We start from the raw sequence: 143,367 nt of genomic DNA on the forward strand, positions 1-143,367 counted from the left end.
CACGCATGATTTTTTAAACAAAAAATAATTATTAAAAAGTTGCATCACTTTTCCGGCCTACTTTTCACTTTTTTTGTCGGAACGCAGCGATGGGTAGGCCGTTCTAGTTAAAGCACGGTTGAGATTCGTTATCTTAAATCCCAAAACACTCATTTTAATTCCATTTATTTACCATCCCTTCTACGCAGATCCTGCAGTAATTTCGAGTCGCACAGAGGGGTATTTCAGGACCTTCAGTCTCGCAGAGGATGATATGCCACGTGTTTTTTTCTTGACCCTTCTCTGCTTCGGCATATGGAAACCACTCATAATTTTCCCGCTTTCAAAAAAAATAATAATAAAAACTCCTCGGCAAATTTCTATCGAAATATCTGTTTATCCGTTCCAGCGTCAAGGGAGGACGTTGGTAGAGCTAAAAGCGGTGTCCTTTCTTAGAGTTTTCGAGCTCTTGTTTTGAACTGAAATGGTATAATTTAGTTCTCTGAAGTCAAGCTGATTGTTTCTCTGTAAAACTTGCACTTCAGCAATGGCTATCGGCGGTCTGGTTTCCAACCGGAGTTTCGGTTCTTTTATTGGTTCAGGTATTTGTTTAATTGATTTTTCTTTGGGGTTTAAACTTGCATCCCTCCCCCCAAATTATTTGCTCCTGGTTACATTCTGTTAAATAGTCTCTTTGGATTTGAAGCTTACTTTGAACTGGAAAAGAGTAGCCTATATTTCTTGGAGTCATTGAAGTTCGATGGAATTTAGATGAAAATTTGATTTCATGCAGTATCACTATATGTTAAAAGTGTGGATAAATGATGTTGCCATTTTTGATAATTTTGTTTTACTGCTGAATTTGGTTATTAAGTGATAAATGGTTTCAATCGATGGATGGGGAAAATATAATTTCAGTAAAACCCTTTAGCTTTCGCAGAACTGGGATTTTTTTAAATGGGATTTTGATTGGTTTAGAATTTTGTTGGATATGAGGTTGGTGTTGTGTGGACTGTGGAGTAAAAGTTCTTTACTGGTCATAAGCTTTGGGGTAATCGCCTTGGGTTTTAATTAATTAATTTCTTCCATTTAGAGATTTCCTCTTTATGTTCATTGCCATATTATGAAGGTTTGCTTACATTGCGAGTAACTCCGTAATTTGTAGTTTAACTGTGATAATGGCAGGTAAAGTATGTCTAGGGGAGCAAACTGTCTCGATTCACAGGGGAGACAGATCAGGCATTGCTTTTGTGCATGGGAACATGTTTTACCGAAAGTTATGGGGTCAAAAAGCCAATGGTTTTGTGCCTGGATACGCATGTGGCCAATTCCTTCGGAACACCGTCCATTTAGATGAGAACACTTTGAAACCTCTATCAATTTCATCTAATGGCAGGCGACTAAATTCTTCAATGTCACTGTGCTACTGTGAGAAGTCTCACAAAGTTCACTCTCAACAAAGATGTAGAGGAAGATTTGGATGTTATTCTCTTCAAAGTCCATTGCCCGGAGGTTGGCTGGAGCCAAGTGACAACGATAGAATAAGAAAAAGGGGTACTTGCGTTTACTATAAATCTGAGGAGTTTGACATAACAGAAGCGAAGGTGGTTTCTTTGCCATCTGCAGATGGAACTAACGAAGCTGTTTTAGTTGGGGGAGACATGCAAGAAGCCGTCCCTTTGTGGCAAAATTTTCCAAAGCGCTGGGTTATGGTGCTGCTTTGTTTTGCAGCATTCCTGTTATGCAATATGGACCGTGTGAGTAGTTTTCTTCGCAAACAATAGCACTGCAATAACTTTCTATATGTGTGCTGACTGAGCTGTGTGCTATATATGCCTTTTGCAGGTCAACATGAGCATTGCAATACTCCCCATGTCAAAAGAGTTTAACTGGAACAGTGCAACAGTTGGTTTGATTCAATCCTCTTTCTTCTGGGGCTACCTGCTCACTCAGGTCTGTTTCATATTTATTAAAAATGCATAATTATTTGTTTCCATTGAGGATCCGTACACCAGCATATACTGTGTTGACCTTCTTGTATTCTTGATGCATATTCTTTTTCTTGAAAGAATTCGTGATGCATATTCAAATCTTCTACTTTGATGCACACCTAAACATGTATGTGGTTTTCAAATCAGTGTTTGCTGAAACTCGAAATTCACCTTTTTTTTAATCTTATCATTTTCTTTCAACATTCAGATTCTCGGAGGCATATGGGCAGATAAAATTGGTGGGAAGCTAGTCCTGGGCTTTGGAGTTATCTGGTGGTCAGCAGCTACTATTTTGACACCTATTGCTGCGAGAATTGGACTTCCATTTTTGCTAATTATGCGTGCTTTTATGGGAATTGGCGAGGTTGGTTCTGCTTGGCTTGTTAGTTTTTAATATATATCCCGTACTGGCCTGTGGTTAACTACCTATCTACCTCCAAAATTCACTTACTTAGTGAAGCAGCCTTTGCTTCCTGTGCAAACAGTCTAAGAAGGTAGAACTTTTTATTTATTTATTTTATAATGCTAACTAACTTATCAGTTGGAACAAGATGAAAGCATGAGAGGAAAAGGGTAAACGCATTAACTTTAATGGATTAGAGGTTTCTATTGTTTTAACTCAATATATATTTATTTATTTTATAATGCTAACTAACTTATCAGTTGGATGAAAACATGAGAGGAAAGGGGTAGACTCTGCAACTTTAATGGATTAGAGGTTTCAACTATTTTAACTCCATACGGATAGAGGTTTCAACAGTTCACTACCTTCCTTGAAAGAGAGTGCAAAGGATACTCATCTGATTGCACTATTTTCTTTGAAGGGTGTTGCTATGCCTGCAATGAACAACCTACTTTCAAAGTGGATTCCAGTGTCAGAGAGAAGTAGATCACTTGCACTTGTGTACAGTGGCATGTATCTTGGTTCTGTTATTGGACTGGCTTTCTCTCCTATCTTAATCAGCAAGTTGGGTTGGCCATCTGTATTTTACTCATTTGGCTCCCTTGGAAGCATCTGGTTTGCATTATGGCTGAGAAAAGTGAGTTGCTGATTCCTTTAGCTTTTTATTCAAAATATATCAAAAGAATCAACAAAAATCTCTATTCTTCAAAGTCACCATTATTGCTAAAATGTTTAACTGCAATGTTACATTTTCACAATGCACTCCAAACTAGTAGTTTTGGATATTCTTATAAAAGAAGTAAATGAATTCTTCCTGCCCTTTTCTGGTTGCTTCTCAGGCTTATAGCTCCCCAAAGGAAGACCCAGAGCTTAGTAAAGAAGAAAAGCAACTAATCATGGGAGGCAGCATATCCAGGGAACCTGTCAAGGTCATTCCATGGCGATTAATATTATCAAAAGCCCCTGTTTGGGCTCTTATAATTTCCCACTTCTGCCATAATTGGGGAACTTTTATTCTCTTGACATGGATGCCTACATACTACAATCAGGTATTTGAATCATGATCCAATGAAGAATGTCAACTTTACAATTGACATCGACTCCAGTACATGCCTTTTCATTTGTTTCACTTTTTTTGCTTGCATTTGCGATATTCTTTTTCTGAATCAGATATTGGCTTTGACTTGTATAAGGTAAAGAGAATTGGCAGGCTTTGCTAAGTACTTATTGTGTTGTTAGGTATCAGGCTTGAGTGTATACGGATCCCCACTCCTTTTCAGGCCTTGTTGCTACTGCAGCCTAGGCCTTATTACTGATTGTTAATTACTAAATTTCTCAATGTCGTTGACCTTTTACAAATCCAAGCTAGCAGCCAGAAAATTATTTACGAATCTTGATTTTGCATTCTCATTTACTTTGATACCCAACATTATGGTGGTTCATACAGGTTTTGAAGTTCAACCTCACGGAATCGGGACTCCTCTGTGTATTGCCATGGTTGACTATGGCTGCCTTTGCAAATATAGGAGGATGGATAGCAGATACACTAGTGAGCAAAGGTCTTTCTGTAACATCAGTTCGTAAGGCAAGGATTGATTCTTTGGTTCTTAGAACTTGATTTATTTCAAAGGGTTATTAAATGCTTGCAAGTATGAACTTCTGGTAGATTATTATTCTGATTATATGTTATAACCCTTCTGATTTTATTTAAATTCAATGCACATTTCATCTTTCCTGCAAGTGCATTACCTAATGGTGCCAAATGCTAGTGAGCAGCTTGTACCACATTTGAAATTTCAAAGGTTAACTTGACCTATTGAGTGAACAGAAAAGTACACACAGGACAGGAGTATATTTTGTTTATATACAATGGAGTCTTGCATGGCATTTAGATGTGACCTTCGAATATGGAATGATAAGAAATGTGGTAGTTCAGTAGATGTGTTGGTTACTTGATGGTAACACTACTTGATTCATATTCCTTTCTTGTAATCCTTTCTGAAACCCATTAATTGTGCAGATCATGCAATCAATAGGCTTTTTGGGGCCTGCCTTTTTCCTTACACAGCTAAGCCATGTCAAGACACCTGCTATGGCAGTGCTGTGCATGGCATGTAGTCAGGTATGATCTTGTTTGCTTTCAATTTCACTTGAGCTTCGAATTACTGCAACCTCATATTAATTATTCTTTTCTTTCTCAATTATGAGATTCTTATCAGCCTAAACTTCCCTTAGTTTATTTTAAAATGTGTGTGTAACCCCCTCAGACCGATGCGGGTAACCCGATCTGAACTGGGGTGTCACATTAGGGCCACCGGAGCGACCTACTGTAAAAAATATCAGAAAATTTAAAACTTTTATCTAAACACGTAAACTCATAAAATAATTTATCAGTACTTAGAAATGAAACATATTTTTAGACTCGTATATAAAACAAAATACAATTTACATGCCCCCTAATTACATGTACTATACTCTGCAAACAACGCCGGACGAACTCCCTTACTGATGTTGATAGTTGCACTGGTTCAATCCTCTTAACCTGAAAAGGTGAGTAACAGAGTGAGCTTTGGAAAGCTCAGTAATACAGAACTACCAGATGATGCTGAAGAACGTGCATATACAGATAAACATATATTTCCTTATTGGTTTAGATATCTAAAGCTTTTTATGTTGAGCAGAGATTCTACTGATATTTCAGGGAGTAACAAACAATGAGCGCTCATTCCAGGGAATATTTCGGATGACTGAGTTCAGGAGATCAAAATAGATTATCTAGTGTGTTCCCGCAAAACCAGTGAAAAGATACGAATCTTTTTAAAATATATTTTTAAAAAACATAGTAATCCCTCTAACCAACAAGTCCAAATGTGTAGGTTCCCCAGAACCATACACCTACCAACACACCAAGTAAGGCCCTAAGCACAAAGCAGAGAAGCCTGCAGTAACTGTAACGATAACTTCCTCCAACAACACCCTCCCATAAAACATTTATCAAAAACCATATTAATCTCTCCAATCGAACACTCCATAATGTGTAGGTTTCCCAGAGCCATACACCCACCAGCACACCTAGTAAGGCCCTGAGCATAAAGCAAAAGAACCTGCAGTAACGATAACTTCCTCCAACAACACCCTTCCATATAAAACATTTTCCGTCAATAAACGGAGATATCAGAAATCAAAGTATAATTCAAGTCAAATATCATAACAGAATCGAGATAAGAAATCAGAACATAATTCATATCAGAAATCAGAATAGAATTTAAATCGGAAATCAGATAAAATATTCATGTGATTAGGGAACACACTAGTGTTTACAGATATTATTCAGAGATACTGGATAATCTTACCGGGCAGAGAAACACGGATCTTCGATATACCGATAGAATGCCGGAAGTTAGAATCACTATTGGAAGAGTTCATTAACTGACAGAATCATCAACTATTCAGAATGTGATTAATTAGGATCATATCTTATTCGGGCAATTTTCGAAGCTCTACATAATCAGAAGGGTATTCAGAATCCTTTACATTTGAGTTACTTGTGTTTTCAGATATGACGAGGGTGATTTGAGCTGATAAGGAAGAACGAAGATTCATGATCTTTACAATTTATGTCGATTGATCGGATTATCGAAACAACTCGAGATGATCAGCTCCCAAAACTAATGTTTGTCGACTGATCAATTCATTATCCTTTCAGGGTATTTACTCTTTAATACCAAAAATTCTTATCCATAGATCATCTTTAGAATCATCGCTGGATAGATCTTCCAATGGTCTTTATTTCATGTTTCAACAATGTCAGGAAATACTGACGTACTTGTTTCGTGGTTCATGATCCATAAAGACAGTACATCATTTAAGTTCATTGGCTTTCCAGACTCATCCAAATCAATTATTTAATCTTCAGTCATTGAGGTTACTTAGTTCATTTAGCAGTCAAGTCTATCCTGGTTACTTCAGATTTTTCCAGAGGAATTCAGACGCTTATGAATTTTGATACATATTGTACTTCCGCTCAGTTCAATTTAGTATTTATGGTTGATTTGTCTAATGAATATCCATTTCTTAGTACCGAATGCGCTCTAGAGTTGAGATAAGCTTAGTACTTCTATAATTATCATCGATCCAAACTTGAGAAGACGAACACGCATTCAAATGATATCTATGCCATTCAGGTACGGATATATCATTGGTGTTGATCGACTCACTTAAGTTGTGTTCCATAACTTTTAAGGGTAGTACAATACCCATGTTTATTTGGATTCCTTAATTAATCTAAGACATTTACTTAGTATAGTTCATAAGGGTATTTTGGTCATTTTGGTACTCGATGTTATTTCAGTCATTTTAAAGCTTGAGGATATCCATTCATTTATGGGTTTGGTGATATTCTTGGGTCATTTCTATTCCAGGGGTAATTTGGTCATTTTACAGATCTAGGGTATTTCAATCATTTCCTTCATCTATTCCAGTCTTTTCAAACAATTCTGACAAAAGAGCACCCTCGATAAATTATTCTTCTGGTATTTACTCATAACTTGGAGATTTACGGATTATCAGGAATTTTTTGTATAAAGGTGTGAACTTAACGATGGAACTAGTAATTCATCGATTTAGGAATGACTTCTTGAGTACTTTTCCATTCAGGGTCAATTCGGGCTACTTTTTCCTTTCAAGGGTAATTTCATAATTTCTTAACCATATAATTTCGGTATTAAAACTCTTAACAAAAATAAATGTAATTTAGAGATCCTAAGGTTAATTGCCTTTCTGAATAATCTCTGAACTTGAAATTATTTCTTATTAAACTTCTAATTTCTTGTACAAGCCATCAGAATTTTATTTAGTTACCGACTTTTTACCGCATTCGGATCGACTGTAGGAATTAATTTACTACTCAGATAAGACCAAACATTTCCTTATTCATGAATTTATCAATATCAACATGTTCCATAAAGCATAAAGAGATAGTAATGTATTATCTCGATTTCCATGCCATATTGATCGACTATTTGAACTCCATTCGAACGCCCTCGATCTTGAAATCAACTTCCAATAATTCCTCCGATACACATCAACAGAAATTTCATAAAAAACAGAGCTCAATTGCGAAAACGGATCGAATCAGGTGATAAATCACTGAAAAATAGCTTACTAAATTCGAATTTGGCGAAACGGACTTTGGAATCGGATTCAGGAAGTCGAAAAACATAAAATATGATTTTTCGAAAATTTTGACTTTTTGGTCAAACTTAACAGTCAAAGTCAACGCCGGTAAACGGTCAGTGCAGGTCAACGATCAACGGCTCATTCGGATTGGCTCGGCTCAGCGGCTCGGCTCGGTCCAGCCGATCAACTGATTTACCAAGCTGCCACAGAAAGCCCACTCGCAGGGGGTGGCGTGTGCGATGTCGTACTATGTCCAAAAAATTTCACAAAAATTTCTAAAATTATTTTAAGGCATTTTGAGACACTTACCAAGCTCGGTTCACAATTTTGAACGGCGGAGAGCTCGATTCCGAAACGTCATAAACTTTAACTTTATCACCTCTCACGCGCTGGCGACGGCGGAGACAAGAAGGACACCGGTAGACTCGGAACGATACAAAGAACACGATGGTGCAGGAGGTGTCAAAAACGGGTGGCCGGATCGACTTGAATCGACGGAAAATCAACTTCCGGTTGAGATTTACGACGAACGACGTCAATTTACGATGTAATAGAGGTCGGATTTTGTTTTCTTTTCAATGGTGAATCTATTGGTGGTTTCGAATCGACGAACGGTGGAGAAATCGAAACTCAAAGTAGTTGACCAGGGGGAGTGGAAATGGGAAAACAGACGCGGAAGGGGTTTATAATTCAACACATAAGAAAAATGGGTAAATTTAGGACTGGGTCTTTGAATTTCTTGCACTTTCTAAAATGGTCTGTCAACTTTACGATTTTACAATTTAATCATCAATTTCTTCCAAAATATCACTTAAATTCAAAATTTATAATTTCTAAAATTTAGCCCCTAAATTGGGGTGTGACAGTGTGCATAGTGAACTCATGTCTTAGACTGACCAAAAAAGATCATGAGGTGTTTGGTTTCTCTTGTGGTTAAAATGAGATGCAACTAAATAAATTTTCAACCTAGCTGAGATTTTGATCCATAAATGACTTTTTCTTGACAGGGATCTGATGCATTCTCACAGTCTGGTCTTTACTCCAATCACCAAGACATCGGCCCACGATATGCTGTAAGTTTCTTTACAATACATTATAAAGTAATGTATAACTACAAGTGATGTCTCTTGCGGATATGATATCTCAGTTTTGCTCCTACTATGGTTGTGATATGTTTTTGTGAAATTTGAAAGACTGAAGTAACATTTCCATCTGCGTAAAGATAAAATCAGTCCGGTGTTTTCTGCGAAGAGCTGAAACTAATATCAACAGATTGATTATTGGAGTTTTTACCACCCTCAAGAAAAATATCATTATCGGACGCTTTTTTTCTAGATTCCTTGATGAACTGTGTTTCCTGTTTCGAATGGCATTTTTCTTTGTTCTGAAAGCAAGTTGTTTGCATCAATCACAGGGTGTTCTATTAGGACTTTCAAACACAGCCGGAGTGCTGGCCGGTGTGTTTGGTACTGCTGCTACCGGTTACATACTCCAACGAGGTTTGACCAAATCTATGCACAGAATAATTGCCTTGATGTTGAATTTATTCTCGAATACTTGTATCGAGTTTATTATCACATGTAAATTTCACCCCTGCAGGTTCCTGGGATGATGTGTTTAAGGTGTCAGTTGCTCTGTACATCATAGGCACGTTAGTCTGGAACTTATTTGCAACCGGAGAGAAAGTTCTGGACTAAGAAAATGTAGAAAAATGGTATACGAGAAAGAAAGGAAGCCGCCGACATAATGAAAAAGATGGCAACTTTCTGAGTAATAGAATGAAGCAGACATGCCAGGGTGAATGGAAAAAACCCTGCTGAAGACAGCAGAGAGCGGTATTTAAAAAACATTGTACCAACATGTAAGGCCCTCCTACTTCAAACAACATTTTGAGTTGGCTGGAAAATTGTGTATTTTTCAGGCCGAAGTTCCTTGTTTCATTTCATTTTTAAAGTGTAGCAACTCATGAACCATCATCTTCATTAAAAAAGGAATTAATGTTTTGACATTAAATTTAAAAATGATTAATTAATTTGATATTTTTTAAAATATTAAAATCATAATTATTTTTTCTATTATTGCTGTACATATTCATATTAAATTGAACTGTAATCTCAATTCTCAAAATATATTTTGTCAATAAAATACCTTTTATTTTATTTTTTTAAAGTCGTCTTTAAGATATTTTTATGTATTTTCAAGATAGAGTTGTTACTCTATTTTTATTTTTTGTCTAGACTCGGTAAATGTTGAAGCACAACGCTTTCATATATCAATATTTTATTATTACATTAAAACTAAATAAATATTAAATTTTAATAGATAAAGTTTAATGAATATTGAATTACATATATATGCTAACTCGATTTAGTAAATGATTGTTTTATCATCGAGTGTTGGATGTAATGAGAATGTATATTGTATTTTTGAAGAGATGATCAAAATTATTGTAAAAAAAAAAAAGAGAAAGAAAAAATTGAATCTTAAAAAAAATCTTGTTGGGAGGAAAAGCCTTGAACCTGAATATATATCATAAAATAGACATAATTTTATTTTTGAATAAATATATTTTCATAATGAAGGTAATCAGGACATGGGACTTAATTTTTTCTTTTAGGGAATATGTATACATCAAATTTGATGTGACGATGAACTCGAACCTTCAAAGAATAATAATAAATCTTTTAATTATTGAGGCTCTTTGATTCTTACAAGGTGATAACTTGAACGGGACTCAAAGGAACTAATCGTTAATAATAATTTTTGGTTATCATCATCATTTTTTTTCTTACTTCGAAAATAGAAACCTTAAATTGATTAATATATGTGGTGACTGATAAAATTATTTGGATTAAGATGTGCAGAAAACAAACTGCGATTGTGAATATACAGAGAACAAGAAGTCAATCAAGCTTTTAATAATAAAATTACACTGTCAACGCTTCAGATGCTGTTCATGCAATTAAATAAATCAATCTTTAACGTGCCAAAAGAGAGGATAGAATTTCCAGCAAATTACAGTTCTTCTTTCACATGCTCATCAATCTCTTCCTTCTTCTTTGATTCCCGGAGTTTCTCAGCCACCACCTCTATCGGCGGATCTCTGGGTCTTCTGAAAACTTGATCTCCAATCTTTATCTCGTACGCCTCATCCTGGTTCAATATGAATTCCTTCAACTGCAATTACAGAACATAGAAAAATTCCCACTGAATAAAACAAGGAACAACAAATTTTGCAGCTGCAAAAGGAATCATTGTGAGCTAACCTCTAATACTTTGTGCCCGTCTTCCAAGTTGAACATAATTGTGCCTAAATCGACGCCCATGAATTTCACCCCAAGCGCTCCCGTTCTCAGGAGTTGGGTCCATTTAGCAGCTAATTCAGCTACCGTGTTCTGAAACCAAAAATTTCCCAATTCAACATTAATTGCCCAATAAATGAAATGAAGAGAGAGACAACCTTATCTCGAGGAATCCCTAAGCGGAGCTTAACGAAGCCAAAAGCAGGGCCCGTCTGGCGCTTCGTGATTTCTTCTTGAATCTGGGAAAGCTCCATGTTGTCGAAATCAGGTGGGGGATCGAATTCATCGGAGGATTTCTTCTTACCCCATTCTTTCCATGCTTCATCCTCCTCATCGTCGACGACGTCGTCGAGATCGTTGGTAATGTGAATCTTTCGCTTGCCTCCCTCCACTCCGATTTGGGATAGAAGAAGAAGCGAAATTAAAAGCAGGAGAAGAAGAATTGAGTGATGATTCTTCATGTTGGAAAGGTTGGAGAGGCGGAGTGGAATGGATTTTGCTGCTTTGCTATAGCGATGGTCTCTGTCGATCTTTGTGTGATCTACTTAATTATTCTGCTTTCCTTTTATACTAAATTAAGCTTTTTACCATTAAGATAAACTACATGATTAATTATGTTTGAGTAACTTTCCTTTTTCATCACTGGTTAACATTCTCGATTTATAATAAATCAATCATTCGATATTAATAGTTAATCATTCGGTATTAACAGTCGTTATTGAAGATAATAGAATATTGATATGGCCCGTAAATCGAATAGACTCGACTCGAGCTCGACTCGAGTTCTTAACGAGCTGAAACAAACTACTCGATATTCGACTCGAAAAGCTCGTGAACAGCTTGAAAATATAATATATTAAGATTTTATTTAAAAAAATAAATTAATAATAATATTAATATTTATGTATTGATTTTTTTTTTAAATACAGTAAGATTTCATGTATTTAAGGTTCATGTTCGATTTTGAATTTGAGACTTCAATCAAACTAAATTTAAGATTTTTTTTTTCATTTCGAGCCTTTTCGAGCTGCTCATGAGCTTCAATTTAGGATTACGAGTTCGAGTTGAGTTTGAAAATTTTAAACTCACGAGTTTTCGAATCGAGTCGAGTTTCATTTCAGAGTTTTCGAGTTAAGTCGAACTCAACAATACTCGAACTCGACTCGGCTCGTTTACACAACCCCTACATGTAGGCCTATGAGTCTGGTGTATGGTGTACGGACCTGACTTAGACGAAATCATGATAGGAGAAAAAATAAATTAAAAAAGAGAAAAAAACTATATGCTCAATATCAAATAATCTCTTTTCATCTTTCTATTTTTCTACTCCATTTTCATCATTCTTTTTTCATCTTACCAAGCAAAATTTATGGCTCAATATCAGCGCAGGCTGTCTCAGGTGGCTGTCACTTGCACCTGAGACAGCCTTTTGGAATTTTTTTTTTGTCAAGCTAATAGGCGAAAAAATACCAGGTTCTTGTATCACATCCAAAATGCCCGTATTTGGTTGATGTTGATAGTTTGAAAAAATGAACATGAATATACCTCAAAACCTGAAACAAGCATGCACCGGGTTGCTCGAGACCAGAGGTGTCATCAATCAGTGTTTCTACCCCTTTCAAACAAAATTGGGCCACCAGAACTTTCACTCATCAAAATGTAGACTAAGAGGAATGTCTATTTTAATCGAAACCTCAAAAGAACTAACCGACAGCCTTTGCGTCTTTGTCGATCTATTCCTTATTTACTTGGAAGAGTATCTTGATTTTTTCTGCAGCTTCTTCGGGGAAATTAAGAAGGTGCAAGGCTTAGTTACTTCCTGCCTGATGCCTTTAGCAACTGATTCAAATTCAGGTTCATCATCGCTGTCGATGTTGGTCGGAGTGACTCGATTCTGATATGCTCTACGCTGCAAAAGGAAGACATTGTAATAATAGCAAACAAGTTCTTCCCTACTTTTTTTGCGGAAGTGCTTGCGGATCTCATCCCAAAAACATTTTTGTACTGATGAAGGATTTGACTTCACTATATAAGAAAACATCTTCTGTTCTTCCTTACTCCAAGCAGATCCAACATCTTCACCCATCTTACCAAATTTCCACTTGTAGAAAGCTGAACCCAGCTCAAGCCTCATCTTCGATCTTTTCTCAGCAACATGAAATTTTACACATTCCACAGAACCTACACTACGACAGCCACATGAATCTTGTCTTCCCTTCCCGATCCGGTCCCTTTCAATTAGAAACCTCGGTTCCTTTTTCTCCAATGGCCAAAAACGAGTCCCCAGCCATTTTGCATCACTTTCTGAAGCTACATCTGTCCATGCTGGTACCTCAGCTTGAAAATGTGGCCCAATAGGAACTGGATTGACAACGTCCCAATAGAAAACCGAACCTGGCGTCACAGAGTCACAAGTTCCATGCAACTGTTTATAAATCCCAGCCTTAGGACCATCCAGACCCTTTGATGGCAAATTCCCAAAAAGGAGCTTCTTGGTGCAACTCGACCTTTCTCTGAGTTTGTACCCAATGTTTGTGTTATCATCATACATGCATGGATGCATCTGAGATTTCTACAAAAGTATGAACATAACATAATGCAATTATTATAACTTACACAAAAAGGAAAAGGAAAACACAGAGGTATATCATGAAATAACCTTTTTTTCTTATATAGACAATTGATAGCACAATACAAAAACAAGAAAACATAGTTATAGTTTCAAATCATCAGGATTCTTTGAGATAAAAATCGGAATAGTGCTACTTGGCATGTTAATAATGCTTGCCCTTCAGACAAATTATAACAGCCCGTATCAAAATTCAATTCGTTCGACACGTCAATACTTTTTTAGTCCTTTTTGCATCATAGTTCACTACTTGATCATATTAGGTAACCCTATAGGTTTTCATTCTTCAAGGAAAAGTAATAATATATATCAAGCAAAAATATATAGTTACATACCATGAAACAGATTAAATATACAAGCCTCTAAACCACAATAAAAATAATTCCATTTCCACCACAATGGTTCTGCTCATGGATCTATTATGTCATTACATCTATTTAAGATATCTTGATATTTCCAATAAATTATTTTTATGCTGGTATTCTTTGAGAATACATAGTGCCAGGTGAATGAGTTAACATTGGAAATTTAGACTAAAAGTAAGGGACATGTAATAACTAAGACATACAATGACCTCCCACTTCAATTAATGACTTATAAATACCTGCCATTTTGATTGGTCAGAACTTGACTGATCACCCTTTCGGCGAAAGGCAGCTTCTCGAAACAATAAAATCTGCTTCCACAGTTCCTCACTGCCAGAAGGCTTCCACTTTATGCACTCCGGTAATGAACCAACCACTGGATCACATGGATACTTCGCAACCTCTATAACCCAATTAAGCATTCCCCACATAGAATCCCGCTTCCTCTTATGGGATGAAAAACTTTCCTTAGTGTCATTTGAATCCAACGTCACATGATTAGCACCATGTGAGCATTTCTTACACTCAACAGAATCCTCCATAATTGCACTCTTAGCCTCATACTCGTTACACATTTTCTCAACACCAGATGAGTTGCCCACACTTCTCTCCAAATCTGAAGGTGTATCCACATATTCATCAACATTAATGCACTTTTTTCCGTCTGAGTCAACCACCACACTCTTCGAGTCATCATCATTTCGAAATTTTTCCATCTCCTCGTAATCCAAAAACTCCTTTGTTAAATCAATATGTATAGATTCTTCACCGTGTACACATTTCTCTCCTTCACCTGACCCTGCCACTATACTTTCTTCCACTAGAGAAAACTCCACAAATTTCTTAGATTCCAATAAAAACCTTTTATGCTCAGCTCCCATCTCCAATAAATGATCACTATAATGTGATTCACTCGCCGAGTCCTTACTTTGAACAAATTTCTCCAACCATCTCTCTAATGAAACTAAGTACTTAACATAAACCAACTTCACCAACGACGCTATATTCAAACTTAACCCAGATTCCGCCGCAACCGAATCCCATAATCCACTTTCCGAGACAGCATTGTATCCACCTTTCTCTCTTACAACTAAGAAAAGCTTAAGCCAGTCCACAGGCTGCCCATCTTCAGGCATTGCAGGGAGAGAGCAAACACAACCTTGGGCACAGATCTCTTTCAGAAAGAGCCCATGAAACTTTTTAAACCGGAACCTAAGCTTATCAGGTTCAGATTTCAACAAAGACCCTTCAGAAAATGAATCCAAATCAATCGAAGGGCTTGCCGGGTCTTTCTTTTCAGGGTTTTTCTTGCAATCTAGTGAAGATTCGTCAGCTCCACTCGACAATCCTGTCATTGGTTTGGAACTCAAACCCTAAAAAATAGTTATCAACTCATACGTATGAACTTTCATTATTTGACAAAACAAACAAAAACGAATCAGGACCAAAATGACAAACAAATATAAAAAGTAGTACTATGTTAAATATGAAAGAACCAAAAAAACGAGTAGCCATGACACATCTGGATCTTTTTTGGCGGGAATCTAGGGTTTTGATTGAGTTTTTTCGGATTTTAGCATTCAAAGAATTTCCCTCCTTAAGCACTAACCAACAAATGTAAAATCAAACAAAGGAAGAAAAAAAAAGGAGAAAACATACCATAAATTTCCCCCCTTTTTTTCTCTTTGGGGTATGAAACGGAAGGGTTCCGATGAGACTCTTCTCTGTGTTTGCTTTTTTATTTTTTATTTTCGCTTTGCCCCTTGGATTTTTCCTTAATACCTCTTTTTTACCCTTGTCTTTTGAGTTCTTCGCTAAGCCCCACTTTGCCTTGGGAGAGTAAGGGGGGAAAAACAAAGGAGTAAGAGGGTCTAGTGAAGTTAAAGGCATTCAAAAAATTGTCCCAACCATCTAATTTATATCGTCATCATGATTGGTTCAACCTAGGTTAATTATTAACCATGGTTTTGATTGGAACGATTGGTATGGTTATATAAAGGGCTTTTTAGGGATGTAATCAACTTTTTATTTTCAATTGACATAATTTAGATTTTGATTTGCTATTTTTATAAGGTCAATGATTTAAGAGATAATGATAAATGTTGTATTCATATATATTTTAGGTTGAGTACAAAAATAAATGTTTAAATTATATCTTGAAAAACGTTTTAGTATCTAAAAAATTTTTCGTTAAAAATAGATGTCTAAAGTTTTTTTCGTTATACTTTTAACTATCTAGACCGTAACGGTCATTAGATTTTATCGTTATCTACATATGTCACGCATATAAATTTCAAATATTTTTCCTAAATTTTTTATTTTTTATAAAATATAAATATATTTAAAAAAAATCTTCTTTAAAAAAAAAGAACCCAACCGTCCCTCGTCCCCTCCACCCAAACTCTTCTTCTCCCACCACCACCACTTTTCTTCTCCTCCTTCTTTCACTCTTTAATGGTTGTTGGCGTTACATCCGTCTCTGGCGAAGGCTGCTGGCGTTCCCTCCCCCTTCTTCTTCTTCATCTCTTCTCCTTGTCAAAACCAGTCCACCCTTCTCTCTCATTTGTTCTAACGACGAAAACTCATATCATAAAAGTTGTATTTGGTGAAGGATTTTGCTTTTTTTTTTAATCAAAACCCATATCGACCAGTCCACCCTTTTCTCTCATTTGTTCTAATAACGAAAACCCACGTCATAAAAATTGTATTTGGTGAAGGGCTTTGCTTGTGTTTTTCATGAAAACCCATATTAGAAAAATTGTATTTGATTTTTGTCAACACACATTTTTCGTCCTACTAGGATTCAAACTCCTAAAAATAGGATAGAATTTTAGGATTCAAACTCCTAAAGATATGATAGAATTTTGCTAGGATTCAAAAAATAGGATAGAATTTTATGATTTAAACTCCTAAAGATAGGATCCACAAGCACTATAAATAGCCATTGTAACTCACCATTGTAACACACGATTTACACACAAAAACATAGAGGAAAGCACGGAAAGATACAAAGGCAAAACTATTGTAAAGGATTCGAAAAGGAAATAAAAGGTAGCATTTTCTTTTTTCTTTCTTTTGCATGTGCACGTTATTTTTCTTGAAATTTGGTTCGAATAACCCAAAACGTAGGTTGCGCCGATGACCAAAACGGGTGGGGTTTCGAAGTTTCGAACCTTGATCTACCCCGAGGCTTATTTTTAAAAATTGGTTTGATTTTCGGTTAAAGGAGGGGAAGAGCTTTTTAAAAATCTATATTAATCCTTTTTTTATTATATGGATATTTTATTCATTTATTTTTATTATTCATGTTATTATTATTATATGTATATATATATATATATATATAAATTATTTTCATTTATTTTTTACTATATTTTACTATTATATATATATATATATTTCTTTAATATTTTACTTATAAGTCTAATATTACTATCTATATATATTGTAATTATCTTTATCTAGTCATATATTTTTTATACTTTTAATAGTTTATTTATATACCTATTATTAATATATATTCTTAATTATTTTTATTTGATTATTTTTTATTTACGTAATATATCTTATAACTTTATATATATATATATATATATATATTTTTATTTTCGTTTTTTTATTTATTATTATTATATTATTTTTTAAAAAAAACCTTGTGTCTTTATCATTATTATTATTAAACATTATATTATATATTACTAACCTAGAGGGTCCATTTTTTGTCTTATTTCTTACTAAAGCCCCCACTTTCGGTGAATTGAGAGGGTATCTTTTCTATTTTTAAGTATTTGGTGTACATATATTGCTTATTTATTTTATTAATACTTTGATATATATATATATATATTTTTTTTTTCTTTTTTTCAAATATTACTATATACAATTATTACTTTACTATTTTTTTTCTTATCTTACTTATTTATTTTATTTTTCCCTTGTATCCTATTTGTTTTCTTTACCTTGTTTATCTAACACATTTCTCGATTTTTTTTCAAATCAATCAAGGGTAAGTAATTAGGATCGAAACTTTACTTTTTAATTTAACTTGTCATTTTTCTTAATTAAGACAACTGTAAATTACGTAGTACCGTAAGGGCGGTTCAAGGGTGCTAATCCTTCCTTGACCGTAACCGACTCCCGAGCCCGACATATTTCTGGTAAGACGCAGATCAGGTAAGAAATAGGGTATCCGATCAACCCATTTATTTTTAAATAAATGATCGGTGGCGACTCCAATCCATATTTTTCAAGTCGAAGCCCAATTCTGGGGCCCAACCGAAAGACGGTTACGACAGCTTGGCGACTCTGCTGGGGACGGTAAGTGAGTCAGGCTAAGGTAATTTCCAATTGTCTTTTTAACGAAAAGGGTAAGTTTAAATTTTAAGGTAATATTTCGATCCTTTTTACTTACTTTTGATTATTTTCGAGTAAATAGTTGGACTAATCGTTTTTTCATGATTTCAGCCTTCAAAGTTTTCTTTTTTTTCATCTAAAGGCTCTATACCCGAGCTCCGAACCTGTTTTAAGTGGGGGTGAAAGCGACGCCTTCGTGTGAATTTATTCATCGTATGGGCCTAGCAAGTAACCTTCGGGATTCATATACCTTATGCCTTCGTGTGAATTTATTCTCCGTATGGGCATAAGGGAATGTGTCCTCTCGAGTTTAACTTAGTCCACACAAGCCTGTGATGGGTTTAGGACTAAGGGTCTGGTAAGCCCAAGGGGGCACCAACAAGGAGAACTCGGGTACCCTTTTTTTAGAACCTAAACCGGAGACTACAAGGAGTTAGGGCCTACCCCAAGACCTCATTTCAAACCCTAGGATGCCGGAATTATTTCCTGCTTTACTTTCTGTTCAAAGCATGTGAACTAGAAATTTATGCGGTTAGGACTTATTCAAAACCAACTTACGGGATAGAGATCATGTCCGGGTAGGAATAATAAGCATGAGGGGTAGATATCATGTGGGGTATGATTTTTCATTTTTATTATTATTTTGATTCACCTAACTAACTCTTTTTGTTTTTGTTCTCTTTTATTTTGTTTTCATCACCTGCATCATTTAAAAGAGGTCATTGATCCACTAAAACGTGTTTGTTAAAACTCGAATAATCTGAATCCATGGACAAAGGTGTTGTAATACAAGAGATTAAAAACCCCGAGGTACGACTATGGTCCGAGAAGACTCAGAAGGAAAATGGAGATAGTCTTCAAGGAAGCTATGTGTCAGAGCTAGTTAGCTACGCCTCTATCAGTTTAAAACAGAATAATGTGCAAGAACTTCGAGACATATGAGATAGTTGGAAGAATGATCGGAAACAGAAGTTCAATCAGCGGTATGGTGACATTGCACTTTTGCTTCATGTTAAGACCAATGAGCCCTTAATCAGAGTCTTGGTTCAATTTTGGAACCTGGGATACAGTTGCTTCACTTTCAACCAGGAGGACATGGTACCTACCATCGAGGAGTATACTACACTATTGCACTGTGAAAGCATTAAACTGGAGCGAGCCTACATCAAACACATCAAGAGTCAGCCTTTCAAGAACGGACTGGCTAAGATTGCAGGAGTTGATGAAAAATGGGTGACTGACCGACTCCGAAACAAAGGTAACGGGCAAGACTATAGACCTTTTTGCACTAGGTCTGTATGACTTGATCATCTTTCCGAAGGTTTTAGGATGCATTGACGCAGCCGTGGTGGAACTGTTTGAGCAACTTCCGAAACGAGTCAACCCATCACCGACCATCTCAGCCGAGACCTTTTGGTCTCTCAACCATTGCCGAAGAGCTGGCGGAGGTAGATTCATTGGATGTGTTCAGTTCCTTCAAGTCTGGATTCACATCCACTTCTAGAAGACTAATGGGGTTGCCTACTGTAGATTTAACACTACGTATTCACCTTTGAGAGAGTTCATCACCATGACAGGATATGAAGGCGCTTCAAAAGAGAAATGGATGAAAGTCTTCACTCATCTACAGGACCGGGATATTACCTGGAGAGCCCCCTGGTTGTTCCTCAGTGATGTTCTTTTCAAGTGTGGGAATTCTGACACTATGACCCTATTTGGACTTTGAGGTGCAGTTGGGTATGCTCCGTTGTTGGCACTTAGACAGTATGGGGCACATCAGTTTATCCCAGCAATATATGGATTATCTATATCAGAGTTTATGTATCACGGTGACAGTTATAAGAAGATGATCAAAGAAGCAGTCGAGTCATGGAAGAAAGTATCTCGGATGGATGTCTAGAAGATTTAGTCCGAACATACCTTTTATTGTTTTTATGTCTCTTACAAGATAAAACATTTTTGTCTGAATAAGGATTATTTATGATAATGGACACTTTTCTGGATCAATGCCTCGAACATTTTATGCATTCTTGCATTTTGCATTTTTGCCTTTTTGCATTTTCATCTACATTTTAAGCATTTTCACAAACATGAAATTAAGTCGTGAAGGGCTCGATGAAGCGAATTTAACCACATGGAAGCAAGATTGTAACAGTAGGAGCCTGATCAGCTGATTGTAGGACAAAGCTTGCCAGGATGATCTAAGAAAAGAATCCCCATATCCTAAGGGCCACGATGTTGAAGCTGCTAGCTGTTACCACGTAAGAAGCCCCAAACATTCCTCTGAAACCTGTAAGGCGCTTGCCGAAGAAGGGGGCATGGCATATACCATTTGCACTTAGAGGATTGTTTTGTTTGAACACGTTTTTGATCTTTCGCTTAATCTGTTAAATGATTGAATTTATGCTACTTTCTAAGGTAGAGCAATTGAACAAATTTTAATATTTAGTTCTTAGAATATTAAATGAATTAAGGATTCTTTTAACTCTTCAAGAATTATAGATTTTTGACATATGACAAGATTAGACCTTTCTTATCATGTCTCAAACCCCAAAATGAAATACCATGATCATTACCAAAAAGACCAAATTTTGACATACCTCCCTTTGAAATTCTTGAACATTGCCTTTATCTTTTTGATACACCCATACCTTTCTTTGAGTCAATAAGATCACACCACTGTCTTTTTAGACTCAAAATTGACATTTTAACCCAAGGCGTTGAGTTGTTCATCTGAACAAGAGCTTTATTCTAAAGACACAACTTGGGGCATATTGCGGGGAGCTTGAACATTGAGACATCTGGGGGAAAAAGAAGAATTCATCCGAAATAATTCTATCACGCGTTAATTACACTGTTTTCATGTGAATAGAATTAATCCTGAAAATCTATCCCCCTGGGGATACCTTTCCTGTGAGGACTTCCATGTATGAAATGATGAACGGCTTTCTTTCTTTATCCCTTCACAACAGGAGAAAATATATATCCCTTGTGTCCCCTTTTGAGCCTATAGTATTTTTCTTCTGATTCAACCCTAACCAAGGATCACCCTCCACACTGGGGGGCAATGTGGAAGAAATCTGCTCACATGAGTGAAGACATCAATCCAAAGGAGTTACCAAAAGGCGGACCAGATGCCAAGTGCAAAGATTCAATCAGAATAAAAAGAGCAAAAAGAAAAAAAGAAGAAGCAAAAAAACAAAAGCAAAAAAAAGAACAAAAAGAAAAAAGAAAAAGGGACAAAAAGCACATGCAAAGATTCCCTAAAGACAAATGGCACATCAAGCTTCAAACTACGAGATTGATCAAGCACAATCATTCCCGAATCACTTCACTCGAAGATCATAGAGCATCAAGAGAAAGAGACGTTTTGAGCAAGACAAGATTGAAGGCATCAAAATGAATTGATCCTTGGTTCAACACCCTGAAACACTTGTTTGGGCCTATTTATCCTTTTCTTTCATAACCATGAACCCTGACCTACATTACGTGCCTTAAAAGTCCTTTCTAATCATACATGGATTTCTAAACAGGAGAGACTATCTTCAGATTTCATCCCGCCCATCAGGATTAATCTTTGTTTGCAAAAAACAATGTAATTAATGTATGGTAGAGAAAAATAACAAAGGGGGGTTCAAGACGTAAATCCCGAATAACGTCTTGAAACCAAAGGAGGATTCGAGTTGAAAACCTGAGAAGGCGGCTCGAATATAAAAATTTTGCAACTGAGGCGATCACACAAATTCCTTGATAAGGCATCGCACAATCCAAGTGTGACAACGAAGGTTGGGAGTCAGAGAACACTTCCAGTAGAGAAGCATGCAAGCTACCCCATCAATCCTTTGAGCATCAAATACCAAACCTTTGAGCATCAAATGCCAAACCTTTGACCAAACACAATGACCTGAGACTTTTTATCCTTTCCTTACTTGACCATCTCTCAAAGATAGCTTTGATCTTGACACTTGTCAAATAGCTATAATTTATTGAAGGATTAACATTGTAATTAATTCTTTGATATCCAATGAACTCTAGTTTTATGATTCGTCTCAATTGTAAAACCGTGAAAGGGGCAATATTTTTAAAACTTGGGATTAAACATTTTTCGAAACTCTTTTAATTGATATTAAAAGAGAAAGAAAAACATTTTTTTTTCAAACAAGACAGTCTCTCTAGAGTGGATCTTGGTAAATGACATGTGACTCTTAGACACAAAACTCATGCTCAGAATCAATGCTGAAGCAAGAAATGAGGAACATTTGGGGCATCTTTGAAGATTCAACATGAAATATTGGAGCATTGTTTTTGGGCATCTTTGGGGATTCAACATCCTAATGCGAATTATCAGGCCTTTTTCAAGAGATAAAATATAACCAATTCATGTTATATGCATCTTATGCATACATTTTAGAGCATCATTTTTTCTCACATACATAATTTTTGCAGCTTTTAGAGTCAAGTTTCGACTTCAAGACGAATGATACTCGAATCAAAAGCACCTTTAAAGATTGATGTTGGTTGCTTAACTCAGCAGCAAGAAGCTACACTTCAACCAATTTGACATATTGAAAGATCGACAGATCTTAGAATCAACTTCAGACGAGTTCGAGAGATAATTCAGAATCGATCCAGTTCGCATTTTCAAGTTGGATTTCAACTTCATGACGAAGGATATCCAATTCCTGGCTCAACTTCACGACGAAGGGGACACCCACGATTTCAACTTCACGACGAAGGGAATCATGCTCACTATTGTCTCTCTTGAGACAGTTTCCCTTGAAATAAAATTCCGTCTCCATTGAGACAGTTTATCTTGAAACATAAACATTGGAAACATTTCCCTTGAAATGAATTTCGTCTCTCTTGAGATAGTTTCTCTTGAAACATAAACATTGAAAACAGTTTCTCTTGAAACAAATTTCGTCTATCTTGAGACAGTTTCCCTTGAAATAAATTTTGTCTCTCTTGAGACAGTTTCCCTTGAAACAAAATATTTGAATATGTTTTCTTTGAAACAAATTTCGTCTCCCTTGAGATAGTTTCTTTTGGAACTAAGTTTTGTCTCTCTTGAGACAGTTTCTCTTGAAACAATTTTCGTCTATCTTAAGACAATTTCCCTTGAAACAAAATCTTTGAATATATTTCCCCTAAAACAAATTTTGTCTCCCTTGAGACAATTACTCTTGAAACACAAAATCTTCAAATTTATTTCCCTTAAAACATAATTTTGTTTCCCTTGAGACCGTTTCTCATGAAACAACAGATATCTTTGAGATCGTTTCCCTTGAAACGAATTCTATCTCTTTCAAGACAACTTCTTTTGAAGCATCATCTGAACCGTTACACTCAGCTCAGGCACATACTTGAGATGGTCGAGAAGCATTTCTCAAATCAAAAATAGAATATGCACATCAAATTTGAACATTTGAAGAATTCAAGATCAGGGATCAAAATTTGAAGATTCAAGAATCAAGATTCCAGACAGGCAACTAGAGATCGAGATTTATCTCCAGAGCCCCAAGATAACATATGTTGCATATGCATTTTAGGCACACCTAAGAGCATTGCATCCATAGCATCACATATATGCATAACTTTTTCAGGTTTTAGCTAGAGTCAATTTCAACTTCGCGGCGAATGATATTGAACTCAAAGCGACACAATTTGCTCGAGAGTGGATTTCAACTTCACGATGAAGGATATCTAGCTCGAAGCCAAACTTCACAATAAAGGGGTCTCCACGGTTTCAACTTCACGGCGAAGGGAATTGTGTCCACCCGCAACATACAATACTTGGATTTCAACTTCACGACGAAGGATATTCAAGTCAAGGCTCAACTTCACAACGAAGGGGCCATCTGCGATTTCAACTCCACGATGGAGGATATCGTGGCACTCGAGACAACACAAGTTCAACTTCACAACGAAGGGACGACTGGTTGTCAACAAACAACTTCTCAATTTCAGAGCCAATTTCAACTTCACAACGAAGAATATTGGACTCCAGACAACGCAAGTTCAACTTCACGGCGAAGGGACCGCTGCTTGTCAACGATAACTTCTCAATTTCAGGGCCAATTTCAACTTCACAGCGGAGGATATTGGACCCAAGACAGCACAAGCTCAACTTCACAGCGAAGGGGCGGCTGACTGTCAACAAACAATTTCGGAGCCAATCTCAACTTCACAACGAAGGATATTGGACTCGAGACAACACAAGTTCAACTTCACAACGAAGGGACGGCTGGTTGTCAACAAACAATTTTTCGGTTCCAGAGCCAATTTCAACTTCACGACGGAGGATATTGGACTTGGAACAATGCTACTTACTTGGATTTCAACTTCACGACGAAGGATATCCAACTCAAAGAAGGATTATTTGCCATCAAAATTGTCGAGTTCGACTCCATTCAGCTCGATGACACATCAATCGCACTACTTTCCGGTTGCAGTCGAGGTTTTCAAGTCGAGGAGAGGACCTGGGTTAGCCGTGCCTTAGTGACAAGCAAACATTTTCAAACAGCATAGCTTAAGTCAAGAAAAAGCTATCTGTCAATGAAGATTTCTCAGTTCTATTCCGATCCAAGGTCTTTAAACCGAGAAGAAGACCGAAGGGTAACGGGAAGCCACGTGCTGATTCAAATTCTGAACTACGGCTTTAATTTCATATCATTTCAAGATGAACTCGACTTCACGATGGAGGAGTCATCCGTAACTTAATTCGACAGGGAGTTATTGAAACATCAGAGTTAATTTTCAACTCCACTGAACGAAAAGTGTGTCTTTTAATCTTTGCCCTATCCCCGTTACACGACTATGGGCAAAGAGGGGCAGCTGTCAACACACATTTTTCGTCCTACTAGGATTCAAACTCCTAAAAATAGGATAGAATTTTAGGATTCAAACTCCTAAAGATATGATAGAATTTTGCTAGGATTCAAAAAATAGGATTGAATTTTATGATTTAAACTCCTAAAGATAGGATCCACAAGCACTATAAATAGCCATTGTAACTCACTATTGTAACACACGATTTACACACAAAAACATAGAGGAAAGCACGGAAAGATACAAAGGCAAAACTATTGTAAAGGATTCAAAAAGGAAATAAAAGGTAGCATTTTCTTTTTTCTTTCTTTTGCATGTGCACGTTATTTTTCTTGAAATTTGGTTCGAATAACCCAAAACGTAGGTTGCGCCGATGACCAAAACGAGTGGGGTTTCGAAGTTTCGAACCTAGATATACCCCGAGGCTTATTTTTAAAAACTGGTTTGATTTTCGGTTAAAAGAGGGGAAGAGCTTTTTAAAAATCTATATTAGTCCTTTTTTTATTATATGGATATTTTATTCATTTATTTTTATTATTCATGTTATTATTATTATATGTATATATATATATATATATTAAATTATTTTCATTTATTTTTTACTATATTTTACTATTATATATATATATATATATATATATATTTCTTTAATATTTTACTTATAAGTCTAATATTACTATCTATATATATATTGTAATTATCTTTATCTAGTCATATATTTTTTTATACTTTTAATAGTTTATTTATATACCTATTATTAATATATATATTCTTAATTATTTTATTTGATATTTTTTATTTACGTAATATATCTTATAACTTTATATATATTTTTTTTATTTTCGTTTTTTTATTTATTATTATTATTTATTTTTAAAAAAAACCTTGTGTCTTTATCATTATTATTATTAAACATTATATTATATATTACTAACCTAGAGAGTCCATTTTTTATCTTATTTCTTACTAAAGCCCCCACTTTCGGTGAATTGAGAGGGTATCTTTTCTATTTTTAAGTATTTGGTGTACATATATAGCTTATTTATTTTATTAATACTTTGATATATATATATATATATTTATATTTTTCCTTTTTTTCAAATATTACTATATACAATTATTACTTTACTATTTTTTTTTCTTATCTTACTTATTTATTTTATTTTTCCCTTGTATCCTATTTGTTTTCTTTACCTTGTTTATCTAACACATTTCTCGATTTTTTTTCAAATCAATCAAGGGTAAGTAATTAGGATCGAAACTTTACTTTTTAATTTAACTTGTCATTTTTCTTAATTAAGACAACTGGAAATTACGTAGTACCGAAAGGGCGGTTCAAGGGTGTTAATCCTTCTTTGACCGTAACCGACTCCCGAGCACGACATATTTCTGGTAAGACGCAGATCAGGTAAGAAATAGGGTATCCGATCAACCCATTTATTTTTAAATAAATGATCGGTGGCGACTACAATCCACATTTTTAAGTCGAAGCCCAATTCTGGGGCCCAACCGAAAGACGGTTACGACAATTTTATTGTTGTTGATTGTTTGTTAATATGGATGCTTATGGTTGTCGGGTTCTTGTTCTTCTTCTTGGACAAACTTGACTTGAGCAATAATGATTTTTCTGGGGCAATCTTGGAGATGGATGGCGTTGAACAGATAACGAAAAGATGAGAGAAGGAGCATATTTTAGTTTTTTTTAAATAACATTTTTATTGTTAAAAAAATCAAACTTTTAAAAATATAACAATAAACATTTAAAAATATAACAAAGAAAACGTTAGATATATATTTTTAACAAAATAAAATTCTAAACACTAAAATATTTTTCGAGACATAATTTGATCATTTATTTTTGTATTAAACCCGTATTTTATTATATAATTTAAACTAATTCTAAAATTTAAATTCATTTTCTAAAAATTTCAAATATAATAGGTGTAAAACTAAATTACTTTTACCTCCATCAACTACAAGTTAATTAGTAAAATAAAGTATTTGATATTAGAAGCTTATACTCCTACATATGTGGTACTCAAATTCAAGGCTTCAAGGAATAATAAAAATTATTTAACCACTATAGTCGATTGGTTCATGCTATAATAGAATATATAAATCTTAACATTGTAAATGAAACAAGTTGGGTTGGAATGATCATCCTCTAATGGGTCTTTATAATATATGCTCCAGATTAGTTGATCAATAGATCAAATATCAATAGTTATACAAAAAAATAATTTCAAATTTATCAATATATTTTTGTACAATCAATGTTTAACAACTCAATTGTTGAATTTATCAATATAATTGAACTTAATATTCATATAAAGTTTTTAATCAATCTAGTATTTCTATCATATTACCAATAATATAGTCTTAATAAATATATACATGTGTATTTAACAATTGGGTTAATTACATGTGTCGAAACCATTTTTAGGTGGTTCAGAAATAATAATGAAAGGTGTATGTGTTTTAAATACAGGAGTTGTCACTGTAATTTTAGGTTAAATACGATTGAATACTCATAAAATCATCTCTTTTAAAATGATTTTCAAGGTTATAAAAAAGATAATTTTTTTCAAAATATTGTGAATACAAATTTAGTGTAATTTTAATCTCACATGTGAATGTAATTTTTGAAGAAATATAGTAAATCTCATCTCGATGCAATAATTTGTTTTTGCACCCATTTGAAAAGGAGAACAACATTTATTTGAGGAGGATATCCCTCAATTATACACAACTAAAACAATCACAATCTAACTACTTAGGAAACTATGACCAAATTGTGAGGAATCAAAATTATAAGGTCAAATTGCTAATAAAAAAAATACATTTAGGACCTAATTTAGAGGAATCAAAATTGCAAGGCCTAATTACTAGCAAATTATGCATTTAAGACCTAATTAAGAATAATCATGATTATAAGACCTAATTACTAATCAAAATTATGCATTTAGGACCTAATCATAAGATTCTAAAGAATTGGAGACACCACAAATGCAATTTCCTGAAATACTCTAAAACACGTAAATCCAGTTGAATGATCAAATTGAATTTTTAGGTCACAATGTGGGTACTATATAAGTTAAAAAATAAACCTAAAATTCATTTAGGCCTCATTTTGATTCTTTCCTCCTAAACTCAAAAATTCATTTTTATCTTCAATTAAGTCAAGGTCTATTCGATTGGACTTAAATTCGACCTATAAAACTTTCATACTATACTTATTATGTTCAATTAAACTCTAAGTCATCACTCAAATATTGACTCAAAATTTCATGTCGTTACACTACGATCTATTGACTACTCCTCATAAGCCCATGAGTTGGTATCAATACTATTCTTTGCATGACAAAATATGGATATTTTGTAAGGAGAGTATCGATATCCTAAGGTAATGATATTATTCATCTATTATCGATACCAAGGGTGTGGCATCGATATCAAGAAATTTTAGGAGATTTTGAGACTTGCATTAGTATTGACACTCATGGATTGATATCGATAATATTCTTAAATATTGATACTAAAAATGCCTGTGAAATCACTCAATTACTTATAGTATCACTATCTTACCCTGAGTATCGATATCAACCCATATAGTATCGGTACTAACACAAACCTCAAGATCTCTTAAAATACTTCAGTATTGATATATAACCATCGATATCAATATCAGTTGAACAAAATCAATACCATATGAATAGCGTATCAATACTCCACTTAAAAAATGTCCAGGTTTTATTTTACAAAAAAAGTATTAATACTGATTCAATTTTGCACTAATTAATTCAAGAATCACCCCAAACTCATCCTAAACACTAATTTTCAACCCTAAGTTAATTACTAAAACTTATAAAGTCATTAGAAGTCATTTAACATAATTTTTACACTACTTAACGTCTATAATATCTATAATGGATCCACAAACCCTCAACGTGCTTCACTACCCCATACAAACAAATAAAATCATAGTACATGATCTACAAATAGTAGAAAAGAGTTATAATGTGTTACTTTTGCTTCCAATAAACCTAAATATATTCATGGTTCATCTAAAATCGACCTCTCCTTGCTTTTGCTCTTAGGGGGTCTCACACCACTCTTCCTCTAATTCAAAGCCTCAGAAATGTTTCTAACATCAAAATAATGATTACATCTTACTTAACAATAATTATTTTACAAGAAATCTATATAGAAATTATAAGAGGGAGCTCTTGCATATTAAATTATTCTAAAATTCTAAGTGAGCTAAAAAAACACCATTAAAAAAGATGGTGAACTCAACTTGAAGCTTAAGATATAGAGTTCATGAATTTTGTCTTAAAATTTTGATTGAAGGATGAGAATGCTGAAAGATGAAGCTTTGCTTTAGTTCTTTGCTTTGATGGAGAAAAAGATGGGAAGAATAAAGGTTGTCTTATTTCTCAAAGAACCCACGCTAAAAGCAACTAATATCTCCTCATGCCAGCTATGATTTTTTTCAAATGAGGAAGTTATGCTTTAGGTCCATGTTCTTTCCTCTTAAGTTCAAAAATCTTTTTTTTTATCTCTATTTAGGTCAATTTCTCATTTGATTTGACTTGAATTTGACCCATGAAACCTTCATACTATAATTATTCTAATCAATTAAACTCCAAGTCAACAGTTGAACGTTGACTCAAAAATCTGAGTCGCTACATCATAACTTTTTGGCTACTCATTTTTCTCATCGAGAGTTCTGATTCTTCCTCGCCAGTTTGTGTATTTATCCCCTCGGTATCACCCATATTGACCTTAGTAGCTATATTTGAACCCTTATCGGTGCCCACTACATCAGTGCCTTGACTAATAGCTCCCTCGACCAAGGTAATCTTCTATTCACCTAGTCGTTAACCACTACGTCTTTGTCGATTAAACCCAAAGTATTTTGATTACGCATTTGTTAACGCAACCACAAGTCATCCTTTAGCTTCCATATTGGAATCCAAATTATTGCTCAAGCCCTAAATGGCTCGTTATAGCGACAAGTTATGAAGGATGAATTTGCTGCACTACTTTACAACCACACGTGGGATCTTATTGCACGGCCCAAGCAATCTATAATTGGTTGAAGAATGGATTTTTAAGTGAAACATCATCCTAACGACTTCACTGATAGATACAAAGCTGTTAGTAGCCAAAAGGTACTCTTAAAAAGTTGGTTGAGACTATTTTGAGACGTTCAGTCCTGTGATAAAATTAGTTACGATACGTATTATTTTAACTCTTTCATTATATTATGTGTGGTCTATCAAATAGTTTGATGTTAATAATATCATCTGTTAGGTATGGCTCATAAATATACCAGTAAAGAGGACAGGAGATGGAGCGGAGTGAGCGAAGCGAACATCAACTGTCCTTACAAAGAAAGTCTCGTTGTGGGGTTACGAATTATGTGGGTTGGGGGTGCGGGGGCGCAGCCCCCGCGGTACGGTACAGGGTTAATTTTGTAATTATGTACCAATGTTTTCTATTATAAATAGAGATGTAACCTAGACCTAAAATATCATTGAATAAAACTTCTAGCGCCGCCTAGGCACCGAGGACGTAAGCACATTGCCGAACCTCGTAAAATTCTCGTGTTCTTTCGTTTTCTTTACCCGTTTTCGTCAACAATTGGTATCAGATGTCAGGAGCAAAATTCGAAGTCGCGAAATTCGATGGTCAGGGTAAATTCGGATTATGGCAAACGAGGGTGAAGGATCTATTGGCGCAGCAAGGGATCTTGAAGGCTTTGCGATCTACAAAGCCGACGTCGATGGATGAGGAAGATTGGGAAGAATTGCAGCAGCGAGCGGCAGGAACCATACGATTATGCTTGGCGGACAAGGTCATGTATCACGTCATGCATCTATCGTCTCCAGACGAAATTTGGAGGAAGTTGGAAAGTCAGTTTATGTCCAAATCCTTAACGACAAAACTGTATCTGAAGCAGCGGCTGTATGGGCTGAAGATGCAGGACGATCACGATTTGGCGCAACACGTGAATGTCTTCAATCAAATCGTTTCTGATCTGGCTCGGCTTGATGTGAAAATTGAGGATGAAGACAGAGCGATGATACTGTTGTGTTCGTTGCCTCCCTCTTACGAACACATGGTGACTACTCTTACATATGGGAAAGAGACTATCAATGTTGAGGAGATTACTGCAGCCTTGTTGGCTCACAACCAGCGGAAGCAGAATGCAGGGGAAAGCTCTCAAGCCGATAGCTTATATGTCAAGGGTAATCGAGATCGTAGACGGAAGCCAGAGAAGGCAGGGTCCGGGAAGCGGAATTCCAGATCCAAATCCAGGGATAAGAAGACGATTCACTGTTACAAGTGCAAGGAGGCGGGACATATGAAGCGAGACTGTCCGAAGTTGAAAAAGCAGACAGATGAGAAGCGTGATGGCTCATCCAAGTCTGTGAACGTGGTCGAGGATGATAATTCTGATTGCAGTGAGGGTGATATGCTTTCTATTTCAACGACACAATTGACGGATGCTTGGATTCTTGATTCTGGATGTTCTTATCACATCACGCCAAATAGGGAATGGTTTTCGACATACAGGCCGGTTAATTCTGGTTCGGTTTATTTGGGTGATGATCGATGTTGCAATATTGTTGGTATTGGTGATGTCAGAATTAAGATGCACGATGGCTCCGTTCGGACGTTGAGTGGTGTTCGACATATCCCAGACTTGAAGAAGAATTTGATTTCCTTGGGCACTTTGCACAAGAATGGTTTTATCCCTAAGGCTGACGAGGATAGGGAAACCATTCGGATTGTTAAAGGAGCATTGACTGTGATGAAAGGCAAGATGACTGCAGGGAATATCTACAGATTGTTAGGGAGTACCGTTGCAGGTGGAGTTCACTCTGTTGAGTCCTGTGATGATACGACAAAATTGTGGCATATGCGCCTTGCTCATCTTAGTGAACGTGGTATGGCAGAATTACACAAGAGAAACTTGTTGCATGGTGTCAAAAGCTGTAAGCTCGACTTTTGCAAGTATTGTGTTCTTGGTAAACAGACTAAAGTCCGTTTCAAGACTGCGAAGCACACAACTCAAGGGATTCTTGATTATGTGCATTCTGATGTATGGGGGCCTTCCACGACAACGTCTTTGGGTGGATCTAGGTACTATGTTACTTTTATTGATGATTTTTCACGGAAAGTTTGGGTGTATTTTTTGAAACAGAAATCTGAAGTTTTTGAGAAGTTCAAGCTGTGGAAAGCTGAGGTAGAAAACCAAACAGGACGAAAAATCAAGTGTTTGCGGTCTGACAATGGTACGGAGTACACAGATTCACAGTTCCTACAATTCTGTAAGGAGCATGGGATTCAGAGGCATTTTACAGTGCGCAAGACACCACAATAGAATGGTGTTGCAGAACGAATGAACAGGTCGTTGAATGAAAGAGCCAGATGTTTGCGGTTGAATGCGGGGCTTCCCAAACACTTCTGGGCTGAGGCTGTTAACATGGCGTGTTACCTTATCAACAGATCGCCAAGGGCATCGCTGGCTGGGAAAGTTGCAGAAGAGGTATGGACTGGTCATGATGTTAGTTTTGATAACTTACGGATTTTTGGTTGTCCTGCTTATGTGCATGTACCTGCTGATGAGAGATCCAAACTTGATGCAAAATCGAATGAGTGCATTTTTCTGGGTTACAAGAAAGGTGTCAAAGGATTCAAGTTCTGAGATCCAGTTGCGAAGAAAGTTGTGATTAGTAGAGATGTCGTTTTTGATGAACAATCCATGTTGCAGCAGAAGCAAGACACGACAGTGGTGGATTTCGAGCAGTTTCCAGTTGAGAAACCAGAAACTTCTCAACCGACTTCTGGTGGTTCCACTATGGATGATTTGCAGGATTATAGTCTCGCCAGAGACAGGGTGAGACGGACGAATATAAAGCCTCCGAACAGATTAGGTTTTGAAGACTTGGTATCTTTTGCACTTATTGTTAGCAGTGATGATCCGGTTACTTTTCATGATGTTGTTACTAGTCAGGAAAACGACAAGTGGATGGCAGCCATGGTTGAGGAGATGGAGTCTTTGAATCACAATCGCACATGGGAGTTAGTTCCCCTTCCTGAGGGTAAGAAGCCGATTGGTTGCAAATGGGTGTATAAGAAGAAACCAGTAGTAACAGAAAAAGAGGGGGGGAAGTTCAAGGCTCGTTTGGTAGCGAAGGGTTTTTCACAGCAGAAAGGAGTTGATTATGATGAAATCTTTTCTCCTGTGGTCAGGCACACTTCAATCCGAGCAGTACTTGCATTGGTGGCTAGTTGGGATTTGCATTTAGAGCAGATGGATGTTAAAACTGCTTTTTTGCATGGTGATTTAGAGGAGCAGATCTACATGCGGCAACCTGAAGGTTTCACTCAACCTGGAAACGAGCATTTAGTTTGCAGATTGAAGAAATCTTTGTACGGGTTGAAACAGTCTCCGAGACAGTGGTATAAATGGTTTGACTCCTATATGATCAAGATTGGCTACAACCGATGTGAGTATGATTGTTGTGTCTATGTTAAGAGCCTTGATGATGGTTCTTTTATTTTTCTATTACTGTATGTTGATGATATGCTGATTGCTGCGAAGAACATGGATGATGTTATCGGTTTGAAAACTTTATTGAGTCATGAATTTGATATGAAAGATTTAGGTGCTGCAAAGAAAATTCTTGGAATGGAAATTTGCAGGGACAGAGACTCAAGGAAACTGCGGCTATCTCAACGGGGTTATGTTGAGAAAATGCTAGAAAGGTTTGCGATGAGCAGCGCGAAACCAGTTAGCACTCCATTGGCGAATCACTTTAAGCTCTCATCAGAACAGTGCCCCAAGACAGATAAGGAAGCTGAAGATATGGCAAAGGTTCCGTATTCTAATGCTGTTGGCTGCTTGATGTATGCGATGGTATGTACTCGTCCTGATTTAGCTCATGCTGTTAGTCAAGTTTGTAAGTACATGTCTAAACCTGGTAAGCAACATTGGGAAGCAATCAAGTGGATATTTCGGTACTTAAAGGGTACTGTGGGACATGGAATTATTTTTGGGAGTCAGCGGGATAATCCTTTGGTTGTAGGATATGTGGATTCAGACTATGCAGGTGACTTGGATAATAGAAGATCTACGACAGGGTATGTCTTTACTCTTGGTGGAGGGCCTATTTGTTGGAAGTCTACTGTTCAATCTATTGTGGCTCTATCTACAACTGAAGCTGAGTACATGGCAGCGGCTGAAGCTGCAAAAGAAGCTTTATGGCTTACTGGTTTAGTGAAGGAGTTGGGTGTTCAACAAGGTGGAGTTCAGTTGCTTTGTGATAATCAAAGTGCTATTCACTTGGCTAAGAATCAGGTGTATCGTGCTAGAACTAAACATATTGATGTAAGGTTCCACAAGATCAGAGAGTTGGTTGCATCTGGAGAGGTTTTGTTTCAGAAGGTACATACTGATGAAAATGCCGCTGATATGTTCACTAAGCCAGTTACGACAGACAAGTTCAAGCATTGCTTGGACTTGTTTGAATGTTTCGAGTTGTTAAAGAATCAAGGTAACCCAACCCACATTGAATTTTCCAAGAGGCAGGATATTCGCCAAGGTGGAGATTTGTTAGGTATGGCTCATAAATATACCAGTAAAGAGGATAGGAGATGGAGCGGAGTGAGCGAAGCGAACATCAACTGTCCTTACAAAGAAAGTCTTGTTGTGGGGTTACGAATTATGTGGGTTGGGGGTGCGGGGGCGTAGCCCCCGCGGTACGGTACAAGGTTAATTTTGTAATTATGTACCAGGGTTTTCTATTATAAATAGAGATGTAACCTAGACCTAAAATATCATTGAATAAAACTTCTAGCGCCGCCTAGGCACCGAGGACGTAAGCACATTGCCGAACCTCGTAAAATTCTCGTGTTCTTTCGTTTTCTTTACCCGTTTTCGTCAACACCATCTTTAATTGTATTTTACATAAAGAAGTGTTCTTTCGTTTTCTTTACCCGTTTTCGTCAACACCATCTTTAATTGTATTTTACATAAAGAAGTGTACCTGGAGGAACCTATGAGATACATTGGTTTTGCTCAAAGCCCATATGTTTATCGGTTACCCAAGGCCTTATATGGCCTAAAACAAGCATTGAAAGCAGAGTAACTCGCACTCTCTAAGTTCCTATTGCAGTTTAGTTTCAAAAAATCTAAAGCAGATGCTTCACTATTCATCTATAATGCAAAGGTGATCATCATGTATTTTTTTATTGTATGTAAATGATATTGTGCTTAGTAATAATGATTTTACATTTCGTGATCGCATTATTACCTCATTGTCCATGTGATTTTTTCTAAAGGATATGAGATATTTCAGTCATTTTCTTGGTGTTAAAGTTGTGCCCATTGCGTGAGACTTATTTTTATTTGACACGATACATTTCAGATATTATAGCTCAATTTCATACGGACGATGCCAAACCTATTTCCACGCTCATGTCTTCCTCCGATAAGTTACCGCCCTTTAATTCGTCTACTAGAAAAGATATCTCTAGTTATTGCCAGTTCCTTGGACTTCTTTAGTATATCACGCTCACTCGTTTAGATATTATCTTTTTTGGTTAATCGTCTGTCACAATACATGCATGGTCGTGTATCTGCCCACTGGATATCAGCCAAGCGAATTCTTCGTTACCTTAAATGTATCTTGCGTCACAGTTTACTCCTTCGTTCGACATCTCCGCTTTATCTTACAACCTTTTTTGATGTAGACTGGGGTGAATCATATTAGGATTGTAGACCCACTACAGCTTATGTCATTTATCTTGGTTCTAGTGTTATCTCATGGAAACCAACTCGTCAAAAAATTGTCTCTCGTTCATCCATAGAAGTTGAATATCATACCTTGTCAAATACAACAACTGAAGTACTTTTGATTTAACATCTCACTCAGGAGATTGGAGTTTCTCTTAGAAAACACTGTCTCTCTTTTGTGACAATCTTAATGCCACACTTGTTTGCAAAATTTTGGTCTTTTATTCTCATGTGAAGCATCTTGTGCTTGATTTTTTCTTTGTTCTTGACTTGATTGTTACATGATCATTACTTGTTTGTCATATTCTTTCTAAAACTCAACTTACGGATACTCTCACAAAGCCTCCCTCTTGGTATCACTTTCGATCAATTGAGATAAATGATAGTAATTTTAATTAATCAATGACTCTTGTATATCTTATCTAATTGAAATTTTATTACTTATGTATGATTGAGTCTCTATGTGATTATGTACCGCTGAACTTTATCTTTATCATAGATTTATATATACTCATCTATTGTAACAATATTATTCAACAATATATAAATACTTTACAAACCATATATCGTTCGTGTCAATCGGTCGAGGAATGTGGCTATGAGGGGATGAAATGACAATAAAAATTTATTGGCAGCTTTAGAGAAAAATAGAAAAAATGACACAAGAATTTTAGAGCGGTTCAACTTCTTAAATGAAATCTACATTCACTACATTCATTACCTTAGCTTTCACACTAACGATTTCAATAAATTTACTAATTTGTTCCAACCTTTTAGGATAGGGTGTAACCTTCCTAAAAAGAAATTACAAATCAACAAACTTTGAATATCCTCACAATGATAGATTGTTTGCAAATTAAAGCTCTCACACACACCCAAGAACGCTAAAATAAGAATGACAATGAATACACTAGTGCTCAATGAAAGAAAGACTGAATTGAACACAAATTTGACTATATTTGCTCTTTGATTGTTGGAATAACTTTCTTGTCTTTTCTTAGTTGTTTGAAGACCCATTTTATATTTTCTCATTGATTTATAACCGTTTGAGGTTGTTAGAGGGAGTTTGAAGCTGTTTGAAACATTAAATTCACGCATTGAAGGCTACATGTACATGAAGTTTCGAAACACTTCAAAAACAAAAATAAATTTTTTGACCGTTGGAACCCCAAGTTTCGAAACTTTAAAGGGAGTTCATAAATTTTGAAGAAAGTTTCAAAACTATTGAAATGCTTCGAAACTTCTGAGCATTCTGTTTTTGAAAGTTCCGAAATTTATATAGGAGCTTTGAAATTCTTGGTCAAAGCTCGACTAAAATAGTGTGTTTTGATATTATGGAAAAAAAATGGAACTTTGAAAAATAATCTTAAATGTTTGAATGATATTTTTGACATAATTTAAACTTTGAATTTTTTTTAAAGTTTAGACAAATTTTAAAGATTTAAAAATCAATTTTACAAAAATTACTATATTATTATTATATCAAAATCATTTATGTTTATCGAGTCATACATAGATTTTGATTGTATTGTCACATTCAAAATCATTATACAAAATTTAACTAAGTTTACTTCATAACCAAAATTTAAACTCTTACCGTGGTCAATGACATCCTTAAACCATTTAATAGAAGTCCATAACAATTCATATGTTTTAAAAAAACACCGAATTAACTTGAAAGTCCGTAAAAATGTCCTCATGACACTAAACAATATAAGATTATTGCACTTTAAAGTTTCTAATCTCTCCATGAGAACCAAATGCCAATACCCTTTTTCCCGACATTACAAAAATAAACCATAAAGCTCAGTGTGGTTTATTTAGTGTGTAAGCAAAACAAGCACAATGAACATCATTTTTATGATGTATCAATTTGGCATGCAAAATGTTATCACATTATAAACCTTTAGCCCAAGACACAATGAAATGTACTCAAACATTGAATCCAAGTTCTAATAAAGATCGAATTAAACAATGTCGTGTGTTGATGAGCCACTAGTATAATAATGAATCAAACAATTTATCACTAGGTTCTTAATTTACACTGAACAATGCTCATAAATCATATTAGAAGAATAGATTACAATAAATAATCATTGAATCCTTTGAAATACAAAACCAATCAATATTTAAAAGAAAATATGAAAAATATTTTTTAAAGAAAACAATGAATGTAGTATCAATATTTAGAAATATAAAACCAATCAATATTTAAAAGACAGACATAGATTAAAGTTGAAGGACCAAAACAGAAACACAAGAGTAAATGAGTACCAAATAAATAATTTACCCAAAGAAAATTAACGGGGAAATATAATATCGGAAGCTGCGGTAGACCCCACAAGTTCTCTGAGGCGGCTCTTTGTTAAATTTGACTTTTTTCTTTGGTCGTTGAACTTTGTCATAAGGTTCATATTTAATGCATGTTTCGTTTTTAACAGGTAAATTAATTCACTAAGATCAAACGTTATCACAAATTTAAACATTAATTTTATTAATTTTTTTTATTAATCTAGGATAAGTAAAAGATAATATTTGTTTAAATATCTTCAATTATTTGACAATGAACGATCATACTCTTAACACACATAATACTCAATCCTGAGACCTCAAAGAATAATAACAATTTAAAACAACAAATGTATTTATAGTTGTTCTGTTAAAATTGTTTCTTATTTGATTTTTTGTGGTCAATTTTTTCATTTTAACCTTCCATTATTTTAAAATTTAAAAATGATACAATTTTGAAATATATTTTTAAAAAATCTCAATCAAATTATTTTTAAGAACATTTTTTATAAAATTTAATCTTGTAAAATAATTATAATTAAAATATAAAATATTTATTATAAGACTCGGTGATAAATATAAATATTGTTCTCTCTAAAAATTTTATATTCAAATACTCGTGTATACAAGACGTGTGCATTAACAACATTATCAAGATCGATTATGACAAACCATTGCTGATATTTAGTCCTGTAAAAATTCAATACCAACATTCACAAATAGTATTTGAAGAAACATCTTTACCTTACCAAGCAATAGCTCAAAAAGGGTTTTGTGGAACTAAATGCATCGGAGAGCTCCCAAAAAGTTAGCATTCAGTCTCATTCCAAGTTGACGATTTTTCTTTTTCTCAGCCATATGTTGTGGAACATGAGAATTCATGGTCCCCTCACCCTTGGATAAAGCTTCATATGTTAAAACATATGGGCTAGCCCAGATTCTTCTTTGGGTTCAGACCCCAATAAACAATGGTTTTTGACATTTAATAAGATGCAAAGATCATTTTTTTCCTACTGGAAAGCTTCAGAAAAGGAGACCATGACCCAAGGGATATGCAAGCTTTTATTGGTGAAATCATTATGATGGGGGTTTTAATACTCGTTTCCCTGCCTTTGGAACGTGTCAAAACTGTAATCATAACCCATTTTCTCTCTTTTATATGAGAATTCAAATGTTCATAATTACATGCTATGTTGCGCTGACATGAGTACAGGAAAAGATACGGGGATGAAAAACAGCAATTTCTATAGATTACATGCGACAGTCATTTTCATGTAAAATGAACTTTAACTGCAATCATCAGCTCCATTTGCATGATAGCAGATCGAGAAAATAAGGCAAGAAAGGGAAACATATACAATGGCTTTAGTTATCATCAATAATGTTGTACACAATTAGACCTCTGGATTCTCATCCAATTTGGAAGAGAGGTTACAAAGAGATGACCGTGACCCGGCACTTGAAAATCCGTCACCGGCTGTAGACGTGTCAGAATTCATTCTAACGCCACGATAGGAATCCCCGGCAACTAGTGCCTGTATCAGTTTCGGTGGCGGGGGAATGGCTACTTCCACCACTCCTTCCAACATCTTTACTACCGTTCCCATTGTAGGCCTCGATTCCTCTTCATCTTGTATGCACCAGATTGCTACCATAGCAAGTCGCTCGGCCTCCTGGGCGTTATACGCAATGCCTAGTCTATGGTCCACGATTGCAGCCACGTTGCCATCGATTACTTGGCGTGCTGCCCATGGAGGGAAAAACCACTTTTCACCGTTCCCTCCCTCAGTGAAAGCATTGGTGTTTCCTGCAGATTGTGGTGCCTCCACATTTCTGCGCCCACCGATTAGTTCTAACAATGTCATCCCGTAACTGTAAACATCGGCTTTTGGTGTGATTGCCATACCTGATATCCATTCCGGGGCAACATAACCCCAAGTACCCCTCATTGTGGCTAATACCCTGCTAAAATCCCTGCCAACCAGCTTTGCTAATCCAAAATCAGATACCTTTGCCATGTAATCACCATCCAAGAGGATGTTTTCGGGTTTGATATCACAATGAATGATACAGTCCCTACATGCCTCATGTAAATATGCTATGCCTCTTGCAGTGCCTACTGCAACTCGAAACCGAACATCCCAGCACAAGTTTGGACCATCTTGACGTAGGTATGCACTCAAGGAACCGTTAGGCATGTAATCATATACAAGTAATCGATGAGAATTCTCGGAGCAAAATCCTCTGAGTCTCACAAGATTAACATGTTGAATGTTGCCAATGGTGCACACCTCTGCCCTGAACTCCTTCTCACCACTCCCCGGCCTTTCAAGGCGCTTAACAGCGACAGGAGTAGAATCTGATAGCTCACCTCGAAAGACCGCACCAAATCCGCCATGACCCAGTTTCTCCGTAAACCCTCGAGTCACACTATTAAGCTCTTTGTAAGTGAATACTTTGAGATTCAAACAGGGAAAAACATCACCACCATCAGCATCCCCCTTCCCCTTCCTGTTCTCACTTCTTTTCCTCAGAACCAACAAGATCAACCCCATGAACCCAAAAGCTGCAATAGACCCAATAATGCAAGCAACCAAAACCATAGTTTTCACCACATTTTGCTTCACAACTCCTTCCTTTGGAACCCTAATATAAAACACGTCTTCATTGATACCATCAGAGTTCAAATTTCTCAAATTCAACAAAGAACCATATACATTCTTACACAGATTAGTCCTCCCATTATGATACAACCCAACACAAGAACATTTTTTCAGACAAGACTTCTCACAAGATCTCCTAGTGCCAGAAAACGACACCGTTGTCCCTCCATCAAACCCAACATAACCTACCTCCTCAAACCCATCTTTATCCTCGCAAAAATCATCATTTTCTCTTCTACAACCACTGGTAAAATCCCCAGAATTCCATCCTCCATCATCCAAAGGTCTAAATCCGTTAAGACAAACACAGGGTTTTAAAGATGAACTTACACAAGTTCCAAAACCAAATGCACCGCATATTCCGTAAACTCTGCACTTATCATCCGGCACAGACCAAAACATGTTCCAATTCTCTATCTGTGGCGACCATGTGAATTGCTTCAGCTGTCCGTTGGCATCAATCTGAAACCTTGTCAATGGAGGGTCCAGTCCGTTATCCAGTGCTCTTTCTGTGTACCAAAACGACGCCGTCGGCAAGTACGGGTCGGAGAAATGGAACTTGTAAATGTAACGGATTGTCATTTGTGGCACATTGGCAAAAGCAGTTCCGGTCCAGTTTCCGGTGGACCAGTACACATTGGTTGAATTGTAAACGAGCTGAAATTCGTTGAACTCTTGGGGGTTTAGCCTTAAAGAGAAATGTCCCGGCGATGGGTCAAACAAGCTCCTCCAACAGGTTAAAGATCGTTGGGCGCTGATGTTCATCCCCGGCAACCACGTATCCGTCGGATGATCGAAGCTTTGCCATATTTTTAAACCTTCCGATGAATACAGCACCAGATTTCCACTCTCTAAAAGACTGAACCTTTTTGCTTTTTCACTGTTTGTGCTCTCCCAAACGACTGAATCTGGCGACTCTTTCACCGCTAACCGCCCGGTTTCGGTGATTTCCAGTGAAGATTGGGTGATGTTCTTGATGGGGTTTTCACGATTGGCGACCCAAACGCGCGTCTGGGTTGGAATGGAAGAGTACCAGACTCCTAAATACCAATTGCATTCCCCATTTGTGCTGAAGAAACCCAGCTCGAAAGCACGGTTAACGCTGAGAAGAGTTGCGTTTCCTCTGATGATAACACCATCGTTGGACTCCAATTTCCTTGCTTTATAATGGGTTTCCCATGGAAAAAGCTCATCCGGTGAAGATTTGGTGACATATATTGCATGTTGGGAGTGGAACGAGAGGAATAAAAGCAAAAGAAGCAAAGAAACAGAAGCCATGAAAGAAGGGGAAGTGCGCACCGACATCTAAGCCAAAGTTTCGAGCTTTTCAGTTCGGTGAGAACGAGTCTGGTTTGAACTCAGTGGTTCGAGGGTGAGTGAGTTCCGTGTTGAAAGTAGACATGGAGACGTGTGGAATCTGAGAAACGGTTGAAGCAAAACCAAGCAAGGCAGTCTGTGAAGAGATAAATAGAACAGAGGGAAGAAGAAGAGAGAGAATAAGACAGATTAATAAAGAGTGGATTCTCATAGAAATCTGCAAAAAGCTGCCATTCACAGACACGACAAAAAGCCAAAAAAATGAAAAACTTTTGAGAAATTACAGTTATGTTTTCCGGGAGGTTTAAATTTGGTGGCATATTGTGCCGTTAGTTAATGGAATTAAGTAGGAAGAAGAGGGGCATTTTGAAAAAGAGCAGAGCAGGTGAAGGAAAAGTCAAAGAAGAGATGGATGGTTGTCTTGTGGCAGACAAATGTGCACGACCTCACTCACGGTGTTCTCTTCTTTCAACAAGGGTAGTTAAAAGCAAGCAAATAAATAATACTATTTCTTTCTTTTTATTAAATATACACTCTTTCTTTAAACTTGGATTATCATTTCGTAAATTTTAACTTTACAATTCATACGTGCTGATTTTTCTAAATATAATGTACATCGGTAAGAAAAATAAATTATATTTTTAACAACATAAAATGAATACCATCAAATGTGATTTTAAATAATAAATAATTAAAGTAAAACTAAAATATAACGTTAATTACAATTCTAAAAAATAATTAAAATAATAAATTTGTAGTTTACCTTACATAAAAAGGATACGTTACAAGAGGTAACGGCAGCAATGGCTTGGGATGGTGAGCTTTAGGTGGCATTTTGTGTGTGCGGATGAAGTGAGGGTGGAAGAAGGTGAGAGCAGCCATGTTAGGACCACAAGTACACGTTTCAATCATTTTTGTTTATGCTTTACCATAACAAGGAAAACTCATTTTGCATACTTGGGATAACTCTTATCTGATTAAAAAAATTCTAGGAATCATGATTGCATCAATAATATATTATTAGTAATACATTCTGTTCTTAATATATTAATAAAGAAAGTTTTGTTACTACTTTCCGTTTGACAAATATCTATACATATAGAAGATAGAATGTAATTAGTAAAGTACATAGCCTGGGTTTGGACCGACATGCTTTTGATCCCATACTGTAGTGTGCGTGGTCCTACCAGTGTTCATTGCGGATTATTATGAGCGTACTAGTTCCACAATTTTCAAAGAGAAAGCTGTATGAACAGAAAATGGTGTGTGTGTGTGTTTTTTTCTTTCTTTATAAAAATAAGAACGAGATGATACGACTCATTTATTACGTGGAAAAAAAATACCGTAAAAGAAGATTTGATTCGATTTTAAGATGTACAATGGTCATTAGTTAAGCCGTTGTTCATTTCAATAAGAGTATGAAATAAATAAATAATGGTTTGAAAATGGTTTGCAAACCGTCAACAGAGAGAACGATTTTACCAAAAAATCAACCTGATAATAAATAATCAAGCATCTTTTTATCAAATTTTATTAATATATTATCTATTTTGATAAGACGTAGATTATCATTCACATTTTATGGGATTTCATTTAAGTTGACTCTACGTCATAACCATCTACGTCTTATCCGAATTGGCGCATGATCCGTGCCTTAACATTTAAAAAAAATAAAAAAATAAAACTATAAGAACTAAAATTGTAATTTAATATATATTAGTTCCATAAGTTGAAGAGATTAATGGAGTTAGCTTATATAGACATACTGGAGTGTTTATATTATATTTTTTGACAATGTGGGATATTGAGATTAGCTTAATGACATTGTTAAAGATCTTGTAAAAAATAAAAAAAATTGATTTTTTAAAGAGATTAAAAACATATTATAATTTTTTTATCTTTTAATTTTTATTATGTTAATTTCATTATTGTTGTCGCGGTCGTCTTTCAAGTGGGTTTGAAATTGGGCTTCGACTTGAATAAAATGTTAGAGTCGTCATCGATCATTTATTTTTTTTTAAAAAATTGGTTGATCGGACACCATATTGTCTAATCTGTGTTTTACTATAAATATGTCAGATTCGGGAGTCGGTTACAGTCAATGAAAGATTAGCACCCTTGAACTGCCCTTTCGGTACCATTTAATTTGTCGATTGTCTTAATTACGAAAAATTAAAATTTATAAATTCGATTCAAATTACTTACATTTGATTAGTTAAAATTGTCTCGCAAAAAAGTCAAAAAGGTTAGATTAACATATAAGTATTAAATAAATCGAAGAGAGAGAATAAATAAATAAATAAATAAATTGAGAAAATGACAACAACAAAAATGTTAAGAAAAATAAAAATAAAAATGTAGAAAATGTTCGGTCTTAAAAATAATAAAATATAAGAGTGTAAATATATATATAACAACACTTTAAAAGAAAAGAATAAAAAATGAAAAAACATATTAAAATTAAAAGCCATAACAAATATAAAAAAATAAATAAAATTTAAAAGATCAAATTGAAACCAATTGAAATTTTATGGATCAAATTGATGTTGAAAAAGAACCTTGTTCGACGGTGACCGATGGTTTTCCGCTTGTCTTTTATGTTTTTCCTTGTGATTTGCTTGGTTGTTTAGTGATATTTGATGCTTGGTATTTCTGGTATTTTCTGTTTGTGTTGCTTCGATATTTTCTTGTTTTTGCCGTGGTGTGTTGTGTTTCCGGTTTTTTGTTGATGCCTCCCTTGTGGTTCGATCGATTTGTGTTGGTCCCTGTGTTGCTCTCGACAGGGATTTTTATAAACCCATGATCTGCCGTTGTGGTCCCGAAAATCATGTGGGTTGCTACTTGACCGGCTAAACGGGATGAGTCAGTCCTGATTTAGCCAGTATTTTTTTGCATGGTCGATTGCTTCGTGATTGTTGTTGCTAAAAATGGGGTTGTTTTCACTTTTCTGTTTGGTGTCGAAACAGTCGGTTTAGCATCGACGCGTGGTCTCACGTGTCCGATAAGAACTCCCTTGTGGCACCCGATGATATTACTTTAGGGTTCATAAACCCTAACTTTTATTGGGCTGGATCAAACCCATTTTCCTTCAAACCAGCTTCATTGGACTGTTTGGACTCTTAATTGGAATTTAAAAAAAAAACATAAAAAGAAGGAAAATATTAATAAAATAATAAATAATATTAATATAATATAATGTTGAGTTAATCGATTGACGGAATTGAGCAAGAGGGGGTGAATTGGTAATAAAAATTTTGGTGGAAGCTTTTACAGAAAATTGAAAGAAATTGCACAGCGATTTAGAGTGGTTCGACTTTCTCAACCAAAGTCTACATCCACTACCTTAGTTATCCACACTAAGGATTTTTCACAAATTCACTAATTTGTCTTTCTTTTGAGGACAAAGAGTAACCTCACAAACCCTCAAGAATTATACCCCAAATTCTTGAGAACACTCTCTCCCAAAGAGAACAACACAAATTTGCAAACTTACAAGGAAATCCTCACAAGGTAGATTGTTTGCACAATTCTAGAACAAAGAAAAGAACACTGAAAATGAATACAATTGAGCACAATAAGTGTTCTTGAAAGCAAGATGAATATTGAATGAAAAATAGGCTTGAAATGCTCAAACTTGAGGTTTGATGCTTTCTCTTTGATTTTCTCTTGATTCTAGTTGCTTGATATTTCTTGTTTTTGATCAATGGCTTCTAAGCTTGCTTAAATACACCTTGAATCACTTCTGAACGTTGGGGATGATTAGAGAAGATAATATAGCCGTTTTAGTGTGAAAACAATTAATAAAATAGCTTGGAGCGTGGGGGGAATCGGTACCCCCTATGGGGAATCGGTTCCCTAAGTGTAAAATTCAAATATTTCGACCGTTACACAGGGGGAAATCGGTTCTCTCTGAGCAATCTGGAATTTTTGGCTTTGAAATGGTTCGAAATACATTGTAAAATTATTTTGAAATTGTTTTAAGATTAAAACTTAATTTTACACTTGAGTAAGGATTAAAAATGATTTTTGAAAGATTTAGAGAAATGTTTTGATATATCGAAATATCAAAATGTTTTCAACATATAAAAAAAATCATTTTTAATACTATATATCATATATGTTTTTTTAAAAATTGTTTTCAAAACCATATAATATATATATTTTCAAAAATTGTTTTTAAAATTATATAATATATATTTTCAAAACTATATATTATATACATTTTCAAAAATATTTTCAAAACTATATATTATATATATATATATTCAAAATATTTTTAAAACTATATATTATATATATATTTTCAAAATATTTATAAAAACTATATATTATATATATTTTCAAAACTATATAATATATATTTTTTAAAATCATTTTTAAAAACTATATATTGTATATTTTCAAAATGTTTTCAAAAACTATATATTATATATATTTTCAAAATGTTTTTAAAAACTATATAATATATATATTCTCAAAAATCGTTTTCAAAACTATATAATATATTTTCAAAAAAAGCGATGTTTTTCAAACCGTTTTCTAAATAAACTCGGACAAAAATAGGTGTCTACAATTGTAAAATTATTTTTATAAAGTTTTGTGTATATATTATAATATTTTAATTTTATAAATAAGACAAATTAAAATTTAAAGTCACTCATTCTTTTATACAACTATAGATAGTATGAAAAATAATTTATATAATCAGCAAACACAAAACATAACACTAATCAAACTCAAATCACAGGATTAAACAAACTCAAATCATAACATCAAAAAAACTCAAAACATAACACTTATAATAACAAACAAACTCAAAACATATTAATATTTTTAATATCCAACAAACATGTTAAAGAGGTAGTTAAACTCCTTGCTGGTGCATTTAATTCAATAAATAGAAACATAAACTATTTTTACAACAATTTCCCTGTATAAGCTTACATGAACTAATACACATTTAAGTATCATGGAGAACATTAAACTATATCTCTCGGGAAAACTTTAAAACAATGAGGAATGCAAGTGATTACCATATGACGATAACCGATAATCGTTTTCTAAAACATGAGCTCATGAATCTCGATACTAACCTTTAGGGTTTCTCTCTCGTCATCGAGCTCACTTGTAACCTCTTTAAGTTTCGCAAACACTTCTTGTAACACCCCTAACCCGTATCCGACCCAAATACGAGTCTGAGGTGTCACATTGACTTTTCAAACATTTTTTTTTACAAATGACAAAATATATTCAAATTCATAATTCAAGAAAGTGATTCTTTACATTAATTAAAAATAATTAATTTTACAAAACATATCAGAGCATATTCAACTCAATTCTATTAGTACATGTCAGCTATATTCAAAAGAATAAAATACCTATTAATCATTACATTTTTATTTGAATTTCATAAAGGAGATGATGACATGTCTCGCTCCTCTGAGTTTCTTCTCTTGCTTTCTGAAACCTACGTGTTAAACAATTACACGCTAAGTCTATGACTTAGTGAGGCATAAGATACGTATAATATGAACTCTATATACTCAATCATGCATGAACATTTCATATCATACTTTCACACGAAACAATATAACATTACATATAAGCAGATGTACATATATACATATCACTCATAATTTCCTTCATTAAATTCATTTCACTATCAATATTATTATCATTTATATGTATTAATCATATCCCCTTGTACCTAATATTTTTAACCAACATATGACTCATTTAATCAAACAATACACATATCATCATATAAATCACGTAATACAATTCATATCACAAAAGCATATGCTTCACAGGTAATATGTTCATTGTTATCTCTTTGTTTAGCCCATGTATACTTCTGAGAACTAAAGATATGTGAGTACATAGAGGTTGTGCACTATGATGTCACCACAGCTCGTATAAATGCACCAAAGTGTCACGTAGATTTGCATCGAAGTGTCGCGTAAAAATGCACCGAAGTGCCATATAAGATGTCCCTAAGGACCACATAGAAATTCCTTAAGAACCATATACATAATACAATGGACCACATAAGTGTACCGAAGTACCACATATTTGTTCCACAAAATTACATATATGTCCCGAAGGACCACGTAGAACCTTCGACTCTTGCATGCCAACTATACCTCTAGCTCTCGTGACACATAACATGGGCATTATCATTTATCTTATTTCACATAATCATATCACGTAAACACATGTTCTCATAGCTTCTTATCACATCATGTGATCATATCACTTATAAGCGCATAGTTCATATTCATATATATTATCTACATGTATACACATGAATCCAATAGAGTGTACCAAATCATATAAACATATATATAACTCATGTAATCACATTACTTATACTAACAGGGATCAATATCATAGAACTTAATTCACTTCTTCATGTTGTCATACCGGCATAATCATATATTAATCCTATAAGTAAAAGCTATTTATCTTTATCTCATTTTCCCTTGGTACTAGTTTACATGGTTTATTATACTAGCTTGTACAATAATATATAACCCTTATCACTTATCCACATTATTTAAATATAAGCTTATTTTATCTATTTAATTTAGTTCCACATAACTCCTACAACCTTCTCATAGGTTTATAGATCTTCGTTTTATAACTCCTATATCATAGTTTCCTTTAAGTATATCACACTTTCCTGTAGTGCTTATCCTATAGGTTCGTATCATCATTATATTCATGTCCCCTAATTTATACATTATTTTCATAGAGTCTCCTAATTTATTATCTTATGATTTATATTTTGTTCTCTTAAGTCTTCTCATAGTCATATATCTTCATGACTTATCACTTATATGTAGCTTACATCTCATTCTTATGCATTACAATAAACCTTGGCTTAATTATTCTATCTTGTCTCTTATAAGCATATCATTGCATAACTTATTTTATGCTTTCCCATTAATACATAATAGTATTTTACATAAATCATGTATCACATACAATGCATATCAACATATAACACATATAATCCTATCAACCATGCTCATGTTCATGACTTCATGCATATTAATCTAGGAAATAGACTCATCGCAAGTCCAATTTCCTTTAAACATTACATATCACTAGTATACACTCACATGGCCTCACTAGTCAATACCGTTTTCTTATTTTATCTCGATGCCTATTTCTTGTCAACTTGCCCAGACGTTGTTCTCGATCGATATCTACACAATCATACATATAATATACATATCAGCATTCCACTTGGCATACTCTAATCTTTCATTTCTTAAACTAAAAGAAAGATTTATTTCTATTTTCTCTTTGAAGTGTATCGATACACACTATAGGGTATCGATACATCCTTTCACTGGTGTATCGATACACAAATTACATTCGAAACTTTTCGTTTCAAGGGGGTATCGATACACTCCTTAATGTATTGATACACCATGAATATGTTCTTCAAAATTGGTCTTAGTGTATCGGTACCTGTTCATAGGGTACCGATACACCCTGCCCAAAAATCACTCTTAAGCCCGAAAATTTACTCATTCTAACTCAATTCCTTCATAACTTAGCTCCTTAATACCCTTGACTCCAGGATACATACTCAAACATTTTCCTAAGCATTTAACACATCTTAATCTTCAAAATCTCATCCTCAAGATGGAAATTAAAAATCATACCAATTTTCTAACATGTTTATAATTCATTTCTATTACTTCTATCCTCTTAATTAGACCTTTGACAAGTCAAATTCAACTTAAAAATCCATTTATTTCTTCTTAATCAATAATTCACTTAAAACTCATTTTACTTAATCTCTCATAACTTGAAATTCTTTGAGTATTAAGCTACCTTAAGCTTCCTTTAAGCTTATTTAACATCCCAAGAATAAAACCAACTCAAAACTTGAAAGAATTAACCAACTGAAAGCATTCTCACCTTGACAATAAAGACACGGGAAGAGAAGAAGAAGAAACTTGCATTCTCTAGACTTTTTCTATTTCCTTTCTCTATTTCCACGTGTTACACCTTTAATAAGGGAAAATAAAAATCTTCCTTAGTTAATGACCATTCTACCCTCTCATCTTTCTAACTTTACTATTAAATCCAACATCAAAATTCTCCAATTAAGTTCCTGAACTTTTAACTTGTTTCGAAATTGAGCACAAAATTTATAATTTAGTCACTAGCCCTGTTTTTGGGATGTTACACTTCTCTTTCTTAGAGGGTCTTTTTGTCCGCTTTGTACGAGCTTTTATCGTTGTTTCAGATTCAACATTTCTTGGGAAATTGTGATCACAATTGGAACGACAATGTTAGGGAGCTTTAACCTTACCAAAAGGATAAAGAAAGAATGGAAAAAAAAGAAAGAACAAGAAGTTTAAAGAGAACATACTCGAATGAATTGGATTCGCCTGTATTCACATCTAGTGAATCAAAAGAACTATCAACTCGGTTTGATTTGTATGCTCGGACTATGTAAACCTACAAAAATGTAATAGAAGCAAATTTGTTTGGGAAACTGTCAGCTAGATTTGTTTGAAGATCCTCCATTGCTCTATAACATTAGGCTTGATATGATCAAAGATTAATACCTTTAGCTTTCTTTTATTTGCAGCATTTCACGAGAAATTAACACAAGCTAAATCCTAACATAAACTCAAAACTATATCACTAATCCTAAACGATAATCCATATGAAGTGTAAAAATTATCTCAAGCGACGCCAACACAATTGTCTGACAATGGAAAGGAAAAAAGAAAAACTTATTGCCGAAGTTAAATATACTAAGTAACAAACTATTTAAATTTAAAGCTAACTCGAGTTAGAGTAGTTCCTTATAGAGTCCTGATATCAAACAGAGAACCATAAATCATATGTATGCATTTGTTCTTTGATTATGTGCTATTGTCTCTACTTTAGATCCAATGAAACAGTGTCAATGGTTTGGTCTTCTTTCCTTTTATGGAATATTTTTGGAAATTGTTCTCCTTTTTCTTCACAAGACTTATGCATATCTTTAGTAATTCACATGAGCTTCAATGTGTGCTTATAGAGATTGTTTGCTCTTGTATGATTTAAGTGACAAAGATTATAAGAATGTTCCATAATTATTTGTCTAGTTTACGTTCATGGTTGTAAATTTTTATTATAATTTTGAATATTTTTAAAAAAAAAATAAAACTAATCACTTTTATTTGCATAAAAAATAGCTACAACTATAAGCAAATGACAAAAAAAAAAAAACAGTGAAAAATTATGACAAAATTGTTTTCTGTGGTTCATTTAATTTCGAAACAACAACAGTAAATTGGGAGTGATCACGATCTCTAAAAGGGCCATTAAGCTAACCTCAATATCCCACATTGTCAAAAAACATAACCTAAACACTCTAATATGACTATATAAATTAACCCCATTAAGCTCTTCAACTCATGAAACTAATATGGATTAAATTACAATGTTAGTCCTTATAGTTTTATTTTTTGAATTTTTTAAAGCATATTTTTTTTAAAATGCGAAGGCTTTGATGATGATTTGCACCTTCCCTTACGTGGTGCCAGCTCAGATAAAACCCAGCAAAGGCACGAATGGTGATCTGCGTCTCTCATGACGTGGAGCTAGCTCGGACGTGGAGCTAGCTCGGACGAAACTCCGCAAAGGCACGGATGACAATATGTGCCTTGTCTGAAAGGATGCTATATTGGTAAAATTTGGCGAAACGGTACTTGACAGGTAATTATTTACTGTCAGGGTGATTTTAGGGTAAAATCACCAACAGAAAGGGACCTAATTACTTTAATTTTGATGTATACATTAGTTTTCCTGTGGTTGCAAATGTCATCTTTTTATTGCGGGACTCTACTGGTAGATAATTCATTGGGTTTACGAAAGGTATAGGATGCTGTTTGATTTTAGATGCGGAGTCCTAGAGTGTGCACGAGAGATTAGAGTGTTACATGAAAACGATACGGGCTATCATCGTGGAGACTATAGTAACGACATTTTGTCTCTACTTGGACAGGTGCGGCAATGAAAGGTGTATCCATATGATTCCGCACATCTTTTAGTTGTTTCGACGTGATTGGCATTTGAAGTTCACTCATGTGTCTTGAGAAGGAAATAAGGTAACAGATGACATGACTAAACTGACGTGAACACTTCCCCTTCGTGTTCGAACTTTCCAACACCCACCTTATTTGATAGGATTGCTGCTGCATGGTTGTTTAGCTCAGTTCTCTGTTCTTTCTCCTTTGTGTATTAAAAAAGAAGTTAAAACCACCATTTGAATTTGACCCATAACCATTTCCAAAATGAAATTCAGAAAAAAGAAAGTGTAATTACAATTATGAAGGTAGACAATAAGGACCTCCAATGTTCATGCACAATCAAAGAGTTGTATGGAATATAAAAAGGCAAAAGGATAAGAAAGATGTAGCAAATGTATGCCTTGGATCATACATTATCTCAAGCTGAACCACCAGGTAAAATAACAAAGCCGACGACTATAGACAAATCCATGGATCTATAATCCATATCACATGACATAGTATGAAATAAACAAAAGAAGAATAGTATAAAAACCTGTACAAGTAAAAACTTCGATTGATTATCATCAAGCAAGGCAGGCTGCCAAGTATCTTCCCGTTCTACATAATAAGGCTCGTCCAATCCGAATCTGATCCCCTCCAGTGACTTACGGTTTATGCCATCTTCCCCACTAATCTGAAAACCGACGACAGAATATTTAACTGCAAAAGTGATGCTTTAACATATTGTGTCAACTTGGTTCTTTACTCTCAGAAGTCATACACTTGAATGATTGGTGAAAAGATTTGACAGCCTGAATACATGTATCATTTTATATAACTAGAAATTTGGTAATTTTCAATCTTGTAGGCACACCATCTGACCTGCTGCAGAACCAAAAACTAACATGTATCTGCAGCATGCTGGGCGTTATTGATCAAAAGTCTGGTCAAATATCATTTCCTGTAACATTAAAAAAGGTTTACATGTCACTACTTTGAAAGACATGTATTAACATATTAAACATGCCAGGTGATACAAAGTACAAGATTTGGCATAGGGAATAGAAGGCATAGCAGATTCATAGATGTAATAATATATTTACAGAGAGGCTTCAAGTGAAGTCCAAGTACTTGCACACAGGGCCGGTCCTAACATTTTAAGGGCCCTAGGCAAAATAAGAGATAAGAGCCCTTAAAAAAATAATTTAAAATTCAAGAATAAATTTCGGTAAACGCCAAATAAATTTTTTCATTAAAAATTATATGAGTAGATTATATTAACCAACATTATTTTACCAAATATATAAAGAGACATCACAATTTTTCACTCAATTTACTCCTATTATGTCTTCAATAATCTCTTAGAATCGTCTCTCTCAATCGAAAATTGACGTCTCTCACCTACAAAACAACATACACAAATAAAAATAAATAGGCTGATGACTAAATACAAAACCCGCGAGAAATATTAGGGGCTAAACAACAGATTATCCAAAAATGCGTAACATACATGAAAAAAGGAAAATTTACACATCAACACCTATAACAAGAGAATATAACTAAATTAAACCCCCTTAGGACTAAAATACAAAACAAATTAGGGGACCTAGAACGTGAATAACCCATAAACCTATAATATATAACCCAACTTCATCCCCTTAATTTCATTTATCCCCGGTCCCCCAAAAGCAGAGCTAAAGCTCTCCATCTCCCCCCTCGGGCGAGAAGTTCGCCGAACCCGTGCGCCACCGTCTTACTCATTGCTCCGGCCACCACACGCGATGGTCGGACCCCTAAACTATCTAAAAGTAACCCTTTTTCTCCGATCTACCATTCTCAAACCGGATCCAACACTGAAACGCCCAAAACAGACCTCGGATCCACTAGAAAATGGTCTGACCCTTCGAATGCCTAGCATTCCGGCGACCCACGACGACGGAGCAACCCCTACTCTCCCAGAAACCTCCTAACCTAACCCGTTAAAAACTAGATTTAGACAGAAAAACAACATGCAAGGACCTCGAGCTTCTAATCTGTTCGGCCTCCCTGCCATCGACCTACATTGGCGGCCTAACTCTGGTGAGACCCCTCCTCTCTGTTTATTTTTTGTTATTTTGCTGATTAGCTGGGTTGATTAGAGCCGAAATAAACTTGTTTATTTTTTATTTCGAAATATACATATGGGCGCTACCATGCTCGAAAAGGAAAAAAGTTATATATTCGAAATGCTAGATCTGGGTTTTTAGAAGAATTATCACAGTAAAAAAACAATATGTAATATGATTTATCCGAACTAAAAGTAAATATAATGGTTTGCTAGATAAGAAATGAACCAATAAAAAAAGCATGCATTCGAACAATAAAAAAACAATGAGTAATAGGTAACCTTTGAAATTTATTATTCCTTGAAGATGAGTTTACAGTGTCTTTGTAAGGATTTTTTTCGAATCCCCTTTACATTCTGTTTGCTTGGTTTAAATACCCAGTTACAATCGAATAAAAAACTATTCTACTTCCTTGTGTTCTATTTTTTTTTGCAGGTGAGTGGGATGTGTTGGAGCCCGTTAATGTTTTTTATATATCCCCATAATATGTTGCTTCCCATTGTTGGTAGAGAAAAGCTAAATTAATCTCCCTTGCTTGGCGTGCTCCCGGATATGCGTGAGTGGAAGTATGGGCACTAGCGTATAGTGGAGGAGCATGAGTGAGGTCTTGGTCTACTCAATTATAGTGCTTCACGTGGGGGAAAGGCATGGGCCCCCTCCAAACCTTAAAAATATGAAATTGTAAAAATATTTTTTTAATTATTAAAACTTAAAAATTATAAAATTATTATTATTTTCAAGAATGGGCCCTTCCAAACCTAGGCCCTTACCACTATCCAGGGCTCAGAGCCGGCCCTGAGGGCGACCTCCTAGGGCCCAAGTTTAGAGGGGGCCCATTCTTGAAAATAATAATAAATTTATAATTTTTAAGTTTTAATAATAAAAAATATTTTTACAATTTCATATTTTTAAGGTTTGGAAGAGGCCCATGCCTTTCCCCCACGTGAAGCACCATAATTGAGCAGACCAAGACCTCACCCATACTCCACTATATGCTAGTGCCCATACTCCCACTCACGCATATTCGGGAGCACGCCAAGCAAGGGAGATTAATTTAGTTTTTCTCTACCAACAATGGGGAGCAATATATTATGGGGATATATAAAAAACATTAACGGGCTCCAACACATCCCACTCACCTGCAAAAAAACATAGAACACAAAGAAGTAGAATAGTTTTTTATTTGATTGTAACTGGGTATTTAAACCAAGCAAACAGAATGTAAAGGGGATTCGAAAAAAATCCTTACAAAGACACTGTAAACTCGTCTTCAAGGAATAATAGATTTCAAAGGTTACCTATTACTCATTGTTTTTTATTGTTTGAATGCATGCTTTTTTTTATTGTTTCATTTCTTATCTAGCAAACCATTATATTTACTTTTAGTTCGGATAAAACATATTACATATTGTTTTTTACTGTGATAATTCTTCTAAAAACCCAGATCTAGCATTTTGAATATATAACTTTTTTCTTTTCGAGCATGGTAACACCTATATGTATATTTCGAAATAACAAATAAAAAATAAACAAGTTTATTTCGGCTCTAATCAACCCACCTAACCAGGAAAATAACAAAAAATAAACAGAGAGGAGGGGTCTCACCAGAGTTAGGCCGCCGATGTAGGTCGATGACAGGGAGGCCGAACAGATTAGAAGCTCGAGGTCCTTGCATGTTGTTTTTCTGTCTAGATCTAGTTTTTAATAGGTTAGGTTGGGAGGTTTCGAGGTGAGTAGGGGTTGCTCCGTCGTCGTGGGTCGCCAGAGTGCTAGGCATTCGAAGGGTCGGACCATTTTCGAGTGGATCCGAGGTCTGTTTGGGGTGTTTCGGTGTTGGATCCGGTTTGAGAAGGGTAGATCAGAGAAAAAGGGTTACTTTCGATAGTTTAGGGGTCCGACCACCGCGTGTGGTGGCCAGAGCAATGGCTAAGACGGCGACGCACGGGTTCGACGAACTTCTCGCCCGAGGGGAGGAGAAGGGAGATGGAGAGCTTTAGCTTTGCTTTTGGGGGCTGGGGATAAAATGAAACTAAGGGATGAAATTGGGTTATATATTATAGGTTTATGGGTTATTCACGTTCTAGGTCTCCTGATTTGTTCCGTGTTTTGTATTTTAGTCCTAAGGGAGGTTTAATTTAGTTATATTCTCTTGTTATAGGTGCTGATGTGTAAATTTTCCTTTTTCCATGTATATTACGCATTTTTGGAAAATCTGTTGTTTAGTTCCTAATATTTCCCGCGTGTTTTGTATTTAGTCATCAGCCTATTTATTTCTATTTTATTTATGTATGTTGTTTTGTAGGTGAGAGGCGTCAATTTTCGATTGAGATAAACGATTCTAAGAGATGATTAAAGACATAATAGGAGTAAATTGAGTGAAAAATTGTGATGTCTCTTTATATATTTGGTAAAATAATGTTGGTTAATATAATAGAATCTACTCATATAATTTTTAATAAAAAAATTTGTTTGGCGTTTGCCGAAATTTATTCTTGAATTTTAAGTTATTTTTTTAAGGGCCTTTATCTCTTATTTTGCCTAGGGCCCTTAAAATGTCAGGACCGACCCTGGTTGTTCTCCTCGCCTGGGCTCAGGGCCGGCTCTGCTTGCACAACGTTCATGACAGACAGTTTGAGTCCAAAATATTGTTGGGTACAGTAAATCGGATCCAGTCCAAGCCTTGTCCTTAGTTGATCAATGCAACCCAGGTAAACCTATGCAGTATAATTAATTACAATAAATTCAACTTGAAAGAGACAAACCTGATCACACATAGGGCAGGTGTCACTTCTTTCCATCCACTCCAAAACGCATGAGAGGTGATAATGATGTTCACATTTTGTAATAAGTTTTGGATTCTCTGTGTCATACTCTGCGTATGCAAAACCCACAGAAAAGCCATTACTTATTTTTCAAATGCACTGATCAGTTACAGCAACAAAGGCAACAGATCTACCTCTACAGGCAATTAAGGCCATGACAATGAGATTACAATACCTTCAAGACAAATAGGACAAGCATCCTCTTCCTCTGTCGTTGATTCCTTAGATTTGGTTAATTTTGAGACTTCTGGTTTTCTTGGTGAAAAAAGCAAACCAGACTGTGTTTTGCAGCCTGATTCCTCAAGATCTTCACAAGTTCCCAGAGTCTCGAGACTGCCTCTACTCAGAGTTTCTATGAAGGGCTCTGAATCGGTTGATTGCGGACATCCCGAGACCACATCATATGGCAAAGGTGCTGGAGGTGGCCTAAAGGTGTCAGGTACTTCTAAATGCAAGTTAACCAGGAACCTTGCAGCCAATGCAGAGGCTGATCCTTCGTGAGGTGTTAAAGACTCATTCTCTTCCAAAGCTGGTGGATACTGTGGGAGGAGTGTTAAAATTCAAAGAAATGATTATAATAAAGATTATCAGAATGTGTATATCACAATAGTAGATAAATGGAGATCACCTATACAAATTAGAAATTATCACGTAAGCTACTAGAAAACCAGTGGCCATTGGAAACAAGCAGTACAAGACTCAAAAGCTCCATTCTTCCAATGCATATGCAGTCAGGCTCATATGAATCTTTTATGGTATTTTGAGGAGGGAGTTCTCAAGTTAAGGGACCCTAACGCTCACACCAAATTTCAGTTTTCCTTTTTCTGCTCTGTAATAAAATTTTCCCTTCTTAAAGTAAACTAAAAGAATCAAATTAGTTGGCACAAAACCAGAACTATTTTTCACAAATTTGTGCACGCACAACATCTATATTCAGCTTGCAAAGTGGCATGACAGCATCAAACTTCTAGCTTTTAGAAAATCCTCGAGTCAGAAAAAGTTCCCACCGTTAATCAGACCCAAAAGATCAGTGGAAGATCATGGGTTCTACAACCAGTTCAAGTAAAGGGGGAAGGAATGATAGAGATTTAAAAATAACAATTTTATTGAATAATCAATGAAAAAAGAAAAACGTGAATTAGGGGTAGTTCAAACTACAAAATCATCTTCTTTCCTCTTTTTCCCATTCCTTTTTCCCATCTGTTACTATGGATAGTGGTAAGTGAGTACTTCCGATATTCCATAAAAACAACTTTCATTCTCTACTATGAAGAAAGAAAAAGTCATATAAGATACTAGACATTAGAAATATTTATAAGAAGAGCATATTACTAACATAGTAATACACAGGTGTCCCATGCAGAAGAGGTTTCCTGGAAGAACAACAGCAGCCTCCCATTCCCCACAATTATCTCTGTCGTTAACCCCACGCAAATTGAGCTTGGTGCATTTTCCCTGTTATTTGACATCAGTGGATAAGTAGAAAATTATAGGTTCAAAGCAAGGGGTTAAAGAAGCCAACTTGAAAGATAGGACAAACCAGATAATGCACTAGTTCTGGAAGCATGAACAAGCCAAGAGCCTATATTGAATTACCATGGTCCATTTTCTTTTCGAAAAGAGCACAGTGGTAGAACATGTGATCAAACAAATACCATAACTGCTTCATATAAATAGAATGTGTAAAACTTCAGAGAATTGTAATTGGCATACAGCATCTTGGGTTAGCCGGAGTTGGCAGCTTAACGATAATAACTGTTGTATGCATTTCTAGATTACAGATTATATCAGAGTAGTATGCATTAACAGGCTATCTATGTATCGAGAAAGAAAACAAACAGCTAGGAAATGATGCCGCATATACAGAACATAAACCAAGAGGCTAAGTTATCCAATGTGTTATACAGTTTTACTGCCTTTGGAAGGAAATTTGCCAGTGAAATTTTAGCAATTCATGCCAAATCCATCAGCTTATAAGCTGGAAAACATAAAATTTAGCCTCTTAGTGCCAGATGCCCAGCTCGTCTAAAAATGGAACACAAAACAGACCCTTAAGAACTAAAATTGCAAACATCAATCACACACGCACATGAATTTGACGCCTTTGACATTTTATTATTATTATAATTTATAACAACCCAGACATGGTTATCTGAAGCTAAGTAGGACAACTTAAAGTTGAAAACCAAATCGCAGAAACAGTTCAGAATACCAAAATTCAGAAATTTAATCACTAATTGTGCAGACAAGCAACAGACAGCGAAATAACTACATAAAAAACAAAGAGACTGAAGTCATAAATTCCACAAAATCCTAAATTAAGAAGTCCAGAATAGGGAAAGGGGAAAGTGATATGTAACGGAGGGAAAACAAAAGAAGTAAATTACATTTAACGAATAATAAACGATTTCATCAGAGGAGAACGAAAAGTAGTAAAGATTTAACCTTTGGAAGCGGCGGCGGGATGAGAAGAGAGGCGTAGAATTCTAGCCAATAATCCTAACTCTTGTAGGCTTGAAATTTAGTTTCTTAAACAGTATATTAGTATTTATTTAAAATTTCTTTTAATTTATTTTTTATTAGTTTATGTAATTACAAAATAATATTTATTCACAGTCAATCTTAATCTTTATAATGTATACCCATCGATTTAAGTTTCAATTTGATATTGTGTTGTTAAAAAAGTAATGACATCTTTTTAGTATTTTATCTATGATGATATAGACATTAACTTATGATGACACGTCAAGATCACCGTTAAGTTTTTTTCGATGAGTGCTAAAATAGAACATAAACTAAACGTTAAGTACGATTTTGAAACAAAATAAAATTTAGGTACCAAAATAGAATAAAAAAATAATTTAGATACTAAACATGTAGTTTACCTAATATTTTATTGGCAATAAGTAGGGATAAATCGAATGAGAGTTGATAAATATAATCGTCCTCTGAAAATTTTAAATTCTCTATGTGTTCATCTATAAAATTATATAAATTCATCTATAACACAAAATCATATTTCCGCCCATGATATTGGTCTATTTATTGCATGTACTGTACAGAGATGCTGATTAGCAAGTTTACTTGAAAGTCAGGCAAGTTTCAACTAACTGGAGAACTTTGTCAATCTTCTCTCTAACTCTACCACAAATAATTTGTTTAAACCCTGCAAATCTTCATCCTAACCACAGAACATAATTGATTAGCTTATAATCCAAGGGGAAATGCCTTACTCCTGCTGGAATTGAGCTTTGCTGCTTCCAAGTCAGTTTGAATCCTTGGATTTTAACTTCTGACATAATTTTGCATGGAAATTGAAGTGGTGTATTTGACTCCTGGATATGCCAGTTCCATATACATGATTCGAGCATACAAGAGAATCTGTTGCTTTAATCTTTGAAAGAACATGCATCTTGATTTAAACCAGCCAGCCAACAGTTTAATGCTCAAGGGTTGGTTGAGAATGTTTGTTCTTGATGTTGATTTGTGCTGCCTTGTATTTGAAGACAATGCTAAGAGGAAGGTCTTCTATTAATGTCAGTGGTTGATCAAATAAGAAGTGAATGTCCATCTTGCAATTTAAATTTTCTTTAATAATTTTTTTATTGATTGTATATCACTCTAAAAATTTATTTGTATTTATATATATAAAAATTTTATGCTATTAATATATATTTTTTTACATCTTTAAAAATATTTTTTTTACGGGCACCTCCATTTTGTTTCCTACAAGTAGTAGTAGTTTTCAAGAATCCTACTGCTATTCTTGTAGTTTACTGGTTAAAGTCTTTTTTTAATACAATCAAGGTTTTTCATATTTGTTTCTACGGTCCAATTTTTTTATTCGGACATTTGACTTGATCAAATCTTATGTTATGTCAGAGACAGCCAAGTTTAAGTATTAAAAATAATATTTATATTATACGAATCAAGTTACTCCAATATTTAAAGGAGTTATTATTATTTATAAAAAGTTATGAGTTCAAACACCAACGACTGTAAGGGTGATTGAACGTTCATTGTCAAATGATTAATAGTACTTAAAACATATACTACTTTGTAATCAACAACTGTTAGGGTGATTGAATGTTCATATACTACTTTATAATCATTTTTAAATTAATAAAAATATGTTTTATATTATATTGATTTATGATGATGACATAATGATTCATTATGACTAATGATATAATAAGATGGGTTAAATTAATTTTTTAATCAAATTTGATGGTTAAATTAATTTTCTTAAAACTAAAGGATTTATTTAATTTTTTAGAAAAAAATATAAATTATTTAAAATTTCAAATATAAAAAATATATAAACAATAAAAAATTTAATAGCAACAATAGTTAGTTTAGCAAGATAAAACACTAGGAATAGGGATGGAAATGGGACCCGAACTCGATGGGTTCCGACCCGACCTAATCGAGTCGGGTTTTTTTAAATTCGGGTTTGGGTTGGGTTAAAGTTTAGGGTGAAAATACTTGATCCGACCCAAAAAAATATAATTTTATATTATATACTTATGAATAATTACAATAATATCCTTCTATATGTTATTTTTTTTTCAATTAAATCACTGTTTTTATTGAATAAAAATAATATTTTTTATTATTTCGGGTCGGGTCGGTTTTTAAGTTATGTATCGGGTCGGGTCGGGTGAAATATTATTTTAGTCAAGTCGGGTCGGGTCTCGGGTGGAGGATTCCTTAATCTCGGGTCTGGTGGATCAAAAATCCGACCCAACCCGATCTATGCCCATCCCTAACTAGGAACAACAATGATTTCTTAATCATTCTTAACTATATTTACAATTGTTAGTGCTCGAATCAATTACCTTTAAGAATAACAACTATTTTTGTTCATGAAAAAAAATATAAATTATAAAATGAAATTATAAATTATTAAAAAAATTAAACCTATGATATAGCATTAAACCTTAAATAATCAATGAATTGACTAATTCGTCTAATTTTATAATATTGATGTATGTATTACCCAAAGAGCAGGGCAAATACTTGATGTGGACATAATCCTCTCATATAAAAAGGAAAATAAAAGAAAAAGTCTGCTCTTCATATCTCCATCTCTTAACTACCCGCCATTTCTACGTGGTACATACAATCTTTCTCTACTTTCTTCCTCTCTTTTTTTCTTATCCCGTGATGACCAGCTCCAACAGCAGCTCAAGAAGCCGGAACCCTAGCTTCGGCGTAGGCTCAACTCCGGATCCATTTGCTTACTCTGCAACCTCTACTTACTCTGAATCATCTGTCTCCCGCAAATCCGGTTCAGCCCGAAATCCGATCAAGGTTGTCGTCCGGTACATCGTCGGTGCCTTTGTCGCGTGTTTTACGCCTCCGGATTCAGAAGGATACAAGAAATTTGGGGTTTCAGATGAGTTTAGAGCTCCTTCCGGTATGCTCTGTTTCTCTCCAGTATAAATTTTAAACGCCGATGAGTCACAAAGACAACTTTTTTTCCTTAAATATGGTTTTAGTAAACAGTTCTCGTATGAACGTATTCGTGACTATGAGGAAACGGCAAAAATGAAGTTTTTAGTTGTTATTTGAAAACAGAGGAGAAATCTCTACATTTTTCTTTTATAATACGGATGTTGTATTTTTTATTTTTAACTTTTACTGGTTCTTTTTCTATTTTGACATTTTCTCGGCAACCAAACAACCTGCCGGCTCCGCGACTAGTTTTTTATTTGAGTTTTGGATAGAAAAAGGAAAACCCAGAATTTTTCATTGATCGAGTTTTATACAAAGAATTTATAGTTAACATTGAATTACTGATCGGCTTTTGTACTGATCATACAGATCTGGATCTGACATTGTTAATCAACTCTCCAATAATGTACTAATTGAAACTATCTTATAAATTTCAATTGTTAAACTTGCAGTTGCACCGAAAATGCCAAGAACGAACGGCGAGAGGAGGGGCTCGAATCGAGCTATTTATTCGAATTCAACAAGGGAGAAAGTGCCTGGGAGCATGAAATTCACGATGGAGGAAATTTTGAAGGCCACGAGGAACTTCTCCCCTGCATTCAGGATTGGACAAGGTGGATTTGGGACGGTTTATAAGGGAAGGCTTGATGATGGAACTTTTGTAGCTATTAAACGTGCTAAAAAGGTTTGTCTGAAAGCTAATTTGAAGTTTGAATAGTTCTTCTTGTCCCTTTTTTTTTGGTGGATTATTGAGAAATTGATGAACTTTTTTGTTGTTTGTAGAGTGTATGTGATAAGCATTTAGGTGTGGAATTCCAAAGCGAAATAACAACACTGGCACAAGTGGAACATTTGCATTTGGTCAAGTATTATGGGTATTTAGAGCATGGGGATGAAAGGATTGTTGTTGTGGAATACGTGCCTAATGGAACCCTTAGGGAACACTTGGATGGTGAGTTCTTGTGATTATACTCTGTTGTACTTCCTCTAGAGCTCCCCACACATCACATCTTTGTTGTCATTTCTTTGTTTATCGAATTTTTAAGGCCTCTAAAGTTTCTTATTCTCTAGTTAATTTCAGTATCTAGACGTAACCGCTGTTAATTTCATCACCGACTAAATCTATTATATGACAATCATATCTATTTGTTTTGCCAATATGAAAATAGTCATCATTACCCAACGAATACCACTAACAAGTCTATAAGTAAATCACCATGCAATGCTGGATAGAAGAATCTTCTTCTTCTCTCTTGGAACTTCTCTTCTTCCCCGACTTTTTGACTATTCATCATCTCTTTCACCCCACTAAATCATGGTCTGACTCTTTTTCCAAACTAAAAGCGACACCACAAACCACCACAATCTCATTTCTCCCATCAATGTACTCCACCCTTCAAATCTTTAGTTTGCTTGTGTGAATGCCTTGGTAGGCTACTTTGCTAGCATACCTTGGCCTTTTTTATTTCATCCTCTTTATGCTGCAATTTTGAGAGTTGAAAGATGAGAAAATTTTCTTGCAGGTGTGCATGGAAAAGTTCTTGAGCTTGTTGCACGGCTTGATATAGCTATTGATGTGGCCCATGCAATCACCTATCTTCATATGTATACAGGTTTCCTTTAAAGATAGCATTTTTAAACAAGGACTTTGCTGTTGTTGGAGAAATATGAATGGAGAGATTAACAAGATTATGCATTGAATTCTTGTAGATCACCCAATCATCCACAGGGACATAAAGTCTTCCAACATTCTCCTTACCGAAAAGCTTCGAGCCAAAGTTACCGACTTCGGTTTCGCTAGGTTGGCTGCTGACATAGATTCTGGTGCAACCCATGTGTCTACACAAGTTAAAGGAACCGCCGGCTACCTCGATCCGGAGTATCTAAGAACCTATCAACTAACAGAAAAGAGTGATGTTTATTCATTTGGTGTATTATTGGTTGAACTAGTCACAGGCAGGCGACCTATTGAACCGAAACGAGAACTCAGGGAGCGGATAACAACAAAATGGGTGTGATTTTCATTCCATTCTCCCATAGTTCATCCGCTTGCAAGTGTGTTGATATGTTTATGTAATTGCAGGCGATGGAGATGTTTAACGACGGTGCTGCCATTTCAGCTTTGGATGCAAGGCTAAAACTGACCATGGGGACTAACTTAGCCATCGAAAAGATTCTTGAGTTAGCCTTACAATGCCTGGCTCCTTGTCGACACAACCGGCCTGGTATGAGGAAGTGTGGGGAGATCCTATGGAGCATCCGAAAGGATTATAGAGAACTATCGGCCATGGACCTTCGTTCTTATTCATCTAATTTCCAATGAAGTGGTTCAGTTAGAGAAATGTAAACAAAAGGCTCACTAAGTTACAAATAACAAAGTGTTGTTGAATCTAAACCAGCATACAAATGTACAGAGAAATCAGTACAGCGCCCTGCCTTAAGGATCAATTTAGAATCCGTCATCAACAGAGGCAAGATTATGCAGGAAATGTACTCGTCTGGTTTGGATTATGTGTATTGAAAGTTTAATTTGTTGATTAATTAAAAGTTGTTTTGTCTCTGTTCGGAGGGTTTTTTAGCCAAAATAATTCACGGGGATAAAAAATTGTATTAATATACTGGAAGTCAAACTCTATATCTCGGCAAGATAATTTCTAATAAAAATTATTATTTAATAGACTATAAAAATTTCAAATTATTGAATTCACGAAATTTGTTTTATTATTTAAATTTTATTTAAAAATTTTAAATTATTTGAGTTGATATATTTTAGTTTATCTTTCAAATTTCATTTAAATATTTTTTGATTCGATCAAATATATTTATTTGAATTATATTAACAAAATAAAATAGTTCAATTTAAAACTTTTTATGGACATTTTAAATAAATTTCAAACAAAATCTATAATTTGAAATCATATGTATAAAAATTCCTTTCCGATAAAAACAAGAAAAAATAATATTTAATATTATAAAATAATTTACTTGTTTAATGTTTAAACTTAACATAACTTCAATTAACTTAAGAATTAATTGTTATATACAGTGGCGGATCCACTATTTATTTAGGGTGGGTATTGAAATCTTAATTTTTCAATTTTTTGTTTATTTTATTGATTGTGTACATCCTACAATTTTATTTATGCCACATATAAAAAATTATGATGTTAATATATACGTGCTCACTCTAAATTTTTTTTAGATTCATCACTTGTTATATAACTTAATCTTTTTTGAGAATATTTTAAAATTTTAATGATTTTTTATGAGAGAGTTATATACAATTTTATTTTTGCCTCATATAAAAAATTATGTTGTTAATATATACGTGCGCACTCTAAATTTTTTTTAGATTCATCACTTGTTATATAACTTAATCTTTTTTGAGAATCTTTTAAAATTTTAATAATTTTTATGAGAGTTATATATATATATATATATATATATATATTAAAATGAAATAGTTGAATACAAAATTTTATTGACAATTTAAATAATTTTCAAATAAAATCTCATAAATTAGAAATCATATGTATAGAAATTTCTTTCCGAGAAAAAACAAGAAAAAAAAATAAAATTTAATATTATAAAATAATTTACTTGTTTAATGTTTAAACTTAACTTCAATTAACGTAAGAATCAATTGTTATATACGGTGGCAGATTCATTATTTGTTTAGAGTGAACATTGAATTCTTAATTTTCTTCGATTATTTGTTTATTTTATTGATTGAGCACATCATAAAATTTTATTTATGCCAAATTTAAAAATTTGTATTGTTAATATATATATTCACGCACTTAAAAAAATATTCATAAATCCGTCGTCACTGGTTATATAACTTAATTTGTTTTGAGAATCTTCCAAAATTTTAATTAATTTTTATGAGAGTTGTATATATATATATATTATAGAATTTACTTAATTTATTACTTACAAACTCGTGTTTGTCATGGAAGAGCATCCGTTTTACTTTTTTTTAAAGTTGTATTTGCCTTGAAAAAGCATGAAAACCCTATAACAAAAAGGTGCAAAGCATAACCACCAAAACAAAACAAAGACCAATTTTGTCTGTTAAAAAACTTGCTAGAATGGCCAAAAGCTGCCCGGTTGGTGTAGTACTGTATCAGGAACCCCCACCTGAGGTAGTTGCTTTGATTGAGCGTGATCAAGCTTACATGTCCGACAATTTCTTTAATACTGATATTTTTCAATTTGCAAAACAGAACTTAAAAATAATTTGAATGTCCTCTAAATTTTATAATTCATTCATACTGATTAATTAAATTTTAATTCATAGAGAACGTATTTATTTTTTTGTAACTGATTCTACAAGTTGATCTGCAACTTGTTTGCTTGATTTACAACAGTCACTGTTATTTCTCATTAAACAAATCCGCATGGGGCACATGTCCCAAAGACTGATCCTTTAAGTCAATAAAAATATCATCAATCAATCCATTTCCCATCCACAGTGAAACCTATGGCTAATGTTACTGCTCTCTGTTCTTACAAACTCATATGCTATTGCCTCTTCTTTAGCTTGGCGGTATTAACTCAGTCAGCTCCCGAGGATGCTTTGATCACCCAACTTCCGGGCTATTCTGGCACTTTCCCTTCAAAGCACTATTCTGGGTATTCCCTGTTTCAACTTTTTGTTGGAAAATTTTCCTTTTTTCTTCTTGTTTCCCATATTCCGGGTATCATAATAGTTGTTGGTCAAACCCTTTTTTTTCCTGCTTGAAGGTATGTGAATATCGATAAAAATCATGGCAAGAATCTGTTTTACTATTTTGTGGAATCTGAAGGGAATCCATCAGAGGATCCAGTGGTTCTATGGCTCAATGGTGGACCTGGATGCTCAAGCTTTGATGGTTTTGTTTACTAGCATGGTATATCCTATACACCACTTCACATGACATCTTTCATTGTTTTTGTTAAAGCAATCTGTTTATTTGGGTGTTTTTAGACTTTGGTATTGTTTAATAACTGTGAGATTGACTTGGTGTTTATCTAGATGCATCAGGGAAACCCCCTCATATTAACTCAGTTGCTCTGTTTGTTCCTTGATGAAAATTAATGTGGGTCTATTTTGTGGCCGCTTGCATAATTTAGTGAGGTTTCAATGTTTCATGTCCTCTTTTTCACTGTATTGGTTTAGAAGAAGATCAATTAATGTTTCAGATGAAGAAAAGAAAGCATGAATTTTCTTCAGATCGCTTTTAGTTTTCTTCTGTTACACTCCATTCCAGATGACAAAGATGAATGTTGAGATGATTGCCTGCGGTGCCTTATTCTTCTTAGATGGAGGGTATTGAGACATTGTATCACTTTTATAGCACTTGATTTTTTATTATTCATTCCAGGGCCATTCAATTTCGATGCAGCAAAGGCGAAGGAAGGTTTGCCCCAAATGCATCTCAATCCATTTAGTTGGTCCAAGGTTGTTATTTCTTAGTTACTTTGGCTTGATCGGAGATAATGGAAATGCTTGATTTGTTTATATTGATTTCCTCTATTCTGGTAAAAGTATCATAGTACACTTGTTTACTTATTTATTATTTCAGGTCTCCAACATTATTTATTTAGATTCTCCGGTTGGGGTTGGGCTTTCTTATTCGAAGAACCGAAGTGATTACGTGATTGGTGACATTCAGACTGCCCTCGACACACATGCATTTCTTCTCAAGGTGAGAGGCAATACAATTTTGTCGTATGCTTACTAACTGCTGCCTGAGTTCTTTATTGCTGAATACTTAGCTGTGTGTAACAGTGGTTTGAGTTATACTCCGAGTTCCTCCCAAACCCACTTTATATTGCTGGAGAGTCATACGCCGGTGTATACGTGCCCACTCTTTCTTATGAAGTAGTGAAAGGTATATCCATAGTTTAGACTTAAAAGTTTTAGGATAAATCTAAAAGAATGATATGAATCTTTCACAGGAATTGATGCTGATACTCAGCCTGTTCTCAATTTCAAGGTGCAACTATTTCCGGAAACTATTTTGGTTAAAGTTTAAACACATACTTGCCTTCTAGCCACAATCTTAAGTTGTAAAATGCAGGGATATTTGGTCGGAAATGGAGTCACAGACGATGAATTTGACGGCAATGCTCTTGTTCCATTTGCCCATGGTTTGGGCCTGATATCAGATGACCTATATGAGGTATGTTACAGACCCGGAAATGATATATCATATTGTAGCGCTACCTTTTGCCTGCACAACACTAGAGTGAAAACAGGCCATATGTTTGTTTGTTTTCTCCTGAAAACGTGTAGTTCTGATAGTCGAATCTACATTGTGCAGGAGGTTAAAACTGAGTGCAAGGGCAATTTCTATATCCCACAGAGTGATATTTGTGAAAGCAAACTGGACAAAGTTGATGCGGTACTTGACTAATTTGCTTATTTTACGATGATATCAAGGGGAAGTTTGGATAATTTGAACTAGCATTCTCTTTGATTTGCTTCTGAATTTTAACAAATTGCAGAACTTACAATATTTGAACATCTACAACATTCTAGAACCGTGTTATCATGGCCCAAATGCAGCTGAGAATACCGATATTAAGATTAGACTACCTTCAAGCTTCGAGAAGTTAGGTGAGACCGACAGGCCCCTTAGTGTACGGAAAAGGATGTTTGGTCGTGCCTGGCCTCTTAGAGCTCCTGTAAGAGATGGGATTGTTCCAACATGGCCGCAACTTCTCAATACCCAAAGTGTTCCATGCACTGTGAGTTTAACTTACTTTTGACAATTATAAGTCATTCAAACATTTCATTTCTTTAAACACGTTAATGTGCTATTGTGTTGTTTGTATGCACTGCAATGGATATTGGTAGATTAGAATAGGTCTTGACTTGCAACTCTCGTGCTTATAAATGTAGTTCAACTCTTGTATGATTTGAACAAATGACTTGCACCATTCCACTTATCATTGGAAGGGCATAGCTTCTCTTTGCTCAAAAATAAAGATGGATAGCTTACATCATGAATGTTTGTTTAACAGATTAACTACTAGTCTCATTCGAATTTGATTGAAAATGAAAATTGGTCATACTCTCTCTTCAAGCTTGACCAATTACCAATTAATATAAGAAAAGAAAATTCAAATTTGCTTAGGTAGATAAAATGATTTTTTTAACACTTTTTACTTTGATGAAGGTTGATAGACTTCATTTGTTTTTTTGTCAATTTCTTTCCTTGGTGGTTATTGTTAGTTTTTTATTCATCTCACTTCATTGTATCGAGAGTATCAACAAGTCACCTACTCAAAATTTCATATGAATTGTGTAGAACGATGAAGTAGCAACGGCATGGCTGAATGATGCATCTGTTAGGAAAGCAATTCACGCTGAAGAGGTAAGCCCTCTGAGTTATTTATCTCTCCAAGTTTGCAAGATTGTAATTTTACGATCATTCGACTTCATAGGATTCCGTGATCGGAAAATGGGAGTTATGTACGGACAGAATCTACTACAATCATGATGCTGGTAGTATGATCCCATATCACAAGAATCTTACTTCCAGGGGATATCAGGCACTCATATTCAGGTAAGTCTCCAATTAATTTCATAAAACACTCTAGTTACCTTCAGAAAATTTATGTTTACACGGTTTACCTTTTCTTTCTTGCCTCATTAAAATTACAACAAACGTCTTTTCGGGGTAATGTAATCCGAGAGAAAATGCTTAAGTGATCGATGGCTCGTAATGCAAAATGCTGCTGCCACACATAAACCAAAACTCTACATATAGAATCTGAGCCATGAATCACGAAACGGGCTTCAAGCTTGCAACTGTGATCTCTAGTGTCATAAATTGTTAGGTTTCAATATATTCCCTTGGTGGTTGGTTATAGTATGTTTCTCTTTGCTCAACCCCCCTAGAATTGCATTTATTTGAAGCTGCATTGGTTGATTGAATTCCGTAAACTTCCGTTTCAGCTATTTACTTGATCTATATATTCTCTGATAAGTGGTCCACGTTTTACTTCTCTGGCAGCGGGGATCATGATTTGTGTGTTCCGTATACCGGGAGCGAAGCCTGGACAAGATCGCTCGGATATAAGATAGTGGATGAATGGAGGCCATGGATGGTCAATGGAGATGTTGCCGGGTATGTTTTGTCCCTATTTTGCCTTATCTTATTATATACTTTGCCAAACTAATGGCCTTGTTGATGTTCTCCACGGATTTGAGATCATTTTGGTTTTTGAATTCATCCACTCTTAAATGGGTGGCATCTAAGGGAAAGGAAACATTTCGATTATATTCCTTTTGAACTGAGTTCCTAAATATTTTTGGAATGCTTTTGCAGGTATTTACAAGGTTACGAGAACAACCTGACCTTTTTAACCATAAAGGTACAACATTGCAGACATTTCTTTTGCCAATATTATTATCAAGAGATTGACCAAATTCCAGTTAAGATTTTAATTATATCGGTTGGAGATTACTCGGTTATCAAATATATTTAGTGTAGCAGATATTAATTGATGGTAGAAAATCTTAAAATCTTAACAAAGAAGATTTCTTATTATCTTTGTAATCAAGTAACAGATTTCTTATTAATAAAGAAGATCTTTTCACCTGCAAATTCCAAACAATTAGCTATAGAAACTGTTAAAACTTTCAGGTTATCAGTTTTGTATCGATCTAACGACTCATTGTTTATGTTTGTGGTTCAGGGATCAGGGCATACCGTGCCGGAATATAAACCTCAAGAGGCATTGGGATTTTATAGGAAATTCCTGGCAGGAAAACCTATATGGAGCAAATATTCATGAGCTGCTTCTTTTTATTTAAGTCGTGGATCATAATTGAAGGCTAATGGCTAAGCGGAGGAGCAGAAGAATAAATTAGCCAAGGAGAGTGCAAACTCCTTGATTCACCTCATTGTGTTATACCGTCATGTCTTGAGCAATATATATATATATATATATATACTTTTTAATTTTCGTAGGTTTAATTCAGTTAAAACTAAAATTAAATATCATATTTAAATTTAAGTATAAATTGTATAATTATTAATAAAATTTAATTTTAATATTTTATCACGTATGAACAATAATATTGAACAGTCGAACAATATCAAGTAGAATTCAATAATTTATATATATTGGAATTGGAGCCGGTTCATGGATAGGTCGAATGACAATTACTACTTGCGTGGTGACATTTTATGGATTAATTATAATATTAATATATTTAAAGTCATTATTATTATTATTATTATTATTTTGGATAATGTTAATACGTAAGAGACCGATCAAAAGATTTATTATGTTAATAAAAATAATATATCCTATAAAATATGTTTTTTAAAAATTATTTTTTACAGAATAAATATATTCAGGCAATTGATTAAATTATTTATTTTTATTCTCTCATATTCCTTTAAGTTGTAAGTTTTATTTAGAATTTATAAAAAAATATGCTCACATAACATAATTTTATATGAAAATTTTCATTTTGATAAAAAAAATATTTTGGACATTATTCCCATAATGTTCCCTAAAATATGAGTACTAAAACAATAAATAATTTAAAAAATACAGTATATTCGGGTAAAAAAAACCAATACTAACCGTATGGTAGGCATTTTAGTAAATAAAGGAAACAGCTAGGGCATTTCCCACAATGCTTAAACCCCTATCATCGAAACTCCACATATAATCCGCTTACTGGATAAACCTAACCCAAAAAAGCAATCCAAACTTGTGTTTTTATGGCGTGTCCTTCGCTTTTACAATCCACAGCATCGTCGTTCCACGGCCTTGCACCGCCATTGTCCGTGCGCCTGCCGTACGGTAACCCCAGAAATAGATACGGCGGCGTCGTTTCGGTGAGGGCAACGGGAGAGATTGTGTTGGTGGAGAAATCCGAAGCCGAAAAACCGTATCGTCTAAAATCTAATTACCTAGAGAAAATTGTCCCTTTGCTTAAAGAAGAATTCACCTACACCAACATTCACCAGGTAAATGAATAAATGTATTTAATTCTTCTTTTTACTCCTTTTTTTGGGTTCGATTTTGGGTTTGTATGTAATGAGATTTTGGAATGGTGGACTGTGGGTTAGGTTCCAAAGGTTGAAAAAATAGTGGTGAATTGTGGGATTGGAGATGCTGCCCAGAATAAGAAAGGTTTGGATTCGGCTATGAATGAGATGGCCCTGATAACGGGGCAAAGACCTGTTAAGACGCGAGCCAGGAATTCTATTGCTACTTTCAAGATACGGGAAGGTCAGCCACTTGGAATTGCCGTTACACTCAGAGGAAATGTAAGCTTGCTTTATGCTCATTTTTTTTAATTACATGAATTTATGTATCCTTTGGACTGTTTTTTCATGAATAATTTAGTTCGTCTTGAAGATTGTGTTGCTCGTGAATTAATATCCATACCGTTGCTGCGGTTGTTCTGGTAGATTTTAAGAAAAAAGCATTAGTAGTTAGCAATTGTTGCTTGCTTGGGCTAATGTCGGCTGTGCAGAATATATCAGGGAAGAGCAACTTGCACTTTGACAGTCAATGAAAGATTTTTATGTTACATTTGCTCAAATTTTCTTAGGAACACTGGTACCGAATGGCTTGGAAAATGTAGTGATTTTTAAGACCATAAATTATGGACATTCTCCCGACTGTGATCGTTCACATTCGACTTGAGCAATTCGTCATTGGATGGAAAGATAGAAAGATCTTTAACTATGCTTTTGTTCCTTGAATCAACCTACCTGTATATGTGGTTTGAAGGCTTTGTTTCAGTTATATATTTTGTTCTTTTCTGCATTGCAATTTTCCATCTTGTTATCACAATTATATTTAGTTTTTGACATATTTGAATACTGAAAACTGTTTCATGTATGGTTGGTGATGAATTTGACAGGTTATGTACTCATTCCTAGACCGGCTCATTAACTTGGGGCTTCCTAGGACTAGGGATTTCCAAGGTTTAAACCCTAATAGCTTTGATGGGCATGGAAACTACAGTATTGGAATTCGTGAACAGAGTGTGTTCCCTGAGATCAGGTTTGATGCACTTGATAAACCCAGAGGAATGGACATTTGCATCACCACAACGGCCAAGTCTGATAAGGAAGGCCTGAAGCTATTGGCCCTAATGGGTATGCCTTTTAGAGAAGGTGGTGGCACCGGCGCTGCTGCTGCTGCAGCTCAACAACGCAAGAAGAAGCTCAGGTCTCACCACTTTGATAAGAAGGGTGGCAAGGGCACACGGAAATGAGAGCTTTCTCCTGCTAAAGGGCAAAAGGAACTTTGAACCATTTTGTTATTAATTGCATGGCATCATTTTATGAAGAAATGTCCTAAAGAATGATGTTAAATTCAGGTGATTTGGTTGTATTACATTATTGCCAGCTGGGGATATGATTCTGTGGTCTTAATCTCTTAATGCAATGTAAAAGGGTTTATTCTCAATTTTTAGCCTTGTTTCTTTGTATTTCTGTTGTGTTCATATTATTTCATTTATAAATCTTCATGACCTAAGCCAAAATATGGACCAAGAGCCCAAGCCCTGGATCCATTGCTTAACGATATTGATTCTGATTTTTCATTTTCTGGAATTGGGACAAAAGAAAAGAATTTATTTTTGTGTGGCCGTGGTTCACTGAGGACGAAGATATTTAAAAGAAACCGTGGGAGGACCAATGGCGCTCTTTCAACTCTAAAATGGCGGCAAATCTTTCCTTCGCTTCCGCCGTTTCCCACGTCAACTCACCGCGTCAGTTCATCGTTTTCCGGCGAAACGCCAGCCCAAGCCGCAACATATATAGAATTAGATGCAACGGAGAAAATTCCAAGAGCAATTTACCCACCACTCAAGAATCTGCACGCGAGAATGTTCTTCTCAAGGTAGCCTGGTATGGTTCCGAGCTTCTGGGGATTGCTGCTTCTTATCTCCGACCACCCTCTAAGGTTGAAGAATCTACCCAGAAAAATCTTGAGCTTGGCCTAGTTGGGGCGGGAGCTATTGATCGTACTGCAGTCGTTCAAACCATCAAAGATGACTTCGAAAGATCGTATTTTGTCACAGGTACATGAAAATCAAAGCTCAGTAAATCCACTCGAAATCTTTCTTCTCCTCCTCTCTCTCTTTTTATTTACCTGAACATAGAAGTTGGTCTGTACAATTTAGAGTTATAATATATTTTCTGTTGAAATCAGGGCAACTTACACTCGATGCATACGAAGAGGATTGCGAATTCGCCGATCCAGCAGGTTCCTTCAAGGGACTTAGACGTTTCAAAAGGAATTGCACAAACTTTGGATCTCTTATTGAAAAGTCAAATATGAAACTAATGAAGTGGGAGGACTTTGAGGTCAGTGTTCCAAGTTATAATCAAGGAATTCCCGTTATATTATATTGGCACAACTTGCTTCATTACTTGTTACCATCTTCAATGTGATATACCAATGAACAACTTTTCTTTATGTTATCGTTCATGGAAGTGCAGAACAAAGGAGTGGGACACTGGAAATTTAGTTGTGTAATGTCATTTCCTTGGAAGCCTATTCTTTCTGGTATGTAATTGGTACTTTGGTCACATTTTTTATTTTCCCAGCATCAGTTTACATTTTTGTAAAAGGTCAATGACCCTGAAGACATTGCATCGATATGAATCCACGAGCGTGCTTAATGTTTTGATATTTTGCTTGCAGCTACTGGATACACAGAGTATTTTTTTGATGCACAATCTGGAAAAGTTTGCAGGTAACAAGTAATGCGGAGAAATGAAGGAGCTCTTCTGTTTATGTTCTCTGATTACCTAACTATTCTTAATGGTATCTTTGCAGGCATGTGGAGCACTGGAATGTTCCCAAAATGGCGCTGTTGAAGCAACTTCTGAGACCGACTCGAGGATTCTGGCTTAAGAGAAAAGACAGCTAAAGATTGTGTAAGAGAACCTCTTAGCTTACCCTCCTTACAAATCCAAACACTAGGTTGTTGCCATAATCATGCCAGTTCGCCTCTTTTCTACGTACAAGGACAAGGAAGATAGGATTGTTAGATAGTATCGTTATGCATGTCGATTGTAGCTGATCTGATAATGTAAGTTACCCATGAAAGAAAAGAAAAGAAAAAAAAAACTGGATAATTTACCCATAAGATAGCCTGAGGCTAAACCATAATGAAGAAACTGATTCTTCTCTTGGAACAATTGGAACTGAATTTCTTCCTACACCAGGTACATTGATGTATGTATATGTGTGTGTATATGCAAATGATACTATATGTGTTTCCATACATGGAAGCTGTTTATGTAAGCGCTTCTCTTCTATATTCTTTTTACTACTGTCTATTGCCATAGCTTTACTAAGATGCAGACTATTGAATTAGAGTTTTTCATGCCTTTGGTTTTTTCTCAGGAAGAAAAACATGTTGATCACATCCTCTGTTGTCGAAAGACTGGCCTTGAGAAACCGATGGAAGATGACCGGAAGGGGAAGACTGATATGAAGGGCAACCATCTAATCTAAAATGGGTTTGAATTAGTACAATTCGTTTCTTGATCGGTGTCGAGTAGAGTTGCATCATCTATCATGTTGCACTAGTTCAGGAACTAACAATGCATAGTTAATGTTTCCAGAGTTGTACAAATAGCCTTAGCCTATGCCACCAAAACTAAAGTAGACAGATCATTTTGTAACTATCCAACATAATGTAATATTTGATCGTCTACTCGGTCCTTAAGAGGCCCTCGCTTACTACTATTTTCAATCAATATATTTCAGCTTTTCCCACCAACTTGCCTTTACTTTTTATAACCAAATTGTGGTGAACATGACACATTAATAAAGGTTTATGAATTTGCTATATATATAATAAATTATGATCTATTTACCTCCGGGTGTAAAATTTTTAATTTTTACTTTTTAAATTTGTTAGATGAGTAGGAACAAACGTTAGAGATTACCTTTTTAATTGTCTATTTTTAATTTTATACGGTGTGAATAAATTTTACCCTCTTTCTCTATATATTATATATAAGACGTGTTCAGTTGAACTCATATTTTAGAAGACGCATCTGAAAAAAAATACATCTTTACTATATGTGAAATAAATATTTAAATAATCTTGAAAATTGTGATGTTTGAATAAAAAAAGCCTAGACTTTATTTATTATTATTGCTAAGAATTTTTAACGAAATTACATTATTTTCTCACAGAAGAAATATAAAAATGGATGGTACATATATGCACTATTCTTCCATAAAATATAATATGTAAAATTAAAATAAATTAATTGAATAATTCCATAAGAACAGTGACTATACCTGTGAATGTGGTGTCACCACTGAAAACGTTGACTCATCAGCCACGTGAAGCTCTGATGTGGGGCTTCCATACGCAATCTGATTCGTCCTGTCTGATCTTGACCGTCCGAAACTTCCAAAGACCTTAACCAAGCAACACGTGTCCTTAACGGTCATCGCCGTCTCAAATCCAGACCCTGTCCAAAATTGAACAAGAGGGAAAAAGAAAAGGAGAATCTCGTCATTTCGCGCATTTCACAAATCTCCAACTCCAGCTAGACAATAGCATTTTTTCTAATTTCCATTTTTGTTTTGTTCGTTTCCATTTATTTAAGAAAGGGTTTTTTCTTTTGATCAGAGAAGATAGTTAAAAAAAGGATAAGAAATGTGGTAGTGGAGGAGATCGGAAATCTCTTTATGTCTCCATTTTGCTTTTTATTATATTCCGTTTGATTCTTTCCCCTCTTCCCGATTTTTAATTTTGATGAAAACGTCGTTTTTCCGGCGAGTTTAGTGCTGCCGGAGTTTTGAACCATTTGAAGAAAATCTCAAAAAAGGGGAAAGGGAAATGTCACTGTACGACGACGCATTTGTTAACACGGAGCTGTCAAAGCGGACGTCGATTTTCGGGTTAAGATTATGGGTGGTGATCGGTATTCTACTTGGTTCACTCGTAGTCTTGACTCTCTTTCTTCTCTCACTTTGCCTCACAACGCGCCGCAAATCTCGCAGACATCAGCACCTGGACCCAACGCCGCCAATCTCCAAAGACATCCAGGAAATACTCCATCACCCTCCCGCACCAGTTCAACACCATATCCCCCCTCCGGTGCCGGAGATTCAAGTTGATTTGGGGAAAGTCGAACACAGGGTGGTGTTCTCCAGTGGAGAAAGTAGGGGGGTGACGAGCGCGGGCGCTAGTGTGTGCGAGACGGCGTCGTTTGGAAGCGGAAGTGTGGGGCCGGAAGTGTCTCATCTTGGCTGGGGAAGATGGTATACTTTGAGGGAACTGGAATTAGCTACGAATGGATTATGTGAAGAGAATGTGATCGGTGAAGGCGGCTATGGAATTGTTTACAGTGGCGTTTTAACTGATGGAACTAAAGTTGCTGTTAAGAATTTGCTTAATAACAGGTATCCGTGTTTAAATTTTTATTAATTATGCTTCTTTTTGGTTAATAATTATGCCCATTTCTTGAAATGAATATTCTTTTGTGGATTATGCATCTTTGATTTTTGTTGGTTTTTTTTTTTCACTATAGCAATTATTTTGAACTTCAATTTGATTGCCAAGGAAAAAAACATGATTTTCCCCTATAATGGAATTGATGAATTCAAGCGACAGTGAACAGTATGCTGCCTCATTATTTATTTCCTTTTTGGTTTAAAATTCTTGCCTTTGGTTGGTTAGACATTGTGCTGTAAAGTGTAAAGATTACTGCTTTGTGAGGAAAAGATCTCATTATTAGGCCTGGATGATAATTTTCTTTTTTCCTTTGGTTAGACTTTGGTCGAATCTTTTTTTGTCTTCTTTATTCCTTCTTCAATCATAGGTTTATGTGTGGTTTACCTACCAATTAGCTCATCAAAATAATCAATCAATCAATCCTACAGGGGTCAAGCCGAGAAGGAATTTAAGGTCGAGGTGGAAGCAATTGGGCGTGTACGACACAAGAATCTTGTACGATTGCTTGGATACTGCGTTGAAGGTGCCTATAGGTACTGCAATTATCTTCGAGCACAAAATTCTACTCTGTTTTGGATGATGTAAAGTGAAATGACTTTTTATCTGGTTTTTCTGTTCAGGATGCTTGTATACGAGTATGTTGACAATGGCAATTTGGAACAGTGGCTTCACGGGGATGTGGGGGATGTCAGTCCTTTTACGTGGGAGATTCGGATGAATATCATATTGGGAACAGCCAAAGGGTATACATTAGTTAGAATTGTGTTATTTGGTTCATGTACAGTTGTATAAAAATTCTTTATTCACCCGTAATGGTTATCATCCTGAGTGATTATCGGTACATTCTTGCAGTTTAGCCTACCTTCATGAGGGTCTTGAACCAAAGGTTGTCCATCGGGATGTAAAATCCAGCAACATCCTAATTGACCGCCAGTGGAACTCCAAGGTTTCTGATTTCGGGCTTGCTAAACTCTTGGGTTCAGAAATGAGTTATGTGACAACTCGAGTCATGGGAACATTTGGGTTAGTTGGTCTTGCACGATTTTGTCACTTTTTTAAAAAAAAAAAAAAAAGATGGATCCTATAAATGCATGTATGTGCATTAACTGAAATGCTGTGTAGTTCATTATTCTGAAGTAGTAAAATCTCTTTGCTTCTTATCCCAGGTATGTTGCTCCAGAATATGCTTGTACGGGAATGCTGAATGAGAAGAGTGATGTGTATAGCTTTGGTATACTTATTATGGAGATTATTTCTGGGAGAAGTCCAGTTGACTATAGCCGTCCTCAAGGAGAGGTTAGACTTTTTAAATTTCCTTCCTCATTAGTTTAACCCCAAATTCCTAATGTTGCTAAGATGAAACCGACTGAATGATTGCAGGTGAATTTGGTGGAGTGGTTAAAAACCATGGTTGGAAACCGAAAATCAGAGGAAGTAGTTGACCCTAAGTTACCTGAGATGCCTTCCTCAAAAGCACTTAAACGTGTACTGTTGGTTGCTCTTCGATGTGTCGATCCTGACGCAACAAAGAGGCCAAAAATGGGACATGTTATCCACATGCTTGAGGCTGATGATCTGCTATTCCGTGACGTAGGCACCTTTTCCTTACTTTAAACATTATTTTCTTTTTGAACTATCTATTAACCTTTATCTTGTTTTTCAGGACCGTCGGATTGCAAGAGATCAGCCTAATTCACTTTCTGGTGATCATCGAACGAACCGCAACGCTACAAAATTAGCCGATAGTCAATTCGACGGGGCCTCTGCTTCCGATACAAGTGATAGTGGAACGAACCATCACCAGCCTACCAAGTGGAGATAACGTTATCAACGTTAGGTGACTAACAAGCCCCTCTTTTAAGTTTTTTATTTATTAATTTATTTATTTTTCTAGTAGCCCCCCGGTATTGGTGTTGTATCTCCAAATAAGAGAACACAATAATATGCATTTTTTTTCTATGTTTGCTTTACATTTTCCTCATATGTAATATACATTATGCATTTGTATGAACATGGATGAATTCATGAATTCTTATACACAGTAATTGATTGTCTTCATGCTTCTTGCAATGCCTGATTTTCCAACTCTCAGCATCATCATTGTTAGTGGACCATTTTATTCCAACTGGTATATAGATTAAACGAGTGCGAAATGGACCCGGCAAGGGGGTAACTATCCTCGTTGCTGACAAGATTGGCTATGCCGGCTTGTTTGCTTGGGTGAATTTCACCATCAATGCCAGAACATGGTTTAGGCCATGGGAGCCTAATAAGGACATTTGGCATGATGGAGTTGAGCTGGTAGTGGTGGACCTGAATGGACCATTTTGTTTGCTGCCCTCTGGCATTTTAACTTCTATCCGATATCGAGATATCGGACTCGAACAATCTCTCGGGACTCGGTCTTATCCAAGTATTCTATTCTATTCAACCTATCCTTGTCATCCCCGCTGAAACACAACAATTGGCCTGGTTGTCCTCCTTTTTGCTTGTTCTCTGCTTTCTTTGTCAATGCATTATCGCCTATTTTTCCGTAGGTTGAGTAAATCTGGTGGAGCGGATGCTAAAAGCGTTAGCGGGAGACAAGGGGGATAAATTCACAGGGCTTATTATTGAATCTGACCAGAACCTTTTAATCTTGTCCCCCATCTTCCTCTCGAAGACCACAATTTGCCATAAAATTATCATCTTCCTTGTTTCTGTTCCATAGCATCTGATCTTCTGTTGTAGGCCATGTTGTGGTGAGAGATTATGTGCAATGATCTGAACTCCCATTTTTCATGCAAAACTCGGACAACTCATTGGACGATCACTTACCACTTCATTTTTTTGCCCAAATTTAATTATTAGTCCCTGTGAAATAGAACAAAATGGGTTCAGAAAGTCCCTCCATAATAAACCTTGATAATATTTTAGATATGGTACATGCTAGAATTGGCTGCCACATGGCTGGAGTTACGATTCTTCCTTCATGGAGATAGCATTGGAGAAAGGGATTGTATTGGCAGTGGCTGGTGGATTATGGCGAATGGTGCTTGTTCTTGTGGTGGGATAGATAGGGTGACACCACTTGGCTTTCTTTTCCGTCTTAGCCTTATCTCATCTCTGGATTTGGATTGGGTCAAGGGCAATGAATAAGGAAAGTAAAGCATACAAAAATATGTATTGGGTTACAAAAATTGAACAAGGAAAGCTGCTTTAAAAAGACGTGAAATATTGGTTTATTTTTCATATTTTATATAAATGTTTTATACAAGGATAATAATTAAGGATGTTAAATATTGAATTTTCCCCATATTTTATATAAATATTTTATAAAAGGTTATAATTAGAGACGTTAAATATTGGGTTTCTTTATTCAACTTATTTCCATTGGTTTTCACTCTCTAATCAAATAAAGATGGGTGGTTTTTTTAATAATTTTAATTAAATGTATTATTTATTCCCCCTCACGTTTATTACATATTATCCGAATATAGTCTAAGACTTAAAAAGGTCAGGAGCTTAAGTTTGGTTTTAGATGTTATTACTAAGGCTTGGGTTTATGGATGTGGAGCAAAAATTTATGATTGGGTTTTAAAGGATCATTTTCATTTAGGATTAATGTAAAAATAAGTTTCCAAATTATGAAATTATACTCAAGGTTATCTTTAGATGCTTAAAGAATTTTTCGTTAAAAACATGTGTCTAACATTTACGATGTTATACTTTTTAGATGTTTGCCGTTTAATTTGGTCGTTAAGTAATACATGTAAGGCTTATAGAAGTTCTAAAAATTTATTTGAAAAATCTGAGATGAATTCAAAATAGTATATTTTCAAACTCTCAATCCTTTGACAAATAAAGTTCATACCACTTCATGTTTGATTTCAAAAATAGGTATATCGTCTATTAATCAATTAATATAGATCGAAGATTATATAAACTTATTTTGAACACAATATTTTCAATTTAATTTATAGACTCACAAATGTCAAGATTTGAATTTTTGATTTTGTTTAAAGAATTTAGCGACTTACCTCACTACACTAATTAATTGTTGATAAACATATTTTTTTAATAATTGGATATAATATTTTTACAACTTAAATCTTTTTTTAAATGAATTAAAAAATATTGAATAGGTAAATATGTTAAATTTTACATCTTCATGTATATTGTACATATTGCAATATTAATTAAATATTAAAAAAACTTACAGTTGTTTTAAGTGAAAAAAAATAATTAATTAACTCATGAATTTTGATAGTTTATAATTTTATAAATTTAAGAATCAAAATTAAATTTTATTTTTGTATAATTTATAATTATTTTTAAGTGTAATTATATTTATTTTACGATTTAAAAATAATTATTTTATAGTTTGACCTCGGTGGTAAATGAATTGTTGTTATTCCTTGAGGTCTCAAATTCGGAATGAAGAATTAAATTTAAATTATAAAGAATTCTTCAATCAAATAATGATACATGTCACAATCTGATTGGAGGATTAAATTTATTGAATCAAATTAAAATTAGGATCAAATTAATAGAATGTAAAAATATTGATGATCATATATATAATTATACAGATTTTATTAGTTGTCCCGTCATCATTTCTATTAAAAAATTGACTTGATTGACAACAATTAAATAGTTAAGTGATTTAATTAATAAAATTGAAAGATCGACGACTAAAGTACAATGGATAAATAATTAAGTGATCATTAATATAATTTATCCAATATAATATATCATAAAAGTGTCAACAAGATTTTCACGTCATAATTTTTTTCACCTAATAAATAACGATTTTATCAATATTTTACTTTTTTTTCTTAAATAATTTACCCCCATCCTATTTCCTTTAATTTTTTATTTTCCTCGATATTACCCTAAATTAACCAGCTAATGATCCTAATTTCTCCGGTCTTGGCCTCCACCTTCTTCCTGCAAAATTTCCCCGTTTACCAGGCTCTAAACTTCGTAATTGCATACAACAAAAACAAAAGCAAGCAACTTTGACTATTGATTTAAAAATTAAACACGATTATCTTAGAAACTACAGTTTACAAGCACTTGACTAGATGCAACGCATGCATGGTTGGATTCAACATTTAAAATAGGAAGAAGAAGAAAGCATAAGTATCAATGTTATAGTACTAGTTTATTAAATATGTATTGTACCAAATGGTATCAATTAGCTTCTCCAGGCTGCCATTGTCAATGTCGATACAGATATAGCCATCCTGTGTTTATCTACCATATTAAACTCTCTTAGACCCCACTTATTATTATACTGCAATAACTCAACCTTGACATTTTTTTCTTACCATTGTTTAAGAATTTTGAGGCATAAAGAAGTAGGAGATGGGATATTTGACCATGAACACCAAATTTAATCTGGGTTTCCTTCTTGGAACGTAAGAAACCTTTTCACGGGAATATGCCCTTTTCCTAGAAAGTCATCAAAAGAGAGAAAAACAGAGGAAAGTTTAGAAAGACAGAGACAAAGAAAGAGAGTTTGTATGTGTATGTGAAAAGTGGAATTTTCACGGGAAACTAAATCATTTTCCGTTCAAAAGGTTCACACTCGTCTTTGAAATATATATTACTAGAAAACCTCCCAAAGAAGAAATTTTGAAGAAAATTACAAAGAGAGAAGCTTTTCATCTACCGACACTCTCTCTGAATCTGCAGAAAGTCTTTCTTTAGTCAGGGTTGAAGTCGGGTTCGGGTAACCCAAAAATTCGAATACCGAGAGCATGTCAATGGAAACAAGCCATGGGTCAGGGGATCACGGCATCGAAGGAATACCAACTCATGGTGGACGCTATGTTCAGTACAACATTTATGGTAACCTCTTCGAAGTTTCCAGAAAATACGTCCCTCCTCTTCGCCCCGTAGGCCGTGGTGCTTATGGTATTGTCTGGTATGAATTTTTTTACCTTCCTACTTTTAACCTTGTTTTGTTTAAAGTTCCTAGCTTGATTGAATTACCGTTTGTTTCATTTTCTGGGGTTATTTTGATCTTGAGCTTCAATATGATAGTTTTTCAAGAAGTCAACATGTGATCATTTTACTTTTGTTAGATTTAAGTTTCTTGATTTATAAGTTAATTACATGTTCCAGTTGGAACTTGATAATATATGTCCTGTATTGATTCTTAAGGAAAATGAAAAGTCTGGGTAAATGGTGATGCAGTTTATAAATGCATTTTGCAGAGTGATTGCTTTTAATCAATCGAGTCAAATTTTACTGTTCCCTTGTAGCGAATGACTTTAGGGTCTAGCTTTCAGGCTGAGAAGATTGAAAGAAAGTTGACATTCTGTTCATTAGGCTTACTGTCTATTTGATTGAAGATAAGATTTGATTCCCCTGTGGTTTTTGCAGTGCCGCGGTGAATTCGGAGAAACGGGAGGAGGTTGCAATCAAGAAAATCGGTAATGCATTTGACAATAGGATCGATGCCAAAAGGACATTACGAGAGATCAAGCTTCTTCATCACATGGATCATGAGAATGTAAGTTCTTCTATTCGTTTTCGTGTTAGAAGATACCATCTAACCATGCTTTTCCTAAGTCTTATAAAAGTTGCAGATGTCGGTCTTTATATGCTTCAATGAAATTGGAGGACATTAAAGTTTGCCATGTGCACATGACTAATGCTTTTACCATTGTTAGTATGCAACCAACAGAGGATAGGTTCTATTGTCGTATATGCATCTTAGTAATGGCATGAGGGTGTACCGAAGTAGTAATTTCTGATTGTGGAATTATAGCTCGACTGGTAAGTGCTTTATTTCTTCAGGTGATTGCCATCAAAGACATCATACGACCACCACAGAGGGATAACTTTAACGATGTCTACATTGTTTATGAACTCATGGACACTGATCTTCATCAAATCATACGATCCAACCAACAATTGACAGAAGATCATTGTCGGGTTGGTATCAAATAATTTCCCTCATATAATGATCTTCCTGTCATATTTTGTTAGAAGCATTGCATGATTTATGTTTAGTCACCTGGAAGCTGGAACCATTGTTGATTATGTAGTGCTACACTTGCAGTACTTTCTATATCAAGTTTTACGAGGGCTCAAATATGTACATTCAGCAAATGTGTTGCATCGCGATTTAAAGCCCAGCAATTTGCTTCTGAACTCTAATTGTGACCTTAAAATTGGAGACTTTGGGCTTGCAAGAACAACATCTGAAACTGATTTTATGACAGAATATGTAGTCACACGTTGGTATCGGGCACCAGAATTGCTTTTAAATTGTTCTGAATACACTGCTGCAATTGATATTTGGTCGGTAGGTTGCATACTTGGTGAAATCATGACTAGACAACCCCTCTTCCCCGGAAGAGACTATGTGCATCAGTTGAGGCTTATCACAGAGGTATTTTCTAGAATTTTCTCACTAGAAACTATAGGAAAGTTATTTAGATTCTCTTCAACACTTTGCAGTTTTCTTGAAGTTCTGATATCTTTTAATTGCATCCTACTATGCATCTTGGTATAAGATTCGGTCCATTTCTGTTGGCCCTGTATTGCAAGATTCTCGGATGCATTTTGCTTCCTCGGTGAAATTGCATGATCTTGTACTCTAACAAGGGTCATCCTAGAAATGCTATCACTGAACAAGTAGCTAGATGGTTCAGCATTTAGCCTGTAAGGTCTTTATGCAAAATCAAAATCTCCAAGAAATGAATTTATTATCGTTCGAGGAAGACAAAGGTCTGAACTTTGACCTTCTAGATGGTTTAACATTGTCTGGGGACTTGCATTCATGTCCTATATTAATTGTTGTGTGTCTTAGTGCTTATTTTGATGGAGGTTAAACAAAGTATGCTGAACCTGTATGATTTCTTTTATCTTGAATAGCTTATAGGTTCACCTGATGATTCCAGCCTTGGGTTCCTTCGAAGTGACAATGCCAAAAGATACGTTAGGCAGCTTCCACAGTACCTAAGACAAAATTTTTCAGCTAAATTTCCTAACATGTCACCGGGGGCTGTCGATTTGCTAGAAAAGATGCTTATCTTTGATCCGCATAGGCGTATTACAGGTATAATTAGTTGCTGAACTCTTAGTCTCATTTCACAGTTAAGATTCGTATAGTTCTAAGCTTGTTTTAAGCACATGTTCCTATTTTGTGTTAATTCTTTTACCAGCGTTGGAAATTTTGCATGATGCTTTTACTCGGAACCACGTCTCTTTTCTTCCTTTGCTAACAACTTTTCATTGTTTGTTGAAGTCGATGAAGCTCTATGCCATCCATACTTGGCACCTCTTCATGACATCAATGAGGAGCCTGTTTGCTCGAGGCCTTTCAGTTTCGATTTTGAGCAACCATCATTCACTGAAGAAAATATCAAGGACCTCATCTATAGAGAATCTGTAAAATTCAATCCAGACCAAGTTCAGTCCATTGGAGATTAAAAAGATACAAGAATTGTCCTAGAGTACTCTTAAACAGAATAGGAGTCGATTCCAGTTTCGATCTCTTGTTGTCTGCAGAGCATTTCCTGCTCTTCAGAGTGATTCAAACCCTTGTTGGATTAGGCTTTTCTTTCGACCGTAGAAAGATTAGTTATTCGAGCCGATGATGCTGTTACGACTTCATTCTAGCTTGAGGAGTAAACCAGAAACATGCACACATGAAGGCTTCGGTTTTCTAAACTGCTGATTCTATTGACTTATCATTCTTATCATGAAACTAAGAAGTTTAGTATATTCTGTTGCTTCCATCAAGCTGGTTTCTCCTGGGATTCCTTCTGATTCTGTTTTTTTAGGTAACGTAGTTGAATTGGTAATACCTGGTTTTATTTTTCTCGAAATAAGAATGTTCTGCACAAAAATTGGTATGTCTTATGCTGGTGAATGATGATTCTTTCAATGTTTGTACTACCATTTCGAAAGCAGTTTTACATGGATGATCCATTTAAGTGCATTTACTTTATATAATATGATATAACTGGTCATAAGATATTTAAGAAACAGAAATATTGGCTGAATGAGTTTAGTTTGGTTGGTACAATATAAAGAGGATGTGATATCCAACATGTTTCTTTTGCCGCATTTCGCTCAAAGGGTTGAAGGGAGATAGTGCATCAAGCCGTTCGCAAGGGCCAACTTGATCCTCTTCCCCAGGGATCCCAGATCGCTTGAAGCTTCCTATTTGCCTTTCGGGGGTCCCCCGTTGATAGATAGGGGCAATCTAAGGTAGACAGGATGAGGTTACCCGACACTAAGGAAGAAGAAAAAGAAAAACTGCAACAGAAACTTGGTGAGTTATCAGAAGATACACAATCCAGTCCTCAAGTCGTAGAAGAACCCATACCTTTCCTTTCACCGGTCAAGAAAAAAAAAGCCAGAAAGAATAAAAAGTAAGCCCTTGGCGAACTGGTTGGTGTGCACCGCAGAACTGCAGAACAAGAGCAACCGAGCCAACAAGAAGTCAGAGAAGAAACTAGGCCACAGCCGCAACTACGAAGATCAAGCAGGCAGTGTTTAATATCTTTTGATAGTAGAAAATAAATGGACAGTGATTTACACCCTGAAGATGGGTTATTGAAGGGATAATCACGAATATAAACGGTAAAACAAACAAACAAAAAAACCAAGGATGCACTAATCGAACCAGATAAGCAGGAAGAACAGCATCTTTGTAAAGAGAGTGTGAAGTGGCTGGTGAGGCTAAAGTTCCCATTCAGCCAATTTCCGGCAGGAACATGAAGCTGAGCTCCGCCCTTGGATGCATACTTGCTCATATTATAAGCCGCATCCTTGAATGCTTTAGTATTCGACGTTTTGCCGTCACCAATTCCTCCAAAATCTGTGATTGAAGCACCGTGTCCTCTGCAGCTTATAGCAGTGTACTCAAAGGACTCCACCGCACTTCTTTTCCTGGCCTCTGCTCCTCTTAGACCCACCATAAATGCCACCAAAACAAGGACTGTGGCTATCCTGGCCACCTGCAACGTTATGAACATATTAGAAATTAGAATAAAAATAAACAAATAAGTAAAGCTAAGTTAGTTGATTAGAGAGAAATTGATAAGGTTGGTTTAATTATTGTAATATAATCTTATGTTGATAGTGCATAAAATTAAAGTTTGAGTATTAACTTTTGAGTAAAAATTCTTTAGGTACCAATTTGGGAGTAGGTGTCTAACTTAAATACTAAATGTATATTTAAGTCAAATTATCAAAATGATGTGAATTAGAGAAAATCGCCTCAGTGACCAAAAATGCCTTATAATATACGATTTTAACTAACTTTTTTTGGATTTGCCAAAATGACCAACAAAATCGCAACGCGAAATAAAAATCGCAACGCGATCCCCAGAATCGCAAATCAGTTTCCAAAATCGCAACGCGATTCTTGAAAATCGCAATGCGATAGTACAAATTCGCATTGCGATTTTCCAGAATCGCAACGCGAATATGAAAATCGCAACGCGAACACATAAATCGCAACGCGTATCCGTAAATCGCAACGTGTATCCGTAAATCGCAACGCGTATCCGTAAATCGCAATGCGTATCCGTATATCGCAACGCGTATCCGTAAATCGCAACGATAATCCGTAAATCGCAACGAGAATCTGTAAATCGCAACGATAATCCGTAAATCGCAACGAGAATCTGTAAATCACAACACTGAAATTTTGGGTATATAACTACGAAACAGCAGCAAATCATAAACTAAATCCCTAAATCGCAACTCATTCCATCTCCATCTATCACTCTCTCCGGCGACATCCGTTCCTATATCCAACGACATCCTTCCCAATCCGGCAACAGGTTTTAGTTTCGCAGCTCGTCTGTTTAGTAAATTAATTTACAACCATGAAATCATCTAATGTTGATCATGTTTGGATAGATTTGTGTTTTGGAGGGTCATGGGATAATGTTCATGGTGTTTTACAATATATGCCTTTACCCATGAATCTTCAACTAAAATTGTCTTTACAAAAGTTAACTTATGAAACTCTAATGCTACGTGTTTCAAATAAATTGAATTTAGAGCCCCTAAGTGGATTTAGGCTATCTTATCAGAGAAATGGTAAAGTTTATTTGTTAACCGACAATGAAGATGTTGAACGATTCATTGCTTACATTAGTGTTTCACAAGATGATGTTACATTGTATGTTGTTGAACCTAGAAGTAGTATTGTTGGGTCAGTAGCGGGTAGTAATCAACTAAGTTTTTCTCAAAACCCACAACCTTTCTCTAATCCAAATCCCAATCAACTTTCAGCACCAAATTCTGGTTTTCGTATTGACCAGTTAGACGATGATGAGCCAACAGAAAAAATTGTGAGTACTAGTCAGTATTCGAAATTTGGTCTTGGTCAATATCCGGACTTTGATATTGGTCAATACACGGATTTTGATGATGTTTCAGAAGAAGAAACAGACCCTGCGTGTAATGATTTTGATATTGGTCAATACCCGAATTTTGATGATGAAACAGCCGTTGCCGAAGAATGTATTGTTGATGATAATGAGGAGGAAGTTACGACTGTGAATGAACATGTTGAACATCCATTCTGTAATTCATATAATCCTGAAGAAGAAAAAGAAGAAGAAAAAGTCCCCGAAGAAAAGAAAATGCCACGGGCGTATAACTGGAATATGCCAGAATTACTTCAGATACCGGAAGAAGAGTTGGTAAAGAAAGCAGTTGATTGTTACACAAAAGTTATTCGTATCAAGAAAGATGATTGTTTTGATACAAAGGAAGACTTGAAGATAGCTTTGTATACGAAATGTGTGGAAGATGGCTATCAACTAAAAGTTAACAAATCAAGCAAAGATCGTTTCGAAACAAGGTGTATGATTGACAAAAACTGTACGTGGCGTATGATTGCAAAGAGAATAAAAGATTGCGAAATGTTTCAAGTTAGGACTTTTATTGATAAACATACATGTTCAAGAACCCAAGTTTTTCCTCACCATAGACAGGCAAACAAAAAGGTGTTGGGTGGTTTTCTGGCTGAGTTAATGTTTTTGAATGGCAGGGTATATCGGGGACATGAAATTATGACTGACATGAATGCTCGGTTCAAGATTAGTATATCATATTCTCAAGCTTGGAGAGCCAAATGTTATGCCTTGGAATTGTTGAGGGGGTCGCCAGAAGCATCGTTTGCCCAACTGCCGGCTTATTGTCACAATTTAAAGCTGAAAAATCCTGGGTCGGTAACTCATATCAAAACAGATAGAGATGGACGCTTTGAGTTGCTATTTATCGCCATTGGTGCTACGGTTAGTAAATCAATATAATTTTGTTGACTCATTTTTGTTAGTTACATGCATTTCACATTTAAATGATTATATTTCTTGTGTATATTATTTTGTAGATTCGTTCGTTTATTACTTGCATGCGCCCAGTTATTATAGTTGACGGAGCACATTTGAAAGGTCGATACCTTGGAGTAAACTTATTAGCAGTAGCCATGGATGCTAACAATGGGATATTGCCAATAGCTTACGGGGTTGGCAAATCTGAAACATCTGATTCATGGACATGGTTTATGGGGCATCTTAGGGATTGCATAGGTCCTATTAGCAATCTGACAATCATATTCGATAGGGCAAACTCAATTGACAACGCTGTTAGAAGGTGTTTCCCAGATGCTTTTCATGGACTTTGTGGTGTTCATTTGTATATAAATCTAAAATCAAGGTCTGCTGGTATAAAAAAGCACAAATGGACATACTGGAAGGCTGTAAAAGCTTATCGGGAAGTGGATTTCAATAAGCATATAAATTGTTTAAGACGTGTTTTGCCTCAGTGTGCTCAAACACTAGAAGATGTCGGGTTTGAAAGATGGTCAAGAGTACATCAACTTGGAGCAAGATATGGTTTCATGACGTCTAATAGTGCAGAATCAATCAACGCTCTAAGTCGTCATTCCCGAAAATTACCCATTACTATGTTAATGGAGTTTTTTCGAGCCTCTATTCAACAGTGGTACTACAAGAAAAGAAACCATGCAGGTATTATTTCTTTGAATTCGTAACTTATCATATTTATATTTTACTAAGTATTGTTTATTTAAATTTACAGGAACATTGGAACATCGTGTTACACCATGGACTGAAAAAAAGATAACGAAACGTGTTGTGAAGTCAACGTCATGGAGAGTTGAACCATGTTCAAACACTTTGTTTCAAGTACTGGATAATAACTTAAATGGGCTAGTCGATCTAAATGCAAAGACGTGTAGTTGTATGAAATGGCAAACATCTGGTTATCCGTGTGGCCATGTTATAAAAGTTGCTCTTCATTTAAACCAAGATGATTCAAGCACATACGCTATGGATTGCTACACTACAGAAGTTTATCGACAGACTTATGCCGAGATTGTCTACCCTATTCCACATCCTTCTGAGTGGGACATACCAGATGACTTACAAACAGTTTTGCCACCAGCCATGGTCAGAAGGCTACCTGGCCGACCAAAAAGTCACGATCGTATACCGTCTAAGGGTGAAGAGAAGAAGAGATCGACATGTAGTCGGTGCAAGGAAAGTGGTCATACAAGGTTGACATGTGGATCACCAGTGCCATCAAAATCATCTTTTCCTCTACCAAAATATGGATCCTCATCAAAATCCAAAGCTCATATGGTGTCAAGCAAAAGGCAATCATCTTTAAAATCCCAATCACAATTGGCTTCACCTTTTGGGACTGTTAACTTAGGTGATTTTTAAATGCAAACGTTGTATTATGTGGATTTTATGTGTGAACTTTTAACATTTTCAGTTGAATTAATGACTCAGGCCAACCATTTTGACTTAACCAACTCTTGTTATTCAGTTGTTATCACTTATTAGGCATGCATTTGACTATCACAACACAGAAATTACAATCGCAACGAGAGAATCGCAATGCGAAATGAAAATCCCAACATGAAAATCGCAATGCGGAAATGAAAATCGCAATTCGAAATGAAAATCGCAACGCGAAATGAAAATCGCAACGAGAGAATCGCAATGCGGAAATGAAAATCGCAATGCGAAATGAAAATCGCAACGAGAGAATCGCAATGCGAAATGAAAATCGCAATGCGAAATGAAAATCGCAATGCGAAATGAAAATCGCAACGAGAGAATCGCAATGCGAAATTAAAATCGCATTGCGATTCTCTCGTTGCGATTTTCATTTCCGCATTGCGATTTTAATTTCGCATTGCGATTCTCTCGTTGCGATTTTCATTTCGCATTGCGATTTTCATTTCGCATTGCGATAGTCATTTTTGCCTTCAACATAATGCAGATTGAAATCAACAAAATCAACCATTACATTTCAATCAATTAAACAAGCACAAATAAGAATTATGTTCGCATCAATTACACAAATCAACTTTTACAAATCATCTTTTACAAATCAATTAAACAATCAAAAAATAAGCAATAATTCTTATTTCCGATCATCTACTATTGAATCAACTTTTACAAATCAATTAAACAATCAATTAAACTATTGAATCAACTTTTGCAGCCATACATCATTTTCACGCAGTTCACTTCTGAGATTAACCTGCAGAAACCAAACATTTGCTCAAACAACACTTTCTACACATCTAAAACCTACAAACAACAAATTATTGAATTCTAGGTACTTACCCAAACATTTTCAAACCAAAAGTCTATAAACTTACCAATTGTTTATGGACATTTTTATAACGCGGATGCAGGTAGGCAACGTCTCGTATATATCGATTTAGCCATATAATGCCGAAACCACAAGCCTACTGCAGCTCTATCTCTATCGGTGGGAGGTAGATACTTGGTGCTTCCCGTCGTCAAACGCTCCAACGCCAAGCATACGAGAGGACCACAATCTCCTCTGGCTCTGCTCGTTTGTTGTGGCGCAGTCTCGTCTCTAATAACTGTAATATTGAGCTTCTTTGGCTTCTTGTTTCCAGAACGAGTCCAATAATTGATCGCATCCAAGAATTTAGCCAAATGAGAGCTCCATCCCTTAATAACATCTCTTAAATCAGCCAATGATATGTAATTTATCATGCTGTCATACACTATTGTCTTAAGGGATGGGAGCTGAAGCTCGACGAGAATCCAATGTTTACGTTCCAAAACAGGGATAAACACCTGCAATCATAAGTAATAATTCATTCATTTGCGCACTTATTTCATAAAACCTTTAAACTCAATCTAAAATAAATACTAACCTTATCGACCTCCCACCATGCAGGATAAAGTTTAGCTTGTCCATTGCCCAAATCAAATGATTCATCTCGTGCATTCTTCAAGTGAACGGCGTTAAAAGACGTCGGCATAATTGTATATCGTATATTTTTATTTTTCTTAAGTTTTCTTATTATTAGAAGACGTGTCACCCACGCATCGATATGCTGTTTTACAAAAAAAGACATATATTAGTGACTTACATAAATTTAAAAAAAAATTAATCAAATTGAAATATAAGAAAAATATAAGACTTACCCCCCCATCGAAATAGCCATTGTCTTCGACCCCTAATAATACGCCCCACCAAGACCGATCAAGCAACAAATAGATATCATCGGTGAGCTTGCATATGTCAGTGAAACACCCCTGGCTCCGCTCATGTAGATAAAAATCAACTGCGGTCTTAGCCCAAAGGGTGTTATCCAGAATTGTGTCCGGTAGTTGTTCCCTCTCCTCTTCAGATACCGGTATGGTACTGGCCGGTAACTCATACGAGATCCAACTTGAATCCATCATGTCCGGCACGTCAGAGGGTTTCTCAAGAAGCCTACATATGACGCCATGTGAATCGGGCTCTTGAATGGTGGGAGGGACCTCTTCAATGATGACAGTGGCCTCTTGAACGGTGGGAGGGGACTCTCGAGGAATGATAGGGGGGGCCTCTTCAACGATAGGAGTGGACTCTTGAGGGATGACAGGCGAGTCGGGCTTCTTCTTGCGGTGTCTTCGCACTATTGGGGTGTACGGAGACTTAATAGCACGTGCACGCTGTCTGATGCGTGAACTCCGTCGTGCAAGCATAACCCGACGTAAAGCATCCACTCTATCGGGCCGCTAAATAATTAAATACAAAAATCAGTAAATAAACAGACATGATATTTAAACAGTGAAAACAAAGACAAATATGTTTCAAACTTGCATTGTATTCACCCAAGTCATTATTCTATCATAGTTCACAAAATGCATCAGATAACAAAGAAAAATATGTTTCAAACTAATACCCTGAAGTTAGTATTTGTCTTTGTTTTGTCTATTGGTTGAAGTAATTCAATCCATTCAAGTTTCAATTTGCAGAAGAAGAAATAGTTTACTTTCGCAACACGAAACTTAAAATCGCAACGCGAAATGATAATCGCAACGAGAAACCAAAATCGCAACGCGAAACCAAAATCGCAACGCGAAACCAAAATCGCAATGCGAAATGAAAATCGCAACGAAAGAATCGCAACGCGAAATGAAAATCGCAATGCGATTTTGGTTTCGCGTTGCGATTTTGTCGTTGCGATTTTGGTTTCGCGTTGCGATTCTTTTGTTGCGATTTTCATTTCGCGTTGCGATTTTGGTTTCGCGTTGCGATTTTAAGTTTCGTGTTGCGAAAGTAAACTATTTCTTCTGCAAATTGAAACTTGAATGGATTGCATTACTTCAACCAAAAGACAAAACAAAGACAAATACTATTTCACAGTGTTAAAGAATACACAGTTTAGCAGAATTGGCAGCAACCGAACAAATTTACTTTCAACCAAAAGACAAAACAAAGACAAATACTATTTCACAGTGTTAAAGAATACACAGTTTAGCAGAATTGGCAGCAACCGAACAAATTTACTTTCAACCAAAAGATAAAACAAAGACAAATACTATTTCACAGTGTTAAAGAATACACAGTTTAGCAGAATTGGCAGCAACCGAATAAATTTACTAAGCAATCTAAGTGAAATGGCTAATCTAAGTGAAATTACAAGTAAATTTATCATTAAGTTAAATATGGAAAATCTTAAACTTACCTCGTTGCGTAGAGTATGAACCTCATTCTGCAACGATACTATCATCTCACGTAGAGCGGCAACCTCACCACGTAAAGTTGACACCTCCACACGCCATGCACCATCGTTATCGCGTAGAGTACCGATCTCCTCACGCAAGGCATTGACCTCATCACGTAACTCCCTTGACTCATCCGTGGAGGTGGAGGTGGAGAACAGGGAGATAGGAGTCGTGGCATCTTTGCCGGTCGCCTATCATGAGGTGATGGTGGAGAAGAGGCTCGATGATGTGACGGGATAGGTGATGGCTCTCGTTCTAGAGGTGTATAGTCGGGTCGATCGGGTGATGGCTCTAGGTGAGGTGATGGCTCTCGAATTGGAGGAAGTGGATGCTGCTCATCATCCGTGCCATCAAAAAAACTCTGACTAGCTTGCCACCAATCAGTGGCAAGCTCTTCCTCCGTGGGTGTCAGTCTTTGTAATGGAATGTTGGCCTCCTAAAATATAAAAACTCAAACAAAGTTAAACGTCTACTATTAATAACTTGTTTATATATTATATGAAAGTATTTGTGTTAACTTACATTATTTATTGTCGCATATGGTATTAAGTCTTCCCAATCCAACAGAGTTTTCCTCTTCCAGGAAATAGCCCTGGGAATATCATTTGACGTTTTTATTGCATATGTACGCATGCTGGGGAAAGCCTCGAATATCCAAATCTACAAACAATATAATAACAAAATTAGTAATTGTTAAATAATTAATTATAATTTTAGAAACATTATATAGAAATTCTTACCTTAAAGGCCCAAACAAAGCCTGACAAAGTGTATTTCGACCCATCGCCACGCAAACTTTTGCGGTCATCAAAGGCAGTAGACAACTTAGTCCAGGTAGCTTTCCATATATACGAACCCCACGGAAACAGATTCCATGCATTCAGGTCCTCTACCAATATTATTAGCTCCCGAGGAATAGGTTGTCTGGCCTCTCTGCCTAAAAAGTCGGCATACACAAGTAGTAGAAGGCATACTCGGACAACATCGACGTCATCCATCCGAGTGAAACCAGCTTTCTTATTAAACAATTTCTTCAGGTCGTCGACGTGTAGGTTCGGCTTCTCCATTGACTCATCCGGAAAAACCCGGGATAACCATGATGGGCGGGCGATATGACGAGTGTACCGGCCTACATCATCGTGTCCGAATCGTAGACCAGTGATTAAGCAGAACTCCTTCCGCCCAAAACAAGTATACGCTGGTGGAAAATGAAACCATATCTCTTCCTCACCACGTTGTATACTGTCGGGTAGATTTGATGTCATGGTATGAAGCCACAAATGGGTCAAATTAGCATCTCCACCCGGATGCTGTACTCTCAGCCATGGCCCGAAGCAGGTTTCCTCAAACAATTGTCTTTGAGCAGGTGAAGCTTCGAAGCAATTGTAGTGGCTAGGCTAACTTTATTCCTTAATGTCAATGAAGCCGAAAAAAATTTCTACAAAAACAATAAACATACCAAGTTAGATATACCAAAAACTACACTGTGAAGATATACCAAAAACAATAAACATAAAAAGTAGTAGTTTATTCTTGAAACTAAAATTTGCAACACTGTTTTGTCTTTTGGTTGAAATGAAAATCGCAACGAGAGAATGACTGTCGCAACGAGATAAATGAAAATCGCAACGAGAGAATCGCAACGCGAAATGAAATCGCAACGAGAGAATCGCAACGCGAAATGAAAATCGCAATGCGATTTTGGTTTCGCGTTGCGATTCTCTCGTTGCGATTTTCATTTCGCGTTGCGATTCTCTCGTTGCGATTTTCATTTCTCTCGTTGCGACAGTCATTCTCTCGTTGCGATTTTCATTTATCTCGTTGCGACTCTTCTGCAAATTGAAACTTGAATGGATTGCATTACTTCAACCAAAAGACAGAACAAAGACAAAGACAAATACTAACTTGAAAATCGCAACGAGAGAATAGCAACGCGAAATGAAAATCGCAACGAGAGAATCGTAACGCGAAATGAAATCTAAGTGAAATGGTTAATCTATTATTGAAATGACCAGTAAACTTATCATCAGTTTCAATATGAAAAACCTACAATAATGCAAAAATTTCAAAATAAAAATAATTAAAAAAAACTAACCCTCGGAGGTTGATTTTCCATTTCTGAATATTGTGAGGGATTTCTGACCGTGAATGTTTGTGAGGGATTTCGCCGGAGATGGGGACGGAAATCTTCGGAGATGGGGACGGATTTCGCCGTAGAGAGTGAGAGATGGAGATGGGACTGAGTTGTGATTTTAGGTTTTAGGTTATGAGTTGCGATTACGGGATTTTGTCTTAATATTCGTTTTTGTAATTTGAAAATAAAATACGCGTAGCGATTATAATGGCGCTTTAAATATCGCGTTGCGATTTACGGATACGCGTTGCGATTTTATGTATTATCGTTGCGATTTACGGATACGCGTTGCGATATACGGATACGCATTGCGATTTACGGATACGCGTTGCGATTTACGGATACACGTTGCGATTTACGGATACGCGTTGCGATTTATGTGTTCGCGTTGCGATTTTCATATTCGCGTTGTGATTCTGGAAAATCGCAATGCGAATTTGTACTATCGCATTGCGATTTTCAAGAATCGCGTTGCGATTTTGGAAACTGATTTGCGATTCTGGGGATCGCGTTGCGATTTTTATTTCGCGTTGCGATTTTGTTGGTCATTTTGGCAAATCCAAAAAAAGTTGGTTAAAATCGTATATTATAAGGCATTTTTGGTCACTGAGGCGATTTTCTCTGTGAATTATTACAAAGTTAATCAAAATTACCATCATTGTATGAAAGGGGCTTTGGTTGCCCATATAGTAGTAACAACTAACAAAGACTACCCTATTTTGGTTGCTCGTATTTTGATTTCTTGTCTTCCAAGATTTAGAAACAATGGATTTTGTTTGACATAATTTAGAAACAATGAAAAACTTTTCACTAAAATGGAAGCTAACCCATGCAAATTTTCATAGTTAACAAATCCGTAGGTTCAGAACTTAAATACCCAATTCGTAAAAATTCACAGGGAAACAGCATTGATTTTCCTTCCTTCCAAAGATCTGGGGCACAGATGATGACTGTTCCAATGCTTCAGGCAATTGGCATGCTTAAATAGATGTTTCATTCAAGGCTTTCGTACTGAGAGCCACTAAACTAGAGAAACAAAAATGGCTACAGATCTTCACGTTGTTATGATGCCATGGTATGCCTTTGGGCACATGGGGCCATTTTTTTCAACTCTCGGTTAGAGGTGGAGTCAAAATGTCCTTCGTTCAAACCCCTAAAAACATCAAAAGACTACCAAAAATTCCTCCAAGTTTATCTACTCTCATTAACTTGGTGGAGCTTCCATTGCCAGCATTGGACAACGATGTGCTACCGGAAGGGGCTGAGGCCACTGTTGATCTCCCTTGTGAGAAACATCAATACTTGAAAGCCGCATAAGATTTCCTTAAAGAACCATTCAAGGAATTCGTGGCTGATCAATCACCAGATTGGTTATTTGTTGATGTTGTTCCTTACTGGGCATCAGAGATAGCCCTTGAATATCAAATCTCGCTATTCTACTTCGAACCTTTCAATGCTTCCACTGACGTTTTCCTTGGCTCAACGGATTATCTGTTCGGTGATGGCCAAAAGAAGCTACGTTCATCTCCGGAATGGGTCACATTCCCATCTTCCGTCTGCTTCAAGAAGCATGAGGCTGAGGTAAGCTTTGGTGTCATTTACGGATCAAACGGAACTGAAAGAACGGATGCCTATCGCATTAGCAAGGCCTTACTGTCATGCAAAACTGTTGTTATACGTAGTTGCAACGAGTTTGAAGAGGATTACTTAACTTTATTAGAAACGATGCTTGGAAAAAAGGTGATTCCAGCAGGCTTGCTTCCACCGGAGAAACCACAAGGAAGAGACATCACCGACGAGAAATGGGTTAAGATTTTTAGGTGGCTTGATGACCAAGAGCCAAAGCCAGTTGTATTTGTGGGGTTTGGCAGTGTGTGTCAACTGAGTAGAGATCAAAATTATGAGATAGCATATGGACTAGAGTTGTCTGAATTACATTTCTTGTGGGCACTGAGAGAACCTGCTTGGGTTAAAGATGAAATTGATGCAGTGCCACCAGGTTTTGCTCAATGGACCCAGGGCAGGGGAGTGGTGACTCTTGGGTGGGCACCACAAATGGACATTTTGGGACACTCTTCAATTGGGGGAACCTTGTTTCATTGTGGTTGGAGTTGTGTGATAGGGAGTCTGCAATTTGGGCACACTGTGGTGGCGCTGCCATTTGTATATGACCAACCTTTGAATGCCAGATTGCTCGTGGAGAAAGGTTTGGGGTTGGAGATTGATAGAGGTGAAGATGGATCATATGATAGAAATGATATAGCCAACTCTTTGAGGCTTGCGATGGTGTCAGAGGAAGGAGAAAGCATCAGGGCTCGTGCAACAGAAGCTGCCAAGGTTATTGCTGATCAGGACAAGTACATTACTCAGCTTGTCCAGTACCTGAAAAATGGAATGGTTAATGGTATTGGTATTAATTCTGGTTGAAATTCTGTAATAATAAAGGATCTTGTGAAACCATGCTTTTGGATTTTCAAAATACCAGTATAATTGCTTATATATAACGTAATAGCTTATGAATTACTTTCTTTTAGTATATATGAAATTAGAGGTGAACAAAATTTGACTAGAAAAAATTCGACTCAAATTGATTTAACTCGATTCGAAAAATTTTTAAATTCAAATAGACTTGTAAAATAGAACTCGAATAATAACTTAAAAAGCTTAAATCTTTCAATAATTAATAGATTAATTTTCAAGTTTGAATTGAATTTCTTAACTTTATAATATATATATATATATATATATATATATATATCACATATAAAAAAATATGAAAAAATAAATATATAATATATATGATTATATAAAACTATTTAAATTATAATCAAATAGTACCATAATATTATAAGTATTTACAATTAAATTTAAATAAGAACTTGAACAACTCACTCAAATTTTATAAACTCGACTAAAAAAAATCAAATAAAATTTGAGTTATAAAATCTGACAAATAACTCTAAATTTTTTGACTCGACTCGGTCGAACACTCAACCCTATATGAAATACAGGTGTAAATCATTGAAAAATTTTATGCCAATCAACTAAAAAGTTTCAAAATATCAGCCAATCAATCTCCTGAAATTCACTTTTCAGGCTAACAACAACACGAATATAATAAGTATTTTATTTGGTTGATTCGACTTATTTATAAACATTTATACAGACAATAATACGTTATAAATAATGTGAAGAATAGTATATTAAAACAAAACCAAAAAGCATGCAACTGAGCATGACATGAATCCCTATGATGCTTAACCCTCTATATCTACAAAGAACATTTTTGTGTGATTCTAATGAGATACAAAGATTCACTGTAACGGGGCCTAATCATCTGCAAGACTTGATTTCCACTGATCCTCTTTTGCTTGGTTGAACAATACTACCGAGAAAATTGGTCCTCTTTCGCTTGGCATTCCACATGATTTTTTTCCAGTTTAAATTCGATACCTACCTCATTTATCTTCCGAATTTGCAGTGGGTGAAAGTTTCTTTTCCAAATCATCAAGCAAATCATGGTATTCAGCAAATGCTGGATGAGACTGACAAAAAAAAAATTGAGAGTATGGTAAGTCGGATTTCGATAAGAATAGTTTTACTATGGACGAAGCTGTAAAAGCCACGTACCTGCAATGTCATACTGTATGCTTTCCACAACCGCATATCATGCCGGAAAAGATCAAAAAGAACCTGCAGAACGATAAATGGATTATGATCATGAAACCCTATGATGAACAACAACTTGCATGAATTATTAATGTCAAGATGACCTAGAAATCTAAATAAACGATAACAGGTATCGTTAAAGATGAAATTCAAAAACGTCAAAAGAGATTTAAAAATCAAACACGAGATGTGTTTCAGTTCTGCATCTCTTTTTTTTTTTGACAGGAAGTGGAGGCCTCATTAAAAACCCTCTTCATGATTAACGTAACACCAATAAGTGTTTCATAATCAGCGGTAGGAGGAAAAGAGTGCCTCAAAATTCATTAAAAAGTAAAATATTACATAAAGTTTAAACCTACAATCCCCTTACAATAACAACCCGAAACACACCAAACAACACATCTTTCACACAATAAAACATCCTAATCCACCCGACAATAACTACCCAATACCAACCTAAGCTAAGCTATCAGCTTCAAAAAAAAAAAAACTGTTCAGTCAACCCTACTGATAGCACCCTCCAAAACTCTAATCAACAGCAATATCTATCACTAGATGAAGAAAAACAGCAGGACAGCTATCAAAATTCTTAACCCAATCCTCAGCAAGATGCTATCAGAATCAACGAACCCTCGATCCTTAAACCTCTGGAGAATGGCTCAAAAGAAGAAGACCCCTGTTGATAACAATAAGCTCCAGCAAAGACGGAGGTCCTGGAACTGCATATTCTATGAAAGAACCCATCATCTAGCCTCAATAACAACTGACTCAATCCATAGAAGCCAAATCCTAACACAATAGCCATGTGCTACGACACTTTAAGATTATAAAAAGCAAGCATTGAAAACACTCTATCCGCCTTTCTACCACTAAATGCTCGTCAAGTCGCCGGAGACTATCCGAACCTCCAACTCCATCATCAATAATCATAAGCGAAACACCTGAAACTTCCAGTTCTTCCACCGCTATAGTGTTCCGAAACCAAAATCACTTGTGAGCCTTCAAGATCAGTCAATACTTCCTCACGATGCACCTTCTTCTGATTATTCTTGCTTCGGCAGAATCTAGCCTTCCTTTGGGGAGCCATTTTCCTCTTGAATTAATTGAATAGAGCTATAATTTTTATTTATCGTCTCCTTTTCTATTTGGATCTGCCTGGGTGCCGATTTGGGTTTTCCATCCACCCGGTCAACCACAGCCCCATTCTGTTGGACCTCCTCTCCCTTGGATCTTTTGAAAGCACAATTATTTGTAAGGCCCATATGAATCACATCCTCCACCTCCTTTGACTCTAAACGACCATCCAAGATGGGGAAATCTATTAAATAATTCTGCATCCCCACATTTACACGTGCAGTCTTACATATATTCCTGTTGACATCTTCTGCCTCTCTCTCCGCGTGATCCAGTACTTCCTCGTGTTCCACCACTTCCTCGATTAGCGTTTGAACCTTCCCCTGACCAGCAACATTATTCTTCAGACCCATAATAATTTCCTCCCCTATGTTCCTTGCCTCCTCTTCCCCACCCAACAAGATGCTGCCTTTAGCTCTGTTCCCCATACAGCATAATAGAATGTCTTCTTCCTCAGAACACCTCTCGGAATTCTTCTCCACCGATGAGTCCACGCTTCTTCCTGCCGATGGTTCAGAAACGACTGCAATCGCACCTTCTTTTCTTTCCCACTCTCGAAACAAAGAATCACTTCTAACTGTGGGAAATTCCACAACTCTAATCCTAAAAATATCTCTACCTGCTTCCAAGTCTACCACTTCATCAATAAACTCTTTCCTACTAGTTGCGATCAGAATAGTCATCTCCTCGCAGCCCAATTCTTGAAGTGCGTTGTCTCCCAGCGCTAAGCATTCTCCCCATTGATGTGCTATCCTCTTAAAGGTGCTATGATTCCAGCAGTGAAGCGGCATTCCAAACAGTTTAACCCATGTAACTCTTTCCGACGCTCTGTAAGATTCTAACCAAGGTTGAACTTCCTGGAAAACTTCATTTAATATCAACCAGTTCTGCTCCTTCAAATTTCTGTATGACTCTTCATCATCTATTTGCAACAAGAAATCTCTCCTACCCAGGAACTTGGTCTTAATATCTCCTAGACCATGTGCTTGTAATCTGCCTACCACCTGACTGCAAGAGCAAAACGATGCCATCGTTCCAACGAGGCACTTTTGGAGCTTTCGAACAGCTTCCTCATGAACATCCCCCTGTATTAGCCTAGTCCTCCTTCTTGCTAGATCCTCCGGACTATCTCCACTAACGCTTATACCTTGTTCTACCCTGGTTGTAGCAATGGAGGTTGATGGATACTTCAGTTTCCAGATTTGATTCCTAACTCCATACCGAGCTTCTTTTACTGATAATCGATATCCTAATAACCAGAATCCATTTAATCTATGGACTGCTCTAACTGAGTCATCTCTGTTAGAGAATCTAACAAACCCAAAGCGCTTTCCTGTTCTATCGTTCTTCCTTGCTATATAAGAACTAATCACGTCTCCATGCCTCCCGAATAGTTGACTCAACCCACTCCAATGATATCTAGGCGGAATGTTTTGCACGAACAAAGTTAGAATCTCGCCTACCTTCCCTGAGATTTGAGCCATTTGGAACAGTTTAAAAGGATATCGTGGTTCAATTTCCAGTTCTGACTTACGGGAATCTGTACGCAGGTGTGATGATGAGATGTTTCCTATTTCATCACGGTTCCACCAAATGATCCCCCTTGAAGATGATTGAAATTCAGCTATCTATTTTCTTATGACAGCTAATTAAGGCCTAGGTAGCTTTTTTTCACACTAGGAATAGAGGTGGGAAAAGAGAATAAAAGTTGGTTTCTGTATAGTTTTCCGTTTTGCTCTAACTGGCTACCTAGTAACCTATGTCTATGTGTGGTTCTTTTCTTTCATACAAGGGAGAGATATGGGGGAAGGTTAGGCAACTATTTAAAGAAAATCAACAACCAAAGAAACTCGGAAAATGCACAAGAAACAATATATAGGTAAAATATAAAGTAAAAATCACATTAACAAAAAACAATTGTCCGAAACACCAATTAACTTATTAAACCCTTTCACAGTTTAATTAATCAAGTAAATCAAAATATGTACAAAAATATAAAAATTTTAAAAAAATTATCATTCCAATAAAAAAAGTCCTATTGTAAAGCATGGACAAAAATCCTAGTAACTTTTTAAAGATAAGTCCGGATCAAAACAACAAAACCTAATGAGTCCCACAAGTTGCTTCAAACGAGGACAAGGTACGGTACATATATCAGTGATGATAAAAAATCAAATTATCATTAAAACCAGAATTTTAATGTTCAATGAAACAAATTATACCTCAGATCGCCTTAGAAGAGTGGCAAGGACAACTATCCACTCCTTGAACTTGACAGAGCACATATGAGCCAAGAGGAATTCAGCATCCAACCTGCTCTGTAACGTTCCCATTTGCAGCTGGAAAATTTAAAAAATATGGTCCAATAAGCATTAGACTATCATACAAAAAAAAGGAATTGCAGAGAAAGTAGTGGTTATTTTTATGATCTAAATATATAAACAGTTAGTGCCTAAGTTGAGGCATTTTGAACTGTTTCTTACTTCACACAAGCTATTCCACTATGATATATAATAATACAACAAAGAGCAAAGAATATAGACGAAAACAAATTTCTAAGAAAACTGGTACCTTTTGCCCAATCAATTCTAGCCCTGATGCAAAATTCTCCAACCTAGCAGAACCGTATCTTTCTCTTTGAAGATATTCCTGCAATGTATTGTTTAGTGGAACAAATGAAAATCACTTAACCCCATAAAATGACATTTTGAACCAGCTATGTTTCTCTTACCACTAAATCGAACTGAGTGCCTTTTACAAATGCAACAAGCTTGGAAAGTTCCTTTCCTGACATCAAATAGCTAGCATGATTTTCCAATATGTTCTTGACGGAAGCAATATGAGCACTCTGGTCTTTGAATGAAGTGCTGTTGTCAAAAAACGGGGTTAAGATGAATGAAGTATTATCTTGAAATTACAACACCCCAAGGTTATGTAGAACAATTCATGGAAGTCAATAACCTTTTATCTAATGATGATCTACTGAAACTAGAACGGAAAAGGAAATAGCCCAAGAATCTAGGAGATAATTTCTCCGAATCTGTAGATGATTGCTCAAAATCTCTCCCTGACCTCAACAAGAACCTCACCTAAGAACAAAAGAGAAAGAAATCATGATTCAGTAAGTGTTTATTACAAAAAAAAAATCATTTACACAAACATATGACCATGCAAGAATAATACCAGCTCTCCAGCAAGTTCATATAATGATTCATCTAGAGTTGCCTGCACAGGATTTGATAATGCTTTCAAAAGTCTAGAAGGGGTAAATAAAGGTAAAACGGAGAAAATCATTATGAAACTATTAGCAAAGATCTACCTGCAATAAGCGCAGAGCACAGTACTGACTAACAGCAGGACCTTCGAGTTTGGCAATTACCTGCACCATTTTTATAAAAGGAATGAATTTGATCAAACAATCATGTTGAACAGGAGATGATGACTCCTAACTCTACGGATCTATTAAAAACCTTGCATACTGTTTTCTGACAAGAAATTCACATGCAATAAGAGAGAATGTTCCCCTCGCTTCTAATGCATAGCTTTCCAACAACATCTAAGGGGGAAGAGATACATAATTCTTAGAAGATGAGCAAACTCTGTAAATTTACTTCTTATAGGTTGACCATAACTGCTAAACTGTATAAGAACCCAAAGCATGCTTTAAAACAGGCTATATGCTTGTATTAAATACAATTCCAACCATCTCTGAACAGGAAATATCTTTGGCAAAATTCAAAAGGCAATGAAAAGAAACATGAAATTTTTAGAACAAATTTAAAATTTTCAAGGAGAATTTTTCTTACAAGAATGTAGCATGCTGCAGTGCGGTACCATCTCCGTTGGAAGCAGTCTTCAAACAACCTTTTGCAATAAAATTAGTGAGGCCAATTTTTGGAAGGAAAAAGGATGAAGGTGTGTAAATTAAATAGAATGATGATGCAACCAATGCCCAATGTTTACTCAGTCAAGAGAAGGTCAAATCTATCCAAACATAGTTAATCACTACAGAAGATAAGGAAGAAGAATAACACACACACACACATATATATATATGTCCAACATCTTTCAGACATGTTTTGTATCTGTCAACTGGAAAAACAAGTGAAAAAGGAGAACTAAAGAACATACTCTGTAGATCTTCCTGCAGCAGTGAACAGATCGGCCCAATGTCTACCATCAGTTTTTCTTGCAACATTCACAACCACATCAAGATACTCTGGAAAATTTCTGATCAGATCACAGGTCTTCTCCAAAAGAGAGACATTCTGTTTCTGGACTGAGATCTGGTTTTTATTCACATTTTGTCTGCAAGGAACCAATATAATTTAGTTCTTATAGGGTAAGCATAAAGAGATACCGGAAAAAGAGACGGGGAGAAAAGAAAGCACATCAAAACCTCCAGCCTTCCAGTGAACACAGATCAAGAATGGTCCTTAAAATGGTCCAAGCAAAATAGAAGTAACTTTTGCTAAAACCAGCAAGTTTATGTGGAAAATTTATATTTTTCTAGTTTCCCAAAAGCTAAAATCAGCAACATTAGGACTGCATGGAAATGCCCTCAATTACATGCATACAGAGAGACAAATAATCATTCCATGCATGACATGGACAGTCATTTTTCCCAGTTAATAATACCTTGAAATCTCAGCATCAAATACGGTGAAAAGAAGCCACTCTAAACAATGTGAAAAATGAGGTTTCTCTGCTGATATTTTTGCCAAACGTAAAGCCTCTTCGCTTTTGTCCCTCTGCAAGATGCAGAACCAGAAGTTGAATAAAAAAGAGTATGTATAACCAAGGTAGCATTGTGCTTTAAAATGAGGCACCAGTTAGAGCCATGACTTTGTATATGTACATAAACATCCTTTAATGCTACTCTGAAGAAAGGTACATCTTTGCAAATAACTAAATTAAGTTCCAAAAATGTTGTAATGATGCAGGAGCCTTATTTATTTTTGTAATATTTTAGTATTTTAGTTTTATTTTATAATATTTATTAATTATTAGGCATATGATAAATGGCTAAGGCTAGGACTTAAATGTTTAGGGTTATTAGTTATCTTTAGGTTTAAATCTAGGGTTAGGATGAAAAAAAATTGCAAGAAAGCCTAGTAACTTTAGTTGGAAGAAAGACAACCTATAAAATAAGTTGTAAGCTTTACAGCCAACATAATTATTCTTATTATTTTCTTGAACTAATAGAAAGAAACTAGAAGTTTTTATAACCCTAATTCAATCGATTCACTGCTATTTCCCTGTCTAGCCACATCACCTACTAACACTTTTTGGTCAGCCAATAACAAACTTTTATCATTTTTGAAGGTTGGTGGTAAGAACCTTCACATGCATAAACTCGAAGTGGAAAACCTACCATGAGTGAGAAGAGGAACAACAAGCTGAACAAAACAAGGCTTTGAATGTTCATTGCTGGAAAACTTTCAAGAAACCACCCACAATTCCCACTATTCATTTTGGGGGGAAATATTTCCCAAACACCATTAAAGAAAGAGAATTAAGTCTCTGCCTGATGAAGTTTACATAGGTTTGACAAATAAATGGATATAATGCCAAAATCCATTACCATAAAATATAAAAGAAATCAAATTTTTGCCAATAAAGACAAGAAATTTCAATGTCCACATTCCCGTATGAATATGAATTTAGAATTTAAATGAAACAAGGATTTGGCACTCTTAAAGATATGAGAAAAAATAGAGATACCTGAAGGAGATGTCGGAGTAGGCAATGCAATATAGTTTGAGCTTGGGGAGTTGGCTCAAAACATGGAAATTCTGTGCATGCTGAAAATGACATCCTTTGAGACACGCCAACCACAACCCCAGCATTTGGAAGAAGCCCCAAAGGGTACACCTCACGGTCAAATTCCAGATCTGGATCCAACTGATAATACAAGTAGAAATATTAAAACAAGTAGATATGCCAAATAACCAGATCAAATGCGATGTATGATCTTTTTAAAAAATGCTGAATAAGAGAAATGATGACAAGAAAAGTACATTGAAGGAGTAACAAGATCAGAGAAAAATCACATTCTCAGGTAAAAATTACCTGCAAAAAGTCCTCCTGCTTAAATGAGTCAACACCTGGAGATGGATACCAAACCTGTAAAAATAAACATCCAACACAAATAATCAGACTAGTAAAAACAAGATGATTTACAGAAAAATGGAAAAATCAAAGTGTTGGACAATCAATTTTAACAGTAGGTTACCTGCATTCCTCTGTAGCCATAGTCCAACCAAGAGACATCCTCAATCAGATTTGTTTTCTCTTCTGATAGACCACATGTAACCCAAAATAGTTCAACCGAATTGGTGAGTTCCCTTTCCCGTCCATCATCCAAATCAAGTAATGAAAGCTCCCCATTCGTTCTCAGTATCAGACATCTAGAAAAGCAAGTAAATATCAGGCACATGCACTGTGCAGAAAGTTCGATGCACCAGTTCAAAGGTGATACCTTGCAGGCTCTCTGGCTAATAAGTTTGAAGAAGACGAGATATGATTGTCAAGTGCACTGTCTCTTGGAATTTGATCAGGAATAAAACGCATAGCTGCAGGATGGCTCTTTGCAGTCATGATTGAGAGTTCTCGTACTGTAGAAAGCTGTTTGTCATTTTATCACTTAAAAAACGTATGAAGAATAACTTACACACTATTTTAAAGCACAATCATTTATATATTTCAATCAAATATTTAAACAACTGGATAACATTCCTTTACCTGTAAATCTGGAGAACTAGAAGGTGTCAGTTCACCAGATAATTTCACATGGAATATGTGTACATCAAAAGGGCGATAAGTGACTAATATGTAATCTTCATAGACATCCATTACCATGGGCTTTGCAAGCAATGATTTACGACAAAGTAGTGAGCTCTGATCAAGGTGATATCGAGGATAAAAAAGCAACTCATACCTGCATACAATCATTTGCATCAACCACAATAAACAACAGTTGATCATAAACTAAATGAAAAGATTCCAATTAGTAAGTCTTCATTAAAAACAAATGATAGAAAGAAAGAATTGAAACTTGTGGCCAACAAAATAAGAGTGCTTGATCAATTGGAGTTTAAAGGAGCTGATAGTGTGATGAATTAATCAACAATTATAAGTATTTGGACAGAGTTGACAAGTTCTGCAGCAGAAGTAATTCAGAGGGCACAGTGCACATTTTTGCATCTCACATGTTAGGCGAATCAATGTAACTATTTTTTCTTTGATAGAATCAATGTAACTATTTATTAAAAACAAATGACAGAAAGAAAGAATTGAAACTTGCTGCCAAAAGCTTAGGGTTCAAAATAAGAATACTTGATCGGTTGAAGTTTAAATGAACAGGCAGTGCGATGACTTGCCCATGAAATTCAGGCATCCATATATATCAGAAATTAATCAATAGTTAGAAGTATTTGGACAGAGTTGGCAAGTTCTGCAGAAATAATTAAGAGGACACAGATTTGCATCTCACATGTTTGAAGAATCAATGTAGTTGCAGACAACAACGATCTTCCCCAGCCATAACAGACCTTCGCACTGAATCTTTTGTTCCTGAGAGATATCTCCAAACACTCGCCACTTCTTCAGTCTTATATCATATAAAATCAACCCATGGAGACCAGCAACCGCTAAATACATTCCATCCTTGCTTGCTGCCACATGCTGAACAGGCCAGTTATGTGAAATGTAAGAAACCTGAACAAAAGCAAAACAACATCAGGACACTCACATTTTATAGGTGAACCGAATGAAAGTAGACATTTATTGAAGTTGTGACTTGGATGTTTAACTGGAAGGTTTAAATGTAGCATCTTTAGCTCATCAGTCTCTTCTGACTGCACAACAAGCAATCTATCTTCACCGTAAATCACTTGACGGACATAAGTCATTCCCGATACTCCTCTGCTAAGGCAACATTTTCCAAAAGAAAATGCTAGAATTCTCTCCAAAGATCCCTCCTCAATAGCATAAAGCCTATATCCATATTCATCCCACTGCATTAACGAGGTACCGCCCATCAATGGCTCATATTTACAATCCTGGTTTGTCTTAACTACTGGAGAAGAAGCAGAACTCAAACCAATTTGACGGATGGTTGACATTAGACGACATCCAGAAACAGACCAAACTGTAAGTCCTCTTAACTTCCACCCAACTGCAAAAGCAGAATTATCTGGTGTCCATTCAATACAACTGACAAAACCAGTGTCTTCCATTGTATATCTGCCAAACAAGAAGATCAAGAAGTAAAGTTTTCACCCTTGACGCGTGAAAGCCTGAACCCATAACATTGATTTCTACAACACTATGGTCCAAAAACTTGCTAAAATAAGTACTGCTAAGAAACTAGCAAAACCAAAAGAATTACAGTGTTGCTTAACATACGGATTTTCATCGTACTGTAAAATGGTCGGTGCAAGTTGACAACCGCAAGGAATGTGATTTTAAAAAAGATAGCAGAGGAAAATATATTATTTAACTACCTAGTAGACATATATAGTAGTCGGTTCACTCAAAGAGCAAAATATATATGCATTAGACTATACCACCAATATTCTAGCTTTGCCAATAAAGACAACGCATACCCCCAGTCATATAAGGAGATGGTACGAATGAGCAACCCAGAGTCAGCAAAGTCATATAACTCAACAACACCTCTTCTGGTACCAACGGCAAGGATTAGTTGATCTCCAGCAACAGAAGTACATACAGCATCGCCATTTCCCAATTTTTTTTCAGGTTTAATGGATTCACCAGCCTTTAAACCTTTCTTGCTCACAGAGCATGACACTAGTTGTCCATCAGAATATAAAACTAACAGAAGCCTCATCGAAACACAAAACTCCAATTGTGCTATAGCAGCTTTCTTGGAGACATTATTATTCGAGGCAAAAGTACTGTCGTCCTCTCCAGAAGCAGTAAAATTAACTGGAGAATGTGATAATGTAGCAACTTCATTCTCATTGTGTTGGGAGGAATCCAGTCCAAAAACTCCATAAAACTACACAAATAAAGTATATACAAAAATCAAATTACATGGTAAAAGGAATTGCATAAGACAGGATAAAATTGCAACATGTTATCAATGGGTTACCTCCCCCTTCCAAGAGATACTATATAAAGATCCATCAGAAAGCCCCAATAGCATATGTTTGTTATCACTCACAATATTGCTCCTACATCAAAGAGGTTCAAAGGAAAGATAAGATACTGAGAAGAACTAAAGTTAAGGTCAAAACTACAGCAAATGAAAAAGAAATATTACACGGCCAAATCATTTTCAGCAAAGGGAACTTGTTCACTCAGAACTCGAGTTATCGTTGCTAGAAACAGATCAGAGGGTTGCTTCCCCCCTAATTGTATTTTTCTCTCAGTAAACTGGACCTTAAAAATGTGAAGAAAGAGAGATGAAGTCTGCACAAACAAAAACGAGTAAGATTTAAATTCATAACAAATAAAGTAACGTGCTTAAACATCTTCAGAAGCAGTACACTGAAACAAAGAAAACAATAAATGGTCTATATCAAGCACCATCTTTTTATCATTGATCAATCCGGACAAAAGGAAACTCTTATCCATCATCCATAAGCGTTAAAATAAAACAAATCAAGCTAAATGCAATTATCAAGAGCAACATGCATAAACTGCTTCTCTGCTTCATTTTAATTTTACTCTATTAACTCCAAAAATGTCAGCACCCTAGTACTAAAAGAACATCTAATAAAAACAGAGACATAAACAACTTCAACTAAAAGAAAATCAAACTCGCAGGCATCATAGTAAGCTAGATCAATTCTCTGAGGGAAAAAGAAGAAGAAGAAAACTCACAAGAACCGCAATCAATTTGGTGTCAGGGCTCCAAACGGCGTGCACATTCTCGCCTTCTCGCTGCAGCGAATCCGCATCTCTCTTATAGCTCCCTAACCTCACTCTATGCTGCAACAATCAAAAGGCTTTATAAAAAGGGGGAAACAAAAGAATAATCGTGAACAAAAGCATACATTTGTGTAGGAAATACCTGGGAGGAACTCCATAGCTCGAGATGCAAAGGCGAAACGACGAGCAAGAGTCGGTTAATGAGTTTTAGGTAAATGATCTTTTGCGACGTTGGATACTGCCCTTGCTCTAATGGAATCACCTGCGGATATCCATATGCCATATACATCTTCCTTTTCTTCTTCGATTACAGTTGGTTTTTTTGTCCTCAGCTAAGGATCTAATCTCAATAAATAGATCTGAGGGAGAATAGCATTCCTTCTTTTCGAGAAAAAAAAAAGAAACAGATTAGATCTTGTAGATCCAGGAGAGGAGTGGCATTTTATTTTTTTCCTTTTAAATCGATTAATTTCTTTCTGTTTCAACAACAACAACAAATACTGAAATGGATTTTATAAATTAAAAAAGTGACATGTCCGCTCTCGTTGGGTCCCTTCTCTTGTGTTTTGATTTTTCTTTTTAAATTTGTGTTCTGTTTTAAATTAAGAGTGCTGAACCCTAAACTACGGACTCAGATATTAGCACATTGTCTATTATAAGTGATGATGCCTAGCATATCGCCCCATACACTAAAATGGGCAATCATGGGCCCTTGGAGCTTTAAACTCGGGAACGTGCGGCCTTAGATGCTTCGGAACGACTCTTGGGCGTTTTGCACTTAAGTCAGCCTAAAAAAACACTAAGCTGGAAGGCTTAGTGCAATGCGAAAGCACAAAAGAACTTGAGAAGGAGATAACTCACACAAACAAGAGAGAGTTGAGTGAATGCTCTTTGTATTCCACCAAATGAAATGAAAAGTGAAGTGAGTATAAATGAGGTGTGGGAATGCCTCTATTTATAATTGGATCCCCATACAATGGACGGCTAAGATGAGCCCTATTAATTACAAATCTTCCTATATAAGGAAACTCAATCAAATTAGCATCCATACAAATCAATTAGTCCCATTTTTTCCTTTGATTAAAGATCTCCTTGGATATGGAAAGATTCATCCATAATCCTCTTTGATATAATATCATCCCCTGCCATATTTGTCAAGCTCTTGTGATCTTCTTGTCACTTTCCATCTTTGCGGGTTCAATGTGAATGGAGTCCTTAGCTTTCTCCATGGATTGGGCCAAGTTTGATGGATTAGTCACGCCCAACACCTTCTTGAGAACCTCTGTCTCGGTCTTAAGCGCATATGCCTCGGGCCTAATCTCTAAGGCATGACATTCTCCCCTATCGAACCTAGAGACGCCCTCGTCGCACCATTGGAATGTACTTGGATTTGCCCATCTCAATTCTTTCCTGGTGTCTTGGCTTGTTGCGGTCCCCTTATATGGACTGCTTGCCTTGGATTTTGCCGCCATGTAGCCCTGTACTATTTTGTCTCATTGTGTACTCCTTGATTGTAGGAACTCTTTCCTACCCATTTACAATTTCATTCGAACAGACCGCCTTGATCATTTGGTAAAGGCTTGGATGACTCCTCCGGTCCCTTTCAACCTTTGACTGCTCTCATTTTGTGGTTAGGTCCTCATCGACCTAGACTCACTGAAGATGGAAAATTAGACTTAACAACACAAGAGTTGTGTTCAAGATGCACCTTATCCCTTTCAGTGCATTCACCCAAAAATGTATCAGCCCTGCTTTCTCCTTGGAGTCTGATGCATCAATCCTGCTTTCTCCTTGGAGTCTGATGCATCAGCCCTCCTTTCTCCATTGATGCACTAGGACATTAAGGTTGTGCACTAATGCAGTCACCAATGTTCATATAAATTGCACCATAGTGCCACGTAGAATTTGTCCCAAAAGACTGCGTAGAATTTGTCTCGAAGAACCACGTAGAAATATCCCGAATGACCACACAGATTGTCCCGAATGACCGCATAGAACTCTCGACTCTTGGCATGCCAATTATACCTCTAATTCTCATACATATACCTTGGGTTTTAACTTTATAATTATTCTTCGTTTCACTATTTAAAGTGTATCTTATTCGCATAGAGTACATTCTCGTAGTTTACTTTCACGTAGGACATTTTCGTGTAAAACATGTTCACATATCATCTATCCACATTCATGTACATATATCAATAAAAACATAGCTTTAGAAATATAACTTGAATCAAACATTATAAAATAATGCAAGAAAGAAATAAAATAGTTTTTGATTGAAAACTTTGAGGTTTACACAAGCTGTCCTCATCTCTAATGTGAAATAAATGAGTTACATTTACCTTTGCCTCACGTAAGTTCTAAACGAATCCTTATAGCATTCGTTAAATCTCTATGTTATATTGCTTTGATCAATATGTTTTCGATCACAATCTATACATAGATATATCCCATATCAATACACTTTACATTAACGTATAACCAATTAGCATTTACAGAAATGAAACAAAAACTCTCACTTTAAATTTCAGACACATTAGTATCGATACCCATCATTTGGTGCCGATACTTCTATATTATGGTACCGATACCCTCTTCAGTACCAATACCATTTTGGCATTCTGAAATTTTATGCTTAATAATAGTATCAATACCTTACTCTTGGTATCGATACCCCACTTTCAGTACCAATACTAATTCAATTAGTACCGATAATGTTCATCATATTCAACCTATTTCCTTCAATTTAACACTATAGTATCGGTATTGTTCTTCCAGTATCGATACTCTAGCCTAGATTTCATTTAGTTCCCTTCGAATTTTCCCCAAATTCCCCTAAATATCTTATTCTTAGCTCTATTGAACTCCTCAATTTCACTAACACTTATCCTAATCAACTTATCTCCAATAATCCTCTTATAACATCCAACTTTCTCTAGTGAATTCTTAAAACTAAAAATCATGTCATTTATTAAAACATGTTCTAAATCATTTCTGACACTTAATATCTCTTAGTTAGAACTTTGACAAGTCAATTCTACCTTTAGAATCCATTTATAAGTCAAATCTCAACCTTTCACTTCAAAACCCATTTCACTAATTCACTAAGAATTCCTTATTAACTTAGTTTTTCTTCATCTTTAAGCTTCCTTAATCTTATATACCACTTAAAACTTTAAAACAAACCCTCAAATTAAAGAAACAACCAACTTGAAGAAATTTACCTTGGAAAGATGGAAGTTACGTCAAGAGGAAGAAGATAACAATGGATTTCCAGACTTTTCTTTTTTTTCTTTCCTAATCACACGTGTTATATATCCCTTAAGAAAGAATATAAAATTCATTTCATTCAAAAAGACCATAATGCCCTTTTATTATCTCATCTTTGATAATAAGTCATTGACAAAAAAATTAATATTAATCCTTGAAATTTTCCAATTTATACAATCTAAACCATAAACTTTAAAATTCTTACATTTTAGTTACTGACTCGATGTTTGAGGTGTTACAAATCTCCCCTTAAGAAAATTCGTCCTCGAATTTTCACTGTACAAAGAGATGAGGAAATTGTCGTTTCATGTCCTCTTCACGTTTCCATGTCGCCTCTTATACTTTATGATTTCTCTAGTGAACTTTAACCAATGTGATTGTCTTGTTCCTTAACTGTTTAACTTCATGAGCCTAAATATGTATTGGTTCTTCCTCGTAGGGCAGGTCATATTGAACTTCTATTTCATTGGGTGCTAAGATGTGTGAAGGATCTGATCAATATCTCCTGAGCACAGACACATGAAATACATTGTGAATCTTTTCCATTTCAGGTGGCAATGCTAACTGATATGCCACTGGTCCAACTCTTTTCAAGATTTCCTAGGGTCCAATGAACCTAGGACTAAGCTTTCCTTTACGCATAAAACGAAGTACTTTCTTCCAAGGTGATACTTCGAGAAAAACTTTGTCGTCTACTTGAATTTCAATTACCTTTCTCTTCAAATCCGCTTATGTTTTTGTTCTGTCTGATGCCACTTTAAGATTCTATTGGATCACCTGGACTTTTTCTTCCACTTCTGTAATCAAATCAGGACCATGAACGTCCCGATCCTTTAATTCATACCAATTAAATGGTGTTCGGCATTTCCTTCCATACAATGCTTCATATGGTGCCATTTTAATACTCAATTGATAACTGTTATTATATGCAAATTCCGCAAGTGGCAGATACTTTTCCCATGATCCATGAAAATCAATCACACATGCTTTTAACATATCTTCCAGCACCTAGATCGTCTGCTCCGATTGGCCATCAGTCTCAGGATGAAAAACAGTGCTAAAGTTCAATCGAGTACTCATAGCTCCATGTAAAGACTTCCAAAATCTCAAAGTAAATCTTGGATCTCTATTAAAAACTATTGAAACTGGTACTCCATATAGTCAAACTATTTCCTTGAGGTATAATTCAACATATTTATCCATTGAATAATCCGTTCGAACATAAATAAAATACAGAATCTTTGTTAGGCAATCCACAATTACCCATATTGAATCCTTTTTGTTTGATGACAATGGCAATCCTGTTATGAAATCCATCGTAACTCTTTCTCATTTCTATTGAGGAATAGAGATCGGTTGCAATAATCCTGAAGGCACTTTATGGTCAGCTTTCACTTGTTGAAAAGTCAAACATTTTGCAATAAACTCTGATATTTCTCTTTTCATGCCCGACCACAAAAAATGCTCTTTCATATCTTAATACATCTTGTTCCCTCATGGATGCATAGTTAGAGGACTACAATGAGCTTCTATCAGTATTTCTTTCTTTAACTTTCCATCATTTGGAATATAAAATTTATCTCTATAATATAAACATTCATCCGACTTTATTTCAAAATCCTTAACTTCACTTTTATCCACTTGTTCAATCTTTGTCAAACACTTATCATCTTTCTTTTGAAATTCCCTTATCTTATCCAAGAGTAAAGGTTTTAGATTCAATTCAGCCACTAGAGCACCATTTTCCTTCAATGTGAGTCGAGCATTTAATACACGTAGAGCTGCAAAAGTCTTTCAGCTAAGAGCATCAGCTACCACGTTAGCCTTCCCAGGATAATAATCTATGATTGTATCGTAGTCTTTAAGTAGCTCGATCCACCTTTTTTGTCTTATGTTAATATCTTTTTGAGTTAGCAAATACTTCAAACTTTTATGATCTGTGTAAATGTAGCAACGCTCACCATATAAATAGTGGTGACAAATCTTCAGTGCAAATACCACTGCTGCTAACTCAAGATCATGCGTCTAATAGTTCTTCTCATGAGGTTTAAGTTGTCTTGAAGCATAGGTGACTACTTTTCCATCTTGCATTAATACATATCTCATACCATTATGGGAAGCGTCGCTATAAATCGTGTATTCCTTGTTCGATTCTGGTTGCACCAACACCGGAGCCTCCGTAAGAACTTTTTTTAAAATATTCAAAACTCTTTTGACATTTGTATGTCCATGCGAAAGACACATATTTCTTTAACAACTTTTTCAAAGAGAAGGAAATCATCAAAAAGTCATTTACGAATATTCGATAATATCTAACAAACTCAAGAAACTCCGTACTTCCGAAACATTTATTGGAACTTCCCAATCTAAATAGCTTTTATTTTCTGAGGATCTACCCGAATCCCCTCTGCGAAAATCACATGTCCAAGGAATGCCACTTTAGTTAATCAAAATTCACACTTAGACAACTTGGCATAAAGATTATTGTCTCGTAGTGTTTGAAGAATCACCCGCAAATGAGAGTCATGCTCCTCAATTGTCTTTGAATAAACCAAGATATTGTCAATGAAGATAACACGAACTGATCAAGATACAGTTGTAATACTTTATTCATGATGTCCATAAACGCAGCTGGTGCATTGGTTAATCCAAATGGCATAACTACGAATTCATAATGGCCATATTGAATCCTAAAAGTCGTCTTTGAAATGTTATTCTCTTGAATCTTCAACTAATGATAACCCAAGCGTAAATCAGTTTTGGAAAACAACTCAACTTTCTTAAGTTGGTCAAATAAATCGTTAATTCTTGGGAGATGATACTTGTTCTTTATGATCACCTTGTTGAGTTATCGATAATCAATTCAAAGACGCATAGAACTATCATTCTTCTTTAACATTAATATTGGTGCACCCCACAGCGATACACTGGGTCTGATAAATCCTTTATCCAATAACTCTTGCAGTTGAGTCTTTAACTCTCTCAGTTCTTTCGGGGCCATTCGGTAAGGAGCCATCGAAATTGGTGTTGTTCCTGACATAACTTCAATATGAAACTCAACCTCTCTATCTTGAGGTAATCCTGTTAATTCCTCAGGAAATACTTATGGGAACTCTCGGACAGTTGGAATGTCTTCTAATCTTCTTTCCTTGGCTCAAGTATCAATTACATTTGCAATCTAAGTTGGACATCCTTGAAGCATTAATTTGTTGGCGGACATTACCGATATCATGTTAACTAATGGATTAAATCTTTTACTAATCACCATTACTTTTGATCCCTCATGACTTATTAAAGTTACTCCCTTCAATCGACAATCGATATTTATATGATAACGATATAACCAGTCCATTCCCAAAATAACTTCAATCTCGTCAAAAGGTAATTCCATCAGATTAGCAGGGAATTCAATTCCCTGAATCCTTATGGGACACCCTCAATAAAACTGATTCACTCGAGCATTATGCCCTAGTGGTTAGTTACGATCACATCATTACTTATATCTTCTAATTGGATTTTCAATTCTCTCACCAACTTACTACAAATATAAGAATAGGTTGATCCCAGATCAATCAAAACCAAAATAGGTTTATCAAATAACTGAAATATACCTGTAATGATCTCCGGATCATCGCGATCTTCACTAGTCTTGATGTTGTAGACTCAAGCAGTGGAACGTACTTCAGGTTTAGTGGTCGATTCAGACTGACTTCTTTCTCTACCTCGTCTTTTACCTCTTTGAGGTACAGTAGTAGATCTTTCAGACTGTGCAGATTCTTCAGTCATTAATGGGTAATCCCAGGTAAAATGTATGGTGTCCCCACATCGAAAAATACTTCGGAATAGGGCTGTAAATGAGATGAGACAGATCGTGAGATACTCGAGATCGACTCAGTCAAGGCTCGATAAATACTCGGATCAAATGAACTCGAGCTCGAGCTCGACTAGAGTTCTTAACGAGCTGAAACGAACTACTCGATATTCGACTCGAAAAGCTCGTGAGCAGCTCGAAAAAATGTTATATTATAATTTTAGATTTTTTAAAATTACATTATTAAAAATATATTAAAAATACACTATTGATAATTATGAAAATTTAAAAATATATTAAAAAATTCTATAATACAACTACCCTCAAAATTTAATTAATGTCTTTGTAATGAGTCCTAAATCCTAAATCATAAACAATAAAGCCTAAATCCTAAACCATAAACCTTAAATCATACTTACCTCATAAATCGATACCAAGTCGATTAATTAATATCTAAACCTTAAACCCTAAATCATAAACCCTAAAACTTAAACCCTAAAACATAAACCATAAACCTTAAATCCGATTATGTGATAGGGGTTAAGTTATGCACATGAAGGTAACATACAAATTATGCAAAATGATGTTATGTGACTCCTAAATAAATCAATCGCATACTTATACATAAACATATCAACATGCAAAATAAATATACACAACTAATTAAAGAAAACAATCCTAAACAAGGACTAAAGTAAGAGAAATCTAAATGTGATGACTAATTTAAGCTAAATATACTAACTTTGGAATCAAAGCTCCCAAATTGAAATCAGTTTCAAGAAATAAAAAACACATGTATACTTCTTAGTTCAGAAGATCCTCGGATCCTACACTGTAATATTCTAAAATGAAATTAGGATTTCCAGTCTTTCACTCACTATTTCATACAAACTCCAAACTTGATCAGTAACTAAAACTATAATGTGATGATAATGTGAAAAAAATGTTATAAATTATGTGGAGGAAATCATTTGGGAGAGTTTGAGTGCCAAAACCTCCAATCATGATCAACATAAATTTAGGCCCATAACAGCGATGCCCGAGCAGCCACAGGTGCCCCGGGTAATTGCTTCTCCTTCAAAGCTACAAACATATCTGTGAAAGGCTCCACCAGCAGTGTTCCAGGTCCTCCAGCAATGGGCCAAACATTCACACAAGGAAGAACATGACTAGCTGTCAGGAAAAGAGTGATTTGTTATTTTCTTTCCAGATATTTCTTTTCCAGTTAATTATTGAACAGTTTTAAGCTCAATTTAAAAACTAGGTCACTTGAAAAAAAGGATGAACAAATGTTTGAGTTAGAAGCAAAAGCAATCATTGCAGATAAAAGCTATGATCAATAAGAAATAAGCAGTTAAAATAAAGTTGTATGGATTGAAAGATTAGAACCACTATTCTCAACCTGTTGTACGCTACTATGATTACAGGGGATTAACATGGTAAGTTTAAGTACTGATCATTATCACCATTGTTGTCTAAGAAAGTGCAAGGACTGGGATAAGCCGATAAAAGAAACTTTTATAGTAGTTTAGGTGCTTCAAATGTAGTGCATGTCTCTGTAGTTGGCTATTAGTTGGTTTCTATCCTATCTGATAAGTCATGATAAATTTATTGTGAATGCAAATATATTGAGCAAACAAAAATTAAATGCTTGGCTAACAACAATTTTGATATTTAGAACAATCCTGCCATTGTGCTGCCTCATCAGTGGCAGAACAAGTGAATCAAAACTAATGATGAATCTTGTAAATGAAATATAGTACTAAAATTTCTGATTCGTTTTCTTTATCCTTACTTTTTTACTCCCATGTGCCATAATATATGTTCTCACCCTCTTTTATTTATTTTTTTATTTAGTTACCATGCAAGCTTAGTTTGAAGCTCCACCTGATATGATATACAAATATAAGTTCTTAATCCAAAGCACAGTTGTCCCTGTTGGAACAATTGACGCAAACATTACATCTACCATAGTAAGTGATTTTATGCTCTGCTTGTGCTTTATTTGATAATAATAAGTTTACTTCCGCTCATCTTTTTGTTTGATAGTTTGTCAAGGATAGTGGAAGGAATATTGAAGAGCACAATCTTAAAGTTGCTCTTGTCAGCTCGCATCATTTGCCAATATCATCAATAAGTAATGGGACAACGAATCAGGAAACAGATCACGATGCTTCAATACCAAAAGAGCACAAATTCAATAGAGTTGGGATCCATGTGCATTGCATATGGTTAGATATGCATTATTAGTTCTTTTAGCCCTAACAGTAAAGACACTTCGGTTCTGACGTGCTTACATCTTTACCCTTGAACTCGAGTGCTCCTAACCCTTTCAACTCCTTTGCTATATTCATCTTAGGAGTTGAGGGAATATGCGGCTGAAAACGCTTTATAGTAGCGTCCAACATTCTGAAAAACACTCTCTGATCTTGTACAGACACATCCTGAGACGTCTGCTCTTCACCTTACCTAATTGGGGAATGTGAATTACTACTTTCTTCATGAGCATCTCCCGCTTCAATTCGGGAGCCCTCAAAGTCCGACATCTATAAAATCCAATCACTATTCTATTAGTAAGGACATCATACTAATTACCTTATAAGATCAGAGATTTTAAATTTTTAGTTGACATGTACACTTTTTAAAACAAAAATTCTTCATTTCAAACGTAAAATTAAATCATAGCTCTGATACCAATAAATGTAACACCCCAACCCGTATCTGACCCATATACGAATTTGATGTGTCACATTGACTTTTTAAATCATTGATTCTTAAAAAGTAGTTACAAATTTAAACTTTTATTTGTATTAAAATGGTGAAACCCTTCATTTAAAATAATAATTGAAAACTCACATTCACATTTGAATAAAATTCTTAATAATTTACATAAATACAATAAAATATGTTTACAAAATGGATCAGAGCATTACAATTTAAAATTGGATAATACAAGCCAACAAAATCACCAAAATAATAACAATATCATATATTTCAAATTGTTCTGATCTTCTACTGGAGTATGTTGTCCACTCCTAGCTTTAATCCTCAACCTTCTTTGAACTTATGTATAAAACATTCACACGCTAAGTCGTTAACTTAGTGAGACCATAAGGAGTATAAAATAAAACATTTGAAAACAATTTATCATTCAATCCATATAAACCATTTCATACTTGAATCATAATAAATCTTTTGATAAAACATATAAAGTTACTCATAGATCAACTTGTATCATTTTATTCTTTTAGCCCAATGCATAAAATTGAGAATTCAATATATTTGAGTACATTGAGGTTGTGCACTAATGCAGTCACCAATGCTCATATAAATTGCATCGAAGTGCCGCGTAGAATTTGTCTCGAAGGACCGCATAGAATTTGTCCTGAAGAACCACGTAGAAATGTCCTGAATGACCACATAGATTGTCCCGAAGGACCGCCTAGAACCCTCGACTCATGGCATGCTAACTATACCTCTAATTCTCATACATATACCTTGGGCTTTAACTTTATAATTATTCTTCGTTTCACTATTTAAAGTGTATCTTATTCGCATAAAGTACATTCTCGTAGTTTACTTTCACATAGGACATTTTCGTGTAAAACATATTCACATATCATCTATTCACATTCATGTACATATATCAATAAAAACATACCTTTAGAAATATAACTTGAATCAAACATTATAAAATGATGCATGAAAGAAATAAAATAGTTTTCGATCAAAATATTTGAGGTTGGCTTATCACAAGCCGTCCTCATATCTAATATGAAATAAATGAGTTGCACTCACCTTTGCCTCACGTAAGTTCTAAACGAATCCTTTTAGCATTAGCTAAATCTCTTTGTTATATTGCTTTGATCAATATGTTTTCGATCCCAATCTACACGTAGATATATCCCATATCAATACAGTTTACATTAACGTATAACCAATTAACATTTACAGAAACGAAACAAAAACTCTCACTTTAAATTTCAAACGTATTAGTATTGATACCCATCATTCAGTACCGATACTTCTATATTATGCTATCGATACCCTCTTTAGTACCGATACCATTTTGGCATTCTGGAATTTCATGCTTAATAATAGTATCAATACCTTACTTTTAGTATTGATACCCCACTTTCAGTACCGATACTAATTAAATCAGTACTGATATTTTTCATCATATTCAACTTATTTCCTTCAATTTAACACTATAATATCGGTATTATTCTTCCAGTACCGATACTCTAGCCGAGATTTCATTTAGTTCATTCGAATTTCCCCCCAAATTCCACTAAATATCTTATTCTTAGCTCTATTCAACTCCTCAATTTCACTAACACTTATCCTAATCAACTTATCTCCAATAATCCTCTTATAACATCCAACTTTCTCTATTGAATTCTTAAAACTAAAAATCATGTCATTTATTTAAACATGTTCTAAATCATTTTTCACACTTAATATCTCTTAGTTAAAACTTTGACAAATCAATTATACCTTTAGAATCCATTTATAAGTCAAATCTCAACCTTTCACTTCAGAACCCATTTCACTAATTCACTAAGAATTCCTTATTAACTTAGTTTTTCTTCATCTTTAAGCTTCCTTAATCTTATATACCACTTAAAGCTTTAAAACAAACTTCTAAATTAAAGAAACAACCAACTTGAAGTACATTACCCTGGAAAGATGGAAGTTCACGGCAAGAAGAAGAAGATAACAATGGATTTCCAGACTTTTCTTTTTTTCTTCCCTAATCACATGTGTTATATATCCCTTAAGAAGGAATATAAAATTAATTTCATTCAAAAAGACCATAATGCCTTTCTATTATCTCCTCTTTGATAATAAGTCATTGAAAAAAATTAAAATTAATCCTTGAACTTTTTCAATTTATACAATCTAAACCACAAACTTTAAAATTCTTATATTTTGGTCACTGAACCGATGTTTGGGGTGTTACACTTCTTTATATCTCGCATCATGTCCACCTTCATGGATAAGAACATGCTCTTGAGACCCCTGGTCCACTCATCAACCTTCTCGGCCATGTCATTGATGACTCCCTGAGTCTCCGCGACGAGTCCCTCATCAGTAGCCTCTATCATTAAGATGCGTTGAGACATATCCTTCACGGTGACTTGACTTCACTCATTTCTTACCTTATAGCCTCCACCTCGGCCTTAATTGACTCACACTCATGAACCGTCTTGTCACTAAACTTGTCGAGAAGCTCTTGCACCTCCCATTGGGTCTAGTTTTCCAATTCCTCCAACCTGGTGACCCATTTTCTCCAATGATAAAATATCATCCCTAGAGTTTCCTCGCTTCTTCTCAGCAGCAGCACAAGTCTCGACTCCCACAATAAAAACTGGGGCCTCCTCTTGGTTTTGTGGTGCAATCTCTCTTAAAACCGGTTAGAAAACTTGTAACTCTCTCTGATACTACTTATCATACCCTTAGAGCCTTAAACTTATGAACGTACAGACTTAGATGCTTCAGAACCATTCTTGGGCGTTTTATATCTAAGTCAGCCTAAAAAACCCTAAGCTAGAAGGCTTAGTACAATGCGGAAGCACAAAAGAACTTGGAAGGAAATAGCCCACACAAACAAGAGAGACATAAGTGAATGCTCTTTGTATTCCACCAAATGAAATGAAAAATGAAGTGAGTACAAATGAGTTGGGGAATGCCTCTATTTATAGTTGGATCCCCATACAATGGACGACTAAGATCAATCTAGATCAATGGCTAAGATGAGCCCTATTAATTACAAATCTTTCTATCTAAGAAAAATCAATCAAATTAGTATCCACACAAATCAATTAGTCTCATTCTTTCCTTTGATTGAAGATCTCATTTGATATGAAAAGATTCCTCCATAATTCTCTTTGATATGATATCATCCTCTACCATATTTGCCAAGCTCTTGTGATCTTCTTGTCACTTTCCATATTTGCAGGTTCAATGTGAATTGGCTCCTAAGCTTCCTCCATGGATTGGGCCAAGTCTGATGGATTAGTCATGCCCAACACCTTCTTGAGAACCTTTGTCTCGTTCTCAAGCACACATGTATCGGGCCTAATCTCTAGGGGCGTGACAACTACTATAGAGTCGTCGCATTCATGTAAAACTTGCCTATGCCACTACCCCATAGCTCAACTTGTGATTTTCAACGCACTCACAATTAATATTTGATGCATCAACACTATATATGTAACATCCCAAATCAGGGTCAGTGACTAAATAGTAAATTTTGAAAGTTTTGTGTTCAATTTAGAAATGAAATTTAAAAGTCTTGGGATTTAAGTAAAGAATTTTAATATTGGATTAAATAGCAAAGATGGATGAACTAAAGGGGCAAAATGGTCTTTTCATGGGAAAGATTTTTATCTTCCTTTTTGAGTATTATAAACGTGGAAAATATGAGAGATTTCCAGACTTCTCTTCTTCATTCTCTTCTTTTCCACCGTGAAGCCATAAGTAAATGTAAGTTTCTTCATTAGTTGATTATTTGTTCAACTAAAGGTTTGGTTATGATTATTGGATGATAATTAAGCTTAAGGAAAGCTTAAATCATCTTAAAAACAAAGGATAGTGGTATGATTTATTATGAGAATTAGTATAATAGAGCTTTTTGATTTAATGAGAGTTAATGGAACTAAATAAGATTGAATTATAGAATGAAATGGAAATAGTATATCAATTAGGAAACTTGAATATAAAGGGACGATACGAATATGCAAGATAAGTTATATGCTCAATATCTATGGAGCGATATGAAAAGATTATAATGAATATATGAAATTGAATTAAGTAAAGAGATTAAATTAGTACCTAAATAAAAATACTATTAAATGATATATGTTTAGAAATACGATATAATTTATATAATCTAAAGGAATACAAAGAAATGGAGCATAAGGTAGATGATATGTATGTTTATATGAATATTTGAGAAATGATCTAAGCTATATGATATGATATATGTGATTATATGCACTTTGGGATATATGTTATATGATATGGATCTATGTAACTACGTGAGAAAGTATATAAGCTATGTGACATGTAAATGTGACACCTCGAACTCGTATCCGGGTCGGGTACGGGTTGGGGGTGTTACATTTAATGGTATCAGAGCTAAGGTTTAGCCGATTCTCGGCATAAACCGAAGTCCAAAGTGTCATAAAATGTGTACATGCCAACATATAGTGAAAAATTTCTGATCTGATAGTGTAAGGAGTATGTTGTCTTGCTAATAGAATAAGAATAGTTTAATACAGTAGAAATCCGATCGTGATAATTTCGAAGTAAGTGAAAGGTGATATTCCTGACTGTGATAGCTATTCACCTGCCCTGGCCAGGTAGGATGAAGAGCGGACACCTCAGGAAATGCCTAGTAAGATCAAAAGTTGATTTCAGAAAGCTGAAATCATATCTGAATAATGATAGAAAGTTTTCATTGTTTTGAATCGGAAACACGATATTGAGTAGCTTTGTTATTATGTAGATAAGATAGAATATGGTGAACAAGTGTCACTATAAGATTGTTAAAAAGATCAAGGGATGTGGTGAGTATTTGTATAAGAATTCAAGAATAGATGCATCAGTGACAAGTGTATAAGAGATATGGAGATAGAGTTTATGAATTTAAAACAAAGGGATAATATTGTGTATAAGCAAGAGTGTGGCTATAATAAGGGTTTGCATTCTAGATGAAAAGAGTTAGCGTTGACTAACCAGATTATGTGATGGAAAATGTATGTGAATTATAAGACTTTGAGATATTGTCAGAACAGAAAAACCAAAGATGAGGTGGATCTGGATACAGTTGTATATTTGGATCATAACAAATGTGGATTTGATAAGTTAAGTAAACTATTGCTGAGATAATTCTAATTGGAATGAATGTATATGAATGGTTCGATGAAGGTTTATGCTTTAGATTGGAATAATTGGTGGTGACTAACAGAATTATGTGATGGTAAGTGTATCAAAGGTAAAAGATTAGAAGATGATGTCAGGGTAAATTAATTAAGTAGGGTGTGAATTGAGACACGATTATGTATTTTGATCACGAAAATGTAAGGTAATAGAGGAAACAAGAGAATAATATTGTATACGGATAAGAGTGTGGGCTGGATAAGTGAGTAAATTGCACTGGTTGGATTTCAACTGAGAAGATGAATATGATTAGTCTGATTAGGGCTTATGCCCTAAATTGGAAAAGTTGTGACTGATTAATTGTAATAGTATGGATAATAAAGTTCTAAGATTTGAAGAAAATATAAAGTTAAGTTAATTAAGTATGATGTGGATTTGGATATGGTTTTGATCATATAAATATGATGTAGGCAAGGAAATAAGTATTGGTATGTTTAAAAATGAGCTTTGAGAAAGAAAATACAAGTACAAGAGATGGTAAAAAAATGAGATTCTGTATAAGTAAAGCAGATTATCAAATTTATGAAGATGCGATGAAGATCAGTAATCAGGGATAAGTATAAACGATATGAAAAGAGTATGAGAGCCTGAAGAAAAGATGTGATCTATGTTATAAGGAGATTGTGATGTTGGAAGGAATGAAAGAATAAAGGGATAGGAAAAGACAAAGATGGAGGTTAAACGATCAAGTAAGACAAGAGGTATATTGAGATATAAGTTATAAGTTGATATTGAAATAATACAATTTTCAATTATTAGAAGAACGAGAATGGGTGATTATTCTTTGAACAAATACGTAAGGGTTATATGAAAAGATTGTGTGTATAATAATACTTACAAGAATTAAGAAATGAGCAAAATCTTGATTTATGTGCAAAACACATAGAGAATGATGGAAAAGATCAATTGATCCATAATAGTGAGGATTAAGGATTTGGGGTTGCTATCTATATAATGAATAATATTATATGGACTTATAAAGATGTGGACGTATATGAAGAATTGAGTATGGGAAAATGGTAGGTTGTAGATGTGGCATGAAATATTAAGGGAAGCAACATGAAAATATTAGAAGACGTGATATTATAAAGGCATGCAGTGAAAATTCAAGGACGAATTTTCTTTAAAGGAGGGAAGATTTGTAACATCCCAAATAGTAAATTTTGAAAGTTTTGTGTTCAATTTAGAAATGAAATTTAAAAGTCTTGGGATTTAAGTAAAGAATTTTAATATTGGATTAAATAGCAAAGATGGATGAACTAAAGGGGCAAAATGGTCTTTTCATGGGAAAGATTTTTATCTTCCTTTTTGAGTATTATAAACGTGGGAAATATGAGAGAGTTCCAGACTTCTCTTCTTCATTCTCTTCTTTTCCACCGTGAAGCCATAAGCAAAGGTAAGTTTCTTCATTAGTTGATTATTTGTTCAACTAAAGGTTTGGTTATGATTATTGGATGATAATTAAGCTTAAGGAAAGCTTAAATCATCTTAAAAACAAAGGATGGTGGAATTAGGATGGATTAAAGATTAAGAGTTTTTGAATGAAATTCTAGAATAGAGTTCTTTACTCAAATTGGAAGATAAATTTGACTTGTCAATGGTTGAATTAAGAGATATGAAGTGATGGAATTGAATTTAGAACAAGAAGAAAAATTAGTGTGATTCTTGAATTCTATGTAGAGAATTAGATTTTGAAGTTAAAGATGTATTGAATGAGTAGTAATGAGTTTAAGCATGTATATGTAAGTTAAGAATAAGAAAGGGGATGATATATGAAGTGTTTGAGAGGAAATGAAGTAATTTTCGTGCTGAAAAATGATTTCTGGGTTAGGGGGAATCGGTACCCATTCAAAGGGGTACCGATACCCTCTCAAACGATAGAATTCCATAATGTCATGAGGGTATCGATACCCTCAGTAGGGAATCGATACCCCCTAAAGGAAATTGTGAATATGGGTTTAATAAGTTCGTTTAAGTTGCTAGTATCCAATTACAATGTGTAGGTATCTAATAATTGCCTTAAAATGTACATTTATGTAGATTCTGAGCATAAGGCAATTCTGGAACATTTGGCAAGTAAGATCGATCAGAGGAAAGATTAGAGATCGAGATTGACTAATGAGACCAGGTGAGTGCATACTCAATAGTATATGGTGTGTGATGGGAATAAGACTTGCGATGAGTCTATTTCTTGAAGTGTTACATATGAATTCATGATTAAAGGCATGAGTTGAATATGAGTGTATGTATGTTTGATTATCTGAATTGATATGTTTTGTATGTGCCATGTGGTTTATGTGAAAACACGATTAAGTGTTGATGAGAGAATATAAAATAAGTTATGAAATTATAGGAATATAGAAGATAAGTCAAGAGATGCAGGGAAATGGAAAATAGATGTTTATAAAGAGTCATAGGAGAACAAATATAAGTAATATGATAATGAAATATAAGACTATGTGAATACATGGTTATGAGATAAAATATGCAATAATAGGAAAATATGATGAAAGTGAGTTCATGAGAAGTGATATGAACTAGGTAAACATGGGTAACAGTATATGCATAATGGAAACATGAGTTGGACAAGTACATAGTGGTATGAATTCCATTAGATGTGTTTTCTTTATGCCTCACTAAGTCATCGACTTAGCGTGTGAGTGTTTCACACGCAGGTTACAGAAAGTGAATATGGAAGCTGTGAGGAGCAATACAGGTCAGCATCTCCCTTACAAGATTTCAGATCAGAAAATAGATGAGTTAAATGATTTTTGTTATTTTGAATATAGTTGGCATGTACTAATTGATTGAGTTAAATATGCTCTGATCAATTTTGGTTATTGTGGTCAAATTATGTAACTAAACTGCTTTTACTCTAAGGAAAGTTTTAAATTTTCTTTGAATTTTGTCGAGAGTCAAAGTTTGAAAAGTCAATGTGATACCTCGGACTCGTATCCGGGTCGGGTACGGGTTGGGGGTGTTACAATATAATTTCATACATTTTCATAATGATATGTTATTAAAAATAAATTTAAATGGATCTAATTTTAAAATTTTGTAATAATAATATATCATTTTTTCAACGGTAATACATAGAACTAAACATTGTCACTGCATCAATGTCTATTATTACTGTAATCATCACCACCGTCTATAATAATACTTAAGTGTATAATTTAATAAATATCACGAGTTGATCAAATATTTAATTAATTAAAAAGAATAAAATAAATTTTATTATAAATACATTTATGTTTATTTTTATAAGTTTAATATATTTTAAAAATTAAATAATTTATACTATCACTTTGAGATAAAACATTAAGGTGAATTTTAATCTAATGAGTAATCATACACATAAAATCTTTAATCATAATTTTAAGTATAAATGTAAAGGGGAGTGTTATTCTCCCTATAACTTTTGAGTAGAGTAGTAACGTCTGAAGGGTATCTGTGCGCGTTATCAATATATTAAAAAAATATATAAACTTATATTATTTTGTAATTATCGTAGACTATTCAAAAAATTATATACTTCTAAACGAATAAATATATTAACTATTTTTTATATTAAATAAATATTCTTTTATATTATATAATATATAATCATCAAATGATATAATACAGATAATAATTTGTAAAATTTTAATTAGAATTACATGTACAAAATTAAACATTACATATAATGGAAAACATTACTAATTTCATCAAATTCATGAGTTTAAAAAATGAAAATGGATGAGTAGTCAAGCTTAGAGATTTTAGACCACAAAATCTAGTTATTATTATTTTACTGTTTATCCATATACAACTTCTGTATGTGCTGTATTATTTTTCAACGAAACCATTGTTAAAGGCAAGCTCCTCCTCCATCATCTCAAGTCTCAACCATTGTTTAGTCGGCAGCTAGATAAAGAAACGGCCCAGCCGAAGACGCAAGCCGGGTTCATTTAGAGTGTACTGTTGCCCCTTTTTCATGCCTCTACTTGTGCTCCTTAAATTTTATTGGTCCACGTGTATATTAAAATTTATTATCTTAATTTCTACCCTAATTAAGTTTTTTCTTGCTTTGTCTTCTTTATTTCTTATAAAAAATCCCGAGCTCTGGAATCTCGGCAACCATAGCTGGTGAAATAAAGAATGTAATTAAAACCAAACAAAACATGTGTTTCATGTTTATATTAATATTTATTCTATCTAATTTGGTTCTATCGTTGTTTTCGATACCTCTTCCTTCTATATAAGGTTTCCCGTTTTCTTATATACGTCTCTTAAGCTGCAAAAGGGGGCAAGAAAAAAGTTCAAGAAAGTAAAAGGAGGACGATGAATGTACAGATTTTACGATCGTCTAGGGTATAGATTGATTTTTCTAGAGATAAAAATGAGAACGATGGGGGGGCTTTGTTACCCTACAACAGATGTTTGTTTGGAGAAGATAGATATTAAAAATTTAAGTTCCTTCAAAGATAACATAGGTTGCCGGAAACGGTGAAGACCCTCATCGGAGATTGCCGGAAATAGAGACTTTTTGAGGCTTTGCCCGATGACCTTGTCAAAATTGCAGAGTTTTAGTTTTTCTTTTTTTTTTCTAAAATTAAAGAAGACAGAGTAAAAAAAATTAACTAGAGTAGAAATTAAGATAGTAAACTTTAGTATACACGTGGACCAATAAAATTTAAGAGGCATAAGTAGAGGCATGAAAAAGGGGTAGAGGATTCCTATTCGTACTGTTCCACCTCGAGATACATGAAATGTTGAATTTTTATACTTCCTTGGATCCAATACCTAATAAACTACTCGCCAGTGCCATGCAGTGTTTGACTTCGCAAAGCTTCCGTATATAAAACAAATGTAATTGTTAACCAAAACTTCCTATCCGACGGATTCAGCTTCACTTTCAGCAGGCAACTAACAGGTCATATGGCGCCTTTGCTTAAACCCTAAGGCTCTTTCACGAATCTCCACATTGCATCACTTGAAAACTAAAAAAAAAGTCGGGAAACTAAACTCACAACGTTTCTTCTTCTCATTTCTCACTCTTTCTATCTCTGAATCTTAAAAATGTCCATGCTTAGAGCTGTGGTAGCAATTTCTTTGTTGTTTGGATCGCTGAACGTACATTCTCTACCATGTGAAGACAACAGCAAATGCAAAACCGGGTCATGTAACAGCCACAGTGATTGCATTTGCGATCTCCCGGATCCATCAACCATCTTGGACGGTGATCGTCCTTTCCTCGGGTAAAATACTTCTACTGCTTAATAGTACAGTAGAATTACGTACGATGCTGATAAAATGTTTTGCAGGGGGAGATTCTGTGATGAGGAGATGACGATGTGCGATGGCACTAATTCGTTTTGGTGTGAAAATGGTGGGATCTGTGAAGAAATCATTCAAGGCGAGGACTACTCCTGCAAATGTCCTCTAGGGTATACCGGGAAGCACTGCCGGTATCCCGGAGTTCCTTGTGGTAGGATGTTTTGTTTCCATGGGGCTGAATGTCTGGTCGAAAGTAATACATGCGAATGTCATTCTGACTGGAAAGGAAGTGTTGATTGTTCTCTCCCGACAACAAACACAACAGGTTCGACTCTCTCCTCTTTCCTACCTTGTGTTTTGATCTGATCTGATTATCTATGTACTATTACATGTTGAAAAAGAAAAACCAATTCTTGCAGACTCATCTGAGGATTCAAGTATGTCTGAATTGCCTCATTGGGGAAGAAAGGATAATAGTAATACAAATGTGAGTACGATTCATCTCTTCCCAAGTCGAAATTGAAGATTCTTTTGAGGTCATAGTTATAGTATTAAATTGTGGTTGCGATATTACGGACATTATTTATTTTCTAAAATTAACTATATATTTTAATGTAATTGATAAGGTTGCAGGGTTGCAGTCATCTTGAAAAATGTTATGATTTGACCATTACACTACGTTGGATGCGGTAACAGATCTAATATTATGATTTTTGTTTCACAGTGGACTTTGGTTATTGTGGGCACATTGTTTTCAGTAGGAGCAGTAACAGGGGGTGCTATATATGCCAAGAAACTGTTGGGTAAGAAAGAAACGGCCCCAAAATTTCAGCAGCTATCACGAATGCAAAGCCATAGGATTTTGGATGATGAAAGGAACAACATTGTTCCAGAGATGAGTCGTAATGGATGATTAAGTATTGTGTAACAGTGTACGGATAATATATATATATATATATATATATATATATATAAAATTAAGTATTGTAATTGAATTTCCAGAATAGCAAATAGAAACTTCGTCTTTTGTATTGGATATAAGGTTTTAGATGCAGTTTATGAATGTATCAATAGTCAAACAGATTTGATTACATTTGATCACCCGGGAAAAAAGCTATAGTTATTAGTTAAGGTTTCAGACGAATATGGAGTATACATCACAACCATTTAGAGTAAAATATTAGAAAATAAATCGATCCAAACTAGGACCATCGCGGTGGCTACTAGTGCTTGACCTTGTATGAATGTCTACGCAGAATCTTTTGGTGCAGGCGGTGCAGGAGGATTGTTGGGGTGTTCACCGGAAGGGAAATGCTGAGGTTGTGGTGGGACGTTGGGAGGATAGTAACCTTGACTTCCAGGATGGTATCCTGGAGGAGGTAGTGGATGTCCGCCGTACGGACCCGGAGGAGGCATTGCATTGGGATGGTATCCTTGCATATATGGTGGTGGTGGTCCCGGTGGATATGCATAGCCATAAGGCGGCTGCTGCTGCTGCCACTGTCCTTGTTGAGGTGGATATTGTCCAGGTGGATATTGTGTGGGAGGATATTGTCCCTGAGGTGGTTGTGTTACATTCGGAGGCACCGGCTGGTCAAACCGTGACATCTCCTGCACTGCAGGAACCGTCATCACACCGCTGCCTGGCATGCGGTGTCTGTGGTCCAGTTCAACCTTGTGTTGAGTCTGCATACAAGCGCAGACCCTGAAAAAGAAAGCAGATCAAAGCACGATAGATTAAATTCAGAACAACGCATTTAAAAAGGGTGAATTTGAAAATGTATGGATGAATGTTGTTGACGGGAATAAGATGGGTTCGTCGGCAGTGAGTGGTTCACTTCTTTTATTTTAGGTGAAGAGGCACGGCCAACAACGGCAGGTATTTGTGTACCGTAGAGGGACAGTCACGAAGAGGAGAAAAAATAAAAAAGAAAGAGAAAGGTGGTTGTTAAAAATGCTAGCTCCTCTTCTGCCCTAGGAGGTATGTTAGCCACAGGGTTATTATAGTTAATCATTAGCAAGAAAGCTAAGAAAATTTGTTAGTCATGCCTTGAATTTTTTTCTTACAGATCACATCAACTTGTTAAGAGATTGTTTATGTGCTCTAAATCTTAGGGGATGCAGATAAGTCGGAGGTTTCCGGAGATCGTTTTCGAAAGTATAAAAAATGTCTTACGTGCAATAGACTAGGTCCGAAATACAGGTCAATATCTCAGCGATTTCCTGAAGTTCATCATTTCCAGTGAGACATGCTAGCAGACGACATATGCATGCAACTTGTCCAAGAATGATCATAAACGCCTGCAAATAGCGTTAAAGAAGAACCATCAGAGATGAGAAATTTCAAAAATAAAATTAGAGATGAGAAAGCCAAGCCAAATAAATCAGATTACTTACAATGAGGCAGTTGTCGCATTCCGTGGTCTGTATATTGTACTCGTCTTGAAGAAGGAAGCGAGTCGACGCAACTGAGTTGCTCAAGCAGCAAAAGACCTAAAATGAATGGAAATAGAACACAACCACGCTCACTAAAACGTGTGTATGTATAAACCGATAAGACATGAAAGAGATAATGAAAGAGTTTGTTGTAAATCTGACCTCCATGCAGAGACAAAACGTTGGACATTTGTCTTCCTGACACTTACCGCTGCAAGGCATGTAACCCGCACAGCAAACGTACCTCGACAGTTTATTGTGGAGTGCTCGTTTCCTCAGGTCAAATGAGACGCACTGGGAACTGAAACATGAAGATGGAGTTAGGAAATTAAATTCCATGGCTGAAAGCAATATCAATGCGGGTCATAAAAAAACTCACCAGACCGCTGAAAGCAAGCAGTCTGCATATTCAAGGAAAAGGAAAATGCAATCAGACGATGATGATGATAATAATAATACGTTTGAGATTCATTCATTTTCTAGGGAACCAAACAGAAAATAGAAGAAAGAGTAAAAATGTTTACATGAACAATCTGCTTTGACGGCCTCCATGAGAGTAGTTTGCCACACATTCATGTAGCCCTTACGGACAGCCATCTTTTCACCCCTCTCGGCGATCGCCACCATTGTTTCGAGTATTCAAATTCACACACTAAACACGAAAAAAGAAAAGGAAAATTAAAAAGACTTGTGCAAAGAAACTACAAAGAGATCAAAACGGCGTTCCCGGTTGAGTTTTCAGTATTGATTATGTTTTATAGCGGTTGTCGCGATTGATTGCGGTCCTTAAAAATTAGCTGTGAATATCTATGACCGACTGAAACGAAACCGCTAAAACAACGACCGGAACTCAATGTTACGCCCTTTATTCAAATCCCGGGGATAAGAAACCGAAGACCACACACCGCTAACGCAACAATATTGTTGTCTGTTCCAGGATGATGTGTGTATATATATATATATAATTAGGAGAGAAAATAAAGAAATGCTAAGGGAGACAAGTACAACTGGCGGGGAATCGGAGGTGGAAGAAAAAGAAAGAAAACCGTTTGAAACGAAACCATCCAACTTAAGAATTTGAGACCAATTTTCCTCCGTGACCGTGTACCATTCTTTTCTTTTCTTTAATTTTTTTAGTAATTTATTTGTTTACATTTTCTATAATTGGGAGGCGTAACATTATAATCACGGATAAAGAGGGGTCAATGACACTTAACTCTACAATGAAAAAGAAATTAAGGCATAACAATAATATAAAAAATAATGAATTATTTTAATTGTATTGACATATTATGAGAATAGCTTATTTAATATTTTTTTTTATAAAAGTAGCGATAATAAAACTTAAATAGTTCTATAAATTTTGTATTAATTCAATTTTTTAAAATAATTATAAGATAATATTTATTTATATTATTTTTAACAATTAACAATGTATATATATATCCTACAATACATGATACTTTATGATAAATATTTATTTTAGTTCTTATTTAGAGATTCATATCACGATGTTAGTGAGGCTTGTTTCATAGGGATTTAACCCACTTTACACTTAATTGGACAGAATTAATACATGTTTTATAGGTGATGAGGTGGACAGAATTAATACATATTGTGGAAGTTCGATGGACATGTACTTCATATTTTTTTATATAAAATAATCTATTTATATTTATTTAATTGATATTTATAGATATATTATATAAAATAGGTCGTGAAATAAATATAACGTACATAGAGTGAACACTACAACAAAACTGATATGTAGTGGCGTTTTTAGCGGCATTTGGAGAGAAAACGCCATAAAAGTTAAACATATAGCAGCGTTTACAAACGTAGCGCCACAAATTGATACTTTAGCGGCGTTTGTTGTAAAAACGCTGCAATAGAGTTGACATATAGCGGCGTTTTTACAACAAACGCCGCAATAGGGTGGTTTATTGCGGCGTTTTTAACAAACGCCACAATAGAGTGATAAATTAGCGGTGTTTATACCACAAACATCGTATTAGATTAACATATAGTGGCGTTTTAGCCAAAACGCCTCAATAGATCGGCAAATTAGCGGCGTTTTACCACAAACACCGTAATAGATTACACATATAGTGGCGTTTTTAGACAAACGACGCAATAGTGTTAATCAATAGTGGCTTTTTTAGAAAAACGCCGCAATAGTTTTAATAAATAGTGGCATTTTTTTAACAAACACCACAATAGTGTAATCAATAGTGGCATTTTTTTGTATAAACGCCGTAAAATGTTAAATATATAGTCCTCTTTTTCTCCTACTTAAACCCTAAAATCATTTAAACTCTTCTTCCCTCAAAGCTTCTTATCTGGAACAACAATAACTCTCAAACGATTCCTACCGACGTCGTCATTTGTATGTCCCGACGACCAAATCGGGCCTCTCACCGACGAACTATAACACAACTGCACGGTTTGATCCCTCTTATCATTAATGATCTTTTTCATTTTTTTGGTCTTCTGAAAATGGGGAAAACCCAAAAAGCTAACGTATTTGAGAAAAAAAGAGCAGGTGTTGCCTTGACTAAGAGAAATTATCGTCGACGGAATGTCTAAGTGGCGTATTTGCTCTGATGATGAATCAAATTATCGTTGGGAAAATATCGGTCCGGTCTCGCCGTCGAAACTGGATGATGACCCGAAAGGAACTCCTATTGCTCCATACCCTTCCATGGTCGATCTCCTTCTTGAAGGTAATAATCTATGAATCTTTCAGCCGCTATAATTTGTTTTTCTACGATCAGTCAAATTTCATAGATTGTACGCATATAGGATCTTCAAAGCTTATTGAGAACGATGATAGAGGAGTGTATAAATACCCGATGTTTAGAACTGAATTTGGTAACTCTGTGGCGTTGAAAGAATCTTCAATTGCAAAAGCAGTATCTATCCTTAATGAAGATGAAGTTACCTCTACTGTTACTCCAAGTAAACATTTATATCATCTATTTAAATTTATTTTAATTTTTATTCAGTTCGCAAGCCACCTACAATCAAGTTTCAGACTGTAGGTGGAAGGTCGTTAACTGTTTCAAGTGAAGCACTGAAGCGCGCAAGGACTCTTCTTGGTGAACCGGGAGTAGGAGATTTATTTGGTGAAATGGATGAAGAGTTTCTCCATATAGAGTTTACATGGAGGAAAAACTTAACAATACGTCGTCAAACAAGGAAAACAGCTTTCCTACGTCCTTTCCCTACGAATGAGCACAACTAAATTATACTGAACAATATGATGAAGACTGTTTATGCATAACTTTAATGTTTCTAAATTGTAATGTATTTTGTTGCTAAGTATTTTTATGCATAACTTATGTCTTAATTAAAATGTATGGTTGTTGTTAATATGTAAAATCAACTAATGTTTCTCCATATACTGTTTATACATATATCAGTCAATTTAGTTAATGTACAGTAGAAATGAAATATTTAAAATCAACTAATATTATCTAAATAAAAGGTAATTAGCGGCGTTTGTATCCAGAAACACCACTATATATATGACATTTTGTGGCGTTTGTATCCAAAAACGCCGCTAAAGAGTAATACTTTAGTGGCATTTTTGAAACAAACGCCGTAAAATGGTTGTATATTGTCATTTATAGTGGCGTTTTTTAATCAAACGCTGCAAAATACTCTTAATTTAGTGGTGTTTGTTACCAAACGCTGCTAAAAAGTTGTACTTTAGTGGCATTTTTGACATAAACGCCGTAATAAAGTTGTAATTTAGTGGCGTTTTATAATAAATACCGCAATAGTATGTCCCTTAGTCAAACAAGGAAAACTATTTTTTTTACGTCATTTCCCCACAAAGGAGCAATGAAGACTAAATTCTAGTGAACAATATGGTTAAGATTGTTTATGCATAACTTTAATGTTTATAAATTTTAATTTATTTTGTTGTTAAATATTTGTATGCATAACTTGTGTCTTACTTAAAATGTATGGTTGTTGTTAATTAGATAAAGCTACATGATATTAAATTTAGTTTATGGAAAGCATAAATGAAATATTTAAAATCAATTAATCTTATATAAATAAAGGTAATTAGCGGCGTTGATATCCAAAAACGCCGCTATAGACCTAACTTTTTATGGCGTTTGTATCAAAAACCGACGTAATATGTTCATCTATAGTGGTGTTTTTCCAAAAAAACGCCGTTAAAAGGATAATGCTTTAGCGGCGTTTTTATATAAATGCCACAATAAGGTTAATCTATAGTGGCGTTTACTACAAATGTCGATATAGAATAGTATGTTAGCGGCGTTTTTATACAAACGCTGCAATAGATAAAATCTATAGTGGCGATTTTCAAAAAACGCCGTAATAGTTTTGTCCTTTAGTGGCATTTTTGTAATAAATGTCGCTAAAAACTTGTACTTTAGTGGCTTTTTTTAAAACACTGCAATAGTCATGTAATTTTGTGGCGTTTTTGACGTAAACGCCACAATTGAGTTGTTCGTTAGTGGCATTTTTTAATAAACACCGTAGTAGTTTTGTCCTTTAGTGGCGTTTTTAATATAAAAAACGCCATTGTCCATTTAATTATCAGATATCCCCAATTCTTCTGCCTGATCCCTATTTTTTTTATCCCCGATTCTTCCTCCGATTACCACTGCGTTTCATCAAATCTGTGCACCACCCACAACCGTAGAGCCACGAGTGATCACCGTTGCACCACCAATCATCATCGTCGCGCCGCTGATCACCCACAACCGTAGAACCAAGAGTGCCCACCGTAAAACTGTCGGTATTCTCTCATCGCATATTATTATCAACATTAGATTATATTGATTCGTCTAGTTTGGAGTGAGATTTATGGTTTTTAAAACCCAATCTTTCAAGGTTCATTAACTTGTGTTTCCTGTAAAATTGTTTCCATATATACATATATACCAGATAAAAAAGACCAAATACACTCCTAACTCATTAGCATAGACAACTAGTTTAAGGGAACTTAAAGCCGGTTAGTTAACCATGTCTTTTTAGCATGACATTATGTTTCAAGATCAATGCTTCTAACATCAAACCATAATTACCTTATTGCATGAAAGGTTCAAGGGTCAATTTGACCAAATTTTCCAAGTTCAAAGATATTTTAACCTCCTTTAATTTTGGTTCAGCTCTCATGATCTTCTCCTTTTAATATTCACCAATCGTTTTGTTAGACTCCCAGTTGGTCCAATTTTACGCTATAACAATGCTGCAACATCAGTCCGTTCAACCTTTTCTTCTGTTCTTTTGCTCAATTCTTTCATCCAATGCTTAGAACAATCCTCAAGCATAATGAGATTGGAATTAAGTACACATGGCATGATGCTTTTCGAACTCGTTAAGGCTAAAACAAAAAGCTAACTTAAATGACAATTGATGATGCTAAAATATACGTAAATAGTCTGAGACTTAATCAATTTCTTAGTCTGAAATCAAGATTAATAACTCTTTTTCAAGAGTTCTCACACCCTCAAAACAATGCAAACACAACACACATTTTCATTCATTGCTGAATTGAATCAATAGTTGCCTTCGTTCAGTTTTCATACTTTTCCTTCAGTTTAGAATATGTACAAGCTTCCTATATATATATTCTTCAAAATCAAAATGCAAGAATTTCACCCTAAGAGCACATTTTTTCTTGGAGCCTTTGTATTTTTTTCTTAGATTTCTTTTTAGCCATTCTTGGAAGTATGTGAGATGGATGTGAATCTAGAAATGTGGGGTTTTTATGGTGGAGAAATGATCAGATGTGGAGACAGAATGATGAAGGAAGGAGGGAGTTCTTGAAAAGGATTGAAATATGGGCCATAATGAAGTACGAGGCTTTTATGGTGGAATGGTGTGGCTATATATATATATATTTACATTTGAATTCAGTAGTTTTTTCTTGGCAATTTTATAGGGTAACCATGAAGGCAGTTCTCCTTTTGGTTCTGCTTCTCCTGGTATTGTTAGTGTCGTATTGTCAAGCAGCAGGTTTAGAAATATTTTTTAGGTTGAACACATATATATTAAGTACCATAAAATTTTGTACATAACAAATACAAATAAAATTTCAGATAAATACAAATAATAAAATAAATAAATATTAAAAAAATTAGATTACCATTTGTATTGGGGTTTTAACTTTCATGTACGTTGGTTAAAAAAAGTTGACGTGGTAATTTAAATGCTTTAAAATAAAGTTGCCATGTAACGAATATCTTATTGTTTCATATTCACATGAAACTGATTGTCAGTTGTTATTCATGTTGAATGTTTTACATAAACTAGAAGCCCTTGTCCTTCTGTACTTTTTGCAGAACATGAATGTCGATATTTTCTGCAATAAAGAAGCCATTTTTTTTTGCCTTTTTTGCATAACATGAATGTCGATATTTTCTTGCATATTTTGTTATACAATTTTATCGGTTTGAATTCTCTCTCTAGGTGCTAATTGAGTTGAGACACTCGAATTTAAATCGATTGTGAGGAACACATTTTTCATGAAACAAAGGTAATCTTCTGTAACATCCTCAATACCGGGTTAGTGACTAAATTATAAAACTTCAGAATATGGTGATTAAAATAGAATGATCGAATAATGTTGTAATTTGGTATAGGGTTAAATTGCAAGGAAGATGGAATTGAAGGATAGAATGGTCATTTGTAAGGGAAAATAATTAAAATTTCTTATATTTATTTTAGCTACACGTGGAAGAAGGAAGAAAAACATAAGCTTCAAGAATTCTCTTCTTCTCTTATTTCCTCCCAACGTGAGAACTCATAGCAAAGGTGAGATTTTTTTTATAAGTTGTTTGTTAGTTGAAATTTAAGTTTCATTTTGCTCCTTAGATGGTAATTAAGCTTAAGGAAAGCTTAGGTTGTTGTAAAACAACAAGATGAAGGGTGTAGGAATAATTAAAGATTATGAGTTCTTGAAGGGAATTTTGAAATAGAGTTCATATTTGAAATTGGAGGTTGAATTTGACTTGTCATCAACTTAATCAAGGAATATGAAGTGTTAGAAGTGTATTTAGAACATATTGAAATTTGGGTATGATTCTTGAATTATATATGAAAGAAATGATTTTGAGGTTAAAGATGATTTTCATGGATATAAGTTGGTTTAAGTAATGATGGTTGGGTTTAATGACATGATAGGGGTTTAAAATAGAGGAATTGAGTGAAGAATTGATGATTTTTGGGTTTAAAATACAATTTTTGGGTTGTGTGCATCGATGCACATTCAATGTGTATCGATGCACTCTTAAATAATGAACATCGAATGCCATTAATGCATCGATGCACTCCTCATGCATCGATTCACCCTTTTAAAATACAAACATTGAATGAGATTTATGCACCGATGCATGGGTAGTGCATCGATGCACCTGTCAAGGGATGCATCGATACATGGTGTAGTGCATCGATGCATACCATCATTAAAAATTAGAAATAACTTTCTTTTTAGCCTAAGGAGTGATAGTTTAGAATATATTAATTAATATACTGATTAGTATCAATGTATTACTATGTAGATATAGAACATAATTTCGTTCCGGAACAAACAAAGGATTAGGATCAAGTCGAAACAAGCAAGGCCAAGGTGAGTGCATTTTATAGTTTAAGTGTATAGAGATAAGACTTGTGGTAAGTCTATCTCTGATAGTTGAATTCATGATTTCATATTCATGTACATGCATACATGTATTATTTCTATAGTGATTTCATGCATAATTCATTATGCTTCAATATGATATTATGTGAACGAATGCCATTACAAGAGAAACAATTCAGATATGTGGATTAATAGAAATGATTATATGTGTTTATATGAAAAGTGATGAAAGAGATATGAAATGAAAAATGTATTCATATTTAAGCCCATGTTATATGATACGAGAGCTATAGGTATAATTGGCATGCCAAGAGTCGAGGGATTATCAGTGGTCCTTCGGGACATAGTGGTTCTTCAGAACAATTAGTGGTCCTTCAGAATATAGTGGTTCTTCAGGACAAATATTCAGTTCCCCTTGAGGGAATTATACGAGTTGTGGTGACAACATAGTGCATAACCTCTATGTACTCACATACCTTTGTTCTCAATAATGTACATGGGCAATCCAAAGATAAATTAAAGTGAAATTGGCATGATAATGTATGTGTTATATATACATGTTATCATTATATATGTTATAGTGTAATCGATACATGAACATTGAAATGTCCTGATTCATGGTAAGAATGCATGTTCATAAATTCATGGTTATACACGTGAATACATACATTTATGTTATGCCTCACTAAGTTTGTGACTTAGTGTGTAAGTGATTTACACGTAGGTACCAAGAATTAGGAAGAGCGGAAATAGGGTGGCAAGAATAGCAGCACTGCTAGCGGATCAGATCAAAAGTAACTGATAAAGTATGTATTTTGTCGAGTATAATATGTTGGCATGTAAGTAAAGTGTCAGTTATGAATGCTCTGATAGATTTTGGTTGTTTTGGTCAATCCATGTAAATAAACCGTTTTTATGTTAATGAATGTTTTAAATTTTCCTTGAATTTTGTCAAGAGTCAAAGTTTGAAAAGTCAATGTGACACCTCAGACTCGTATTCGAGTCGGATACGGGTTGGGGGTGTTATATTTAATGGTATCAGAGCCACGGTTTAGTCGATTTTCGGTATAAACTGAAGTCTAGAGTGTCCTATAAAGTATGCATGCCAACAAAATAGTGAAAACTTCTGATATGATATAATAATAAGTATATTGTTTTGCTG

The 143,367-nt window shown here is 35.2% G+C and overlaps 13 protein-coding genes, 1 long non-coding RNA gene and 2 pseudogenes across 22 annotated transcripts; 9 read left to right on the top strand and 7 right to left on the bottom strand.

Annotated features, from left to right (window-relative positions):
• Window positions 1–327: 327 nt before the first annotated feature.
• Window positions 328–9,491, top strand: LOC120189137 (ascorbate transporter, chloroplastic-like). The gene is made up of 12 exons (XM_039192470.1): window positions 328–404; window positions 449–581; window positions 1,165–1,736; window positions 1,825–1,932; window positions 2,179–2,334; window positions 2,795–3,010; window positions 3,213–3,422; window positions 3,821–3,958; window positions 4,394–4,495; window positions 8,559–8,624; window positions 8,966–9,050; window positions 9,151–9,491. The coding sequence occupies exons 2-12, from the start codon at window positions 527–529 to the stop codon at window positions 9,246–9,248; spliced, it is 1,806 nt and encodes a 601-aa protein (XP_039048401.1). The 5' UTR covers window positions 328–404; window positions 449–526; the 3' UTR covers window positions 9,249–9,491.
• Window positions 9,492–10,439: 948 nt separating this feature from the next.
• Window positions 10,440–11,397, bottom strand: LOC120188614. The gene is made up of 3 exons (XM_039192012.1): window positions 11,012–11,397; window positions 10,818–10,946; window positions 10,440–10,728 (listed from the first exon to the last, which is right to left on the bottom strand). The coding sequence occupies exons 1-3, from the start codon at window positions 11,312–11,314 to the stop codon at window positions 10,567–10,569; spliced, it is 594 nt and encodes a 197-aa protein (XP_039047943.1). The 5' UTR covers window positions 11,315–11,397; the 3' UTR covers window positions 10,440–10,566.
• A 647-nt stretch (window positions 11,398–12,044) lies between these two features.
• LOC120188857 (AT-rich interactive domain-containing protein 1-like) lies at window positions 12,045–15,721 on the bottom strand. The gene is made up of 3 exons (XM_039192240.1): window positions 15,507–15,721; window positions 14,087–15,220; window positions 12,045–13,425 (listed from the first exon to the last, which is right to left on the bottom strand). The coding sequence occupies exons 1-3, from the start codon at window positions 15,507–15,509 to the stop codon at window positions 12,598–12,600; spliced, it is 1,965 nt and encodes a 654-aa protein (XP_039048171.1). The 5' UTR covers window positions 15,510–15,721; the 3' UTR covers window positions 12,045–12,597.
• A 23,628-nt stretch (window positions 15,722–39,349) lies between these two features.
• LOC120188557 (G-type lectin S-receptor-like serine/threonine-protein kinase SD2-2) lies at window positions 39,350–42,281 on the bottom strand. Its single transcript, XM_039191948.1, has one exon. The coding sequence runs from the start codon at window positions 42,093–42,095 to the stop codon at window positions 39,522–39,524; it is 2,574 nt and encodes an 857-aa protein (XP_039047879.1). The 5' UTR covers window positions 42,096–42,281; the 3' UTR covers window positions 39,350–39,521.
• A 10,446-nt stretch (window positions 42,282–52,727) lies between these two features.
• On the bottom strand, window positions 52,728–59,571 carry LOC120189164 (probable E3 ubiquitin-protein ligase RHB1A). 3 transcript variants are annotated; one of them, XM_039192502.1, is made up of 6 exons: window positions 59,508–59,537; window positions 58,842–59,040; window positions 58,399–58,517; window positions 57,238–57,601; window positions 57,003–57,112; window positions 52,728–53,096 (listed from the first exon to the last, which is right to left on the bottom strand). In XM_039192502.1, the coding sequence occupies exons 3-6, from the start codon at window positions 58,459–58,461 to the stop codon at window positions 53,064–53,066; spliced, it is 570 nt and encodes a 189-aa protein (XP_039048433.1). In that variant the 5' UTR covers window positions 58,462–58,517; window positions 58,842–59,040; window positions 59,508–59,537; the 3' UTR covers window positions 52,728–53,063. The 3 variants fall into 3 exon arrangements, with proteins under 3 accessions (XP_039048433.1, XP_039048431.1, XP_039048432.1); XM_039192500.1 differs by lacking the exon at window positions 58,842–59,040 and having other exon boundaries at window positions 59,508–59,571; XM_039192501.1 differs by lacking the exon at window positions 58,842–59,040 and having other exon boundaries at window positions 58,399–58,524; window positions 59,508–59,556.
• Window positions 59,572–62,131: 2,560 nt separating this feature from the next.
• On the top strand, window positions 62,132–65,033 carry LOC120188894 (calmodulin-binding receptor-like cytoplasmic kinase 2). Its single transcript, XM_039192267.1, has 6 exons — window positions 62,132–62,481; window positions 62,972–63,204; window positions 63,303–63,471; window positions 64,043–64,132; window positions 64,230–64,531; window positions 64,603–65,033. Exons 1-6 carry the CDS (start codon window positions 62,229–62,231, stop codon window positions 64,840–64,842), a joined length of 1,287 nt encoding a protein of 428 aa, XP_039048198.1. The 5' UTR covers window positions 62,132–62,228; the 3' UTR covers window positions 64,843–65,033.
• Window positions 65,034–66,979: 1,946 nt separating this feature from the next.
• On the top strand, window positions 66,980–71,419 carry LOC120188892 (annotated as a pseudogene).
• A 786-nt stretch (window positions 71,420–72,205) lies between these two features.
• Window positions 72,206–73,891, top strand: LOC120188896 (50S ribosomal protein L5, chloroplastic-like). Its single transcript, XM_039192270.1, has 3 exons — window positions 72,206–72,499; window positions 72,602–72,802; window positions 73,405–73,891. The coding sequence occupies exons 1-3, from the start codon at window positions 72,251–72,253 to the stop codon at window positions 73,759–73,761; spliced, it is 807 nt and encodes a 268-aa protein (XP_039048201.1). The 5' UTR covers window positions 72,206–72,250; the 3' UTR covers window positions 73,762–73,891.
• A 239-nt stretch (window positions 73,892–74,130) lies between these two features.
• Window positions 74,131–78,100, top strand: LOC120188897. Of its 4 annotated transcripts, none has more exons than XM_039192273.1 (6): window positions 74,131–74,571; window positions 74,703–74,857; window positions 74,993–75,059; window positions 75,198–75,249; window positions 75,333–75,433; window positions 78,088–78,100. In XM_039192273.1, exons 1-5 carry the CDS (start codon window positions 74,208–74,210, stop codon window positions 75,424–75,426), a joined length of 732 nt encoding a protein of 243 aa, XP_039048204.1. In that variant the 5' UTR covers window positions 74,131–74,207; the 3' UTR covers window positions 75,427–75,433; window positions 78,088–78,100. The 4 variants fall into 4 exon arrangements, with proteins under 4 accessions (XP_039048204.1, XP_039048203.1, XP_039048205.1 ...); XM_039192272.1 differs by lacking the exon at window positions 78,088–78,100 and adding an exon at window positions 75,906–76,260; XM_039192274.1 differs by lacking the exon at window positions 78,088–78,100 and adding an exon at window positions 75,725–75,800.
• Window positions 77,157–88,145, top strand: LOC120188893 (probable serine/threonine-protein kinase At1g01540). Its single transcript, XM_039192266.1, has 9 exons — window positions 77,157–77,927; window positions 78,408–78,512; window positions 78,600–78,722; window positions 78,832–79,002; window positions 79,146–79,275; window positions 79,360–79,569; window positions 79,643–79,802; window positions 86,025–86,026; window positions 88,134–88,145. The coding sequence occupies exons 1-7, from the start codon at window positions 77,362–77,364 to the stop codon at window positions 79,799–79,801; spliced, it is 1,464 nt and encodes a 487-aa protein (XP_039048197.1). The 5' UTR covers window positions 77,157–77,361; the 3' UTR covers window position 79,802; window positions 86,025–86,026; window positions 88,134–88,145.
• On the top strand, window positions 83,648–86,791 carry LOC120188895 (mitogen-activated protein kinase homolog MMK2-like). The gene is made up of 6 exons (XM_039192269.1): window positions 83,648–83,890; window positions 84,352–84,481; window positions 84,769–84,906; window positions 85,034–85,366; window positions 85,852–86,035; window positions 86,225–86,791. The coding sequence occupies exons 1-6, from the start codon at window positions 83,724–83,726 to the stop codon at window positions 86,407–86,409; spliced, it is 1,137 nt and encodes a 378-aa protein (XP_039048200.1). The 5' UTR covers window positions 83,648–83,723; the 3' UTR covers window positions 86,410–86,791.
• LOC120188898 lies at window positions 85,954–86,295 on the bottom strand. Its single transcript, XR_005522454.1, has 2 exons — window positions 86,177–86,295; window positions 85,954–86,090 (listed from the first exon to the last, which is right to left on the bottom strand). It is a non-coding gene; the product is annotated as an uncharacterized LOC120188898 (long non-coding RNA).
• Window positions 88,146–98,195: 10,050 nt separating the features above from the next.
• Window positions 98,196–99,582, top strand: LOC120188974 (annotated as a pseudogene).
• A 1,001-nt stretch (window positions 99,583–100,583) lies between these two features.
• LOC120188907 (guanine nucleotide exchange factor subunit RIC1-like) lies at window positions 100,584–112,147 on the bottom strand. Of its 4 annotated transcripts, XM_039192282.1 has the most exons (23): window positions 112,001–112,147; window positions 111,811–111,918; window positions 111,248–111,396; window positions 111,077–111,158; window positions 110,568–110,983; window positions 109,773–110,205; window positions 109,454–109,677; window positions 108,703–108,898; window positions 108,440–108,585; window positions 108,194–108,368; window positions 108,031–108,084; window positions 107,683–107,862; window positions 106,597–106,709; window positions 106,090–106,266; window positions 105,765–105,822; window positions 105,278–105,337; window positions 105,142–105,183; window positions 104,920–105,047; window positions 104,690–104,825; window positions 104,530–104,607; window positions 104,181–104,297; window positions 100,786–100,848; window positions 100,584–100,700 (listed from the first exon to the last, which is right to left on the bottom strand). In XM_039192282.1, the coding sequence occupies exons 1-23, from the start codon at window positions 112,145–112,147 to the stop codon at window positions 100,614–100,616; spliced, it is 3,369 nt and encodes a 1,122-aa protein (XP_039048213.1). In that variant the 3' UTR covers window positions 100,584–100,613. The 4 variants fall into 4 exon arrangements, 3 of the variants coding, with proteins under 3 accessions (XP_039048213.1, XP_039048214.1, XP_039048215.1); XM_039192283.1 differs by lacking the exon at window positions 104,530–104,607; XM_039192284.1 differs by lacking the exons at window positions 111,248–111,396; window positions 112,001–112,147.
• A 19,800-nt stretch (window positions 112,148–131,947) lies between these two features.
• On the top strand, window positions 131,948–133,058 carry LOC120188975 (protein jagged-1b-like). Its single transcript, XM_039192335.1, has 4 exons — window positions 131,948–132,126; window positions 132,193–132,470; window positions 132,565–132,632; window positions 132,870–133,058. Exons 1-4 carry the CDS (start codon window positions 131,948–131,950, stop codon window positions 133,056–133,058), a joined length of 714 nt encoding a protein of 237 aa, XP_039048266.1.
• A 194-nt stretch (window positions 133,059–133,252) lies between these two features.
• Window positions 133,253–135,494, bottom strand: LOC120188683. Its single transcript, XM_039192095.1, has 7 exons — window positions 135,106–135,494; window positions 134,961–134,982; window positions 134,744–134,882; window positions 134,543–134,638; window positions 134,322–134,446; window positions 133,549–133,850; window positions 133,253–133,494 (listed from the first exon to the last, which is right to left on the bottom strand). Exons 1-7 carry the CDS (start codon window positions 135,206–135,208, stop codon window positions 133,394–133,396), a joined length of 888 nt encoding a protein of 295 aa, XP_039048026.1. The 5' UTR covers window positions 135,209–135,494; the 3' UTR covers window positions 133,253–133,393.
• Between the last annotated feature and the right edge of the window lie 7,873 nt (window positions 135,495–143,367).

Source organism: Hibiscus syriacus, unplaced genomic scaffold, assembly GCF_006381635.1.
Source record: "Hibiscus syriacus cultivar Baekdansim isolate YM2019G1 unplaced genomic scaffold, ASM638163v2 tig00116951_pilon, whole genome shotgun sequence".
NCBI classification, from domain to species: domain Eukaryota; kingdom Viridiplantae; phylum Streptophyta; class Magnoliopsida; order Malvales; family Malvaceae; genus Hibiscus; species Hibiscus syriacus.

Bases quoted from the DNA above. Each gene is read 5' to 3' on its own strand.
- LOC120188895 (XM_039192269.1), top strand. From the start codon at position 83,724: ATGTCAATGGAAACAAGCCATGGGTCAGGGGATCACGGCATCGAAGGA. The intron at 84,482-84,768 runs GTAAGTTCTTCT...TTATTTCTTCAG, and splicing joins ATCACATGGATCATGAGAAT to GTGATTGCCATCAAAGACAT. The intron at 85,367-85,851 runs GTATTTTCTAGA...TATCTTGAATAG, and splicing joins AGTTGAGGCTTATCACAGAG to CTTATAGGTTCACCTGATGA.
- LOC120188907 (XM_039192282.1), bottom strand. From the start codon at position 112,147: ATGTATATGGCATATGGATATCCGCAGGTGATTCCATTAGAGCAAGGG. The intron at 108,899-109,453 runs GTGAGATGCAAA...GATTGTATGCAG, and splicing joins TACATTGATTCTTCAAACAT to GTATGAGTTGCTTTTTTATC. The intron at 100,701-100,785 runs GTACGTGGCTTT...TTTTTTTGTCAG, and splicing joins CATACAGTATGACATTGCAG to TCTCATCCAGCATTTGCTGA.
- LOC120188614 (XM_039192012.1), bottom strand. From the start codon at position 11,314: ATGAAGAATCATCACTCAATTCTTCTTCTCCTGCTTTTAATTTCGCTT. The intron at 10,947-11,011 runs GTTGTCTCTCTC...TTTTGGTTTCAG, and splicing joins TAGGGATTCCTCGAGATAAG to AACACGGTAGCTGAATTAGC. The intron at 10,729-10,817 runs GTTAGCTCACAA...CTGTAATTGCAG, and splicing joins ACGGGCACAAAGTATTAGAG to TTGAAGGAATTCATATTGAA.
- LOC120188857 (XM_039192240.1), bottom strand. The intron at 13,426-14,086 runs GTATTTATAAGT...ATACTTTTGTAG, and splicing joins CTGACCAATCAAAATGGCAG to AAATCTCAGATGCATCCATG.
- LOC120188975 (XM_039192335.1), top strand. From the start codon at position 131,948: ATGTCCATGCTTAGAGCTGTGGTAGCAATTTCTTTGTTGTTTGGATCG. The intron at 132,127-132,192 runs GTAAAATACTTC...AATGTTTTGCAG, and splicing joins GGTGATCGTCCTTTCCTCGG to GGGGAGATTCTGTGATGAGG. The intron at 132,471-132,564 runs GTTCGACTCTCT...CAATTCTTGCAG, and splicing joins CCCGACAACAAACACAACAG to ACTCATCTGAGGATTCAAGT.
- LOC120188893 (XM_039192266.1), top strand. From the start codon at position 77,362: ATGTCACTGTACGACGACGCATTTGTTAACACGGAGCTGTCAAAGCGG. The intron at 77,928-78,407 runs GTATCCGTGTTT...TCAATCCTACAG, and splicing joins AAGAATTTGCTTAATAACAG to GGGTCAAGCCGAGAAGGAAT. The intron at 79,276-79,359 runs GTTAGACTTTTT...GAATGATTGCAG, and splicing joins ATAGCCGTCCTCAAGGAGAG to GTGAATTTGGTGGAGTGGTT.
- LOC120188897 (XM_039192273.1), top strand. From the start codon at position 74,208: ATGGCGGCAAATCTTTCCTTCGCTTCCGCCGTTTCCCACGTCAACTCA. The intron at 74,572-74,702 runs GTACATGAAAAT...TGTTGAAATCAG, and splicing joins AAGATCGTATTTTGTCACAG to GGCAACTTACACTCGATGCA. The intron at 75,060-75,197 runs GTATGTAATTGG...TTTTGCTTGCAG, and splicing joins TTGGAAGCCTATTCTTTCTG to CTACTGGATACACAGAGTAT.
- LOC120188894 (XM_039192267.1), top strand. From the start codon at position 62,229: ATGACCAGCTCCAACAGCAGCTCAAGAAGCCGGAACCCTAGCTTCGGC. The intron at 63,205-63,302 runs GTTTGTCTGAAA...TGTTGTTTGTAG, and splicing joins CTATTAAACGTGCTAAAAAG to AGTGTATGTGATAAGCATTT. The intron at 64,133-64,229 runs GTTTCCTTTAAA...GAATTCTTGTAG, and splicing joins CTATCTTCATATGTATACAG to ATCACCCAATCATCCACAGG.
- LOC120188557 (XM_039191948.1), bottom strand. From the start codon at position 42,095: ATGTCGGTGCGCACTTCCCCTTCTTTCATGGCTTCTGTTTCTTTGCTT.
- LOC120189164 (XM_039192500.1), bottom strand. From the start codon at position 58,461: ATGGGAGGCTGCTGTTGTTCTTCCAGGAAACCTCTTCTGCATGGGACA. The intron at 57,602-58,398 runs GTTAGTAATATG...CTCCTCCCACAG, and splicing joins GGACACCTGTGTATTACTAT to TATCCACCAGCTTTGGAAGA. The intron at 53,097-57,002 runs GTTTGTCTCTTT...TTAATGTTACAG, and splicing joins CCTGCCCTATGTGTGATCAG to GAAATGATATTTGACCAGAC.
- LOC120189137 (XM_039192470.1), top strand. From the start codon at position 527: ATGGCTATCGGCGGTCTGGTTTCCAACCGGAGTTTCGGTTCTTTTATT. The intron at 2,335-2,794 runs GTTGGTTCTGCT...TTTTCTTTGAAG, and splicing joins CTTTTATGGGAATTGGCGAG to GGTGTTGCTATGCCTGCAAT. The intron at 9,051-9,150 runs GTTTGACCAAAT...TCACCCCTGCAG, and splicing joins CGGTTACATACTCCAACGAG to GTTCCTGGGATGATGTGTTT.
- LOC120188683 (XM_039192095.1), bottom strand. From the start codon at position 135,208: ATGGTGGCGATCGCCGAGAGGGGTGAAAAGATGGCTGTCCGTAAGGGC. The intron at 134,983-135,105 runs GTAAACATTTTT...TTGAATATGCAG, and splicing joins CGTCAAAGCAGATTGTTCAT to ACTGCTTGCTTTCAGCGGTC. The intron at 133,495-133,548 runs GTCCGTACGGCG...CTGGAAGTCAAG, and splicing joins CAATGCAATGCCTCCTCCGG to GTTACTATCCTCCCAACGTC.
- LOC120188896 (XM_039192270.1), top strand. From the start codon at position 72,251: ATGGCGTGTCCTTCGCTTTTACAATCCACAGCATCGTCGTTCCACGGC. The intron at 72,500-72,601 runs GTAAATGAATAA...ACTGTGGGTTAG, and splicing joins CCTACACCAACATTCACCAG to GTTCCAAAGGTTGAAAAAAT. The intron at 72,803-73,404 runs GTAAGCTTGCTT...TGAATTTGACAG, and splicing joins CCGTTACACTCAGAGGAAAT to GTTATGTACTCATTCCTAGA.